At 36.4% G+C, this 144,179-nt stretch overlaps 1 protein-coding gene across 3 annotated transcripts; it reads left to right on the top strand.

The window, feature by feature from the left end:
• Positions 1 to 85,445: 85,445 nt before the first annotated feature.
• Positions 85,446 to 143,615, top strand: rngo (DNA damage inducible 1 homolog rngo). Of its 3 annotated transcripts, XM_081737339.1 has the most exons (8): positions 85,447 to 85,885; positions 99,588 to 99,773; positions 110,175 to 110,429; positions 113,034 to 113,266; positions 117,288 to 117,486; positions 121,315 to 121,362; positions 139,397 to 139,518; positions 143,340 to 143,615. In XM_081737339.1, exons 1-8 carry the CDS (start codon positions 85,633 to 85,635, stop codon positions 143,418 to 143,420), a joined length of 1,377 nt encoding a protein of 458 aa, XP_081593465.1. In that variant the 5' UTR covers positions 85,447 to 85,632; the 3' UTR covers positions 143,421 to 143,615. The 3 variants fall into 3 exon arrangements, 2 of the variants coding, with proteins under 2 accessions (XP_081593465.1, XP_081593466.1); XR_014128125.1 differs by lacking the exons at positions 121,315 to 121,362; positions 143,340 to 143,615 and adding an exon at positions 126,886 to 127,060 and having other exon boundaries at positions 85,446 to 85,885; positions 139,397 to 139,507; XM_081737340.1 differs by lacking the exon at positions 121,315 to 121,362 and having other exon boundaries at positions 85,450 to 85,885.
• The last annotated feature ends 564 nt before the right edge of the window (positions 143,616 to 144,179 follow it).

The raw sequence follows: 144,179 nt of genomic DNA, 5'->3' as shown, positions 1-144,179 counted from the left end.
ACTAGTTGCCGAACACTCCTGCCCCAACAGAACCAAAACAACAAAATTTTCATAACATTTTGTTTGTAATTTGTTTACATTTTGATTAAGATATTGTAAATTTACAGTAATGTAGTCGAATAATATCCTTGCCATTACATGTAATGTACTTATTTTAGTTTCATTAGAATTTAATTACATGCAATTTTTAATATTTGTTTTATAACCACCTTATCAGAATTCACAGTGAATGTGCTCGAAGAAATGTAGTTTCTTTCTTTCTTTCTTTCTTTTTTTTTTTTTTTGTTTTTTTTTTAATCTCGATATTTACCGAAATTTTCAAATAACTTGTTATAACTTTTGAATAATTGAATAAAATATTAAATAATAACTTATTTCAAAGGAAAGCTAATGCTTTACAACTTCTTTTCTGACTTTGCTGCACAACTAGGAGCTGAGGTGCTACAAGGCTGTTTGTCAAAAAACGTGAGGTAAAAGACATTTTTCGAAAATTTGAGAGTTTTGCAAGTGAATAACTCGAAAACTATTTGAAATAGGAGAAAAAGGAAGAAAGCAATCTTGTAGGAAACTTTCTCAGTTTTGATTTTGAATATAGTTACTCTTTTCCTAGGTCAAGTATTTGAATTGTAACTGGAAAAAGCGACCTTCCACATACCCTCCTGCATCCCAGTCACCTTGTAGGCGCGGTGACTTTTATTATGATTACCTCCTAACTACTCCAAATACAGCCCTGAAGCCAAAAATTATGCTCCCGACGATGTTCTCTATATCCTCTTAATTGCCTGGGATAAATAGGAATTAAGAAAATGATAGAAATAATTAAGGAGGGAAATGTAGAAATTTGCTTCAGAAGAGAGAGAATTGATTTAGACATTAAGTAATAACCAACGTGATACGCGTGTACGAATTTCAGGTGAGAAGCACTAAACAAAGAGAAACAAAATTTTAGACTCGATGTGTTAAGAAGTATAAATGACAGCTGTTGAATAGTTGATCAATCAATTGTTTTGAAGAATAGTCTCTTCACAGAAACAGAAAATGTACAAGAGTGGTGACGAAATAGTGCAAAGGTGATCAGAGCTTGTAGAAAGAAAGCACTAAAAAAAAGCCTGTGACAAATATCTTGCCATTTCAGCTAAACGAATAAAACGCAAGCTCTGACACGACGTTGCCAAGTGGTAAAGGGGTGTAGCTCTGGCTAAGCAAACAAACTACAGCTTAATCAGGTGACAGGGGATAGATGTGGATGTGTACAAAATAAACGTGGCAATACCGCTGGTCTCTCATTTGCTTGCAGCATTTAAAGGGAACTTGGAGCGCCGCCTTCAAATGCCAAGATGTTTGTCACGCCGTTTAGGAATGAATCGAGAATAGTTATGGGAAGAGAGGGAAGCTGGTGGTGAAGTCGAGAAGTGTAACAAGAGGTTCAGTGGGACAACACACAACCAGAAAACATGAAGGAGTATAACGAAGTTCGGTTGGTTGGTTGGTGGATTTCAGTTTAGCATCTCTTTCAGCAGAAAGATTATATGATAAATGAATGTATAGATTAACTGGAGATTTGAACCACGGGAATTGAACCCGGTCACCTGCACCACCGTATAAAGAAAGAACAGCAAAGAAAATAGTGTAACATTACGAGTTTCCGTGATGTAAAGAGCCATAAAAACTCTACCATTATAAATTACTTAACTTTATCTGTTACTTGATTTTCAATCTTTGGAGATGCATCTCCAACACCAACCAACGTTAAGAGCTGGAAAATGAATGAAAATATCATTCACAAGACTATAACTAATTTAACTGAAAGTTAAGTTGGACAGGAACTTGATAAATAAAATGAGAACACAGATTTCACTTTCTATAAAAGTGCAGCAGATGAGGGTAGATATATAAGTGAAAGTAAATATCCTAGTTTGGCGTTGTCACTAAATGTTTCGAAGTTCTCACTTTACCTTCTTCAACAGTTGTAGCTCCATTCTCTCCTCTAGCTCGACCTTTTTGCGCATCCAAGAACCTTAATCGTAGTTCCCCGAAAAATTCCCAAGTATTCAGTTTTGTTCTCCTGGCAGAGACACAAAACCACACATCCTGTCCTCCTCATATCTATATATGGTTAACCTATCATACTCAGACCACCTCTTCACAACGTGTTAGTGATGTCAGAGAATGACAGGTTGTTTCGTAAGTGGTAGACCTCAAAAGCTGGAGGAAAAAGCCTCATGTTCCTGCGTGGTAGCTTTCTGAGGTAATCGAAGCCAAACCTCAGCAAATAGGAATAAACAACAAATTCCAGCTTTAAAATAAACGCAAACGTAGTAACGTGATAATTTCTTATAGCTGAAATCAATACGAGGAGAAATAAAAAAACAAGATTCTGTGGATATCTCCGAATTAGTGGTTTAGAAAATCTTAAGAAAAATGATGAAGGACAAAACTACTCACAATCAAATCGAATGGCAATTTACAATCGAAAAGGATACGTTCAGGATCAGAACAATTAAATAGGAATGACATTAAATTATCACAGTATAAAGATATTGAAATGATTTCTAGAAGTAAGGCCTCCGAATCCTAAATACAATTTGACTTCATGTAAAGTAAAACAAGGAGTCTCATCTTTAGATTGATACAAGGAAGATAAAGAATACATACTGGAAAATACGCGACTATCAAATTCAAGACACCTTCGACACCTTCGAGAAAATAATCTCCCGGGGAAATATTTACAGTCAATACAAAAAGTGTACAGAGATTAGAACGAACGTTGGGGAGTCAAGAAAGCTTAAAGTAGAAATAGGGTTGTGACAAAACATAACTCAGAGTCAGCTATTGGTCAATGTAGTGATGAATGTGACAACTGAAAGAATAAGACAAGAAGCGCCATAGCGTATGCTCTATGTAAATGACTATTTCTCTATTTGCAGTCATAAGGCATGCCGTCAAGACAGTGATACATGCGTGGAAGCAACCTGAAAAGGAGAATCCTACGAAGCGATGACTGGGCAGTGAAGCACTCAATGCGATCATATCATGGGATGACAAATATCCTGACCATATGGTAATGGCGAATCGTACTGCGTCGTCCACAGTGTTAGCTCGACGTTAGAGATGCTAACGGTTGTGTACCTTCTGTATCGAAGATGTCTACTGAATGGTGGACTGGTTACATTTGCGCCTTTATGCATGCCTCCATGGACTTCCTTTGATCCAGAGTCACAAACGAGGAAGGCAAAAGCCATACCCTTCCTTTAGTACTGACCGAAATCATGCCCTTCCTTCAGTAGGGCTATACATTTTCTTCAGTATTGACCGAAGTCACATGCTTAATACAGATAACTTGGGACGCATATTTCAGCAGGACAATCCTTGTCCACACACACACACACACACACACACATATATATATATATATATATATATATATATATATATATATATATATATATATATATATATATATATATATATATATATATATATGAATTTGTAAGCCTCCCTGGCCTCCACTACCACCTAACATATCACCCATTGAACATGTATGGTATTTGGTAGGCCGGTACCTTGTTTGTTATGGATCTCTCAGCAAACAGTGTCAAAGTTTTTGTGCTTGCATTCAATTTGCAAAGTTGATGATTCCTCAGGACACATCGAATGCCTGATTGATTCGATGCCACGAGATATATAAAAGCACGTGATAGCAGCACGTGGAGATTTTGCGACGTACTGTATTTATCAACATTATAAATGTTGTGCGATTCTGAAATTCTAATAATTTCTTTTTAGTCATTATACATTCTTTATATTCGAATCAATTGTGCAAAATTCTACTTCACTCACACGTGTTGTCCTTCTTGGAACTATAATTTTCAGAAAACAGCAGTGTATTTTGAATAACGAGCCATCCACAATGCACGTAACTGTTCTCAATGTAGTTGGTATTCTTTATATTTCTCTTGAAGGAAAAAAAAAAAAACAGAATAAATTATTTTAAGCGCTGCTGAAGTGCTGACGCCATTTCCAATTACGTACATTAAATGGCGACTGGACAATGTCCATTCATGTAGAACGAACTGCGAGCCCACACACCATTCACTGGTAAACAATTAAACAACAAAACACACAATGAGCCAAGCGTCCAGTTCAATTAACGCAATTTCAGTGACGTCAGCAGAGGACTGATGGCGCTATTAAGTCAGAGAAATCGACCGCAATATACGTCAATAAATAGAAAAAGAAGTGGAACCAAAATAAATCATAAATGTGTATCCTATTGTTCGTAACTTAGTCGGTAATTTATTTTCAATATTTGTGATAATTTTCAAAATAGGTTTAAGTGAAACAAGGATTATTAAGGATCTCAATTTTTATTTATTTTTTAATTTTTATTTCGATAACTACATAACGTTACATACTGTATTATTCCAATACTTACACGTTAGAAAATTAATTAAGCCGAGCTTCTAACTATTTTCATTATCCCCTATATTTTGAAAATTTCCTACAATGATTACGCCTCCACCAGATTTCTGATCTATAAGAAAACAGGTGGAGACAGTAGTTCATTCCAGTGACGTAAATAGAGAGAGGTTTCAGGATTTAACACCACCCCTCCAACAAAATACAAATAAGTACGCATTTAGATTATCTTTTTTTATTAAGATATGTCTACAAACATCTCGGAACAATACGACCCTTAAACAAATCCAGGGGCGGATCCAGGGGGGGCGATCGGGGCGATTGCCCCCCCCCCAGAAGAGGAAACTTTCTTATTTTATATATATAAATAAAACCCATCCCAAAGTTCGGAGCCCTTAAAAGTAGCAGTATGACAACCCACCGCTCCCCCAGAAGTCGGTCCTGGATCCGCCCCTGAGCAAATCCCTCACTTGAAAACAAATTCTCTATACGGCACTCGTAGCATTTTGTAGACACTACGTGGCTATACATTTTTGATGCTCTTTATCCTCCCATGTAGAAAAATTAGGTGAATACAGTTTGCAGATGACACGGCGCTTGTTATGAAATCTGAAGAAATTATCAATAAGATGTTAGAACACTTGAGGAAAAAATGAAATGAAATCTTTGAGTTTTACGTCCCACTTTTATGCCGGTTAGTCTAAAGGAGACGGTGATGATGAGTAATGAATGAAATGGTGGAATGAAGAAAGTGGGAGGAAACGGGAGAACCCCGAGAAAACCCACGCACACGGTGTTTGTCCACCACAAAGTTCACTTGGCGGGGGCTGGGATCGAACCCGGGACCCCAAGCACCAGAGGTGAACGCTCTACCACTGAGCCACCGCGGCCCGAACACTTGAGGAAAGGTTGTGAACAATATGGAATGAAAATAAATGTGAGAAGGACAAAACCCATGGTGATAGGAACGAAGGGGTCGGTGTTAAATATAGAAGTAGGACTGGAGAAAATGGAACGGGTGTCTAGTTTTCGATGCCTGGGTAGCATGGGCAGAGTTATGGGGAGAGCATGGGGGCATTGCCCCCCAACTTTTTGACAAAAATTAAAAGTGTCATCTATAAGATGGCCACCTACCAAGACTTCCGAGACCGAACAAAAGGTCTGCCCCCCCTACCGCCCCCCAACAGAGAATTTTTAGCTCCGCCTATGCTGGGTAGTATTAGACCTATTAGTGATGACATGAAGTGTGAAGGTGAAACGAAAACAAAGATGGGATTGGCGAAAGAAGCCTTTAGGAGGAAGAAAAGTCTATTTTGTGGGTCCTTGAATAAAGAATTGAGAAAAAGACTCGTAAAATGCTTCGTGTAGAATATTGTACTATATGGACCAGAAACATAGACATTACGCAAAAATGATGAGAAACAATTGGAAGCTTTCGAAATATGGGTGTGGAGAAGAATGGAGAGAATTATCTAGTTCGAGAGGAAAACGAATGTAGAGTGTTAGAAATGATGAGGGAGAAAAAAACACTTTTAGATATTATTAAGAAGAGGAAGAGAAACTGGTTGGGACATTGGCTAAGACGGAACTGTATCATGAGGGACGTGCTATAGGGTATGGTGGCAGGAAAAAGAGGGAGGGTGCGAAGAAGACTACAATTGATGGACGATATTGAAACAGAAAAATCGTACGTGAAGACGAAGAGCTTAACGGTAGACCATGGAGCACGGAAGCTTCTCAGGTCAGGCAAGTGATATGCTACTAATGGTAGGACATAGTGTGATGATATTCTTCCAAAATTATTAATTCATATCCAAAAGTATCCGGTCGAGAAGCGTAGGAAAACCATGTAAAGGATAGTACTGTAAACTTGTGTGGCCGTATCGGATAATAATCCTTATAAATAGAAATGAATCTAACAATGTTTCACATTTAACTCCTCCTACACTGCTGCACGAATTTTGACGATCTTTGGAACATGATTAGACCTGGAATAGCTTAGGTTTTTAGGACGTCCGTCTAAAATAGATACGCCAATATCCCACAATCTGTTGTGCACAAACATTCACAAATAATGATTAAGTCAATTTTGGTGTCAATCGGTGAAGGTAGGGGGCTGGCGCCTAACGAAATACATCAACATCTCACATTTCCTGTTGTGCACAAACAAAAATTTCGCGTGCACAAACGACTTATTTCGTACCTAAGTATATCAAAAATATTTTAAACAGCACATAATTTTGAGTTTCGACTCAATATATTTTAGTCTTTTTCCAGTCATTTAAATGACTCAAAGGTCATGTTATCAAGATGTTCCGAAACAGTTTTGCAAGACCAACTTACAAGGTTTCAACTTACCAACGTTATTTTATCACACAGCTTACGGATTCTCCTGAGAAATGCTTGTTTTAAAATGTTTTGCTTTATTGGTATCCCACTTGTTAATATATATCAACTTCGTTCTGAAACTAAGAATCTATATAGCTAGCTTTATACGTATGTCTGTTGCCAAGAAAAGATTATATATTTGTCTCCAATCCTTTCGACAATCAGATCTCGAAAACCACAAGTGCTAGAAACGTGCCGTTTTCGCTGGTCGATTCCAAATTTCGTGTAGATTGTCCGGTTCTAATTTGCATTTTTTAGGGGTACACTGGAAGTATTGAAATTTTAAAAGTAAAACATCATATCCTGCGAGTTATACATTCCAACACCATATATTTGTCTCAGGTGTTTGTTTCATGGCCAAATGATAATGAAAAACGAAGGATAACCATTTCTCCAGTGTAATATGAATCTTTATTCTTTGAAATGTTTTGCCCAATGAACACCATATAACTGACAATTATAATTAATTGTGTGTGTAATGTATTTTCTTATTAAGTACTGCATGCAAGAAGAAAGGAAACACTGATCATACATGAAGTAGAAACTCCAACCAGAAGTAGGATCAAATCTTACAAACAGTGCGAGATATTGAAAAAAATCTCCCCTTTATGGCACTCCTTGCCGATTTTTATCAAGACGTCTTTCAGTTGTGTCTGTAAAGGGACATGTACAGATGTTGTGGGGAATAACAAGGAGATTCATGCTCATTTGTGAATGATGCACTGTGTAGAGAGCACAGGTTCACCTAGTAAAATGTTAAAAGATTAGAAGTGAGTACAGAAGCAGGGATTCCAGGATAGGATAGAGCAAGATCATGGAAAAGAGAGAAGCATCCGATTAAACCAGAGAACTGGCTTGAACGTTCAAGACGTAAAATACTGTAAATTGGTTGGTTACTTGGACTGGAATGAAGCGCCCTTTCAGCACCGAGACTTGAATACGAACCCTGCAATATATATTAGTAGTTTTCAATGCTCTATCATCGGGAATCAAACCCTGGACCTCGTGCTCCAAAGACGCGTGCACTAACCAGTAGACCACGAAATAATGTTGAATTACTGGGGTTGATTGATTCGAGTTTATTTTCCCTTTTTGATACTGTGGATAAATTACACAAAATTTATTGCTTAACCCTCTCATGCATACTGGCCTCATATGAGGACACATGTATAAGAGATCCTTCCTTATCCATTTCAAAGCGGAATTTTCTGTAAATGCACGAGTGCTTTGTAGAAGAAAGGAAAGCATCAATGAGATGTCAGAAGGTGGCAGCACCTCTCGCTCTGTTGTTGCAGTTGCAGGAAGATATGAAAACTTGTCTGAACGAATGTTGAGCATATGCTCGTAAATAATATAATTTTTTTCAGCGATTGGAATCACTTTTTCAGATAAATATTTTTCAGTTTGTTACTTTGGTGTAGTTTTATGAGATTGTCTTGTTATTTTGACTAAATGTATTATACAAAACGAGATAATAGCGACAAAAGACGTGTCCTCAAGTGTGGACGTTATGCAGCTGAGGTTTCAAACCTTTTCTCATTGTCATTATATTGGATACGCAAATATTGCATCTTATATGCCTTATTTTCAGTCTTTATGATTCGAAATTGTAAAAATTAGTAACATAAAACGAAGTACGGTCTAAATCATATAAGTCTGTGTATTTTAGAATCTCTTTTATCATTTAATTTGAGAGCACCATTACGAAATGAAATGTGTACAACCACTGCTTTACAAGATTGATCTGTTACCATATATAAAACCATAATTCAATTTTTGAATAAATATGACAATTTTGGAGTTCATCCATTGTAACATCATCTGATGATGTAACAGTTGTGCGGTGGTTGGACAATTCTTTAGTTCATACCGTATCAAGTTATGCTGGACTAGAACCTCAAGACGAAGCCTCAAGATTCTCCAGAAAAGAGAAGAAAGGTATCAAAATTCAACGTCCATTTGCAGTCTCAAAGTACAATATTCATATAGGAGGGGTTGATTTGATGGATTCGCTTGTAGCTTGTTACAGAAATGGCGTTAGAAATAAGAGGTGGTACATGCGTATATTTTATCATTTCTTGAATGTTACTGTGGTAAACGCCTGGATACTATGGAACAATTCAAAAGATGAGCATATGGATTTGCTTGAGTTCAAAAGTCGTCTGGCTATGGGACTTATTTACAAAGGAAATTCCACCACACCTGCAAGACCTAGAGTAAGACCCAGCAGTGAGACTTCGTCACTTCCACTAAAGAAGAAAGCAATCCTGACCGTATCCAGGGAGAAAAGATTTGATGGAGGAGATCATTACCCAAAAAAAGGTGACTCAAAATAGGCTATGCAAATCATTATCGTGAGCTGAGATGTAAAAGTAAGACACGATACATTTGTGGCAGGTGTGATGTACCATTGTGTCCAGAATGCTTTGAAGTGTTTCATACAGCTCAATAAATGATCGTTCTCATTGTTTAGGGAGTTAATATAAACTTTTTGGTATCATTTTCATTATTTTGTTGCTTCAAAAAGCAATAAGGATTTATATTACTTTTTTGAGGCTTCATAAAAATTATACGGATTATTTTATTGTATTGATGTTCTAAATGTTCTCTTCCATTGTTTTGGCTTTCCAAGGATTCATCTTAACTGAGTTGCAACAGATTTTTGCCTTTTTATGTAGTTTTTCAACAATATTTCACACTTTTGTATCTGTTATATGTCACTAGTAAATTCATCTTTTGAAACAATATTTTTCCCTTTACTGCATAGCGTCCTCATATGAGGACATGTCATATCTCACTTATCAAACCACAAAAAAAAAAAAAAAAAAAAAATTAGATATCTATTTTAAGAAATCTGCTTGATCAGAATATCAAACAAAAAAAAATATAACTTTTTCATAATTCATGTATGAGAGGGTTAAAGTGGGATCTGAATTATTACTCGGGTTTCATTCGTGACCCCATTTCACAAGTCTCGTCTCCTCTTGTCTCAATATAATCCCTAATTTTATTGCAAGAAGCCGAGAGAAGGAATCTGACTTATTGCCCTGTTTGTTTGTTGCTTGATTTGGGAGTTTATCGTCCTGTTTAGTACCGAGCAAATACCAATCAATTTACAATTCCAGATTGGTTACTTCATATTTTGCACTATACACTTTAAAAAATCACTTTTAATTAATCTATATATTAAAGTTACAATGTAAGTTTCGAGATATGTGCAATATAATATAAGTTTGAAGAAATTTCTTCACATGTTGTTGAGATAGTTTTTAAGATCTTCAGACAAACGTAACTCCTGGTAGTACACAATTCTGAACAGCTGCATTGAAAAATGTTGGATAACGCTATTTGGTTTTGCCTTTTTTCTTTCTTTCTTTTGTTTTTCTTTACAATTCGTATCCTATCTTCTTGAAGCAATATAAAAGAAAGACTGGATGTTATGAAAACCAAAGGCAAGTAAGATTAATTGATCAGTTCCTCCGGGAATCTTCCTCTGTTTGAGAGAGAGAAAAAAAAGGAGCTGAACTTCCTGTCCCTTCAAGATGCTACATCTCAGTTCACTGGCGCTGAAATATTTGCCTAGTAATGTGGAAAAGATAATCACAATGTTGCCAAATCCAAACATTTTTATGAGTAATATTTACAGATAGGTGAAACAGGTGGTTACATAATGACTAGAGATGCAAGGGCTCGAAAAAAACCCGGCTTTTTTTTAAAAAAATTAGGTTTTTTCTGCTTCGCTTTTTTGCTTGGGAAATTTTGGGCTTTTTTCAAAATTTTGCTTTAAATTGATAAAGCAGACTTTATTTCGCTTCTCTACAGCACAAGAACTCATTTGATTAGTGGTTGATGTAGATAATAATATAGAACCTCTAAAATAAACCATGAATTTCGAAAAGATTTTTAAAAATTCTTAACGTATTTACGTTATGAATTCCAAAGGATTAACCAATATATACATAATATTTTTTTAACTTCTTATACACAAAAATAAGTACTTTTTTTTTTTAAAAAAAAAAAGAAGATACACAAATAACTAGCAAAATTGTATGTAGTATTTTTACTTCAAAATATCACACACCCTCTTTATGAAACAAAAAATAAAAGATGAGAGAAATACATTTATATGATAATCTTAAAAGTTGCACATCAAGAGCTTGGTTTCGGGTGGTTCTGTACATTCTTGAATTTTTTAAGTTTTAACTTTCATATACATTATATGAATATTCGAACAAATTTTTCATTCATTGATCACATACGCACTAATGTTACCACATATCAGGTGCTTGGAATCTGCAAAATCGGTTAAATTCCGAATTCTATAATGCACTGACTGTTCTTTAAGCTTGTTCAGAATCGGGAAAGCAACAAATTTTCTGTTAATGGATCATATGCATAATAGACTATTCATCTGATCGTGCTGTTTCCTAGACTTATAACCCTTCACGGTTTACCCAGCAATGAAGGTTTCTGAATTTCTAACGACAGGAGTTCAACCTATCATTACGAAACTTTTTTTAAATAAAAAGAGAAAAACTATGGGATACATTTAAGAAGAGTGGAAAGAATCAATCACTGTTCCAATTCACAAGAAAGGCGACAAAACTGACTGTAATAATTATCGAGGCATTTCTCTTAACATTCTATTAACAAGACTAATTCCATACGCAGATGAAATTATTGGAGATTATCATTGTGGATTTAGGGAAATCGATCAACTATCCACCAGATATTTACTATTCGATAAATACCCGAAAAGAAATGGGTACCCAGTTCATCAGCTGTTTGTTGGTTTTAAAAAGGCTTACGACTCGCACAGGAGGGAAACATTGTACAACATTCTTACAGAATTCGGAATACCGAAAAAGCTAGTTAGATTAATTAGAATGTGTTTAAATGAATCCCAAAGTAAAGTCCGAGCAGAAAAATTCTTGTCCATGAGCTTCCACGTCGAGAATGGCCTGAAACAAAGAGATGCGTTATAACCATTATTGTTCAGCTTTGTTCCGGAGTACGTTATAAGGAAAATTAAAGATAGCAACCAGGCCCTAGAGCTGAATTGTATTCACCAGTTTACGGCGAATACTGATGATGTAAATTTAATAGGGGATGATAGGAGAACAATAGCCTTCCGGATACCTTTGTATCTTTGACGAGTCATTCATACGCACGTGATCGTGCAATATGTATAATTAAAAAGACGAAATAAATGAATGAATGAATAGAAAGAAATGCAGAGTCCTTATTAAACGCTTGCAGCAACATTGGTTTAGAAGTAAATGCAGAGAAAACTAAATACATGGAAGTTCACCGGGATCATAATATGACAAATTATGGATGCGTTAAAATATCAAATAATACTTTCGACAAAGTATATACTTTCAAATATCTAGGATCAATATCACCAGACCAAAATCATATTCACAAAGAAATTAAATGTCGACTGAAATAAGGAAATTCGTGTTATTATTCAGTTCAAAGTATTTTGTCGTCGCGAATTCTGTCGAGGAATTTAAAGCTTAAAAAATATAAAACGATAATCATGCTTGTTGTGTTTTATGATTGTGAAACATGGTCGCTTGAGGGAAGAACGCAGACTGAAAGTATTTGAAAATAAAATCCTGAGACGAATATTCGGACCCAAGAGGAACGGAATGAGAGAAACTTCATAACGAAAACTGCATAATTTATATGGTTTGCCAAACATTGTTACGGTCATCAAGTCTAGGAGGCTTAGGTGGGCAGGTCATGTAGCCAGAATGGAAGAAGGTAGGGACGCTTTCAAAGTTTCAACTGGAAATCCAATCGGAAAACGTCCATTAGGAAGACTTAGGCGCAGATGTGAGGACCTCACCTCAAATTAAAATGGATGTCGCAGAAATAGGAATACAAAGTAAAAACTGGATCCAGTTGGCTAAGGATTGAAGTCAGTGGAGAGCTTTTGTAAACGCGGCATTGAACCTTCGTCCATAGGCTAGAGAGAGAGAGAGAGAGAGAGAGAGAGAGAGAGAGAGAGAGAGAGAGAATATATTTAAGTTAAGCACAACTGCACAACAACCATGAGTGAGCGGTTAGCTTTTGCGCTTCTATCGGGAAGTCCGGGATTCAACCCCGCATTCGACCATTTTGACAATTTTTTTTCTTAATTGTATCTGTGAATGTAGAGATAATGCGTGTACTGAGTTCTGGCTGACTTCCTTTCTTATTGTTTTTAAATCGTTGTCGTTACTAATTACCAGCAATGACGGATTTGCGAAGGGGGTTAGGGTGGGGATGTTTTACGGGTGAAGCTTATACCGCGAAATTACAGAATTTCTAAAACAAACGAAATATTTGTTATGCCTTTACTCATACACTTCAAGCTCTTCTCAAATAAAAGTTAGGTATTTTTAGAAAAACTAAACATTAATAAGAAAAACCCTCCCAAAATACTTTTCTAAATTCGCCACTGATTATCAGTATAAAATGGTCTTCAAGGTTGTATCCGGAAGGTTATTGCTGAATATACAAACAAAACGAAATATTAGTTAATCTTGTACTCATAAACTCTCAAATAAAAATTAGGAAATTTTAGAAAAACCAAATATTAAGCAGAGAAACGCCTCTCAAAATACTTTTCTGAATCCGCTACTGATTATTTCTATAAAATGGTATTCAAGTTTGTATCCGGAAGATTATTGCTAAAATATTTCACAGCTACAGTATAACAGGAATGTGGAAGTACGCTTTGACAGATATACTGACAAACGTACGCTCTGACGGATATATTGAAAAACAAAAGTTTAATTTATGTGGTAGAAGCTAGAGTAGGCCTACTAACTCTAGGAAATGAAACACGGATGACTAAAAAGAAATTATGTAGAAAAGAAAAAAATGTCGATAACTCAGAAGTTAAAATAAAGTTAAATATCTTCTACAGTTGCCCTCAAATACTATGCTCGTATTTACGCTTGTATGCCGCGCCCCAGTGTAAGCAGCGCACCCCGAATTTTCGGAACGTTAAAATTAAAAAAAAAAAAAAACTCGTGTAAGCAGCGCACATCAATTTTCTCAAAAAAAAAAAAAAACGGTACAATGTATTTTTCATCCTACTTTTAATCATTAAAATCGTTATACACAGAGACAATCCAACAATACTGTGATTATTAACAGAAATCACTCCCGTGCCTATCTTTCTTCGTCGCCGTCGTCTCCCAAGGAGCTGGAGCACGTATCACCATCGGTCTGAATAGTCTTCGCTCCCATCGCTGGCATTGGAAATGCAGCATTTTTTAAAGCTGCGGACGACAAGATCCTCCGGAACTGAATTCCATGCTTCAATAATCCATTCGCACAAAAGGCGAAGTGCAGGTTTCTTAATTCGGCCAGTTGACGTAGTTTCGTGTACTGCAGTTGCCATCCATTCAGTGTACAGTCGCCGCAAGTGGTTCTTGAAAGTCCGGTTGATACAAAGAGGAAAATTGAGCTGTAACTTGTCATTTTATATTAAAACTTTTCTACTCTTGTAAAATTACTCACAATATTCCAGTATTAGGTTAATAAAAAGTCACCGTGATTTTGATTTTTTTTATGCCTCCACTTCCCCCTGCCTTGGCCGATTACTTCGGACTTATTTATGGCAGACGCAACTGCCTCTTGCCTTTATTCTCTCTCTTATACTTGATGTTTCTTTATTATCTCCCTGTCTTTTCGGCTGTCAAACCTCAGCAGATTGAGGTGAGGCACATTTCTTTTCAGCATGGCACCTAATATTTAAAACCATGCCATATATTTCTCTCTTTTTTTTTTGTTTGTTTGTTTTATTTTCCTTTATTTAACCTTTTACATGCAGAAAATAACCTGAAAGAAGAAAGAAAATAATTGATTAATACATAATATAAATGATTGGGAAGCAGCGCATTCACCACCCTGAAAAGTAAAAATTTAAAAAGAAAAAGATAAACAAAACACAGTGTAAAAAACATCTTCTCATTTGGTGTTAACTGTCTTGTAGTTTCTTCTTTCTTCTATGATTCTCTAAGCTTTTATCACACTGTTTCTCATATGTGTTTATTACACTAACACGCACAACACTGACACACACACAGTGTTAATAGGGGTTATAGAAATAAAAACGACATAAATAAATAAATAAAAAGAAACGTAAGTTTGTACTATAGTTCTGGGTGTTTGCCAGAACTTTAAGATTGTTTCTATTAGAATTTGATTTGTTTTTATTTAATTGTATCTTTTCAAAGTGCTATTTGTTCAATTACCTTCTTCGTTGGGTTCGTCCATTCCATAGGTTTCTCACTATATGTTATTTTTTGAAAGTTATCGAATTTTGTTTTATCCTGCCGTAAGCTAGTCCAACCTTCATCACTAAGTTCATCTCTGAGATTCCTTATTTCTTCACTAGTTACGTAATTTTCACAATTCCATATTACGTGTTCAGGTGTTTGGATTTCTCCACATGAACACATTTCGTCATTTTCAATATTTAATCTTTTCAAATGTGTTTTGAAGGGTCCATGTCCCGACAGCGCTTCCATAGTTTCCTTCTTTATTTCACCAATTTCTTTCCTTACTTTGATAGTTGGTATGTATTCTTTGAGATTTTCTCCTTTTGTTGTGGTGTACCATTCCTCCTGCCATTTTCTTTCTATTAACATATTTAGTTCATCTTCGTTGTTCGGATTTGTACCTAGAATCTCTATTATTTTTATAGTTTCATTATTTGTTTTCCATCGTTTTACAGCTTCTCTTAGTATTTGGTAGTGGATTGGTTCTTCTAGTGCAAGCACCTGTAAGGATTCTATCGGTAGTGTTTTGATTATTCCTATTGTTCTAATTATAACTCCTCTCTGAACTCTGTTTATTTGTTCCCTTAATTTTTTATTTGCAAATATTCTGTGAGCCCAGATGCTGGTACAGTATTTTACTGTTGGCATTATTACAGCATTGTTGTACGTTTGTAGGGTGTTTTTGGGTATCTTATAGTCTTTTCTTGCAATTGTGAGTGTTTTATGTGCTACTTTCTTTCCTTTGTCAGTTACGTTTTCGACATGTTTAGCATAGTTCAGTTTATCGTCAATCCATACTCCCAAATACTTGAATTCTTTCACTCGTTCAATTTTTTGGTTATTAATCTTTAATATTGGATCTCTTTGTATAGATTGCCCGAATATCGTGTATTTAGTTTTATTTCCTGATAGTTTCAGTTTATTTATTTCGCACCATTTTTGAAGCGTGTGTAAGACTTGGTTCCCTTTCCTCTCAATTTCGTCTCTTGATCGTGCTGATACGACTATTGCGATATCGTCTGCATAGCCGACTACTCCTTCCGTGTCTTCCGTAATTTCCAGTGTTTTTAGGCATGGTTCGATAACGATGTCCCACATCGTTGGACCGCATATGGATCCCTGTGGACATCCCTTTGTTGTATATGTGGTAATGTTATTATTTGGTGCCTTATAAGTGACCTGTCTTTCGTTGCAGTATTCTAACATTAGTTGGTATAGTGATTTAGGCACTTTCATTTTTTTAAATTGTTTGAAAAGTGATGGCCACCACAAATTGTCAAAAGCTCCACTGATATCAATACCTGGTACTTGTCTATTTTTCCATTTTCTACTAATTCTAAAAGCCTCCTTATAACTGTCTCCGTACTTTTCTTCTTCCTAAAGCCATGCTGTAGCTTATCTCTTTCTATGTTTCGATATTTGCTAAGTCTGTTAGTGATTACTCTTTCGAATATTTTTTCTAATATATTTAAGAGACAGATCGGTCTATACGCCTTAGGATCATCATTTCTTTTATCTTCGCTCTTTTTTATTATTACTAAGTTTGAGTGTTTCCATATTTTAGGAATTCTGTTCGTCTTGAGGCATAAATTGTAGAGTCTTGATAGATATGGTGACCATGTATCTGCATTTTCCAGGAAAATTTCTGATTTTATCATGTCTGGACCTGCTGCTTTCTTCTTTTTTAACATTTTTATGTAATTACTTATTTCTTGATTGATTGTTTCTTCCATAATTTCGTCGTTTATTGGTAAAATTTTCATTTCTTCCCTCATTTCTTCCCTCATTCGTGATTTTGAATGCTTGGTGGCTCAGTCAATTCTACATTTCCTCGTGTATGCCGCGCACCCTGATTTTTGACTTCGTTTTTGTACAGGAAAGGTGCGCGGCATACACGGATAAATACGTTACTTTGTTTAATTCATAAAACGTGTGTTCCATCCATCATGATGGTGAATTCCATAGCGAAATATAGCATTTAGGTCATGAAATCTTATTTAACTTTAGAGTATACTATAAGGAAGCTATTTAAATTTAAAAAATCATGAAAATGAAAAAAGTCAAAATTTCCAAAATTCTCATTTTTTTTTCAAAAAAGCCGGCTTTTTATGTGCAAAAAACCATTGATTCAAAAAAAGCCGGCTTTTTTGCATCTCTAATAATGACAGAAGAGATGTTTATTTTCTCAAGTTTAAATATCTTTGTTCCTACCTTTTGATATTACGGAGGACGTTATGCAGAGAAACGAAGTTGTTCACTACAAACTCACATGGTCTGACCAAGGAAGGGTCCGAATGGAGCACTCGAGTTGCCGAATGACATGTATCAGATACGAAAGAGGGTGTGATACTATGTACATATGCAAATTTATAGCGGCTGAGGGCAACATGGAGAAGCATGAGACCCGGAAGAAATATGGCCGATCGTAGGACCCAGCAACACAGAAAGCTAAGGAATCACTCGTTCCGCAGGTGAATGGCCACAGAAATGAAGCTAAATGTTTAGTAGTAGATGCATAAGATCTGCTATATGTAATGAACATCATGGCCGCCATATTGAAAGAGGCTACCTTGAATTTGGATTCACAGTGTAAAAGATAAAGTGGGTATGTGGCATATGAAATAGCACTGAAATTTTACCAGGAATACATTGATGTTAACCATTCTGTAGTAACTATTGTGAGTTGAGAAGTAACATTCAAGAAGGATGCATATAAACTCTGTGATAGTCTCACTAGTATGACACATAAGCTAGAGCTTGGAGAACTCTGGTTACGGACCGAAGAAAAAGTGTGTTTACATGCAGAATAGTTGCGAGTAAGAGAAAGATGGTCATTCACGACAGAGAAACTCAACAAAGCTCATTAGTTAATATCTGCGTTATCAGTGAAGTAGTCAAGTAAGAAGAATGGTTGGTAGGAAGGTTAATGTGCCCTTGATGGATGAGTTACTGTGCAGGAAGTGCTAGAAAATGACTAGGTATATTCTAATTCATCATATGGAAAAGTTATTTATTCTCGTGTGCATGAAAAGGAATCCCCAGTTAGTTGTGGCAGTATTAGTGTTTGAGTTTGGGACGTGCGATAATAATTTCTATGTAGAAAATTAGAAATGTAGTTTTTAGTGAATATTGATACAGTAGTAGAAAAATAACAAACATTAGAGATAGATGATAGAGTATCAGGTGAGAACAGCTCTTGTGTTTTCATCACACTCATATAGATACTATTCACATTAACTGTTCTTCATAGATTGGTATTATCTTTATCAGTATACTAGCTTATGTGATGATATATGATATTTTCTTTGAGAAGAACGACATCGTAATTGTACCTGTAATCTTCAGACTACCTTTGTGTCGGGTGTTTTAACGTAACAACAACTATTAATCTTTAACACTCCTAGATTACCAGCTCTTTACATGTGCAAATACTCTATGTAATTTTTTTCTAGATGTGCATCATGTGCCAACGTTATTCCGACAGGTTATTCCGAAGTTTGTTCAAATACCCCCTCACGATTTTCTTGCATGTTACTTCTCAACTCACAATGAAGTTAGTACAAAATTGTTAATACCAATGAATTCCTGGTAAAATTACAACGCTATTTCATATGTCACATGATACATTTTCTCGTTTACAATGTGAATCCGAATTCAAAATGGCCACTCAATGTGGTGACCAGGACGTTCATTATATATATATATATATATATATATATATATATATATATATATATATATATATATATATATATATATATATATATATATATATATGTGTGTGTGTGTGTGTGTGTGTGTATCAGATCTTATCATGCATCTACTACTAAACATTTAGCCTCATTTCTGTGGCCATTCACGCGTAGAAAGAATGATTTCTTAGCTTTAGCTTTGTGTGTTGCTGGGCTCTACGGTCGGCCATATTTCTTCCGTCTCTCCTGCTTTTCCATGTTGCCCTCAGCCGCTATAAATTTGCATATCTACATAGTTTCACACTCTCTTTCATATCTGATACATGTCGTTCTGCAACTCGAATGGCCCATTCGTACCCTTCCCTGGTGAGATTCAGCATGTAGTATTGAACGGGTATTATTCTGCACCAGAGTAGCTGTATAGAAAAATCAGACCAAACTATGCAGGGAGGGGGTCGCCCCCAGACAATGGGTAGAGAGTTTAGTTGTATAGAAATACACTATTGTTTAAATGACATATGATGACAGGTAATGGGCAGTGTATTATTGTATGTATAGGAGTTACACAAAAGAGAATAATAAAAGATGTCAAAGTTGTAAAGATAAATGATTAGTAAAAGAAAAGAAAAAAAGCATTGCAAACTTGTTGAACAATGGTAGCTTGTTATAAAGAATAATAGAACTATACAATACAATGTAATTGTATGAAAAGAATAATAAAAGAAAAACCTTGCAGCTGTATGCTTTAAAGAATAATAATTTAGGGGACGAACAATAGCGGATTGTTTTAAAGAAAAATAAAAGACTTTTAAGCCGGCGGCGGAAACACGGACGCGGCGCGGGAAGGCGCGGGGCGCGAACGGAAAATACCCGCGGGCGCGGGCGCGAGCGCGTGACGTCATTTGAATTTTTTTATTTAAATATTGGTTTTAAAAAATAGACATGTATAGTTTTGTTAGCGATGGAGAACCGTCAGTTTGTAGAAGACGTTGATGTGAAGCATAAGTTAGACGCTGAGAATGAATATCCAGATTCTCCGGATTGTACAATTAATGAAAATGAATTAGAAAGATATGAAAACGACAATATAAAAGTTTATACATATGATAGTGAGAACGGATTAGATAATGAAGTGTACGAATTTTCGGATGATAACTCAGATTTTGACGCGGAATCAAATGACGAAGTGGTATCAAATGTGGATACGCCGCCATGTTCACCTGCTTTATCAGAATTAAGTTGGAACTGTGAATGTAGTGTTAACTATGTGGATGTGAACTGTGTTAGAGAATGCATTGTGAAATGGAAACCAAATGATTATTTGATATGTTATGCATGTTATTGGCATGATACATGTGAATGGTCTCATGAATGTTTTTATTGTAATGAAGACGTTTTAGACATTCGTGTTTGGTCTGTGTTGGTGAACCCTCGTATACAGCAGGAATTGTTTGAGATTTATGCAGAAACACATACAGTTATTACACCATTAACAAGAGATTATTTTAATATTACATTTGGTGAACTATCAGTGGATGCGAATGTACGAAAAGAACTTTTAAGTATTTTTCTTGAAAAAGACAGATCAGACGAGTATAGTGGTGTGTTAAGAAAACGTATTGTACATAATGTATTTCGAAAATAATTTTTGTGTATCATGTAGTGAAGAACATATTAGTGAAGTTTGTGTTTTAAATACTATAAGTGCATACTTACGCTTTAATAATATTTCTTGTGAACAATGTTTTCTGCATCTTGAACATCAATGTTTATTTCTTCATGATATTGGAACTTTTGCTGTAGAACATTTATCCAACGACATAACTCTTATTGATTTATTTGAAGTGATTTATTTGAAGTGTTTGAAGAACATCATAGTGAAATTTCAAGTATAAACTTTATACGCAAAACGCGTGATTGTTTAAAGAACACTGAATTTGTTGGACAAATTATACCGTTTTTCTTAGAACGTAAACATAAAATTTCACCATGTGTTAATGAATACATTATTGACATACAAGGTTTTAAGATTTCAAATCATGAATTTATTATACGTGAATTTTGTTTAACTGCGTGTGATGATACAGTAAATTTGAATTGTTTAATAAAATCACCAGTAGAATACAATGTACTTCCGTTAGGTTGTCAAAAACAAATTGAATGGTTATCATTAAACTCACACGGATTAACGTGGAATGATAAATGCGGTTATACTGTATCACACATACGTAACCTTATATATCAACTTTGTAAACAAGATGCAACCTTTTATTGTAAAGGTGCAGAAAAAACACTTTGGATTAAAAATATTTTTGCACTAGCTAATGTTATTGATTTGGAAAGTAAACAGTGTCCACCATTAAACACATTGCATGCAAACGTATTTAATGATTATTGTGCTTTTCATGAACAAAATATTAAACTTGACAAAAAATCAGGATGTGCATTTCGTAATGCACAACAATTATGTTATTGGTGGAAGTTTCAACGTACTATAACATTAACTAATGCATTTGCAAAGTTGTAAAAAGGATATGATATGTTCTTGTAAATAAAAATACAAGATTTTAAATTGTAAATAAAAAATTTTATTAAACTAATCTACTTGTTTTTCTTTTTCATTATATTGGTTACATGATTGAATACAATTTTATCATTTTGTTTAAGATTATTTTTTCTGAATAAATTTAAACATTCGTCAAAGCTTTTCTTTCGTACAATATGATGCAGAAAGTACAACACAAATTGTCCACATAAGATTGAATTATCATCTTGATATGCGGAACTATTTGTAAAATATATTTTACAATTTTTATTTAAAAAAGTTTTTATTTCTTTTGGAAATGGTAAAGCTAGGCTATCGAAATAGTAACCTCTTTGATTTTCATCAATGAATACACACACCCAATGTGTGCCACCTGAAGATGAATTGCTTAAATTTATAATAAGTCCAGCCGGTGGTTGCACAGTTTTTGGTATTCTATCAATAGGATAAATGCCATGCACATTTGCACCAGTACGTTTATCACGAAGTAACACTTTCATTATATCATCCGTGTACATAACTTTTGTTTTAAATTCACTTCACTTCACTTCACTTTACATCACTTTATACGCGTATATGTTGGAAGACCTAGTGGAGTATATGGAATATTCTCATAAAACGAAATAACATGTTTAAAATATTAATGACAGAGTTTTTTATAACTTTTCCAATAACGATGAATGGTGCTAACGCATAAAAAATACTTTTGAGAAACTTCATAGTATGATACCTTGCAACTCTTTGAATAATCAAGCAAAAAATATTACAATATACAATGTTTAACACACTTTGTACCAGTAGGGCACATGTAATTGATATGCTTAGAAGTGAACTGTTATACTTCTTTTATTAAAATGATACTTTTAAAAAGTATTATCAGTATATATATTTCTATCTTTATCAATTTGAATTAAGGAATCAAACTGCGTGTATGCAATACATGTTATAGGTTCAGTTAAATTTTCAGAAAAGGAAACTTTAACATTTACAGATGCATCACGCACAAGGTCCCACGTACAATCATCTAATGTTGCTGTAGCTGATAGAATAAATGCATAAAGAGTATAGTCGTGTGGATATTCTTCAGGAGTAATAGTATGTGCATCATCTTTATAATATAAACCAGTATCGGAAAACAGAGAATGGTAACTTAGAAGGTACAAATTGTTTTTAAAATCGGGGGTAAGGAAACTGGGAGGAAAAGATTTTGATCCAACTTGTAACTGCAGTTTGTTAACGTTAAAATGTTGAAAATGAAATGGATTTAGTTCAGATTTTCCATTAAATGCCGAATTGGAAACAAATCCGATAACAACACCTTTAGGTACGTTACCCAAGAAAAGATTATCAAGATTGTATGAATTAACGTTTGCAGGAATAGTATACGATCTTGTTTGTACTCTTGTAAGGAGATATTTTGTTGTTTCATGATTCATATTAGTATTGATTTTCATTCCCAAATGAGGTGCAACATCAATGCGACGTATATGCAGAGTAACATCTTCAAGTTTTACTTTATAAGAAGTATTTGCAGGAGACAATAAACAAAAAGCATCTTTACTACGATGTAATTTTATACGAAGACCTACTTTATTTACAAGTGCTCTTGGTAATTCAGCAATATCTGTATACAGACGCCCATACATTTCAAACGATTTACTATTTTTAATATAATTATCACGTTGTTGAAAACCTACATTAGCATTACCAATGGTATCAAATTGTTTAGTGGTATGAAGGTAGTTTATGCTGTACCTTCTAAGTTACCATTCTCTGTTTTCCGGTACTGGTTTATATTATAAAGATGATGCACATACTATTACTCCTGAAGAATATCCACACGGCTATAATCTTTATGCATTTATTCTATCAGCTACAGCAACATTAGATGATTGTACGTGGGACCTTGTGCGTGATGCATCTGTAAATGTTAAAGTTTCCTTTTCTGAAAATTTAACTGAACCTATAACATGTATTGCATACACGCAGTTTGATTCCTTAATTCAAATTGATAAAGATAGAAATATATATACTGATAATACTTTTTAAAAGTATCATTTTAATAAAAGAAGTATAACAGTTCACTTCTAAGCATATCAATTACATGTGCCCTACTGGTACAAAGTGTGTTAAACATTGTATATTGTAATATTTTTTGCTTGATTATTCAAAGAGTTGCAAGGTATCATACTATGAAGTTTCTCAAAAGTATTTTTTATGCGTTAGCACCATTCATCGTTATTGGAAAAGTTATAAAAAACTCTGTCATTAATATTTTAAACATGTTATTTCGTTTTATGAGAATATTCCATATACTCCACTAGGTCTTCCAACATATACGCGTATAAAGTGATGTAAAGTGAAGTGAAGTGAAGTGAATTTAAAACAAAAGTTATGTACACGGATGATATAATGAAAGTGTTACTTCGTGATAAACGTACTGGTGCAAATGTGCATGGCATTTATCCTATTGATAGAATACCAAAAACTGCAACCACCGGCTGGACTTATTATAAATTTAAGCAATTCATCTTCAGGTGGCACACATTGGGTGTGTGTATTCATTGATGAAAATCAAAGAGGTTACTATTTCGATAGCCTAGCTTTACCATTTCCAAAAGAAATAAAAACTTTTTAAATAAAAATTGTAAAATATATTTTACAAATAGTTCCGCATATCAAGATGATAATTCAATCTTATGTGGACAATTTGTGTTGTACTTTCTGCATCATATTGTACGAAAGAAAAGCTTTGACGAATGTTTAAATTTATTCAGAAAAAATAATCTTAAACAAAATGATAAAATTGTATTCAATCATGTAACCAATATAATGAAAAAGAAAAACAAGTAGATTAGTTTAATAAAATTTTTTATTTACAATTTAAAATCTTGTATTTTTATTTACAAGAACATATCATATCCTTTTTACAACTTTGCAAATGCATTAGTTAATGTTATAGTACGTTGAAACTTCCACCAATAACATAATTGTTGTGCATTACGAAATGCACATCCTGATTTTTTGTCAAGTTTAATATTTTGTTCATGAAAAGCACAATAATCATTAAATACGTTTGCATGCAATGTGTTTAATGGTGGACACTGTTTACTTTCCAAATCAATAACATTAGCTAGTGCAAAAATATTTTTAATCCAAAGTGTTTTTTCTGCACCTTTACAATAAAAGGTTGCATCTTGTTTACAAAGTTGATATATAAGGTTACGTATGTGTGATACAGTATAACCGCATTTATCATTCCAAGTTAATCCGTGTGAGTTTAATGATAACCATTCAATTTGTTTTTGACAACCTAACGGAAGTACATTGTATTCTACTGGTGATTTTATTAAACAATGCAAATTTACTGGATCATCACACGCAGTTAAACAAAATTCACGTATAATAAATTCATGATTTGAAATCTTAAAACCTTGTGTGTCAATAATGTATTCATTAACACATGGTGAAATTTTATGTTTACGTTCTAAGAAAAACGGTATAATTTGTCCAACAAATTCAGTGTTCTTTAAACAATCACGCGTTTTGCGTATAAAGTTTATACTTGAAAATTCACTATGATGTTCTTCAAACACTTCAAATAAATCAATAAGAGTTATGTCGTTGGATAAGTGTTCTACAGCAAAGCAAAAGTTCGAATATCATGAAGAAATAAACATTGATGTTCAAGATGCAGAAAACATTGTTCACAAGAAATATTATTAAAGCGTAAGTATGCACTTATAGTTTTTAAAACACAAACTTCACTAATATGTTCTTCACTACATGATACACAAAAATTATTTTCGAAATACATTATGTATAGGGATGCGCACGAGTCGAGACATGTCTCGAATCTCGACTCGACTCGACTCGAATTCGAGTCGAGATTCGAGTCGAGACACACTTTGTAGAATTCGAGACGAGTCGAGACAAACGTGTTTCTCGACTCGAATTTTCGAGTCGAGACACGAGTCGAGTCGAGACAGCTCATAAAAATCTCGACTCGACTCGAATGTCTCGAAAATTTTTCTAAAACTTTTAATATTGTTATGAAGAAATTATTCACTCAGGAACAGCCTTGAAACCAATTCCAGCATTTATTACTTTAGAAAGGTACAGAACGTATAAATTTAATAGTTAATCTTCCGAGATCAAGATCTAATTTTCAGCTCAATTCAGTTAATTAAAACTAGTAATTAATGTCGTGATATTTGATTGTACTTCAAATATAATAATAATAATAATAATAATAATAATAATAATAATAATAATAATAATAATAATAATAATAATTGATTATCTAGTTTGTATAAAACTATTATCCGTAGCCTATATCTAGTCTGTATAAGAACATTGCAATAAAGTGAACATCATAAATTGTCTGAATGAGCAATTGGCAGTCTATAGTAATTTAGCATACTTATAACTATTGTGTTTTTATTTCCATGAACGATATAGGGCTACATAACTTCTGGACTTCTGGACATCTGGACATAATTTAAGGGGGTGCAAAGGTGCACGCTACCCCCTTTGTTGTAAATATACCTGTCTAAAATGAGAAGCTAGCAGTGAAAATACCGCGACATTGGTGTGTCGTGAATGGGCCACTGATGTACCGCGAGGATATCAAAACAAAATTATTAATTCTATAGCAATCAAATTGCAAAACGTAGGGGAAAATGTATATTTGTATTGCACATTACTATGAACCTCTACTATGAATCTACAATTTTAAGTTTCATGACGTGTTACTTTTCTGTACATTTCTAATGTTGAAAAAAGTATTTTGTATTGTTATGACCTATTGCTTCTTTATCGTTACAGACTCTTTCGTAACTTGAAAATTTAAAATATCATTCAATCCTTTCGATAAATTATTTACATTTGTGTTTTAAAAGTAAAATAGATTTATTTGTTCGTTCGTTATTTTAATGATCTTCATTCTTAGTAAAAGGTTGGATACAGTTTTCGAAAGAGTAAGCGTATTTTTAATAACCTGAGCCCAACATTTCATTACAGTTGTTTTCTCCTTTTAAATTCGAATGAAAAATAAGCATAGTGATTTACCACGAGGAAAACCCAGTGATCGAGCTTTCTTCTCTCTGCGAAGGAGATCAGTAATCAAAGAAAAAAATACCACTGTGTTTTATATTTACAAATAATAATATTAAGTGTGCCGCGAGAATCCATGTTACACCCATAGTGTGCTGCAAGTTGAAAAAGTTGGGAAACGCTGGTTTAGAGGAAAGAATAATTGGCACACTCCCTCCTCCATGCTCTCTCTCTGCCTAGTATATTTTCTTTATTTTATTGTCTCCGAAACACCATTCCAGACAAATGCTTTTCGGTAGAAAAGTTAGAAACAAACCATCCCGCTCTTGGACAAAGTGGGCAACATGCGGTAGTCAGGTCAATGAACCTGCTTTGGAAATTTTCGTGCAATTTAGGTTACTGAGAGGGTGTAGTTTCTTCAACTAAGCCGCCTTCTACTATGGCTCGTGCCATAAATAAGTCATCGTCTGATCATATGGGAAACACCGCTAGTTGTCCTTGCCTGACATCTGTTTCATATTCATATAGCAAATGTTTTTTTATAGACGGTGTTGTATCTATCCAGAAAAATATCATCCGCCCCTGTTCCCATTTGAAATGTTGCGGTTGACCCCCTTGAGCCTTATGATGGGAGCCCTGGGGGACTTGCTTCTTACAAAGTTCTCTTGGCCCTCGACATGAGTACATTCCTGTGCAATTGGATTTGCAACATCTCTTTTCGCTTCGCAGCAATTTGAGATCACATTGTTCGATGCCATGTTAAGACAGCACATATTTGTGGCGTCCATTTTGAAAAACATGCTTCATATAGCAAATGTTTCCTATATATGTTGTTGCACATTCCATGATCAATCGAGAGAGGTAACACTCGGTCCCTGTTTCCTTTTGAAAATTTGAAGTTGGCTCCTGGGGCCCTATGTTGGGGATCCTGGGGGCACTTGCTTCTCACAGACTTTTATCACCCCCTGACATTGGTACATGCCTGGACAACTGGATCCGTCACATTTTTGTTCGTTTCGCAAATTTTTCAGGTCACAAAGTTTGATGGGACACCCTGCATATTCCCACATACGACCCAACCATGACATAATGTTCACTACTTCTATTATCGGTTGTTGGCTCAACCCAACCATTTCATGTTCCCCGACTTGACATTGCCTCAATCACTCTAACATTGATGCATTCCGAGTGATGCCTGTTGCCGGAATTTTCTTTTTCTGAAGCGAGTGGCCTAACTATATTAGACTTGTCTGGATGTCCATGGCCAGTCTTGCCAACTTTGGAACTCGTTTTTCTTTTCGACTCTAGGTACCTCGGTTTCCTGCATATTCGGTGCTTCTTGTTTTGTTCATTCTAATATGTACAGCCCCTGATCAAACGTGGCGCATTATGGCCAACTCCGTTTTTTTTCGTATTTTTCGTACTTCTGTTTTTTCTATTTTCTTTTGTTAGATTGTACCACTGATTAGACACGCCATATCTTATGTTCTACATGACAGGTTGACACTGAATATGCACACACTTCATATAGTGCTCTTTGCAAAACATGTACTTTTCATTGCAGTTGGCAACACTGTTAACCCCACTGGTGGCCTTCATTTGTTCCCTATTGTGGCAAGTCTCTTTCTATACATCACTTGTCAGCATTGTATTTTGCCGTGCCCCCCCTTTTTTTTGTGGAATTTGCACTTTTTCCCCTAGTCCAGCCTTGCTGTTTCCCGAACTTCCACCCCTTATATTTCCTGAGCCTATTGCTATGGGCAGCTAATTTTTTGGGAATGCTCATCTCTGTTACAGCTCTTTCAATTGGCATAGGCCACACCTTTCACTGCAGCTATCATTTTCGGAAGGTTCCCTTGTGAGATCCGAACGAGACAATTGTGTTCGCATTGGATATGTTATAACTAGACGAATCCCGAAGTTATACGTGTCACCGGGCGGGATATCGTGAGTTACAACATATTCAACGAACTTAAAAAGTTCGTTACTGAATTCTCTATGTCTGTGTGTCTATCTGTCCGTCTGTCTGTTATTTGCATTTTTTTCAATGATGTACACTGCATTAGATAGAGCATCAAAAACTATTAGACAAAATGATTAAATTTTTCGCGTCAATCTAACCGTTCGCAAGATAGTGGCCAAAAAATGACCGATTTACAGAAATTTAAGCAGCCATATCTCGGGAACCGTAAGTCATAGAGAGATCATATTGGTGTTGATCAATATCTAAAAGGATGGTAAACATTTTGGTACCAAATAGTAATCGGTAGTCACTGTCCAACTGGCCAGTGGTTTGGCCAATGGCCAGTTGGCCAGTGGCCACCAATTAATATCAGGACAGAAATATTTAGCATTCTATTAGGGATTGATTACCACCAATATCATATCTCTATGGCTTACCGTTCCCGTGATATTGGCCAAAAACATGGCCAATTTCTAGATATTTAAAAAGCCATAGCTAGGAAATTACCTGCTAGAATAGTTTGAAAGTTTGCCCCAGGGTTCCCCGCAGGGCCCCAGACGGGATCCAACTAAAAAGTTTCAAATGGCAAGGGGGGTTAAGTAGCACATCGTTTGAAATCTGTTTTAAAATGAAGGAAAATGGAGCAAGTCTCGACTCTCTACGACAACCCTGTGCAAAATGGCGGCGGGTCAAAATGAAAACAAACAACTTAATTGAAAAGTCCACGGCCACCCGTATAAATCGAAAATGGTGAGACAAATGTAAAAACAAGAAAGGACGTGTGGCATTACGAGATCGAGCTGAAGAGAATTTTACAGTAGATATCAAGCTCAAGCTCGAATTAGTGAGAAACTTGACTAGTATGATCCTCATTGAGATTAGCGAACGCGAGCTCCATTGAGGATAGAGAGCATGAGCCCGAGTGAGTCACGGTTGCAAAATTACCAATTTTACTTCTTTCTTTCTTTCTTTCTTTCTTTCTTTTCTTTTCTTTTTTTTTCCTACTCCAATGCGTAAGGTTTATGAACAGCAGAAGTGCTTGCTAGAAAGACCTTAATTAGCATTGCTTGAATTATCCAAGACTAGGAACTGCTTAGATATCTAATGCAACTTACGTTCGCATTTTAACAATTCAGGTTGTAATTAAAACCTTGAATACTGAGCAGATGAGCACGCAGAATATTTTGTTTGGGTGTATTTCTAATACGCAATTAATTCTTCGTAAACAAATACAACTCTATAGTATCTGAAGCGGCTTGAGTTGGATTGAATGAAAACGTGAACATGTATTCGAACTGCGCAATGTATTGTTAATTATCATGAACTGGAACAATTAGAAAAAAATGGAAGCGCGACTGATGAGCACCAAACATCAAAATTTCACAAGGCATGGTCAAAGCTCACACCTCAAAGACCAGAAAAAAAGATTGCCCCATCAACTAATCGTTGTCTTGTCCAAGTCAGTTGCTTCTTTTCATTGTGAAATTTCCTGCAAGTTAATCAGAATGTTGAAAATTTCCTACATTTTAAATTTATTTAGTATGTACTGATCAGTCAGACTACTATCGATATAATTTCCGTCCAGGCGATATCTGTGTCACCTGCCGACGAATGCCTAGTAGTCAGTCACGCGTACGGTGCATGTAGTATCAGTGAGAGTGCTGGCCGTGTGTAGAATGGGGAAGGCGCGCGATCTGAGTTTGACCGAGGGCAGGTTGTAATGACCCGCATACTCGGCAGGAGAATTTCGGAAACTGTAGGACTTGTCGGATGTTCGAGGAGTGCTGTGGTGAGTGTCTTCAACAAGTCGCGAAACCAAGGGAAAACGACGTCCAAACGTCGAGGGGTTGGGCGCCCCCACCTCATTACAGATGTCGGCCGTCATAGGCTGGGCAGACTGGTAAAACAAGACAGGCAGCGAACTGTGGCAGAACTAACATCATACTTTATTACTGGGCAAAGTACAAGTGCGTTTGAACACACAGTGCACCGAACACCCCTAACGATGGTCCTCCGAAGCCCATGTCCCATCTATGTGCGAATGTTAACACCACGACATCGGCAACTGCGACTGGAATGAACACATGACCATCGTCATTAAACCTTGGCACAGTGGCAGAGCGTTGCATTGTCTGATGAATCCCGATACCTTCTTCATCATGACGATGGGAGGGTGCGAATTCGTCGTGTTTCAAGAGAACAGTTCTTTGACACCTGTACTGCGGGACGGAGACAAGCTGGCGGTGGCTTAATTATGCTCCGGAAAACATTCACGTGAGCATCTATGTGTCTAGTGAAGCTCGAGCAAGGCACCATGACGGCCAAGGCGTATCACACACTGCTTGCAGACGACGACCATGTTTCCCAACGGTAGTGGCATTTTTCTAAAAGATAATGCACCATATCACAAGGCCAGGATTGTGATGGAGTGGTTCGAGGAACACAGGGACAAGTTCCAAGTGATGTGCTGGCCGCCCAACTCGCCTGATCTGAACCTAATCGAACACAAATGGGATGTGATTGAACATGACTTCAGAGCGCATCGCCCCTCTTCCCGGAATTTACGGGAATTAGATGACCTGTGTGCAAGGGCGCCGATCCTTGGGGGCCGAGGGGGCCCGGGCACCCCCAAAGCTCATGTGAGCCCCCGCATTGTATTTATGAATATACAATATTTGGCATAATTTTAATACAATTCGTCTTAAAATCCTCATATATATGCCTTCTGCATCTGAATACCCCCCCCCCACATTTACAGAAAAATCGGCGCCCTTGCCTATGTGTACCAATCAACTCTCTCCAGTGACCTTTCAAGGATCATTGCGTCCATGCCAAGACGCGTCGCCATTGTTATCCGTGCCAAAGTTGGACACACTGACAATAAGGTAGGTAGTCATAATATTTTGGCTGATGTGTGCGTATATTTTAACTTGTATATTTTGTCTCGACTCGAATTTCGAGACGTCTCGACTCGAATTTCGAGACGTCTCGACTCGAATTCGAGTCGAGTCGAGACAGAGACTGTCGAGTCGAGACACGAGTCGAGACAGAAACATATTTTCGAGTCGAGACACGAGTCGAGACAACATTTTCTCGAGACGAGTCGAGACAGGCTTAAATCTCGACTCGACTCGACTCGAATGCATCCCTAATTATGTACAATACGTTTTCTTAACACACCACTATACTCGTCTGATCTGTCTTTTTCAAGAAAAATACTTAAAAGTTCTTTTCGTACATTCGCATCCACTGATAGTTCACCAAATGTAATATTAAAATAATCTCTTGTTAATGGTGTAATAACTGTATGTGTTTCTGCATAAATCTCAAACAATTCCTGCTGTATACGAGGGTTCACCAACACAGACCAAACACGAATGTCTAAAACGTCTTCATTACAATAAAAACATTCATGAGACCATTCACATGTATCATGCCAATAACATGCATAACATATCAAATAATCATTTGGTTTCCATTTCACAATGCATTCTCTAACACAGTTCACATCCACATAGTTAACACTACATTCACAGTTCCAACTTAATTCTGATAAAGCAGGTGAACATGGCGGCGTATCCACATTTGATACCACTTCGTCATTTGATTCCGCGTCAAAATCTGAGTTATCATCCGAAAATTCGTACACTTCATTATCTAATCCGTTCTCACTATCATATGTATAAACTTTTATATTGTCGTTTTCATATCTTTCTAATTCATTTTCATTAATTGTACAATCCGGAGAATCTGGATATTCATTCTCAGCGTCTAACTTATGCTTCACATCAACGTCTTCTACAAACTGACGGTTCTCCATCGCTAACAAAACTATACATGTCTATTTTTTAAAACCAATATTTAAATTAAAAAAATTCAAATGACGTCACGCGCTCGCGCCCGCGCCCGCGGGTATTTTCCGTTCGTGCCCAGCGCCTTCCCGCGCCGCGTCCGTGTTTCCGCCGCCGGCTTAAAAGTCTTTTATTTTTCTTTATAACAATCCGCTATTGTTCGTCCCCTAAATTATTATTCTTTAAAGCATACAGCTGCAAGGTTTTTCTTTTATTATTCTTTTCATACAATTACATTGTATTGTATAGTTCTATTATTCTTTATAACAAGCTACCATTGTTCAACAAGTTTGCAATGCTTTTTTTCTTTTCTTTTACTAATCATTTATCTTTACAACTTTGACATCTTTTATTATTCTCTTTTGTGTAACTCCTATACATACAATAATACACTGCCCATTACCTGTCATCATATGTCATTTAAACAATAGTGTATTTCTATACAACTAAACTCTCTACCCATTGTCTGGGGGCGACCCCCTGCCTGCATAGTTTGGTCTGATTTTCCTATACAGCTACTCACCCGAAAAGGGGATAAGTAATTCTAAAATACTTCCACCCATATTTTTAGAAGAAAATGTAAATAGATTATTTTTATAAGGGAAAGAGAACTGATAAAGTATATAATCAAATCTCATTGCTACATGAATTATTTCTCACAAGTCAGTTAAACAAGTATAGTTTTCTTGAGAAAATATACAAATGTATGTTGAGTTAGGAAGTTTTAAGGGAGGTGCGGATCCCGTATATGTACCCTGGGTTAAAATCGTTCTTAATTAAAAGTTCTAGCTATTTACATTTATGAAAATTTATTTGATTATTTTTAATCTAATTATTCTTACGGTCTTTGTCCTATTTTTAAGTAGGCTAATTAAATCACAACAATACAGTTTAGAAGTTGTAATCAAATTATTACATCTCTTTTTACATATACACAAACACGTGTAACGCTAATTCTTAACAGTATATAATCTAGCAAATAGATGTCGCCACCTGCCCCTATCTGGCTGATGCTAATAGATGGTGGTAGTGTGGGGTCAATTTGCACATTTTAAACTATTGTGACGTTTTGATTCCGACTTAAATTGTATTGTTTCAATTTATTTGAAAGTATATATTGATGGTGCTGTTTATTATTAGAACTAGAAAAGAATTAGACCTTTTGATTAACACTGCTTTGACCCAAAGGAAAGAATTAGAGCTTTTCATTAAGCACTGTTTTAACCCAAAGGAATGAATTAGAGCTTTCGATTGAGCACTGTGTTAACCCGAAGGAAAGAATTAGAGCTTTTGATTAAGCACTGTTTTAATCCAAAGGAAAGAATTAGAGCTTTTCATTAAGCACTGCTTTGACCCAAAGGAAAGAATTAGAGCTTTTGATTAAGCACTGTTTTAACCCAAAGGAAAGAATTAGAGATTTTGATTAACACTGCTTTAACGCAAAGGAAAGAATTAGAGCTTTTGATTAACACTGCTTTAACCCAAAGGAAAGAATTAGAGCTTTCCATTAAGCACTGCTTTGACCCAAAGGAAAGGATTAGAGCTTTTGATTAAGCACTGTTTTAACCCAAAGGAAAGAATTAGAGCTTTTGATTAACACTGCTTTAACGCAAAGGAAAGAATTAGAGCTTTTGATTAACACTGCTTTAACCCAAAGGAAAGAATTAGAGTTTTCCATTAAGCACTGCTTTGACCCAAAGGAAAGAATTAGAGCTTTTGATTAAGCACTGTTTTAACCCAAAGGAAAGAATTAGAGCTTTTGATTAACACTGCTTTAACGCAAAGGAAAGCATTAGAGCTTTTGATTAACACTGCTTTAACCCAAAGGAAAGAATTAGAGTTTTCCATTAAGCACTGCTTTGACCCAAAGGAAAGAATTAGAGCTTTTGCTTAAGCTCTGCTTTGAATCAATGGAAAGAATTAGAGCTTTTGCTTAAGCACTGCTTTGATCCAAAGAAAAGAATTAGAGCTTTACTGTGTAAGGGGGCTGAAGGCTTGGACGCAGCAACTAGTAGTTTGAAATTTCCTGCAAGGCACTGATATTTATATTGATGTGAAGTAGCTAGAGAGCACAGGTAGCAACACCTAATACTATTAATCAGTGAAAGGCACAGAATCAAAGACTGAGAACATGTCGCTTTTATAATTTGGATTTGAGTTGTAGCACAGCGATACACCAGCCACATCTGGATACTTTAATATTTTCAACAGATTTTCTTGTCGAAAGATAAAGGATGTTCCCACGTTCTCAATTTGGAAGAACCGACACTACGTGGCAACGGGCGATATGGAGAAAATAACAAAAATGGATAACCTTTTTTTGTTTTAAGTTCCATGGTTAAGCCGTTTAGACTATAGAAGAGGTGTGATTAATGGAAATGAATGCTTATGAGGTAAACGGATGAAATGAAAATGTGGGAGAAAACTATAGAAGCGATGTTGTTCACTACCAACTCGCATAGTCTGAGATTCAACCAAGAAACCTTCACACTACCACATTTTATTCATTTTTATTTTTAAAACACCTCCCCAACCAGAACGTTTATCTCCATGGTTTTATAATTAAAGATGATCACTTTTCTGTTTAACTCAATACGAGAAGAACACGATACAGAAACAGCAAGGATAGATACACCTCACACCATTCTGCTATATCACACCGGCTGAACTGAGTCACAATACCACCAATGTGGAGGTAAAAACTTCACATATCCGTGACTTGAACATATTATACGGGAAGCAGTTAGCATCTTGCTCCGGGCACTATCGTCCATTGGTTTCCCGATCTATCAGAGACTGAGTGAATCCCTGAGAATCTTTGGATCGAGAATATTACATGCAGACCCCTCATCGGATGTGAAATCCAGACTGCCCCAGTGGCAGTTAAATGTGTTTTTTCTTGTATAACGTGTCTGTAACTGTATAAGATAGTCACCTACATGTTTAACGTGCATCAAAATCATTTGATATAATTTGAAGAACGTCGTATTTTAGTTAAGATGAATGATCAAGAAAAGAAGATTACTCATTCAGTGTTTATAAATCACAAACTTAAAGATAAAAGAATGAAACAAAAAAGTGAGATAGCATAATATTATAGTCTGGCTCTTAAGGCCTCCTATCATTGGCCGCGAGGACCACCCAAAAATTCCCAGTGTGTGTTTCTTTAATCATCAAAACATTATGAAAACATTAAGTATGTGTTTCTTTAATCATTATGAAAACATTATGAAAACATTAAGTATGTGTTTCTTTAATCATCAAAACATTATGAAAACATTAAGTATGTGTTTCTTTAATCATTATGAAAGCATTATGAAAACATTATGAAAACATTAAGTATGTGTTTCTTTAATCATCAAAACATTATGAAAACATTAAGTATGTGTTTCTTTAATCATTATGAAAACATTATGAAAACATTAAGTATGTGTTTCTTTAATCATCAAAACATTATGAAAACATTAAGTATGTGTTTCTTTAATCATCAAAACATTACGAAAACATTAAGTATGTGTTTCTTTAATCATTATGAAAACATTATGAAAACATTAAGTATGTGTTTCTTTAATCATCAAAACATTATGAAAACATTAAGTATGTGTTTCTTTAATCATTATGAAAACATTATGAAAACATTATGAAAAAATTAAGTATGTGTTTCTTTAATCATCAAAACATTATGAAAACATTATAAAAACATTAAGTATGTTTTTCTTTAATCATCAAAACATTATGAAAACATTAAGTATGTGTTTCTTTAATCATTATGTAAACATTATGAAAACATTATGAAAACATAAAGTATGTGTTTCTTTAATCATCAATACATTATGAAAACATTAAGTATGTGTTTCTTTAATCATTATGAAAACATTATGAAAACATTAAGTATGTGTTTCTTTAATCATTATGAAAATATTATGAAAACATTAAGTATGTGTTTCTTTAATCATCAAAACATTATGAAAACATTATGAAAACATTAAGTATGTGTTTCTTTAATCATCAAAACATTATGAAAACATTAAGTATGTGTTTCTTTAATCATTATGAAAACATTATGAAAACATTATGAAAACATTAAGTATGTGTTTCTTTAATCATCAAAACATTATGAAAACGTTAAGTATGTGTTTCTTTAATCAATATGAAAACATTATGAAAAAATTAAATATGTGTTTCTTTAATCATCAAAACATTATGAAAACATTATGAAAACATTAATTATCTGTTTCTTTAATCATCAAAACATTATGAAAACATTAAGTATGTGTTTCTTTAATCATTATGAAAACATTATGAAAACATTATGAAAACATTAAGTATGTGTTTTTTTAATCATCAAAACATTATGAAAACATTAAGTATGTGTTTCTTTAATCATTATGAAAACATTATGAAAACATTACGAAAACATTAAGTATGTTTTTTTTAATCATCAAAACATTATGAAAACATTAAGTATGTGTTTCTTTAATCATTATGAAAGCATTATGAAAACATTATGAAAACATTAAGTATGTGTTTCTTTAATCATCAATACATTATGAAAACCTTAAGTATGTGTTTCTTTAATCATCAAAACATTATGAAAACTAAGTATGTGTTTCTTTAATCATTATGAAAACATTATGAAAACATTAAGTATGTGTTTCTTTAATCATCAAAACATTATGAAAACATTATGAAAACATTAAGTATGTGTTTCTTAAATCATCAAAACATTATGAAAACATTAAGTATGTGTTTCTTTAATCATTATGAAAACATTATGAAAACATTAAGTATGTGTTTTTTTAATCATCAAAACATTATGAAAACATTAAGTATGTGTTTCTTTAATCATTATGAAAACATTATGAAAACTTTATGAAAACATTAAGTATGTGTTTCTTTAATCATCAAAACATTATGAAAACATTATGAAAACATTAAGTATGTGTTTCTTTAATCATCAAAACATTATGAAAATATTAAGTATGTGTTTCTTTAGTCATTATGAAAACATTATGAAAACATTAAGTATGTGTTTCTTTAATCATCAAAACATTATGAAAACTAAGTATGTGTTTCTTTAACCATTATGAAAACATTATGAAAACATTATGAGAACATTAAGTATGTGTTTCTTTAATCATCAAAACATTATGAAAACATTATGAAAACATTAAGTATGTGTTTCTTAAATCATCAAAACATTATGAAAACATTAAGTATGTGTTTCTTTAATCATTATGAAAACATTATGAAAACATTATGAAAACATTAAGTATGTGTTTTTTTAATCATCAAAACATTATGAAAACATTAAATATGTGTTTCTTTAATCATTATGAAAACATTATGAAAATATTATGAAAACATTAAGTATGTTTTTCTTTAATCATCAAAACATTATGAAAACATTAAGTATGTGTTTCTTTAATCATTATGAAAGCATTATGAAAACATTATGAAAACATTAAGTATGTGTTTCTTTAATCATCAAAACATTATGAAAACATTAAGTATGTGTTTCTTTAATCATTATGAAAACATTATGAAAACATTCTGAAAACATTAGGTATGTGTTTCTTTAATCATCAAAACATTACGAAAACATTAAGTATGTGTTTCTTTAATCAATATGAAAACATTATGAAAAAATTAAGTATGTGTTTCTTTAATCATCAAAACATTATGAAAACATTATGAAAACATTAATTATGTGTTTCTTTAATCATTATGAAAACATTATGAAAACATTATGAAAACATTAAGTATGTTTTTCCTTAATCATCAAAACATTATGAAAACATTAAGTATGTGTTTCTTTAATCATTATGAAAGCATTATGAAAACATTATGAAAACATTAAGTATGTGTTTCTTTAATCATCAATACATTATGAAAACCTTAAGTATGTGTTTCTTTAATCATCAAAACATTATGAAAACTAAGTATGTGTTTCTTTAATCATTATGAAAACATTATGAGAACATTATGAGAACATTAAGTATGTGTTTCTTTAATCATCAAAACATTATGAAAACATTATGAAAACATTAAGTATGTGTTTCTTAAATCATCAAAACATTATGAAAACATTATGAAAACATTAAGTATGTGTTTCTTAAATCATCAAAACATTATGAAAACATTAAGTATGTGTTTCTTAAATCATCAAAACATTATGAAAACATTAAGTATGTGTTTCTTTAATCATTATGAAAACATTATGAAAACATTATGAAAACATTATGAAAACATTAAGTATGTGTTTTTTTAATCATCAAAACATTATGAAAACATTAAGTATGTGTTTCTTTAATCATTATGAAAACATTATGAAAACTTTATGAAAACATTAAGTATGTGTTTCTTTAATCATCAAAACATTATGAAAACATTATGATAACATTAAGTATGTGTTTCTTTAATCATCAAAACATTATGAAAATATTAAGTATGTGTTTCTTTAATCATTATGAAAACATTATGAAAACATTAAGTATGTGTTTCTTTAATCATCAAAACATTATGAAAACTAAGTATGTGTTTCTTTAATCATCATGAAAACATTATGAGAACATTAAGTATGTGTTTCTTTAATCATCAAAACATTATGAAAACATTATGAAAACTTTATGAAAACATTAAGTATGTGTTTCTTTAATCATCAAAACATTATGAAAACATTAAGTATGTGTTTCTTTAATCATCAAAACATTATGAAAATATTAATTATGTGTTTCTTTAATCATTATGAAAACATTATGAAAACCTTAAGTATGTGTTTCTTTAATCATCAAAACATTATGAAAACTAAGTATGTGTTTCTTTAATCATTATGAAAACATTATGAGAACATTAAGTATGTGTTTCTTTAATCATCAAAACATTATGAAAACATTATGAAAACATTAAGTATGTGTTTCTTAAATCATCAAAACATTATGAAAACATTAAGTATGTGTTTCTTTAATCATTATGAAAACATTATGAAAACATTAAGTATGTGTTTTTTTAATCATCAAAGCATTATGAAAACATTAATATGTGTTTCTTTAATCATCAAAACATTATGAAAACATTATGAAAACATTAAGTATGTTTTTCTTTAATCATCAAAACATTATGAAAACATTAAGTATGTGTTTCTTTAATCATTATGAAAGCATTATGAAAACATTATGAAAACATTAAGTATGTGTTCCTTTAATCATCAAAACATTATGAAAACATTAAGTATGTGTTTCTTTAATCATCAAAACATTAGGAAAACATTAGGTATGTGTTTCTTTAATCATTATGAAAACATTATGAAAAAATTAAGTATGTGTTTCTTTAATCATCAAAACATTATGAAAACATTATGAAAACATTAATTATGTGTTTCTTTAATCATCAAAACATTATGAAAACACTAAGTATGTGTTTCTTTAATCATTATGAAAACATTATGAAAACATTATAAAACATTAAGTATGTGTTTTTTTAATCATCAAAACATTATGAAAACATTAAGTATGTGTTTCTTCAATCATTATGAAAACATTATGAAAACATTAAGTATGTGTTTCTTTAATCATCAATACATTATGAAAACCTTAAGTATGTGTTTCTTTAATCATCAAAACATTATGAAAACTAAGTATGTGTTTCTTTAATCATTATGAAAGCATTATGAAAACATTACGAAAACATTAAGTATGTGTTTCTTTAATCATCAATACATTATGAAAACCTTAAGTATGTGTTTCTTAAATCATCAAAACATTATGAAAACATTATGAAAACATTAAGTATGTGTTTCTTAAATCATCAAAACATTATGAAAACATTAAGTATGTGTTTCTTTAATCATTATGAAAACATTATGAAAACATTAAGTATGTGTTTTTTTAATCATCAAAGCATTATGAAAACATTAAGTATGTGTTTCTTTAATCATCAAAACATTATGAAAACATTATGAAAACATTAAGTATGTTTTTCTTTAATCATCAAAACATTATGAAAACATTAAGTATGTGTTTCTTTAATCATTATGAAAGCATTATGAAAACATTAAGTATGTGTTCCTTTAATCATCAAAACATTATGAAAACATTAAGTATGTGTTTCTTTAATCATCAAAACATTAGGAAAACATTAAGTATGTGTTTCTTTAATCATTATGAAAACATTATGAAAAAATTAAGTATGTGTTTCTTTAATCATCAAAACATTATGAAAACATTAATTATGTGTTTCTTTAATCATCAAAACATTATGAAAACATTAAGTATGTGTTTCTTTAATCATTATGAAAACATTATGAAAACATTATGAAAACATTAAGTATGTGTTTTTTTAATCATCAAAACATTATGAAAACATTAAGTATGTGTTTCTTTAATCATTATAAAACATTATGAAAACATTAAGTATGTGTTTCTTTAATCATCAATACATTATGAAAACCTTAAGTATGTGTTTCTTTAATCGTCAAAACATTATGAAAACTAAGTATGTGTTTCTTTAAAAATTATGAAAACATTATGAAAACATTATGAGATCATTAAGTATGTGTTTCTTTAATCATCAAAACATTATGAAAACATTATGAAAACATTAAGTATGTGTTTCTTTAATCATTATGAAAACATTATGAAAACATTAAGTATGTGTTTCTTAAATCATCAAAACATTATGAAAACATTAAGTATGTGTTTCTTAAATCATCAAAACATTATGAGTACATTAAGTATGTGTTTCTTTAATCATTATGAAAACATTATGAAAACATTAAGTATGTGTTTCTTTAATCATCAAAACATTATGAAAACATTATGAAAACATTAAGTATGTGTTTCTTAAATCATCAAAACATTATGAAAACTAAGTATGTGTTTCTTTAATCATTATGAAAACATTATGAAAACATTATGAAAACATTATGAAAACATTAAGTATGTGTTTCTTAAATCATCAAAACATTATGAAAACATTAAGTATGTGTTTCTTTAATCATCAAAACATTATGAAAACTAAGTATGTGTTTCTTTAATCATTATGAAAACATTATGAAAACATTATGAGAACATTAAGTATGTGTTTCTTTAATCATCAAAACATTATGAACACATTATGAAAACATTAAGTATGTGTTTCTTAAATCATCAAAACATTATGAAAACATTAAGTATGTGTTTCTTTAATCATTATGAAAGCATTATGAAAACATTAAGTATGTGTTTCTTTAATCATCAATACATTATGAAAACCTTAAGTATGTGTTTCTTTAATCATCAAAACATTATGAAAACTAAGTATGTGTTTCTTTAATCATTATGAAAACATTATGAAAACATTATGAGAACATTAAGTATGTGTTTCTTTAATCATCAAAACATTATGAAAACATTATGAAAACATTAAGTATGTGTTTCTTAAATCATCAAAACATTATGAAAACATTATGAAAACATTAAGTATGTGTTTCTTAAATCATCAAAACATTATGAAAACATTAAGTATGTGTTTCTTAAATCATCAAAACATTATGAGAACATTAAGTATGTGTTTCTTTAATCATTATGAAAACATTATGAAAACATTATGAAAACATTAAGTATGTGTTTCTTTAATCATTATGAAAACATTATGAAAACATTATGAAAACATTAAGTATGTTTTTCCTTAATCATCAAAACATTATGAAAACATTAAGTATGTGTTTCTTTAATCATTATGAAAGCATTATGAAAACATTATGAAAACATTAAGTATGTGTTTCTTTAAACATCAATACATTATGAAAACCTTAAGTATGTGTTTCTTTAATCATCAAAACATTATGAAAACATTATGAAAACATTAAGTATGTGTTTCTTTAATCATCAAAACATTATGAAAATATTAAGTATGTGTTTCTTTAATCATTATGAAAACATTATGAAAACATTAAGTATGTGTTTCTTTAATCATTAAAGCATTATAAAAACTAAGTATGTGTTTCTTTAATCATTATGAAAACATTATGAAAACATTATGAGAACATTAAGTATGTGTTTCTTTAATCATCAAAACATTATGAAAACATTATGAAAACATTAAGTATGTGTTTCTTTAATCATCAAAACATTATGAAAACATTAAGTATGTGTTTCTTTAATCACTATGAAAACATTATGAAAACATTAAGTATGTGTTTCTTTAATCATCAAAACGTTATGAAAACATTAAGTATGTGTTTCTTTAATCATTATGAAAACATTATGAAAACATTAAGTATATGTTTCTTTAATCATTATGAAAACATTATGAAAACATTAAGTATGTGTTTCTTTAATCATCAAAACATTATGAAAACATTATCAAAACATTAAGTATGTGTTTCTTTAATCATCAAAACATTATGAAAACATTATCAAAACATTAAGTATGTGTTTCTTTAATCATCAAAACATGAAAAACAGACGACTTTTGTGAAAGAAAATTCTTCGTGGAACACAATTTACAAAATCGACAGCATTTACTTGTGAGTTCTTACACTTTCAGATAAAATACTTAGTGGTTATAAACAAGGATGTTATAAAGCAGAGGATCTGTCCATACAATAAAATCGTGAAGCCACACGTCACAGCTTCGCCACACCTACTCTGCCCACTCCGCGCCACTAAGATCGCAATGTTTCGAGCCAACAATCATGACTGAAAGGAGAGTAGCCAATCAGACGTTCCGGCTCAGACGATGCTCTGTTGTTTTTTTGGTTTCATTGAGTTCATATGATGAAGATACGTACGGGCAGGGCAGATCCTCTATTTTATAACATCCTTGGTTATAAACCAAAAACGGTTGGAGATCTTCTTCTAAGCCTTTTTATCCCAGTTAGCAGAGGATGGCTTTTCGGATTGCTGTCCTGCACTTGTTTCTATTTTGTGTCATATCCACTGTTACACCACATTGCAAAGTATCGTTCTTCACACAACCTCTTCACTTCTTCTTTGCCCAGCCTCACGCTCGTTTTCCGTTCAGTTCTATAGCACTCACTCGGTGAGCTACATATTCCGAAGGTCTTATTTTTACTAGGGATGGCCAGAACAGGTTCCACTTGGGTGGAACCGGTTTTCGGATCTCAACGGATCCGGTTCTAGAACCGATTCCTAAGATCCGGTTCTGGAACCAGGTCCGGAACCGGTTCTGAAAACCGGATCTCCGAGAACCGGTTCCGCCGGAACTGGAACTTTGTGTCCATCCCTAATTTTTACATGCCCAAACCATCTCAGTCTACTTACTAACCGTTTTTCTATTACTGGCCTCGTATTTTTATGTTCTCCAGATGATTTCATTCCTAATTTTGTCCTTCCTTTTCACTCCATACATTCACCGCAGCATCTTCATATCTGAATTTCTGTTTTTTTCTCTTCTTCGTCGTCCAACATTCCACTCTATATACTACTACATATCTCACTGCAGTTTTGCAAACTTTTCCTTTAAAGGTATTAGTACCCTACGGTCACACAATACTCTTGCCGCTTCTCCCCATTTTGTCCAACAGTTGTTTACACTTCTTCTATACCTGCATTTTCCTGCAGTACTAATTCCAAGTACTTGAATTTTCTCCTCATTATCATTTCTTCTTCGTCCATTGTCCAGACGCTAAAATAAGAAGTGAGATGAGAAAATGTCCGAACGCGTATCGAACTAAGCCCTCTGGTTGACCCACAAGGAACCCTACTATGAGACCCGAGGGGTTACCGGAAAATTTTAAATGGTAAGGCATTTAAATGGTAATTTGACATATTGAAAAGCTCTTTAAAAAAGTTTTGTAGGAAAACGTTATTCGTCTAGGGCACTACTTAATTCTGACCTTTATCTGACTGTAAATAATACATGATAACATGGTGGCCATTTCGTAAACAGCGTCCCATATAAAATACTTTTTTCCTACAGAAATAGTTTGTTTTTCATGGTCTCTTAACGTTGCATCAAAATTCGTACCCTACCATTTAAATATTTACATGGCCCCTTGGGAAACCATGAGCATTAAGCACAGCACTCCATTTGATGCGTTCTATAGAATTTTCCCATGTATTTTTTTTGTTCTGTTCTTTTTTTAAAAAAAATCTGCAGTTGCTAGTAGTTTATAAACATTCGTCGTTTTATGTAAATTTCACACTTGTGATTTGTAAGCACGGGATGTTCTATCTGAAACAACTGGTAAAATCTGCTGGTTTGCTGGTTTCTGAATCTTGGCTTAAACCTACCTTACCCGATTCATTAATAAACACACCCAACTACAGGGCTATAAGATGCGACAGAATAGGGAAGGGTTCCGAGGGGCGTCTTGGTATATGTTAGAGAAGACGTTAAAGTGAAAATACTAGATCAATCCCCCAGTTTATATTCCGCTTCTGCAGAATACCTCATGCTCGATCTGAATATACAAAATAAACATATTCTATTGATCTCTGTTTATCGCCCACCTAATACAAACTTTGAAAATTTTGAAGAAGCGATCTCCCAAATTATCCCCCAGCACAGTAACATCATAATTATGGGGGACATGAACTATGATCTTTTGACGTCTAAATCCGAGGTGCTGCGATATAAAAGCTATATTAATTCTCTAAATCTTTCTTTTTGTACGTTACAGCCTACTCATAGAAGTGAGACGAACGAATCGTTAATTCACCACATAATAGTCTCTGATACTTGTAAAGTAACAAATGTAGGTCAAGTATCCGTGCCAGGTATAAGCCGACATGACCTTCTTTATCTAACTTCTAACATAAAATGTCCAAAATACGTTCCGCGAGTAGTATATAAAAGGAACCTAAAACAAATAAATGACAACGCGTTATACGAAGACACAAATCTCGTGTCGTGGTACTTAGTTTACTGTGCTCCCACTCTGGATCAAAAGGTAAGACTTTTTAATAGTTTTGTGCAGCAATTATATAATAAGCATGCCCCTTTGAAAAGGAAAAGAGTGCGTAGACCCCCCAATCCTTGGATTAACGATGATATACTCACGCTCATGGCACTTCGAGACTCTGCCCACAGATGTTACGGGCGGCTTTAAAACAAAAATCAAACATCTCATTAATGCAGGAAGAATATAGAAGATTACGAAACCGTTGTAATCAAGAATTTCGTAAGGCGAAAATCGAATTTGCTAGAAGTCTCCTGAGCCATATGACTCAACCACGAGAGCTATGGCAAAAACTGAAGTTCCTTGGTATTGGTGTCAAAGCCAAAATCGATAAACTTCCAGAACTTCATATAGACACCATAAATGAACAGCTATGCTATACACCAAATATCACGCCAGATAAAATCAATACTTTGAAGAATATTTAAAAAAACGAGCCCTGTAAAAAACATATTTAACCTTCACCTCGTCACTGCTCCGGAAGTTGTGAAGGCAATAACAAAATCAAATCACCTGCTTCAGGAGCTAACGACTTGCCAATCATTCTTATTTAAAAAAAAATATTACCGTTCATTGTAGATGTCATTGTGCATATTTTTAATAGTTCCGTCACAACCGGAGAATTTCCATCAATTTGGAAACTCTCTCACGTTCGCCCATTGCCTAAAACTAAAAATCCAACAAAAGCAGATCTTCGCCCTATTAGTATACTCCCTGCACTCTCCAAAGCGTTAGAGCATATAATACATGACCAATTAACTAAGTTCCTCGAAAAAAATAACAACTTAAATCCGTTTCAGTCAGGTTTCAGATCTCAGCACAGCACTTGCACTGCTCTAGTAAATATCACTGATGATATTCGTGCCGCTATGGATGAACGCCAAGTTACACTGTTATCCCTACTAGATTTTTCTAAAGCTTTTCCAAACTATAGACCATGACATACTGATTGCCAAACTGTCTTCCTTCTACAACTTTTTCCCAGTCAACTTTATCTTGGTTTAGCTCCTACTTATCAAATAGAAAACAAAAAGTTGTCACTAATAGCATATGATCCACTACGAAACTTGTTCCATGTGGAGTCCCGCAGGGCAGCGTCCTAGGACCTCTTCTGTTCTCCTTATACATCAACGATTTTACCTGAGCACATCACCCATTGTAAATATCACTTATATGCAGATGATATACAATGCTATTTAACCACTAATCCCCTAAATTACCGCTATTGATCACTTAAACAGTGAACATTGAAAGTATCTGCACATGGGCGCGTAACAATGGACTGCAAGTAAACCCAACCAAATCAAAATGTATTATGCTTGGTTCTCGTAAACTACTCTCCACAATCAATATTACAAGCCTACCGAATGTTCTTGTAAATAACGTAGCCATTCCTGTAAGCGATAGCGTCAATAGCCTAGGACTCCAGATCGATAAATTCCTAAATTGGACGGACCATATTATTAGAGTATGCAAGAAAGCTTACGACTCCCTCCATTCTCTTCAGCGTTTAAAAAACCTTCTTCCGGAATCCATTAAAGCGTCCGTGGTTCAGTCATTGGTAATCTCTCATTTAGATTATTATGATGCAGCATATGTTGATTTAACCGAAGATCTGGCAAAGCGTTTACAGCGTATTCAGAATGCCTGCGTTCGATTCATATTTAATAAAAAGCGCTCGACCACATCTTCCATTGTTATCAGCAACTAGGATGGTGCAATCTAAATACCCGCCACCGCATTCATTCTCTAACACTTTTATATAAAATAATTAATTGTAAGAAACCTACTTATCTATCCTCTAAACTTAAATTTCTCGGCGATACTCACCCACTAAATACCCGTTCTAAAGGAAATACAGCACTCGCCGTTCAAACGCACAATTTTTTTTTTTTTTTTTTTTTTTCAAATCTTTCACACTATTTGCCACCAAAGCTTGGAATGACACCCCTGAAAGCATCAGAAACTCTGGTTCAGTGTTGACTTTTAAACGTCGGCTTAAAGAATATCTTTCTAATGAAGGTCTTCAGTAAGTTAAAAAAAAAAAAAAGTTGTTACACACGAAACTATTCCTGGCGTTACCATGCAGTCGTTCGTTTTTTTCTCTTTCTATTTCTTCTTATTTTCTTTTCTATTCTATTCTGATACATGTGTATGAACGTATACATTATATACAATCACTTAAGTAGGTGCATCATTTTATCTATAGATAGTGAATCATAGGAATGTATTTTATGTTATATATAATCAAGATTGATGTCTTTGTTTCTCCTTGTATAGTTTAACATGTCTTTAGCATTGTCTCTTGTTTGTTTGAGTGTTTATTTTATATGTAATAAGTTTCATTTTCATTTTTCATGTTTTATTTTCTGTATTGTTCTGTATGTCGGTAACTCATTAACGTGCCTAACTGTATATCATTTTTATTCTCGTCGTAAAAAAAAAAAAAAAAAAAAAAAAAAAAAAGAGAGAGAGAGAGAGATCCGACTGTAAAAGAAAAATGTAAATGGTTGAGTGGAAGAAAAGGTTATGCCTTAACTCCGCCATTTTAAATAAATAAATAAATAAAATAAAATAAAATCACGAAAGAAGAACCTAAATCTTCAACAAAATAAGGAAAAAGAGTAACCTAAAAGATTAAGAAACATGTTTTACTTCCAAAACATTGGATTATAAAAACTTCACTACTGGAACATCATTCTAATAACCATTGCATTATCTATTCTTTTGTAATCACAACTATAACTAAAATACATATAATTAATTATTAACAAGTAGGTATATAAATAATTTAATCACAGTCAACATTTAAAATTTTAGATAAATTTTTATCTTGCAAATGGCGGATAGATTCAACAATTATCTTATGTAACTAAGGCAAGTGTAAATAAAATTGAATACCATAGACTTATAAACTAACCTAAGTTAATAAACTAAACTAAATAGGGGCTGCCCTTCAAATAGAAATCTTTTAAAGATGGAATATGTCAAAAACGATCAAAGGTAAAGTTGTGTACAGAAAGCTCCACATGCCATGCCATCTTCCACACCAATAAGACATCCACGTTTCATGTTACTGTTGTCCTCTGCTTTATCTGGACATAATATGGACATACGTTGGATGTGTTGGTGTTTTATGGAGTGCTTTCTTTTCTGTAATTAGGGATGCGCACGAGACAAGATTTGAGGCTGTCTCGTCTCGAAAATGTGCTGTAAAAGTGATGTCTCGACTCGAAAAATATATACTTTTCTATTGGAAGAACTGTGTCTCGACTCGAATTTTGTCAGGAAAATTCTGTCTCGACTCGACTCGAGCGCATCCCTATCTGTAATTTAATGAAACTCTTTAAGCTACTTCATTTAAAAAATATATAAAATACATTTAAAAATTCATCGTTAAAAGAATCTTTCGATATTGTTATATCACTCCATCCTTATAGCTATGTAAACAATTCTGCCAATCCATTTAAATTTCCAAGAAATTTCTTTTTTCTCCCCTTTCTGGCTTGGCAACACTGTGCGCCAATCCAATAAGAACTGTCATTTGTAGCAAATCTGTTCCGAAGACATGCATCTTCTGATCGATTAAACCCGGATGCTTCTCTTTTCTTTCTGTCTTTCTTCGTACATGTGCAAGGAACAGCGTGCTTTATTCAAGGAACAGGAAGTTCAAAGGATGGAATGAAAAGAAAACGTTCCACAAATGTCCTTGGAGACTATCCTGCTTCAACAGACAGCACTTTAATGATATGGGGTGAATGTTCATATAAGAAAATTTAAATGGTGGCAAAAGAGATGCCTACAAAAGTAATTAACTACTCTTACTTAAGAAGCCCCAAGGTTCAGCGACTCAGAAAGAAGAATCACTCATTGAATTTTATTTTGTGCCAAGCCAGTTCTTTATCTAAATTGCTATTACATACTAGAGGTTTGCACGGACCGGAATTTTTAACCCGGACGCGGCCCGGCCCGTGAACTTATTATATGAGGTCCAACCCGAGTCCGAAATATGTTTTAGCCTTTAGGCCCGAGCCAGTGTGATAATCAAATGAACCCGAAATAAGCCCGAATTACAGAAACGTAATTTATAATTAACGCAAAATTGTATTTTTATTTAGAGGTTCAATTTTCCAGTTTACTTTTGCAGCGTTAATTTTCCACTCATCCTTTTTTGTAAATTTGTAATATTTTCGACATCCATTGTGTTGTGATTCAGCTTCGGCAACATTTAATTTTTCTTTTTACAAGTGAAAATAGGAGTGCTATATTTGTGTGTGTGTGTGTGTGTGTGTGTGTGTGTGTGTGTGTGTGTGTGTGTGTGTGTGTGTGTGTGTGTGTGTGTGTGTGTTGAGAATTTGTGAAAGAAATTTTGCCCTAAAATATAAAATAGCATTATCTTGAAGAAGAAAAAAGTAAGACAACTTGTTTTGAATGCTTTTGTTCCTTTAATTCAGTGTAAGAAACAGTACTTTCATTCACAGCTAAGCTAAGTATGTTTATTTCTGTTACTTTTAGTTTTTCTCTCCATCTCACAGTTAGCTTTACTCTCAATATCATAATGATAATCAGAATTTTAGTTTAGGTATCTCAAGTTACAAATAGATGTGGTTTTAAGATTCTCTAGAAAGAATGATCCAATAGATGTCGTTGTACAGTATATTTATAAAGTTAGGCCCGAAAAAGCCCGAGAAATATGGTTGCATATTTAAAAATTTGCGACCTGTGCCTGTCTCGAGCTCGAAATGATCTATGTTTTGTAAACCCGAGCCCGTGCAGACCTCTATTACACACTTCCAGCGATATCGATAATTCGAATTTCTTGATTATTCGAATATTTCCACATTCTTTTGAACTCTCCATAACACTCAATATTAAAATAACCTCTATAAGTCGAATTTTTAAAATTTACAACTTTGATAAGTCAAATTTTAAGGGTTTCATAATCATACATTGACAAAAATTTGAGTCAACGAGGTTTTTAAATATATTTAAAAACTTCGGTGACTCAAATTTTCGTTATCTGCGATTGCGAACCTCTATAAGTCGAAGTTTACCTCTATAAATCGACTTTCTCTTGATGTGACCTCGATAACTCGATGGTTTTACGTAATTATCATTGTTGTTAATGTGTACTGTAATTGTGTTTCACTTATGTCTACTATTTTATTTTTACTATTCTTATTTAATTTAAGGAACTTTCACAACTTCGAGTTATAGAGGGTATGTAGTCACTTTTCATTAGGAACGCGGAACTTCGATATCTCGAATTTTTGTTGTGGTCTCCTTGATAACTCGAACCTTGATCTCGAAAAACTAGATAACTCGAATTGTATCTATTCTCTTCAGCTTCTGGTTATCGAGGACCCACTGTATTATTCTCCAACCTTTTTCTTGGTTGTGGTCTACTTAAAAAGCTAGAGATGATTTCAGAAGGTAGTCCGGGTGGAAAACACCCTTCTCCGAAACTACAAAATTTCCTCCAGCACCATATCTCTGTTCCTCCTCAATATGTGTTACCAGTGTTTTTGTAGTTCTACTTTTCATCCCGTGTAGGAGGGTGGTGGGAATCTTCTGAAATCGTCATTGATTAAGGTGGATCACTAGGTGTTCTCGGTGCTATGCTAAACGCTGCTTGAATAGTGCAGCGTTGCCAGATAGTGTCGAGTGTTACTGATACCAGATAATAAAGGAAGTAATCATGGAATTCTGCTTGGATAATTACTGTAGAAATTAGTTTTCGACCTTTTCCGCAATTCAGAGCTAAGTTTCGCTTCTCAAAACTGCAACGCTAGAATCCAGGAATTTTTTATTGTGACTACCACAGTAAAACGTTCAAATTTGGCAACAACGCAATCAATTATTTTCTTTTATTTGTTATCTTTTTCAATATCAGAAGACACAACCAAATGAATCTGTTGTAGCTGAAACATAACTCTATCTTATAGTACAATATTTATAATATGTAACGTTTCATTGCGCAGTATGAATGAGCTAAAATATGTATAGACTTCCGGGTGATGATACACCTTAAAGGTCATTTTAAGCTCCTAACCTTTTCGACTAGGGCTCCCGCTATGCATTACTCATGGGGTGTGTGCGATGCACCCCATCCTGTTAGAAGTATGGTACTCGGAATCATATATCTAGTGCAAAGTACAGTGTTATCTAGCTTTCTAAATTTTATTCCTTAGTTCCTTTCTGTCAATTTTTTTTTCTAAAATTCGTTTTCGAAAGATCTTAGTGTATACTCTTTGTGCGTAAGTGTCTTTCCCATTCAGAAAATACAACAAGAAAAATTGTCTTTAATGTAGGCGTGCTTTTACATAGCTACTAACAGAAATACCTGTTCATCCTGCTGAAAAGAGTAAGTTTAAACATAATAAACTGGAAATGTGAATATTGCGAAAATGCCCCCTTTTTACCTTTTAATACGAAATGTTCGAAAATACTGAAACACACATATTCGGGTATTTCTATTAAGGTATTTATATACTGAATTTCATACATCAAAGTTCAATGAATCCTAAAATTCGAGATTTTAAGTTGAAGAACATAAAAACGAAAGTTAGAATATTACATGAAATGGCCTCCTTTGGCGCTTAGAAGCGGAATATTTGGAAACGCCGAAACAAGAATTCCCTTACTTTTAATTAGGAGCTTTTATAACAAATTTCCTAACTCTAACTTAAGTGAATCCTTACATTAGACATTTTCTGGTAGGGGTTAGAAATTTTCAGATTATAGAAATTTTCCTCTTTAAAAATTGCCCCCGTCCCGTTTACTTTCAAGGGAAGGTATCGAGGTGATACTCGTCGATTTTAATGAAATTCATGCATTGGTCACTAGACACAAAATAGGGAGACCCATATTTTGTTATATCGGCAACCGTGGAGGTTAAGGGCGAAAAAATCCTGCAATTGCAATACTGAACCCTTTTGTGGCAGCGAAAACTACACATACATCTCCGATTTTAATGAAACTTATATAGTGGACATTAAAGACAAAATAAAGAGACCCATGTTTTGTTATATCGGTAACCACGTGGATTAAGGGGTTAGAATCTCCCCTCCAACTTCAGATCATCACCTTCTTCCGTCAACAACTTTCACATCTTTTTCCATCATAGCACTTGTCTATCTACAACACTAATTAGGGCTGTAGTTAGTCCCTCCATGTTTCTCATTAGTTCTAATACGCCCCAGGACTAGTGTTGTAAAATTTCCGGAAATTTTGAAGAGGCTAGTAGAAAACCGGTTTTTTTTCGGTTTATTTCCGGAAAAATTGGAAAAATAACGAAAATCTTTCTATTAGGTTAGTTTTACTAGTAGTTTGGAACTGTTTTTTTCGAACGCGTGAAAAATGTAAATTGAGAAATTTCAATATTGTGAATATTTAAAAAAGAAGCATTCGAAACTAAGACTGTTGTGATTATTCTTGAAAATTAATAGTCGGAACTCATTTCCTTTATGTGCTTTTTAGTCGTTTACTCCTGGTTGTGCATTAATTACAGAACTTTTTACAATCGCATACACATATACCATAATGAAACTTACTGTTGCATCAAATAGAGCTCTTGAATGAAACTGAGTTCTTAATGTGCTCTTTGATCTGGTGAAATTTTAATTTTAACTAAATTACTTAAAAGAGAGAGCAGTAGGATAATTATGCGGTGTATGTGCGTATATATAAATAATAAAGAGTTTTTTTTTTTTTTAATCAGAAATCAGAAAACTAAAAAGTAAAATTAAAAGCTGTTGCTTTAAGTATTTTTCCTGCTAGCGAAATACGTTGTGCTGCAGACACGTTACAGCAAATAGGATTAGTATCAGGCGAAGAAATAGTTTCTAAATTATATTTTCCGGCTTTTGTCAATATTTTCGAACAAAAGATTTTTTCTAATGGATTCAAAATTTCAGGAAATTTTATACAGTACAAGGAGGATACGTATCTCCATAAAATATATATTTGATTTTAATATAGTAGTATTAACTAAAATGATTCTGTTCATGTTATTTTAACACTGCCTTGCTATAAAACGGTAACATTATAAGATTACTTAAGATAATTTAAATGCGTCTATATTAATTAAGCTAACTAGGACTATATTTTTGTATCTTTTGTAGCCATAACTCCATTCTATCATGGTGCTAACTTTAAAGGAGCGGTGCAAATTTATTTGTTGGCACAAAATTTCCCTATTCTAATACAAGAAACATAACTACTCAATGATATTAACTGAAAACTAGTAAATATAAAATAGTTTTCATTTATAAAGCATAATGTAGTAAAATATTCGAAAATTTCAATTTTCCCCAATTTTTCCGGTTTTTTCCAGGCCTTTACAACACTACCCAGGACAGAATATTAATCTGCATTTGTATGTTTTAACATATATATATATTGTGTTGTGGTGTTAAGAGCACCTCACTCAAGTGGCCCCCCTAGCGCAGTCGCTAACGCTCTCGCCTTATATGCGAGCGGTCCCGGGTTCGATTTCCGGCAGAGGCACTCAGTCGGAAAAGAATAAAAAGCTTTTCCAGGCCAGCCATCCTGAATGAGGTTTCCCTGAATTTTCCTCATTCACACCAGGCAAATGTCGGGGTGATACCTAACTTATAGGTCCCAGACCGCTTCCTTCCTTACCCAATCCTTTCTTCCTTCCCTTTTCCTGAATAGGTGCTCTCCGAGAGACGTCATCCCTCATACGTGACGAGCTAAATGGTCTTAGATGCCGAAAGGCCAGAAATCTAAATCCTACATCCTAAAGCACCTCACTCATCACCATTTATGCATTTTCGCATTTTCTATGATCTTTTGCTAGTTTCAAATTGATGCCCTTATTATTTTCAGCACCTTTGATATCTTTTGTATTTGCACCTTCCTTTACTAGTTCGTTATTATTGATATATTGTAATTTATGTTATTGTTGTTTACCACCTTTACGATTTTGATTTTTGTTAACGTCTAATATCAATGTTTCTTTCTCAGCTCCTTGGCCAACTATGCGTTTGATAAAGAATAATTTATGTTCTTACACTTCTGGCCAAGAGAGAGGGCGAAACCCTCTAGTGACCTGTTCCTTGGATCTATTGTTTCCAAATTTTCCAGTAATCTAAAAATGCTTTTTCATACATTGATGCCAATCAACTTCCAACTCAACACATAAAGTACTGCTACTACCTACCAACAAAAAAATCCCCCAATTCCTCCTTCGAGACGAAAATCAAGAAAGGGCTTCGTAGAAGATAAGATCTGGTGAAGATCTGTCTGTGTAGAAAATTTGGCGGCTGCAGGTGATTCCTTTGTATGCCAAGTCTGATAACAGACAGACAGACATGTTATTTTATATGTAAATGTAAAAATAGCTGACAATATTATCTTTCGATTTATACCCCTTATTAGAAGTGCAAATGTTCAACAGAACACATTGAATACACTAAAGGGTTAACCTCGTACTAATGACCCCTAGAAATACTATAGGTTGAAATTTAAAATACAAGTAAACATATCGGCATTTAGTGGCTTCTACTCAGATCTTATGAACTGTCGTTGCTAAGGCTACACTAAAAATAAATTTACTACTGTTATGTAAGTTTTCTTTTCTTACAGGATGGGTGATAACCAAGAAGCTTTTGGGGTATTTCTTGTAATGGGAAAAAGTCTAGAGATGTTAAAGCTTTGGGAGGGAACGATAAATTCTCGTTCCCTCCTTTGTGTGATATCCGATTTAACCTGAAGAAGAAGAAGAAGAAGAAGAAGAAGAAGAAAGGAAAAATCCAATTAGGATTTAAAAGCAGATACATCCAGTTGTACTGGGAAAGAGAAGAAAAAAAACTTCATATGTTTGGTTGGAAACGTTCCAATTTATTAGGTTTATTTACAGTGGAAACTGGAATTCTAAATAAAATAGCTTATTACCAAATAGGATTGAACAAATATATATAGTATTAGCAAACAACACCAAACGACTTCGGGAAATTAATCATTACACGAAAACATTAAAAGCTTATTGATCTATATGAATGCACAAATGCGTCGTTTCGGAGTTACAACTCAGTGAAAATGATCGGGTCGATAAATAAAGGATCATGATTGGAGAACTAAATATAGGGAGGCCCCATCGCGGCGAAATTAAAATACAGATAATTTTTACAGTAATTATGTGATATCTTCAAATAGATAAAAGATAATCGAAAAGTGGAACAAGAGCTCGCTAGACAATATTATTTTACATGAGACACCGTTATCACGACTCTCTTATCTGCTTTCGATTTCCAGTCACTTAGAAGATCGGCATTTATTTTCGCGTTTATAAATGGCTGCAAACGGAAAGCTACTAAGTAACTCGTGATAACGGTACTTCATGCAAAATAATAATGTCTAGCGCGCTTTTGTTCCACATTTCAATTATCTTTTATCTATTTGAAAATATCACATAATTACTGTAAAATTAGCTTTATTTTAATTTCACAATGATTATCCCTCTAGTGATTATTTTGAGCCTAGGTTCTTTTAATGTACTATAGTAATCGCGCGGAGTCGTGAAGCGTGACCTAGATCTACCCTAGGTCTGTCCCTAGATCAGCCCTTATCCATGAAATATTGCCAGTCTTGTCTCTAACGCTTTACAAGAACATCTCCTAAAGGTACAGTGTTGTCAGATTGTCGCTAAGTTTCGTTTTGTCTATTTTGTTGTTGTTGTTGTTATTGTTGCTTTGTATTTTTGCTAGTATTATTATTACCGATTAATTAGAATAATTATTAGTGTTTGTGTTAAGGTTATTTAAGTGCTGTTTTTTATTGTCACTTGTTTGCCATGTCGTCCAAGTTTGACGACAACATTCGTGTACTTCTGTTGCTTCACGTTTTCTCAAATGTGCGTTCTGTAGACAGCGAATCGTGGCGAATTCTTTCAATGCATCACACATCAGGCAAAGCAGTTCTATGATTGGTGTAGAGTTCAGGCTTTACGAGTTTTTGTGGTCACTATAGTGGATGAGGAACAATGTTAGCCTTGAAGCATAGAAGAAAAGTCATGTCGCTTTCTACAAACGGAGAATGATAGATCAGAAATTGAAAACTGGGACACTTTCCATATCCATTGGTATATTAATAGAATCTAGACTCAAAACAATTCTATAGAACAAACCTTTATTCGATATTTCGTTCTTGAGTTATAGTTCCTTTTGTATTATTCTTACAAATATTCAGCGAACTACTACTCCGAAAGGATGCATTTGTATACCACACAGATCTATAATTGCCTTTCCCCCATGTTTTCGTCTGGGGATTCATTTTCCAAAATTGTTTCTTGTTTTTCCGAATACTCTGTATACGTTGAAAGTACATGCTACAGATTAATACATATAAGGTTAGTAAACACTATTAGGGTTCAAGCACCATAAGAAGAAACGCCAAATATGTGCATAAAATGGCAGTTAGGAGTTCCTGTGAGAAAATCAACACTCAATCGGGTGAGATTGTCTATAGATTCAATCCTTCTTTCCAGAAAACTTCAATCGAAAATCAATGTAATTACGAGGGATGATTGCAAACATATTATGTTTTGTGTGTGAGACATAGCTCTAAAATCAACACAATTTGATGATAGAGAACATTCAACAATAGCCAATATAATCACAGTTTCTGTTCAAATGCTTATCATAACAACATATAAAGTTTTTTTTTATACCATTTTGCACAGAAATCCGTCGTGAGACAGCATTTTTGATGCAATCATATGCCAGATAATGGTGCGTTTTTACTTTAGAACAGGGAAAAAGGTAAAAGTCACTGAGGCTAGATCAGAGCTGTAGAAAGGGTGTTCTAGTCGTTCCAAGCATAACGCAGTGGTTGAAGTAGTGGGTCTGCCGCTGTGTCCAGGATTGCCATTGACAATATTGCTTCGTCTTTCTTTAAAGGCAATATATCTCGGATGATAGATGTCAGTACGTAATGCGAGGTATTTTTCGCGCCAAAGTTTTCCACTTTGATTTGGACCCATAACCTCATGTTTTAGGTACTTAGAATTGGAATAAAAACTTGAAATTCGGTATCTTGTACGTTTGGTAAATTCAGGAAATATGAAAAGCAAGTTTCCGAAATTCACTGTGGATGCAATGGCCGATAGATAAGAAATGCGTGGCCGTAGGCCGAGCAAACTCGGGGGCGGAGCCCCCAGGTAGCCAACGGCTAGTCTTAAATTTAACGTTCGATGATTATACTCTCAGGCTGAATGAGACGGATGATTATGTAACAATTGGTGAAATGAGAGTGTGAGAGGAAAGGGAGAATCCAGAGAAAATCCATGAGCACAATGTTGTTTTCCACTTACTCACTTGTCCTGAGATCACACCAAGGACCCTCGGAACAGAGTTGAGCACTCTACAACCTAGCCACCGTCTCTCCAATCATCGGTAAAAATGATGACATACTTGATATAAGGGGTAAAAATAAAATTGTACATGAACATTCATGATGACGTGTCAGGGAAAGACCAAACATAGGGAAACTAGTATACTTGTAAATTTAAAATTGGTTAACTGGCCTAATTAAAAGAAAAAATAATTTTATTTAAGTAGATCATGTAAACCGTATAAGAATACACTTTCGTTCAGTACTCCAGCGCTCTCTTCTGGTGCAAGGGGCCCCTGTCCGCTTGATTCTTGGACAGGCTATTTTGTCGTGAAGTTTTATCGGAGTTCTTCCGTTTCCTCACACATTCGCTAATTACTTCATAATAATTCCATTATATTAATTACCTGTCTATTTTAGCCTTCGGGCCGTAAAACTAGGAATTCTATTTCATTTCATTTAAACCGGAAACCAGGTAAACTAGAAACCAGGTGAGAGAAAGGAACTGGCTACTTTACCCGATCCTTCTTGCTAAGAAGCCACACCTAAAGCCTGTGACAAACATTTTGGCATTTCAGCTAAACGAATAAAAGGCAAGCTCTGACGCGACGTTGCCAAGTGTTACGGAGTGTGGCTATGGCTAAGCAGACGAACTACAGCGCGATCAGGTAGCAGTGGATAGACGTGGACGTGTACAAAATAAACGTGGCAATAGCACTGGCCTCTCATTTGCTAGCAGCATTTAAAGGGAACTTGGAGCGCCGCCTTCAAATGCCAAGATGTTTGTCACGCCGTTTAGTTGTACTATAGTAAGTGAGACTAACACACTCAGACAGATATACAGCTTAGAGACCAGTTGAAAGAAATATGTGTGTGCTCATCATGCCTTGCAATCTGCACATTAAAATAATAAGTTCACAATTATATAAATTTTCATAGAGTGTCTCCTGCGAGGAGAGGATACTTATTTGATGATGACTTATGAAGAGATCCTGTAGAATTTGCAAGACCTAAAATTGTAATGACGTGAACTAAATTCTCACATTGATATCAACAATAGGTCTAGAATAGACCTGTGTATTAAGAAATACTTTGCAAGGTAGATGGTGCTCTTTTTACATTTACAATATTTTTGTGACACTTTGTTGCTATTACAAATTTCGTTAATGTAGTGAACATATTAAAGTGTTTTGATGATGTTTTAGTAATATCCATTAATAAGAAAAAATTAAATAATATGCCCTTATTCCTATAAAATCAAAGACATTATTTATTACAAAATACTTGTTATGAATTTTGTATTGTATGAATAATTTTCAAATTTGATTAAAATTAAATTATACTTTTGAATGTAGTTTTTCTTATGTATTTTAAATATTATGAGATAATTCGTGACTCATTGCTAGGAACAATATTATTTTTATTCTCATATAAACACATAACCTACGTAGACTTTAGCCTCTGGCAAATTTTACCAGTGGCTAATACATTACTTGACCGATACACCCTCGATAAAATTAAATGAAATCTTTAAATTTTATGTCCCACGATTATGCTGGCTAGACTAAAGGAGACGGTAATGATGAGAGATGAATGAAATAATGGAATGAGGAAATTGGGAGGAAACGGGAGAACCCCGAGGAAACCCAAGCATACGGTGTTTGTCCAGTACAAAGCTCACATGACGCTAGCTGGGATCTAACCAGGGACCCCATGCAGCAGAGATGAACGCTCTACCATTGAGGCACCGCGGCCCCATACGCTCTCGAAATAGCCTAACACGTTCGTTCATTTAATTTTATCTTATCTTACGTACTTATATTGTTAAATGCATTTTCCAAACATACTATATCGTTTGGAACAAATTCAAAGGAAATTCATATATTCTGGTCTTTTGTCTGAGCTCCCTCTTGACTAAGCGGTTAGTGAACGTGCCTTTGCCGTGGAAGACGGGTTCGAATCCCGGCAGGAGCTCATGTAGTTAGGATCCCACGTTAAGCTGTAAGTCCAAGTTTCGTGTAGCCTCGCTGCTGAAAGAGACGATAAAGTTAAGATTAAATAAAATCAAAACGTGTTTCGACTTTTGTATGAATATTACAAAATACAATGCATCTGGAAAAGTTTATGGTAGTCAGTCAATGTCTTGTTATAGACGCCTTCCAAGGGCGCCGATTTCTCAGTAAATTTGGGGGGCCCATTCAGATGCAGATGAAAATTTTAAGAAAAATTGCATTCAAATTATGCCAAATATTGTAAATTTACAAATACAATGAGGGGGGCCTACATGAGCTTTGGGGGGTCCGAGCCCCCTTGGTCCCCCCAGGATCGACGCCCTTAACGCCTTCTACCTACATTTTACTCCTACATTTTACTCCTACAGTTAAAATCTGCGCATGCTGCCTATAGTGATTCCTCTATTTCTCACCCTGACCAATTCTTAACCTCGCATTCAATCTTGCATAAAATAAGCAGATAGCATACAGGACATAACCACTCTCTCATCAACCTAGAAGTGCCGTACTGTACAGGAGATGCGACATTCAATTTAAGTAAGTTTATTCTCATAATTATGACACTTTAGCTATCTCGAATAGTAATTCTGACTCCTAGTGGCCGATTGGTTTAATGGTCACAGATTCGATACCCAATTCAATACAATCAGGGGTCTTTCGTTAGTATCTTGTTTTATATTACTCTCACATTTTCCTCTTAGCCTATTAGAGTGTTTTCACTCATACTCTTTTTAAATACTACATTTTGTACCAGATGCGTAATTTCCACACTTATGACATATCCTGTTCATCGTAAATGCTCAGTGCCATTTTGTGGTCGATGGGTTAATATTATTGTTTTCAGTAAGCATGGCTCTGGGTTCAATTCCCGGTGGGTGTATAGGATACAAACAAGTATGATAGTTGTGATCCCACTGTAAATTATAGGTCTTGTCTTCAGTAGCAACGTTGCTGAAAAAAAGAGACGTTAAATTGAAATCATTTCCAATCTATTCTAATCGGATTGAGTTTCAGTATTTTGTTTTGTAACATCAAAAGCTATGATGGATTTTTTTTAATATACTAATAAAATGTATTCCGAAACAGAATAGAGGTTTTAATCAGACTAGCTGAAGGGTGCACGGACTATTATGTAAGATCAATCCTCAAAGTATACCTCGTTCCCCACCACACTATGTCACCTCCGAGATACCTAAATTAGAGAATCAAACCACCAGCCTTGGAGCAATCCAATCATATAGTAACAATTTAAAATAAGTTAAAATTAAGAAATAAAAATAAAATAGAAAATAAAAGTACATAATAATAATAATAATAATAATAATAATAATAATAATAATAATAATAATAATAATAATAATAATAATAATAATAATAATAATAATAAAGTACATAATAAGAAAAATGTTTGTTGCAACAAATGTTTACATGAATGGCAAATAAAAGCTCGCACCTCAGAATTTGACTGTATTTTCTAAACAACTTTTTTATCTCCCTATTTGTACTATATTTGTGTTTAGTTTCTTTTATAATAGTATACCTTTTTCTTTATATTTGTCAGTGTAATTCTAATCCCCATGTTTTTCTTCATCTTTTACGTAGTTAAGTTAGTATATCTAGTCCTAACTATATATAAAACTACACGAGTTGACATAAATTATTGAGCACTTCCTGTAGGGCTACAATGATTAAATTTTGCACGGTTGAAGCTTTCCGAAACTAACCCACAGGAAAATTGCCAAAAGTGAATATTTTTAATTTTTAGGGGGTCTAAAGAGGGGATGAAAAAATTTCCCATGTTATTTAAATGGGCCTTTTTTTGGACATATAATCTCATGTTTTAGATACTTAGAATTGGAATAAAAACTTGAAATTCTGTATGCTTATATGTTTTCGTTAGCATTACCTAAGTAAATCAGTAAAAATAAAAAAATCCAACTTTAGACTGGTTTTATGGATAACTGAAAAATGTTTCCCATCTTATTTATATGGAACACCTTATACGCCCCCAAATTATTGAGCACTTCCTGTAGGGCTACAATCATTAAATTTGGCATGATTGTAGCTTTCCGGGACAAACCCACAGGAAAATTACCAAAAGTGAATATTTTTAACTTCTAGGGGGTCTAAAAAGATGATGAAGAATTTCCCCTTGTTATTTAAATGGATCTTTTATTTTATTTTATTTTATTTTTTACCTATAATCTCATGTTTTGGATAGAATTGGAATAAAAACTTGAAATTCGGTATGCTTGTACGTTTTCGTTAGCATTACCTAAGTGGATCATCAGAATTAAAAATTTCCAACCATAGAGTGGTTTTATGGGGAACTGAAAAATCTTTCCCATGTTATTTATATGAGACGTCTTCTACACCCCAAAATGTTTAGGCTCTTCCGGCAGGATTAGAATGATGAAATTTGGCATGATTCTAGTCTCCCAGGACTAACCGACAGAAAAATTGCCAAAAGTGAATATTTTAAATTTTTTCAAGGGTCTAAAGGGGGATGAAGAAATTCCCATGCTCTTTAAATGGGCGTTTTCTTGGGATACAAAATCTTATCTTTCAGATAGTTGAAATAGCAAAAGAAACGATAGAATCGTGGATTTAAGAGATGCGAGGCCGTAGGCGACCAAAGACAGTGTGTGGGGGCGAAGCTCCCGAATGGTCAGATTCAGGAAATATGAAGAGCTAGTTCACGAAATTCACTGTGGATGCAAAGGCCGATATATATAAAATTAAATAAAACTTAATAATTCTTGAAACACCCAACCGATCTTGATTAAATTTTCAACATAGATGACGTTCCGGACTGGAATATTTTTTTAAGCATTTTACTTTTTCAGTGCAACTTAGGAGTTATGATGAGGGGAGAAATATGTAAAAAAAAAAAAAAAAAAAAAAAAAAAATAATAATAATAATAATAATAATAATAATAATAATAATAATAATAATAATAAAAAGTTGTTTTTGTGACTTAATTACTCTTGTACTAGCTGACCGATCTAGATCAAATTTTCAACATAGATGACGTTCTGTCATGGGATGTGTTTATATATATATATATATATATATATATATATATATATATATATATATATATATATATATATATATATATATATATATATATATATATCACTTTGACGATAGGACTTAGGGAAAGGGGAGGGGGATATACTTAACTCTTGAACCTCCCGGACGATCTCAATCAAATTTTCAGAATAGATGAGGCTCGGGCCTCTAATGATTTTTATTATTTTACTTTGACGTTACAAATTACGGGAGGGGGAGGAAGATGGTATATGTAATAAAATAGAAATGAAATGTCTGACTTGATCACTCTTTAATCACTCGACCGATCTCGATGAAGTTTTCATCATAGATGAAGTTGAGATCTGAGATGGTTCTGTCGTATCACTTTGACGGTGCAACTTAGGGGAGGAAGGAGGAGAGGAATATTTATAAATGATCGAAAGCGATCTATATTAGTGTCTAATCCACAGTTCTGGGAGTCGCTGAGATGAAAAATGACACTTCCGACCCCGTTTAAAACTAAATTCAGCCCAGCAACTTGGGGGAGGAGAGATATATAAAAATGATCGAAAAATGAGTGATATTAGTGTGGAATCCATAGTTTTGGGGGTCGCTTGAGATCTTTCCGATATGTTTAAATCGATGCCACTAAAACCGAAAACAGAATATTTCACGGATACCAAACACATGAAATACGGAGTTGTGCGTTTGAATTTTCATTTTAACCTGGTCGATGCTAGTATTAAATATATGTAAAGACAAATTAGAAATCAGAGACAAACATTTTTCTCTGGACTTATGAGGTTATTGAGGAAAGCGGGCTAAAAAGAGTTATTAATCTAGTGTTACATCCAACCCACCTTAGTTTGTTGAAATTCTGGTTGCAGAATATTTCAGGATGACTTCTCAAGTGTTATAATTGTCAGCTTACTAACGAAATATGATTTTTTTTTTTTTTTTAGACATTAGTCATTAATAACCCGGCACAAATCATTTATCCTTTAAAAAGCTACAAGGATAGTTTATTGTTGCGATGCGTTTTCTTCGGACGATGTTTCCCAAAACGACTCAGGCGATTTTGCTAATATTTCATAAATAATTATTTCATTAATAACCTGACAATATGGAATAAGTAATTTGTTCTGATAAAATCCACAAAGGGTTGTTTAAGTCTTGGGAGTCAGTACTTTCGGACGATCAAAAAGACTACGTTGATATTTCATAAATAAATATTCCATTAATAGCATTATAATACAGAATAAATCATTTCTTATCAAAAATAGCAGAAGAGGTAGTTTACTCTTAGGGGTGAGTTTGTATTCGGACGATTTTGTGAAGAACAACTTAGGCGATTGTGTTAACATTTCATAAACAAACATTTCATAGTAACAGAGGTCTGCAAAAATAAAACAATGCTGTTTAGGTCTAGTTAACTGTTTCGTATGTGTTCGAGCGCGCTGAATCCAAGAATGACAACCGTTTTGCCCTGGGACGTCTGGGTTTCGAACAAACGGGTGGTCATTGTTGAACAAAAATATGAACACAAGTATGCGATTTACAGAAACACCATTAACAGCGTAACACAAATTAAAGTGCAGGAACACGCAACACGTGAAGACAAAAAAAAGTAATACCACCCTCAATCAGATAGCTTGTGAAATCGTATTTTTTAAGGTAAAACTTCGTTTGGATCTTGTCCTTTTGTAGGTGTCTGCCGGAAGATCCCTAAAGAACATCCAGCAGTAATCTGCCATCATCGTAACACTCCAGTTCCCCTGATATCTTGATGAAAACGTTCCCTATGCCCTTTACTCACTGCTCCCATATTGTCAGGAAAGTAGTCAAGGTGGGAGTTGAGAAAATGGACCTTTAAGCTCATGGAGCAACCAAGCTTTAGAAACGCATCCAACATTTTTTCCACCATTTTCTTGTACTGTGGGTCCTTTCGGTTTCCCAAAAAGTTTTGATGACCACAGTAAAGGTAACCCAAGCTTCTTTTTTTAGTTGGAGTTATTGAACTGATGAAGTCTTTGTCGGATATGAGTTTTCTAATATCAGGCTCAACAAAAAACCGCGTACTCTGGTACGCATAGTATTTGAGCAATAAACAGTGTAGCCAGTACTACTTACCAACGTTTTACAAATCTAAGATCCAATCTTACTAAATTCGCTTTATGAACAGATTTATTGTTTTTTGGTTTTTCTTTGTAATCTCACACTCTCATTCATAACACATCATAATATGTGTCAATGATCCCCATCCGGACCAATACACATATATTTTCATGTTTCGGGGACCACAAAATATATTTAATCTTCCATGTTCATTTTTATTTTCGTATGATGCATTTGCAATTTAGCGATTTCCAGCTACCTGTTTGACCACGTTACATTTCGATTGTGCAAAAAACTTGACGTCCTAGGAAGAAATGGGAGTCATTTTCGACTTCGGTGCACCCAGAAGCGTAAAACTCAGCTAAACTTACGCAAACAGCTTTTTAATTGCAGACCTGTGTAATTCTAAAAATTGCGTAAATCACTTCTATGAAAATATCTACGAGGTGTTGTTTTATTTTATGGGTAATTTGTTTTTAGCTTTCTTTCTTTCTTTCTTTCTTTTTCGAAAATGCTTAATAAATTTGTTCGTGTTTCACAAAATAATGTTTCATTAGTAACTGCATCATAACATGATTTAGTTTTAAGAATTGGAGCTAGAAAGTTTAGCGCAGTGCAATGTGCTTTCTATTCGGTATTTAGGGTTCATGAAACGTATAAATCTGTTGAAATTTTAATTCGATTTTTTTTTAGGACTGCCATACTTCCTTCTCGCCTATGAAGACAGTGGTCGCCAATCTTATGAGCCTTCTGAGCTACTGGACCGTTTTTAAATCGAACTAACAACCTTTTTTTTTTTTTTTAAAAAAAAAAGAAAAATCCTACATTTTAGGAGCGTTTTTTTTTTTTTACAGGAATAGCATTTTTGTTATTATTGTACATAACCTCTATCGAGTTCTGACAAAACGCTCATGATTTACTGTTCTATAAACTTGGAACATTTTGAGATTTGTCAATTCTGACTTCATAGCTCGATTGGTGGCATAAAAAAAAAGCATACCTATCACATGTATACCTCCGTTTCTCAAAATTTGTTCTATCGAGTTTTAAAAAAACGGTCCTCATTTGGTTATGGAGAAATCAAGGTTAGCCAACCGGAGCGTTAACGCGATCTATCGAAATTGTCCCCGCGAGCAACTAGTATTAAGAGATCGACGGTTTGGCGATCACCAGGGCCGTGCCGTGGAGGGGCGAGCGGGGCGACGGCCCCGGGCGCCGAAGTAATGGGGCGAAAAAATCGGGAGAAAAAAGGAAAAACGAAAAATTGTTTGAATATATGTATGGGGGCGCCCCGGGCGCTGATTTTCCACGGCACGGCCCTGGCGATCACTGTATTAAGAGATTAAAATCTAAACACTTTATAAACACTTACAGCATATTAAGTTATTACTTTGCTCCTTGCTGGTTTTTGTCGTCGAAAAGAAGTAATGAAATGAAAGCAGCAGTTCCGAAAAAGTCTAAAGATTAAGAATCTAATACTATTGAAGAGATATTCAGATGGAGAATCGAGGCCTCTCATGGCTAAGTGGTTAGCGTACGCGACTTCAGCGTGGGAGACTCGCGTTCGCTTCCCGGCGGGAGCTCATGTGGTTCGGATTCCACGTTTAGCTTGTAGGTCCACGTTTCATTTAGCCTCGTTACTGAAAGGGACGTTGAGCTAAAAAATCATATCAAATTAGATGCAGAATCTCATTGAATGACAGGGAGAAGATTGTTCCTATCATTTGAGTGTCGACGACTCATAAGAGCGTGATATTTTGTTTTAAATATCAAAAAAATTATATTAAGCCATGTTTCGGAGGGAAACCGGCTCAATTAGAATCCGAGCATTTCCTTCAAGACACTGGAATATATAGTGTAAATTTGAGACTGTCCCAGGGACGTCTGGGAGTCAGGGAGGTCATTTCAGGTTTGCTTCGGTAGGGGGCAAGATCCTTCATATATATCTGCACAAGTTTCCGGTTAGATCCCCAATAGGGGAACATTGAACGTACTAAAATAGTTAGATCGTTTGTGCCTATAGCTTTTAAATGTACTCTGGGCATTATCTAAACTAATGTTTAATTACAATAACTATTTAACGAAAACAGTTGCACCATTGATGTGAGTGTTAACTTCCTCTTTTCTTATTCTTGAAAAATAAAAAAAATAAAAAAAATCATCTGTACTGTGATCTTTTGGCGCTATACATTTTCAAATCATTTTAAAGCTATATCCGTATGTTAGCTATATATTTATTAATGTCACCCATGGTTCATATTGCGGAGCACAAAATGGAAAAGCACAGAAGTGTTAGCCTATATTTACTAAATACTTTAACAGTAGTCATACATTATTGAAGCAATGATCATTTTTCTGCAATATCTTAAAATCAGTCATTTAAAGACCAAACAAATTAACAATAATATCCAACAATAGGTGTGTGTGTGTGTGTGTGTGAAACCCAGGGAGGAGGAATTTCCCCCTCCTGCCCCCGTAAATGACGCCCCTGATGGGAGTCCCACCTAATATGGCGGTCATGAACCGGAAGTACCCTACCTAACTCGCTGTATGATGGTGAACTCTCAATGATCAGACCTACTTCGTTTCAGGGGAAAGTGGGTGTTCTAGATAAGACTTTTGACACACACACACACACACTAAATCTTTTTTATCCATATAATAAACTCAATTTTACTATTTATATACTTGTTCAGTGTAGATGAAAAAAAAAAAAAGAATGTGAAATCATGTAACGCTTCATATAAATAGACTTAATCTTTTAATTAAGAAGAAAATCAAAGAATACGTACTAGAAGAAGCACTCTCCATCCTCATCGCTAATTTAATTGATCCATCAAAGAAAATTTTCCACAGGAAATCCACAAGAAGCACTGTATGCAGATTTAAAGTTTCACAAGAACACTTACTTCCAAGTTAGAAGATATTGTTCTATTTTATTTTTTAGCTTAGTTGTACGAGTTTCCTGGGAAATATCTAGAAATAGAACAGAAGCCATATCAAGTACTACTAGAAACACATACAAAAGAGAAAATTTTGGAAAGTTAATATCCTTTGAATTAACTTTTATTTTTTGCTTAAAACTATATTCTTCTTCTACTTCAAATCCTGTCTTCATTTTAGATTAGGATAAAAAAAAAAAGTCTTACTCAACGTCGTCTCCACAGCAACACACTATGGCAACCAGTGATCTCCTAGCAGCAGTTCTACAGAAGTTCCTGAATCCATTTTCAGAACAATAGCACGCAAGAAAAATCTGCGAAGAACGAGAACAACAGATCTTCAACATGTACACAGCTTAAAGCAGAAGTTCTTGTTGAAGACTAATATTCATAAATAATTCTTTATAATCCATCATTTTCATCACTTTTTACGTTAAACTTACTATGTTGCAAAGGAATTATTTATAACAAAACTAAGAGTAATAGGTAACTGGGACCTACATCAGCACCTGAGGATATAAAACTTCGATTGATGTTGAGGCCTCATCCCGGCGAAATTAAAATACAGTTAATTTTACAGTAATTATGTCATATCTTCAAATAGACAAAAGATAATTGAAATGTGGAACAAGAGCGCCTTAGGCAATGCCATTTTGGGTGAGGTACCGTTATCACAAGTCACCTAGTGGCTTTCCGCTTTCAGCCACTTAGAAACGCGAAAATAAATGCCGAATTTCAAAATGAATTGAAATCGAAAGCAGATAAGTGAGTCGTGATTACGGTGTCTCATTGTCTACGGCACTCTTGTTCCACATTTCGATTATATTTTATTTATTTGAAGATATCACATAATTACTGTAAATTTAGCGGTATTTTAATTTCGCCGGGACGAGGCCTCTTAAGAAAGAAGTCCTTGCCAGTGAAGTAAAGTAAGAAAAACTATTGTGCAGATTAAGAATTGGGTACATGGGTGACCGGAGGCAATTGTAGCCCTCCCCTCCCCCTCATAGTTATTGAAAGAAGTTTAGTTCTTAGAAATGCATATCAAAGCATTGAAATTGCTCACTAATCCACTACAGTATGTAGTATACCGGTACTTACTGTAGTTAATAAAGTTATACTAAGTGCGACAATAATAATTGTTATGCGAGGGGCAGTCAAAAAGTAATCCCGTTTACAACCCTGGTCTTCCCCCATTTGGAAGACATCCTGCGTGTATTTGTCTGGGTTCCAATATTTGAAAAAAAAAGTTATAGGCAAAATATGTTAATTCAGAACAAAGAGAAACATCTAAGTAACTTATTTATATAAGAGCCAAACTAAGGAAAAAGAAATTACTAAAGTAACAAAGTAAAAGTAACTAAAAATGTGAGCATTATTATTAAGAGCCTTCGTAAGCAGGCCCGTATCCACGGGGCGGCAAGAGGGGCCGGGCCCCCCTAAACTTTGGCTGACCCCCATAAAATTTCACGGTAGGCTTGCAAATGAACTATAATATGGTGATGAAGTATAATATGATTGGGTCGGGCCCCCCTAAATTTTTGGGCTGGCTACGGCCCTGTTCGTAAGATAAATGTTTGTACACAGTATAAACTTTCTAATACATTGTAAGTACTTCATCGTGGTATTTTTAGTCATAGTGCCTTTAAATAATGTCCACCTATCGCCATTTAAGCCCTAACGCTGTGTTGTACTCCCCAACTTTCGCTCGTTATCCCTTAATGAGGTCCCACCAACACTTCTCGGTGGGCTTCAAAATAAATATCATTTTGTAACTTAATAAAAATAGAAATTTTCCAACAGAGTGAGAGATTTTAAAGTATTAATAGCCGAGTTTCGGCAACAGGTATTGTGTTACAATCATTATCTTTCTGCGCCACTATTGTTATTCTGTACATGAGAGATGAGAAGTGATTAAGTTTTAACACGTTCGCTGCTGAGGACGCCCATCGGCGTCCAGTACTGAATTTGGCATATGCGCCGGACGCCTCTCGGCGCTTGTCCCTGCAGCTGATTCACTTTCCCGCCAATACCTGCACTAGCGCTGGCGGGAAAGTGAATCAGCTGCAGGTACAAGCGCCGAGAGGCGTCCAGCGCATATCCCAAATTCTGTACTGGAAGCCATTGGGCGTTCTCAGCAGCGAACGTGTTAAGTTTGTCGTTAAAATACGATCTCTGAAGGCAGTAGGATCTACGAAAAAAGTGTAGTAATTATATGAAGACATACAGATTCCTAATCAGAGAAAAAAAATCATGAATACGCCTTATAGAATGACTTGCTACATACAACTGCCTCAACCAAATCAACAATATATTTATTTGTATAATAATATTATTATTAAAATCAGATGCATTGTTCAAATTTGTCCTAGTTCTTTCTGGGGTTCCCCAGGGCACTGTTCTAGAACCAATGCTATTTCATTTTTACATATATGATCTCCCTTCCTTTCTTTAACATCTACTAACATTCTTCTTTTTGCTGACGATTTAAAATTTCCCATAAAATCTCTTCCTTAGAGGTGGCCCTACGATTTCAACAAATTCTCGCTAAACTTACTGACTGGTGTACGACTTGGAATATAAAATGGAACCCTCAAAAATGTTTCACTCTTAGTATTTCTTCGAAGAAAAATAAAATGTATCACATATTTTATTAATAACGGTTCATTCGAAAGAGTTGCAACACATAAAAACCTCGGAGTATTAGTCGATGAGAAACTTACATTCACTGATCACATCACTATTACTGTGATGAGTGCTATCAGAATACCTGATATCCTTTACAGATTTACTGAAATTCGCGATCTCAAATCACTCAGCATTTTCTTCTAAGCTTTTGTATCTTCTAAAATTGAATATTGCTCACTGATGTCGAATATCTCTTGTGCTTCAAACTTATCCTGTTTTGATTGTGTCCTTTTTTCTAGCCATTGTCAAACAAAAGGTTTCTTCAGTGTGTAGTCTTAATAAAACATATCTCCTAAACAAACCTAATATACAGACTCCAGATACTAGGGATGGCCAGAACCGGTTCCTGGTGGAACCGGTTTTCGGGTCTGAACGGATCCGGTTCTAGAAGATCCGGTTCCGGAACCGGTTTTTCGGATCCAGGTCTGGAACCGGTTCTTCGGATCCAGGTCTGGAACCGGTTCTTCGGATCCAGGTCTAGAACCTGTTCTTTGGATCCAGGTCTGGAACCGGTTCTTTGGATCCAGGTCTGGAACCGAAACTTTGTGACCGTCCCTACGCTAAACCCGAGCAGGCTGTAAACAGTGTGCTAGATGAAATAGTGGAAGCGACAGGCAGGCGCCCAGGCGGCGGCCGCTTGTCTCATTTGGCTAAATAAACTGGGTAGCTGGCAAACTCATTGGCTAAACAGACAAACTGGCAAACTCATTTGGCTAAACACCCACTGGTGGACCAACATTTTTTTTGGGGGGGGGACAAGCGGGTCTGGGCGGGGAAGGCACAAGCGCATGGTCCTCTTTGCATTTTTTGAAGCGAACTTTGTGCCTCCTTTACGGGTCTTTGGGGCTTTCGGATCCAGGTCTGGAACCGTTTCCTAAGATCCAGTTCTGGAACCGGGTTTTCAGATCCAGATCTGGAACCGGTTCCTAAGATCCGGTTCTGGAACCGGGTTTTCGGATCCAGGTCTGGAACCGGTTCCTAAGATCCGGCACTGGAACCGGGTTTTCGGATCCAGGTCTGGAACCGGTTCCAGAACCGGTTCTAAAAACCGGATCTCCGAGAACCGGTTCCTCGCGGAACTGGTTCCGCCGGGACCGGAACTTTGTGGCCATCCCTACCAGATACTCGACGCATGGTGGCAGATCTCCATAACATTATCAATGAGAAAATTGGCTCCGCATTATTTGTTTCTGTTCTCAATTGTCACTTACCTTTTGGCCTTACTCGCAGTCATACCTTACTAACATGTGTAACACCTAGACTATTAATTATACAACGTTCCTTCTACTTCATACTGGCATCATTGTATAATAGTTTATCGTCAGATGTTGATATTTTTGAATCTGAAAAGCATTTTAGAAACAAACCAAAATATATATAATTTTATTATTATTGTTAGAGATGGCCATGAGTCGAGTCAAAGGTAATTTTCGCGAGTCGAGTCACTGTTTTGAGGTCGAGTTTCGAGTCGATTCGAGTTTGATAAATGGCCCGCTCGTTCAGCTCGTTTTAACTCGTTTTGAAATCATGTCCTGAATAGACTGGAAAGCGAAAGCCTCGAGAAATGTAAGCAGTAATGTGGAATAGTTTTAGTGTTGCTCACGACAAGGGTGCATCTCGTCTCGTACTTTTAGTGCATCTTGTGGGGTACATTTAATGTGTCTTGACTCGTCTAGATAACGAGACGACAATAGATTTTTAGAACGAGACAGCCTCAAATGTCGTGAGCATCCACATAAGTATGTAGTTCTTACAATCAAGGCTGAAACTGAGCTGTCGAATTTTTGAGCCCAAGCAGAAGCCCAACTCAGGAAATAATGTCAACCGGCTCGGCTCGGTTCAACTGAGCGAACTGCTCAAGCCGGCTCGGTTGCGATGAGCCACCGACTCTGTTCATATTAGCCATCGGCTCCAGCCAGCTCCGTTGAAACGAGTCTTGGCTCGGTTCGACTCAGCTCAACTGAGCCAATGGCTCGAACTGGCTCGGTTGGGTGAGCAGTCAGCTCAATTAGATTCGGCTAGGATGACCCATTATTTCTAGCCAGCTTGGTTGGGTAAGTTGTTGGCTCGGGTCACTTCTCGGTTCAGCTCGATAATGAATGAGCTATGAGCCGAGCCGCTCGAGCCGTTGACAACGCTGAACCCGGGCCAAATAGTGTTGAACATGTATGGCCGGCGTCCTATAAGCTTTAACAATTTTTTACTTAAGCCCGAATACTTGCTCCTCCGGAACTCAAACCCAGAGACTCGTGATCGATGTCCTTGCCTCCTGAAGACTTCTCGACAACCGAGATCGACAGTCAACTAGTTTTGAGTATTCAGATACAAACCGCCTACATTTCATGGTTATACACGGTATTGTTATAATAATAATAATAATAATAATAATAATAATAATAATAATAATAATAATAATAATAATAATAATAATAATAATAATAATAATAATAATAATAATAATGTTTTAGTAGTAGTAGTAGTAGTAGTATCATTGATAATTATATTATCTATGTAGGATATTTGAAGTGAGTACTTGGAACTACACACAAGGTCTAGCTCGAATTGGCTCGTTTTAGCTCGACTCGACTCGAAACTCGACCCGAATCCGAGTCGAGTTTTGAGTCGAGTTGGAGAAAATTTTGCGAGCCGAGTTTTCGAATCGAGCTCAAAGATGTCCACTTCGAGTCGAGTTTCAAAGATAACTCGCTCGTTCCCATCCCTTATTATTATTATTATTATTATTATTATTATTATTATTATTATTATTATTATTATTATTATTATTATTATTATTATTATTATTATTATTATTATTAATTGCTTTTTTTCTGTTGTTTCCTTTTAGACTTTGTTACATTGTTTCAGTATAAAATGGACATAGAACTGTATCCGAAACATTTATAAATAAAATAAGTAAATAAATAAATTACCATTTTATAATTATATTGTGACAAATATAATGTGTGGTTTCGATACAATAAAATTATTGATTTTGTTACTTCCTTATTAAAATACATATCAGCAGTAAACTGTAGCTACTTAGATAGGGTAAGGTGTCCATATTTCGGATAGGTTCCTATTTTCGGATACATTAATATCTCGCCACAATACAACAGCATAAATGAGGCAACGTTGTGAACTAGCGCGCCCTGGCGATGTGTTTTCAAGAAGCTGCTGGACGTGCAAGTTGCGTGTGAAGTTTGTAGGGACGTTTTCTTTGTTTTCCACATTTTCGTTATAATATTTTGCTGGTGTAACTTAGCACATGAAACTTGAAGGTGAGTATGGAATGAATTGTGTGCATGCTTGTAGTTAGAATAGCTATTGTAGTTAAATATGAATATGTTGTTTGTCAAGTCGAGTGTTCGGTAACAGCACACAGTAGCCATCTTTGGAAGTTGACGTGGTTTCCCAATTTCGGATACAGAGTGAGAGCCTAATTTCGACTATCCGAAATTGAGCGTACTTAAAAAAAAACTAAAGTATTGCATCCCTCTTGCAGATGTCTGGACGAAAAAGAAGGTCATGGTCCATGGACAATATGGAAAAGGCCATCGACGCTGTGAAGAAGAAAGAAATGGGGTTTCTGAAGGCTTCCAAAGTGTTTGAAGTTCCCAGGTCAACTCTCTTAGATTATATCAAATGTGCAAACAGTCAGCAACGTTTCCAATCACAAATTGGACGTAAATGTGCCTTAGAAACTGAGCTTGAAGACGAACTCGCTAGGTATTGTACAATAATGGATGAACGTTTGTATGGACTTAGGCGTCGAGATGTTCGTATTCTAGCCTATCAGCTTGCGGTGAAGAACAACATTAAACACCCATTCTCAACAAGAACTAACACTGCTGGCAAAAAATGGTTAAAAAAGTTTTTGACCCGGCACCCTAACCACTCCTTTCGAAAACCAGAGCACGTTTCACTTGCAAGAGTCAAAAATTTTACAAAAAAAAAAAAAAGTGTCTTGCTTTTTTGGTCTGTTGCGGCCGGAATTACAAAAAGTGAATTTTGAGCCATCAAAAGTGTACAATGTCGATGAAACTGGTATATCCATTGTCCAAGGTACACGGTCGCAAGTCCTGAGTGTTAAAGGGAAACGTCAGGTTGCGAGACTGTCCTCCGCTGAACGGGACTCCTTAATAACTATTGTGACATGCATGAATGCTTGTGGTACATACGTTCCTCCTCTAATTGTTTTTCCGCGCGTGCGTATGAAACCTGAATTGCTACATGGAACACCACCAGGAACCGTAGCAGCATGCCACCCATCGGGATGGATCCAAATGCATATTTTCACACAATGGTTTGAACATTTTGTTAAAGTTGTAAAACCATCATCTAGCGACCCTGTTGTGCTCATACTGGGTGGGCACTATTCGCACACCCGTAACCTGGACATTATCCACCTAGGACGGACCCATGGTGTCATTATTGTGTGCTTGCCACCCCACTAGACGCACAAGCTACAACCTCTGGATGTGAGTTTTATGGGTCCATTTAAGCAGTTCTGTTCACAAGAAATCGAACTCTGGCTCGATAATCACCCGTTTCAGCCGGTTTCTATGTCTGATGTTGGTGCGATTTTCGGTAAAGCCTACGTACGAGCTGCAAGTATGCAAGCTGCAATCAGCGGCTTTAGAAAGTGTGGGATTATTCCCTTCAATCCGAATGTTTTTGACGACAGTGATTTCCTACCCGTTCAAAGCAGTGTCAGACCTACTAGTTCTGTTCCTGCAAACTGTGACTTTTTACCGTCGGAACACAACAGTGACAGTAGCCCTACCATCCGTACGACTATTCCTGAAAAATCCTCAACGCTTTCACCATTTGACATACGACCCCCTCCAACACTACCAGGCCCATCCACAGTTAATAGGAAAAGTGGACAAGCTGCAGTGATAACCTCATCTCCATATAGACATACATTGGCTACACAAAAATCTGCACTTTCTACCGCTAAAAAAGGGAAAACCAAAAGAAATATTTTGCGAGACACACTAAAGACTTCAAAGCAGAAAAAAGCGACTAAGCCTTCAAAGAAGTCTCCATCATCTGATGAAGATAGTGACTCAGACCATACTGTTCCTCTAATTTCCACTGACGAGGACGACAGTGCAGACGAAGAATGTGTTTATTGCTCTGTTGCTTATCGTGAAGACACATCAGGAGAGCAATGGATTAGGTGTATTGGATGTTTGAGATGGGTGCATGAGCTTTGTGCCGGAACAGAGAAAGACGGTTGGCAGACATACAAGTGCGACTACTGTGAATAGTCAGACACAACCGTTCTCTCATTTCCTTGCTTTGTATTTGCTATCATTTGTGTAACATAATCAGTGTTAATAAACCATGTTTATCGTCTATCAATGTTATTTGAAATCCTATCCGAAATTAGGCACTGCCGTATCCGAAATTGGGAAACCAAAATGATGAATGCTTTTTTTTTTTTTTTTTTTTTTTTTTGTACGGTTTCATAATATACCATATACAAGGATTGAATATTTAGCTATGGACTCTATCATGCTATCCTTACTTTCATCAATCTTCAAACTTTGTTTTCCATCCCTGACATCTTGAGTGTGGCTATTGGTATGCACGTGACACAGCTCAATTACTTAAGTATCCGAAATATGGGCACCTTACCCTACTACAGAAATGTGATGCCGAATTTTAACACAAAAAAGACTTAAAGAAATAAACGGTTTTGGAGAATGGTCTTTCCTAGTTTAATTGCTTATTATTCAATTATCGTACCTAATAGTGAAGTTTGAAGGTGGAGTACACAGAATTTCATCAATGAAGGAAGAAGGTCAGGCTTCCAAAGTTTCAGGATTTTTGTGTGCAAATCTTCATATGATAAATGTGTTTTTCATATCTTGTTGGAGGAGACTAAAACCTGGAACCCCCTTTGCGTACGCCATTGTAAATGTATACAAGTGGAAACGCATTTAAGAACATCCACCGGGATTTAACGGGTCTGGTGACCCAACTTTGCACTCAAAATCATAGTTTCAGTTGGTTATGATCTTAGGATGGTGATCGTCGGATATATCGACGTTATATAGGATGTACAAAAATACACTACTCGGTTTCAAACATGTGTAACCTCACCGAGCGCCCACTCAAGCAGTGCAAAACATAAAGAAACTACTTTTAGACACAATAGGACACTTTACACATTACCGACACTCTTTGAACACCTCCAGATTACACATATTCACTCCTTGTAGATACTGTATTTTCCATGTCCCAGGTGTATTTGTAAAATGTGTTATCATTTTGTTCTCCAATTCTTTGCCCAGAAGAAGTGTTTTAAATATGTCATACTAGATACTGTTTTGTGAGAATTAACGCGTTTGGACACGAGAATCACATTTTATAAACACAATTTCATCAATTTTCCCTTCAACATCTGTACTAAAAATGTTTAAATGGTGGTTTATTATTTACAATGTAGGGTAGCAAACAGACCCTAACATTCACCCACACTTCAAGTCACATAATTGCGTACAAGTTATATTCTGTCTTCGTCTGACAGGATCTGATATAGGTATAATTGAGATTATTTTCTGCTATGACCTAACTCACCCAAATTATCAATCCGTAAGGCAACCCAGTGTGCTTTACTTGACATATTGCTTCTAATTTTTTCCTGCTACGTCTCTGAATATAAGCCGTATCGGGCACCAGTGAAAGACAGTGATGTGTATCAAGGTACACACTAAGTGTTGGACCCTACCCTAGTCATCAGTTTCAACGTGTGCAGCCACTTTCCGAACAGCTTGTGTGGCTGCTCTATGTTCTTACGTGTTTTATTGGATGAATGATACCTGTTTCTAAACGTGTATAACATGTTCGGGTTCGGGTTGGTCCACTAGGTGCATATTTTGATCATTACTACCTGCGTTCACATATCAACTTAGGTCATATCCGTGAATTCTTAGTCAGTGTTCCTACCTGTGTTATCAGTAGAAAATTTCAGTAGTAGGTAATGAAGTGAGACTATAATAATTAAAGTGATTACTGATTACAATTCGTTCTTTTAATAAAGGAGTAATTTTAATTATGTACCTAAAGAATACCATTTAACAACACAGTGGCAATTTCCGTCAGTGATGAATTATCAAATCGGGGGCGATGAACGCTAGTAATTTCTCCAGAATCACATCACGTTTCGTTGCGCGTAATCGGCACACAAGCTATCATGTTCCGATCTCCCGTCACCCCACCCCCTTCTCAAACGTTTTTTCACTTTTTCAACGTCAAAATACTTTCGCGCTTTCCTATTTGCTTTGCTTATACGTCTTTCTATTCTCTCACACCTATAAAAAGTAATAAATATCTTCTGACAGAAACCCTTTATCAACTTTTACTTCATCCTTTATAATTAATGTGTCCAAAACGAAAAAACAAACAAACAAACAAACAAACAAACAAACGAGAAATACAGTTTTACATTGGGGACAACTCGAGACAAAACAAAAAGACTACAGGTGATGTGTAAGATCAAATGTTCATGCTACATCAATCATTTTCCTGTTAAACAAGTATACATATAAGCTTACTGAGAAAATGTACCAATGTATGTTGAGTTAGGAAGTTTTTGAGGGGGTTCGAACCCTGTAGACCCCCTCGTGGGTGCGCCTCTGCATACGATAATAAAATAATACTTGTTAAACAACGCATAATAATAATAATAATAATAATAATAATAATAATAATAATAATAATAATAATAATAATAATAATAATAATAATAATAATAATAAGAAGAAGAAGAAGAAGAAGAAGAAGAAGAAGAAAATATGTGTTGTAGGCCGCTGAAAAATACGAAGTTACAGTACGTTGTCAGGAATTAACTTTGAACTACAAATATGTATTTTAAATAATACCTTTTTCACACACTTCAATTTAACACACTTCATGCCAGCCTTTTATCACCTTCAAACTTACCGCCTCGTGTTTCACATACGGTAGAAGTGGCTCTGTTCTCAAAGTTGACACCTTCAGCTTGCAATATAAAATACTCATTTCATCCTCCGTATATATAGGTTGCCATTCGTCCCTAAAAATCCCGGACCGCCACGGAATTGAGATCTGCGACCAGGCGTCCCGAAAATATTTCTCGGGACGCTTAAATGTCCCGGATTTCAGCGAAGAAGAAATGAAGGGAATATTATAGTTTGCTTTTTTTCTACAGGATAAGGTATATAATTATTCTCTGCAACTAATTCAAAAGTTGAAAAAAAAAATGAATACATAAAAATGGATTTAATTAAATTCACGATTTAACTACTTTGACATTGAGCGAAGCATTCTCTGACTCTCAAAGCCACGAAACATAACAGGCTCTGAGAAATTAAAAAAGAAAAAAATGTTTACCAGGGGGAGGGGTTAAATCATCTGCTTACATTTGTTTAACTAGGGAAGAGAAGGTCTACTAAAATGACTAAAAATATGATTACGTAATACTTAAAACAACTCTAGCTAGTAGAAGAAAGTGATTTAGTATATAACACTTTTCATTTTAAGGTTGGTTTAAAGGGACAAGTTTTGCCGATAGACGGCACCACAGTCTTCGTATTATCTCCACTGTATTTGTTATCTTTTACGAAAATTCACGATTTCTCTTACAAATTTCAACCTACAGACTTCATATTTTTAGAAAAGGAACTTCATAATCTATCGAAGGCAATAATCCGTGCCATATTTTTATTTAGAATTTTCTTCATTGTTGAAGTGGCTTGATTGTTGAAATGGATATCCAAACCTTTAACAATGGAACTGTTTCAACAATGAAGAAAATTCTAAATAAAAAATCGGCACGGATTGTTCCTTTTAATATGTTATAAAGTTCCTTCTCTCAAAATTTGAAATCTCTAGGTTGAAATGTATAAAATAAATTGTAAATTTTCGTGAAAGGTAAAAAAAATACATGGGAGAGATACGGAGACTGTAGTGACATCTATCGGCAAAACTTGTCTCTTTACACTAACCTTAAGCATTTCGAAGATTCTTGTAATTTAATAGCGTTCCGGATTTTCATTTTTGAAATATGGCAAAACTATCCGTATAACAACTGATGCCATTCAGCCGGTTTACATCGATTCGAACGAACCTATTCTTAAATTGTTAAATGAAATGACATACTTCTGCTTAACTTCCCACGATTATATGCCTTTTAGAGTAAGAAAGTCAATGATTTAGGCAAGTAAATGATGATGGATGAAACAACAGCTCAACCAACCACATACTTGCTTAGCCGGGATCGAACCAGGGACCCCACGCACCAGATGTAAGCGCTCTACCACTGAACCACCGTGTCTCCTAGGTTCTTACGACACTCCTAGTTACAATAGTTACGAGGGGGGGAAGTCATACTACTTTTGGGAGTGTCGTAAATATTTATTTAAGGAGAAGCATACTCGTATTCAGAATGCTACAGTTGAGACACAACATCTCAATGTTCATCAAAGGAAATTTAATTATTCTGCTGATGTACAGACGAAGTCCGTTTCCGTAATATGCGTTTAGTTTCCTTTCAGCTGTGATAATTCCAGGCGAGCGGCCCGGAGAAAATTTTCCCCTTCGAGCCACGAAATTTCTCCCGGAACCATATATCCTATCTTGCTCAATATAAGGTCTATGCCCATTATTTTCGTAATACTACTTTCCACCCTCAGGGTAATGAAATTCCCACCCGCCCAGGGAAAATCTGAAATCATCACTGTCTGTCATAAACGCAAATCGATACGAAAAGCTTAATAACAATAATAATAATTTACACTTATAATTATATAGTAATAATATTAATACTATAAAGATAACCAACAAAGCCGTGTTTCTTTTTGTGAAAGACTATGTTCAATTGGCCCTAATACCGTGAGTTGAATGAGAATGAAGATAAGATGAAGATCAGTTGTTGGTCTGGGTATATCCAACATACTACCTGGTTGTGGTAGTTCAGTTACACCGTGAACTTCCGTAAGGACAGAGTGAACATGGGACCTCCGCAGAGCGTCATAAGAGCGTGTATGCTGTACGAGTTCAAACTAGGGTCAAACGCTGCTGCAGCGGGGCGGAAGATATACCAGGCCTTTAGTGAGGGTGTCGAGACTATGCGGCAGTGCAGCGGTGGTTTAACAAGTTTAAGGACGGTGACGAAACACTCGAAGACGCACCATGTGCCGGAAGACTAACACATGTACGAAATGAAGATCTTCAGGCAGCAATTGATGCGAACAGTGGTCAGACATGTGAGAAACTGGGACTACAATTCAGTGTGAGTCGAGAAAACATTCGGCAGCACCTCCATCAACTTGGGAAGCACTTGGGTAGATGGGTTCCACATGATTTGACTCCGGGTCAGAAGGCAATGCGAGCAGACACCTGTGTTTCTTTGCTGTCTAGCCTGAGGAAAGAACCAATTCTAGACAGGATGTTGACATGTGATGAGAAGTGGGTTCTGTACGAAGCTCCACGGCGATGTCATCATTGGTTAGGATCCCATGAACCCGTTCCAAAACAGCTGAAACTAGCACTGCACCAGAGAAAGGTCCTCCTGTGTGTTTGGTGGACTGCTCGCGGCATCGTGCATCGGAACTGCTACCAGCTGGTCACAGCATCAATGCAACTGTGTACTATCAGCAATTGAGCCGTCTGCAAGAAAAACTCAAAACTCCGGAGCCAGTACTTCTGAATCGCAAAGGGGTTCTCCTGTTACTAAAGATGGGCACGAGCGAATTCGAACGAGTTTTCATTGAAACTCGACTCGACTCGAAACAAACATCTTTGAGGTCGACTCAAGAACTCGGTTCCAAAAACTTTTTCCAACTCGACTCGAATTTGACTCGAGTTTCGAGCATTCGAGTTGAGTCGAGCCAAAACCAGCCAAATCGAGCCAAATCCTGTGTGTAGTTCTAAGTACTTTCTTCAAATATCCTACAGAGACAATACATTATTATCAATGATACTACTACTGCTACTACTACTACTACTACTACTACTACTACAACTTCATCATCATCATCATCATCATCATATTATTATTATTATTATTATTATTATTATTATTATTATTATTATTATTATTATTATTATTAGTATTAGTATTATTATTATTATTATTATTATTATTATTATTATTATTATTATTATTATTATTATTATTATTATTACTATTATAACAGCGCTGTGTATAAACATGAAACACAGGTGGTTTGTATCTGAATACTGAAAACTAGTTGACTGCTGTCCTCGGTAGTCGTGAAGTCTAGGAGGCAAGGACGTCGTTTACGAGGTTCTGTGTTTAAGTTCCGGAGAGCAAGTATTCGGGCTTGAGCCAAAAGTTCTTTAAAGCTATAGGGCGCTGGCCAAACATGTTCAAAACTGTTCGGCTCGAGTTTAGGGTTGTCAACGGCTCGAGCGGTTTGCCTGACAACTCATCCACTATCGAGCCGAGCCAACAACTCACCCAACCGAGCTGGCTCGAGCCGATGGCTCATCTGAACCGAGTCGGTGGCTCATCCTAACCGAGCACGCTCGAGCTGTTCGCTCAGTTGAATCGAGATGAGCCGGTTGACAGCACTACAAGGGTTGGGCTTCTGCTTAGGCTCAAAACTTCGATCGTGCAGGACTCAGTCTTGATGATAAGAACTATATACTTATATTGGTGCTCACGACATATGAGGCTGTCACATTGTAAAAATCCATTGTCGTCTCGTTAATCGAGACGAGATGAGATGCAAGCAACACTAAAAATATGATCTCGTAAGCAACACTAAAAATGTTCCACATAATTGCTTACATTTATTATAGCTTTCGCTTTCCAGTCTAATCAGGCAATGATTTCAAAACGAGTTAAAACGAGCTGAACGAACCAGCTGTTTATAAAATTCGACTCGACTCGAAACTCGACCTGAAAACAGTGACTCGACTCGGAACTCGACTCGAGAAAATTAACTTTGACTCGACTCGAATTCGCTTCGAGTCGAGTCAAGTTTTAGCTCGACTTGTGCCCATCTCAACCTGTTACAGGACAACGCTAAGCCCTACGTGGTTAGGATGACATCATTCTACGCCTTGGATGGGAAACACTATTTCATCCGCCATACTTCCCGGGCATTGAACCGTCTTATTATCACCTTTTCCATTCCTTTGACAATCATCTTAGAGAACGCCAGTTCAAATCCCTAGTAGAGGGGCAAAATGAATTTGATACCTTCTTCGTTTCAGGGCCTATTAAGTTCTACCACGATGGAATCGATAGTCTTCGAGAAGGTTGCAGAAGGTCATCGATGCTGATGGGGACTATTTTTGATTAGAGATGCACACGAGTCGAGACATGTCTCAAATCTCGACTCGACTCGACTCGAATCCGAGTCGAGACACACTTTGTAAAATTCGAGACGAGTCGAGATAAACGTATTTCTCGACTCGAATTTTGGAGTCGAGACAGCTCGTAAAAACCTCGACTCGACTCGAATGTCTCGAAAATCTTTCTATAATTTTTAATATTATTTTGAAGAAAGTACTCATTCAGAAACACTCGGCATGAGAATTTCGGAAACTGCATGACTTATTATAATATACTTACAAGTAAGCTTTTCCAAGTGTCACACTCCGATTTGCTTGAAACTCTTGCAAGTGAATAAAATAATCAAAAAGGACATACGTGTTTTTTATACTGGCTAACGTGGGGGTTGAAAGGGATAAACACTCCACTAAACTGTGAACATAGACAGTGGTGCCCACCCCCCTCATGTCCATGACGCACCCCCCTCAATTGCCTATCCGTAGGTTTTCTTCCATGAAAAAAATCTTTTCGATTATTTTTTACACCCTCTCAAACATATTTATATAGATTTTCAACCCCCCCAAATATTTCAATGACGCAGTTTGCGTCATAACCCCCCCCCTTGTGGGCACCCCTGACTAGTGATGGGCAGTGGGAATATTCCCGGTGGGAAGGAATTTAAAAATGGGAATATTCCCGGGTTTTTTCCCTGGCCTATAAATTCCCGGGAAGGAATTTATTTCCATTTCTTTACCTTATCTTCAAAATTATAGAAACGATATGACTAATTACTTTATTTTAATATATATTATGATTTACTTCTAGGTTATAAAGAATTTGGATATAAAACAACGTGCCATGGAAGGCTCTAACCCGCCTACATTCGCTAACGCTCGCTCTGCAATGCTGTCTCAATTTAATGTTGGTAACGTAATTTAACGTATGAAAAAATAAAACAACCGAATCGGAATGGAATATCGCTAAAAAGTAGGTGCAAAAGCTGGCCCCCAATGCTAAAGAACAGCCAAAATTAGCAAAGTACTAATTTACAAATGATGAAAAGGAACCATTTTGTAAAGTAATTTAGAATTATGTAGAAATAGAGATGAAGTGCTATTAATAAACCCTGAACCACCATTAGTAATAGACGTCGGTCTGTCTCATCTCTCTGACTCGAATTTCTGAAGAGGTACTCGGACTTCTTTTACATGTGAATTAACGTATAGAATTTCGACAAAAAGGGAGAATGAAAGGCCCTGTATGGCAATGTTACGTGCTAAAATATAAAGATAAGTAAGTATCTTGCAAATTTTGTAAACATAGAATAGAATATTTTATTGTCATTGAGCTTTACAAGCAATAGATAACGTCCGAATGAGATATACCTACATATAGATACAGATATATATATATATATATATATATATATATATATATATATATATATATATATATATATATATATATATATATATATATATATATATATATATATATATATATAAATCATTGCATACAGACAATCAGTTATTGGTTAATTTTATAATGAACAACCTAATAATATTTGAAATAAACTGCCACTGCAAATTAGGACACAATGTCTTGACATTCACTAAACTCTTGAATCGAGTAAAATGGATTCGTTACTAACCAATCATATAACTTTTTCTTATAGACTATAAATATGTATGCGCAAATGTTGTTAAATTGGTGAGACATGTATCTTCTAGCATTTACCCAATCTAATTGGTTTAGAACATTTATAAATTTAATATGTTTATAATATCAGTAATAGAGTCAAGTTGAACAAATCCACTTACATATAAATTTAAACTGTTACTTTATAATTTTCTCACACATATTTAATTGATATAACATGTTGTAAATAAATATACATTTATGCGTACTCTCTAAATATAATAAAGGGTTAATAAAGTAACATAGTACCGTTCAGAATATACATTTTAAAGAATCCTCTGTGGACAACAGTAGTAATATGCTTTGATATAAAAATTAATTCCACTTTGAAATCACAATATAGTAATAGAATGCAATTTTCTTTCTGTTTGTACATAAATTCCCGGATAAATTCCCATTTTGGGAATCTTCCCGGCAATATTCCCAGGGAATATTCCCGAAAAATATCTTCCCGGGAATTTACCCATCACTACCCCTGACATAGACCAAATAAGTCACCTTTTAGCAAGGCGTCTAGCGAATCGACAGTGTGCGTTGCTCGTTATGGCCTTCCTACAAGGTGTCATATTGCCCAATGTTCGCAGTTTAGGGGTGTGTTTACTCTCTTCATCCCCCACGTTGGCCGATATGTCCTACTTTCGATTCCTTTATTCATTGCAGGAGTTTCAAGCAAATCGGAGTGACACTTGTAAAACCTCACTAGTTAGATTATCTTGACTTCTTGTATTTTCCTTCTTAATAAATTTGTTCTTATTACTAAAACTAAATAGTTACCGGTATTTTATATTAATTAGGCACATTGTAAGTAATTCTCCATTTTCTTTTTACTTTGAATACCTACAATTTTATTTTAGTCTCAATATTATGGCTTAATAATAATTACTTCTTGCCTTAAAAAAAAATAATAATAAAAAGACCGACAATTTGATTGCAAGACAAAGCATGAAGTCGATTTGAACATACAAAATAAAAGCAATCGAAGGACAAGGAACTTTTAAGTATTGGTAAATCATATGATATTTTTGGCATACGAAGAAAGAAAATGTTGCTTATTCCGTCCTATAGAAACTTTCTTTGTCTCCTATTCCTGTGTGTCTTCTGTTTGTCCTTGTTATTTTTAAAAATTTATTTTCAGAAGTCTTGACAGATGAACTTCAACCAAGTGTATGCGAGTGTAACTTTTCATTTGTTAAAAACTGTCGCAAGACACTGCGCTGCGCAGTAGCGTCATCTTTCCGGAAGATCTGTAAACTCACAAAATGTTGTGTAATGTGGAATAAATTTTAAGTGTACTTGTGACAAATATATTTTTATTCAGCCTCTAACTACAATAGTGAACTTTACATCGAATCTTCAGGCTTAATTCTCCGTCGTCAGGTTCAGTATTTTAAAATGAAGATTACAGTAACAACTTTAAGCGATGAAATATTTACTCTGGATGTGAGTGAGGACTTGGAATTGGAGAATTTTAAAGCATTTTGTGAAGTAGAATCTGGTTTTCCCGGACCGGAGATTGTTATTGTTTTCAATGGGAGGCCGCTAATGGACGATAAAAAATCACTGAAGGAACTGGGTATAAGGGATGGAGATGTGGTGATCATGCAACACATGCTGTCAGGTGCTCAAAGTCAACAAAGTTTGGCAGGTACGCTACATTCTATGTACTAATACTTGTATTTACTTCTCCGTAAACACTAATACCACTCTTAACCATAAAATATAGTAAGAAATATGCATGACATTTATTTATAAAAAAAGGAGTTCTAAATACTAATAAAATAAAGGCCACTGTAAAATCAGCCTTGTACGTGAAGTCGACGGGTAATCTTGGGCCGGCCCAAGATAAGACACTATTTACCAATTCGTATTTTAGTATACGTTACCTACAATTACTCCTGTTTCATTTCCGGCGTTTCTTTTTTATGTTAATCACAAATATTTATCATTTTCATGCTTCCTGTTCTCTTTCCTGCATCCATATGTATCTATAAGGTATTACAGCGCAAAATTAGTACCCTCCAACTATTAAATGTTAAGACTACGCACTACACAAAATTTACTAAAACAGTGAATCCTTGTGGTATTACATAAATAAACTAGGGGGTTTCTGGGTGGTGCCCTCTATCAAACATGTACTTAGGATACTAATACTTCCTCCCTGCGGGCTATCCCATTCTAGGGGGCCAATACTTATGTTTATGAAAAACGCATTTCTTTTAGCACAAGTACTGAATGTGAAGCTCCCATTACTAGTTCCAGATTGACATCACGAGGGCTAAGTGTAAATATGGTGGACGTATGCCATAAAAACTACTGCTTATAACAAGAACCTACTTCCGCTAGGTGTCCGCTAAAAAGCACGAATGCTGTCAAACCGAGTCAGGACAAAAACGCAGCAGGCAAGGACATGTGACCATAGATAGGCGCGTCATCGACGTGGGTATACGCATAAACGAACCTAGTAGAATAAAACGCTTGATGTGGCATAAAATACTGTGGTGTGTGTTGCACGGCTTTGCGACAAATGTATGATAACTTTTCACACTCCTTGACATAGTACTTCACTTCATCATGTCTTTCTTATGTAGTAAAGAGCACATTTTCCATTTCGTATTTCTATCTTAGTACACATGTACCTAGCACACACTAGAGCACCCAGCCTGCTTCCTGACCAGATAACCCACCAGCACGGTAAGTCCAAGACTGGGCTCGATTCTCAGTCCAGCTTAACTGCTGTATCGCTGGACCAATTTTAGAAGGTGCTGCTCTTGATGTTTTAAGCGTCACTATATGTGGAGCCGGAAGGGACTATTTGGCGGAGAGATACGCTTGTTATGATTTATGGAAAAGGCAGTGTGGAAATGGTGCGTAAATGGCAAGATTGTGCCATATCGTGTTCCAAGTTTATCAAGTTATACAAAAATAAGGAGTGTCAGTTTCTGAGATTGTGTGAAAGACATGGTTTACTATACAGGCGAACAGTTTATTGTAAGTGTGGAATCGAATTTAAACTACACAAAAGAAGAGGAACGTCTAAGCAAATAATCTAATCTACCTAATTTAGTACATTTTGATACTTTTTGCGTGGGATTTAGTATCTCCCCCAAAGCTATGCAGCACATAAGTCATGCATTTTATGAAGTTTTTCCACTTTCCTCGTTTATGTATATACACACCGCCGCTGACGCGCCTGCTTCCTACGAACGCACCCTCTGGCTACCGCTCGGTCCCCCTGCTACGCTCCTGCCTGTCTCGGTTAGATAACGTTCGTGTTTTTTTTTAGTGGCCACGTAGCACAAGTTGGTTCGTGTTTTATGCGCTAGTTTTTATGTCATACGTCCACATTGTATTATGGAATGATGGGCACTACCAAGTGGGCCAGGGTCACAACAGAATATTTTAGAGGGGAAACTTTTTTTTTTTTCGATTTTCGTGTGGTCCGGCGGTGCAGCAGTAATGCCTTCGGCCCAGTCAGACATTCTTTACTTTTGTTTTCCTATTTTTTTTTTAAACATGCCATACAGTGCATTTATAAAATACTGACCTGTAGTGAGACGTCAGAGAACATAAACAAGACTACGTTTTGGTGTGAACGTATGTTTTTAAGGGTCTTCACTACAGGAAAATAAACTACCGCTAATTTAGAGTTTTTCTGTAATATCTTAAAGACAAGTAAAAGTATAGGAAAAGCAGAAACGTAGTGAACTAGACAATGCGATTTTGCATGTGATACCTGTACCACAATTCACCTATCTGTTTTTGGTATGCCGCTAGTTACAGAACCCGCAAAAAGTGCTAAATCTATCTACAGTTGCAAATCGAAAGCAGGTAGATGAGTTGTGATAACGGTATCACATCAAAATCGTATTTCACTACGTTTCTGGTTTTCGATTATGTTTATTTGTTTTGAAAATTTTGCAGAAAAACTCTAAAATTAGCGGTAGTTTAATTTCGCTGTAGTGAAGACTGTTAATGGCACGAGTGGAGTAGGAAATGATTAATTACAGTACTCCGGTTCATCCAACTTTTTTGTTACCCGGCCTGTCCTTCCGCCACATTAGCCTGAATTGTCGTAAATCTACTGGTATTATAAACATGTGTGAATTCATATTTTCAAGTAATTAGTCAATAAAGCTTGTTGTGTTCGTTTACATTTATTATGAACATTGTGCATTTTTTTCGTACGGTTACAAGTGTTTTCATGTATCAGATAGTGCTAGAACACATGGGATGTTTGCGACTTTATCGTAACCACACATTTGACGCTCATGATTCGTGAAAAGGAGCACTTCAGTTATTTCCTTGTATTCTCATCAAATATTTTGCAACAACTTAGGGCTGTGTTTAATACTTGCACAATTAAGTATTCGTTATAAAATACAAAAAACTGTAATAGCATTTAGTATCTCCCCGAAGTCCACACACAAGATAAAAATTAAATGAAATTTTTGAGTTTTACGTCCCACGATTATGCCGGATAAGCTAAAAGAGACGGTGATGATGAGCAATGAATCAAATGGTACAATGAAGAAAGTGGGAGGAAACAAGAACCCCGAGGAAACCCACGCGCACATCGTTTGTCCACCACAAAGTTCACTTGGCGGAAGCAAGGTTTCAACGCGGGACCCCATGCACCAAAGGTGAACGCTCTACCACTGAGCCACCGCTGCCCTCACACACAAGATAAGCGTTTTATGCCATATACTATGAGCGCTATCATGGTTATGTGTATACTTACCGTCGATGACGGGCCTGCTCCCAAAGTATGTACACCACGCTACCGCTCAAGCCCCCTGCTACGCTCTTGTTCTAATTCTGTCACATAACATTCGTGCTCTTTAGTGGCCACCTAGCACAAGTTGCTTAATGTCTTTTACACAATAGTTCTTATCGCGTATATACATTGAAGGCGTCCTGAAGTGAATCTGCACAGAGGAATACAAGTCCATTCTTCCAATGACGGAGCGGGAATTGAACCAGAGTCACTACCAAGCAGGGTTGGCTGGTTTAAACCAAAAAACAAAAAAAAATGTTCGTAAAAGGGTAAGTGTTTGTAAAATCTTGATGAACACACATTTGTGGGTTATCACGTTTCACTCCCGTATATTATTCGTATTATATTCAGACCTAAATTCCCCATTCATAACTCAAAAAGAATATACGGTACTACAAAAGCAACTTTTTTTTTTATAAGTTTATAAATGTTTATTTTGTGATTTTTTGTAGTTGTCATTATTGTTATGTAATTGCAATCGAAGAAAAATTTTAAATATTGTTTCGTTTCAATGTTTACTATTGATAAAATACATCGAAAATGCCGTACTTTTTGTGTGTGTGGGGGGAGTCATACACACCCTACGAGAGGCATTTAGTGAAATAAGTATCTTTGGTATCTATTTATGTATAAATGAGTCTGAGTCAAAGTGGACTCAAATAATTCGTATTTTTATTCACTTTTCTTATTGATATGCAGATTAAGTCGGTGTATTTCTTTAATTTGAACCAATAAAAGTCGTTGTTAACTAACTTGAACTAAATTAGTTCTTCTGTACTCCGTAGTACTTTGAAATTGTTCATATGTAATTCTGTGTAATGGTTTCACTTGTGCAACTGTTTATCTTTTTGTCCTTCTGAAATGACTCTTGACAGTTATATTAAGAAGCATGTAAAGATCAGTACAACGTATTTTTTTTATCAGGATTCGTTCATGAGTGAGTCGGCAGACGTATCGCATTTGTGGCCAATTAGTCCTGGTTCCGAGTTCAAATGGAGGACAATTTCTCTCGGATGTAACTCGAGAAGCGGTTTTTATTCCGCTTTAAGCTTATGTGACCCCTTCCAGCATAACCCGGTTTTTGCATAATAACATCAAGGCAAAACAAACTTATTTCTGTCCACATATGATATGAATATATAAAGGAAATTATTTAAACCATAAAAACCTGGTTTAAACCAAAAAAAACTGGTTTAAACCAAAAAAACCTGGTTTAAACCCAAAAAACCGTTTTTTTTTGTTTTTTTTTTTAAAATAAAAACCATGGTTTTTGCCAACCCTGCTACCAAGGAATTCGGGGGAGAAACTAACTAATACCCAGAACTTGTTTACGTCTGTTACGTGTATGGCATGCTATGCTTCTATACCACAGTGGCTGAATGGTAGAGCTGTTATCTCTGATGCGTAGGGTCTCTGGTTCGATCCCTGGACAAGTAAATGTTGGTGGACAACATCGTGTACGTGAGTTTTCACGAGTACTCCTGTTTCCTTCCACATAGTCACTCCACCACTTTTTCCAACATTATTCACTTGCTGTAATCATCGTATCTCTTAGCCTTAAGGGCTATAATCGTGGAACGTTAAACTGATTTTTTTTTTAACCAATGTAGCATCTGCAGTTGAAGATAGAGAGTTAGTGCTCGTTTTCTTATTACTGCGCCACTTAGTTTCAGTTAATTTTGCTGACGAGACTTACCAATACATTCTGCTTGAGTGTTGAAACAATTAATACTGCTTGTAAATTGAGGAAACAGAACTCTTGCGTAACATACTATATACAAGGAAACTAACTTAGGCCTCTTATCAACTCCCCATTCCCCCCATGTTGTTTTTTTTTTTTTTTTTTTTTTTTTTTTGTTTCTTGTAGTTTCACTAAATGAAATCATTTTGCACTGTACCCTTCTGTTTAAATTCTTATTTTGTATATGGTTATATATCTTTCAAGGGTAAGAACGTTGGAGCGTAATCAAGTACGGTAGTTACTTTTGAATTAATTTTTGATTTTAGTCATACTCGAACAACCTGATAGGACAATGTTTAAATCGATGATAAGCAAAATTTGTATATTTTCTTTCTCGCTGTGGGGCCGCAGTGGCTCAGTGCTAGCGCCTTCGCCTCTCGTGCATGCGATCCCGAATTCAAACCCTGCCCCCTTCAAGTGAACTTTGGGGTGGACAAACATCGGGTGTGTGGGTTTCCTCGGGGTTCTCCCTTTTCCTCCCACTTTCTTCATTTCATTTCATTTCTCATCATTACCATCTCCTTTAGCGTAGCCAACATAGCCGTGGGACGTAAACCTCAAAGATTTAATTTAATTTCATTTTTCTACTGTATATACAAAATAATTGTATGGTTGATGTGAATAAAGTAATATTAGGCGTTCGTAATATAACATAGTAGGCGTTCGTATAGTTGAACATAAAACACAGTTCTGTGTAACCATACAACAGAAAATAGACATGTTTGCAGAAGTAATGTAGTATATAGATTTCAAGGATTACCAGACTAGGAGTAAATTTCGTTAGTAGCCTTAAGTTTTTGAGAATTCACATCCGAAACTATACTCACACTTGAGTAATTTCGTATTTGGAAAAGAGAAACTATGCGACTGGTGCCCAGTGGTGGAACAGTCCGGGTGAAAATTGACCAACCAGATGGCGTTTGATCAGCTGAGTAATATGTGGCCAGCACTTGCTCAAACCGTCATTGTTTCTAAATTTTTCAACAGGATTCATTGTCTTGTAGCACTCCAGTTACCTCTTATCAAAGTCAACGCCAGAGTCTATACTCCGGAAGGAATCAGAGTCGGAACAACGTGCGTCAAAGGCTATAATCGGTGGCAGCACATGATTTTGTCATAGGATGTTGTTTTTAGATAAATGTCAGTGTGAAGTAATAATAAGCAACCAAGGACTAATTTCAGCTGCCGGAGTTATAAATGAACACATCATATCTACCGTGTAATATGTGTTACCCATAGTAAATGTAAGCTAGATAACTATTACGGAAATTAACAAACGAAAGCGATACGGTAAGTCTGAATACCCGGTTTGATTTCGGTCTAGTCATGCATTTTTTCACTCTACAGTGTTTCAAAGCAATACCGACAACGTTTGGGAGGTAATTCCTGACACTAAAATAAGACAAAAAGTATAGACCAACCTGGGTGTATAAATGCTTCCTTTCGGAGTTATAGACTGCCGAAAACCTGAAAAGATGAACTTTAAGAGGCTCCATAGCTCCAAAACTATGGGACTTACCGTAATTGGGTCGAGCCCTATCCAAATATCCATGTCTCAGAATCCTTCAGTACTTCCTCAACAATTTTTATGGTGGTAGTTGGTGAGTACTTCAAATTATATACCTGTAGTAAAACTCCCTCTATAAAAATGGTTACGTGAGTACGTTAGGATTCTGAAACAAGGATATTTGGATAGAGCACATGCTAGTTCCTGGGCGGTCTTGACCTGACTACGGTAGGTCCCATACTTGTGGAGCTATGGACCTTTAAACTTCGTTTTTTAATGTTTTTGGCAGCTTATAACTCTGAAAAGAAGGATTTGTGCACCCAGGTTGGTGTACACTTTTTGTCTTCTCTTGGTGTCAGGACTCACCTCCAACACGTTGACGGTCATTACATTTACACATGTAGAGGAGTTGGGATGTTTTAATCCAGTTATTTTCTACATTTATCGTGTAATTCTCCATATATTTTATGGGAATTGGATTTCCTACTTAATAACACATGTGACGTGATGTCTTATTTCGCTTTCATGTAATTCATATAAGCTTTCTAGCAACGATTCAGGGCCATTTCCGGTGTGTCTGTGGATATAAGAGGAACACATATTTGTTCTGGTTGGTTGCCTGCATCTTTTATGTACTACCGGAAGGGCTGGATATCGTAAATGTAAACAATTGTTCATCTCTTAATGTAACTTTCTTGCTGGATATTGTGCCACGCTAGTATTCAGTTCGGTACATCACTTCATTTTACTGTATCCTATAGTTATTCAAATACTAATAATAGATGTAAAAATGAAATGAAATCAAGTTTTACGTCCCACGGTTATGCCGGCTAAGCTAAAGGAGATGGTGATGATGATTAATGAAATGGTGGTATGAAGAAAGTGGGAGGAAACGGGAGAACCTCGATAAGACCCACGCACACGATGTTTGTACCCCACAAAGTTCAGTTGGCGCGAGCTGGGATCGAACCAGAGACTCCATGCTCCAGAGATGAACGCTCTACAACTGAGCCACCGCAGCGTCTCCTCCCTAATAATAAATGGACCGACTGTTGGGATAACTTCATCAAGTTCGTACTTGTTTGGTATTCAGAGAATAGCTTAAATGAAGTGAAATATTTGGTTTTACGTTCCACGATTATGCTCTGTATGATAAAGGAGACGATGATTATGCTATAGTTGGTGGAACTATTTCAGTACCCTGCCTTCCTCAGTTGTAGTGCAAATGTCATATTGTCTTTCCTTGGTCTCATAGTTACATGAAATACCATCTTGATCGAATTCAAGGCAATTCCTTGTCAACTTGTTCCACAGACATAGAAAGAAATTGTCAAGTGGAATGCTTACATAAGCTGGATAACACTATGCCAATAAGTGTTTAATGTTCAGAACTTCTTTTTCTCTTACTAAATAAATAGTGCAAAGTTTGGTCAGTACCATGTGCCGACATGCAAAGCTTCGTCAGTATAGCTGAAGCAGTGGCGGTTCTAGAGTTCTACAACAGAGAAATTGCATTGGCAGTTGCGGTGAAACTGGTTTTCTTTTCACCATCGCAAAATCATACCCTGGCTTTGGGACCTCCAGTCGAGCATTAATATTGCAGGAAAAGATTGCCATTGTATAATTATATACCTATGAGAGGTGTTCAAATGTATACGTACGAAACGACATTGTGGGTATAATCGAAGTCTGTATTCAAAAGTAGGGCCGCAGTGGCTCAGTGGTAGAGCGTTCACCTCTGGCATGGCGTCCTTGGTTCGATCGCAGCTCTCGCCAAGTGAACTTTGTGGTGGATAAACACTGTGTACGTCGTTTTCTCGGGGTTCTCCCGTTTCCTCCCTTTCTTCATTCCACCATTTCATTCATTCTCATCATCACAGTCTCTTTTAGCCTAGCCGGCACAACCGTGGGACGTAAAACAAAAGATTTCGTTTCATTTTTGTGTTCAAAAGTAATCACCAGAGGCCTGTACACAACTACCCCACTGTTTCACGAGCCGAAGGATTCCCTGTTTCCGGAATTCCTGTGGCTTGGCCAGCAGCTAGTCCCCACTATGTCCTTCAGTTAGTCCTCCGGGTTGAAGCGCTTCCCTTTAATATTTTTTTTAAGCGGACCAAACACTTGGAAGTCCCAGGGCGTCAGCTCCGGGCTGTAGGGTAGATGCTTAAGCTGCACCCACTTGAACTTGTCCAGTACACTTTGTGTGACCTGGGAGATGTGTGAACGATCGTTGTTGTGGAGAAGAATCCCTCCTTGAATGGCCTAGGACGTTTGTTCTTGATAAATTTACGTAGGATACGGAGTGTCACAGTACACGTCATTTTAATGGATTTCCGTGCTCCAGGAATTCGATGAGAATCGAACGTCAATAAAGACAGTGATCATCATCACCTTTCCTTTTGATGGCACTGTTTTGTCCTTTTTAGGGGGAGGTGACGATGCATGTTTGCATTACATGATGTCTCGCTTTGTCTTGGGCTTGAAGTTATGGCACCAGCGATAATCCATTCCAGGAATGCGAGTCTTCATGATACCAGAGCAGGTGTTGCAGTGTTAGCCCAATACCATAGCCCAGTGTTCTCTTTGTGGTTCGCTGAGCATCTTCGGAACCCACTGCGGCTTCACATTGCGGTAACCGAAACTGCCTTGCAGAATTGTTCACGCTGTTCGAACGCTGGTCCTCCATCATCACTGCCAACATTGATACTGTGACACGCCGATCACTTCTCACCAGATCGTTCACGTTGTCGATGAGTTCGGCCGTGTTTTACTGTGTCTGCCTGACTGACCTGGTCTCGGGTTATCACTCAAACTCTTCCGGTCTTGGGCACTCCAGTTTCTCACTGACTTAACGGACACACAGTTTCCTTCGTATAGGGCCACCATTCGGTGAAGAATATCGGCAGGTTCAGTAAGAAATCTTATAACACCTCTCTGCTTCTCACTAGTCGAATTTTTCACAGAGCTCCCTCGTAGCTAAGCGGTTAGCGTACGCGCCTTTGGCGTGGGAGACCCGGGTTCGATTCCCGGCGGGAGCTCATGTGGTTCAGATTCCACGTTAATCAGTAGGTCCACGTCTCATATAGCCTCGCTGCTGAAAGGGACGCTAAACTAAAATCAACTCAACTCGAATTTTTCAGTGGCGATTTTCTCACACGCACTGCCATGTCAGTTGGATTTGATTTGTGCGACGTTTCGTTTCTTTGCATTTAAACACCCCTTGTATTATATACATGTCTTACATACAGAATTATTTAATTTTACATGCTTTAATCTGCACAAAGAATTCAAGTTATTCAAAAAGTGAAAGTAAAAAAAAAAAAGTTAAAAAAGAAACAAGTAATGTTGCCAGACTATTCAATCTATTTCTTCAATTGAAATTTCTAAATTGATTCTGTAAATGAAATGAAATTTCTTGTTGTAGTTGTCACATGGCATTGTCCTTTAGGCCAAAGGAGACGGATGAATAAAAGTGAATTATGAAATAATTAGTGGAATGACAATGTAGGGAGAGAAGTTGAAACCTGAAGAGAACCTACGAATACGATGTTATCCACAACAAACTTGCTTGGGGAGGGATCAAACAAGAGACCTCTCGCACTAGAGATGATTACTCTACCACTGAGCACCGTGCCCCCTTTTCAATCTTTCTGTTACATCCCTATTAACACACATGCTTAACCCTAGAAAGTCAATGCTCGCATCTGCTACGTGAAGAACCAACGGGGGTGGGGGTCAAATTTGCCCGTGCTGGTTTTCAATACCTTTCAGAGTATATTTCTTCAATTTGAGTAAACGTGTTGAACTGAATTTCAAAGAAATTTTTCAAGGAACTGTACTTTTTATTTATTTTTTTTTTAAAAAAAAGCCTAAATACAGTGCGTAAAATTGCTTATATATTATACCAAATTTCTTATAATACTATCCAGAAACCCAGTATTATAACTAACACTCGACAAGGTCTATGAAAGCCTAAATGTTTATATGAAGAAGAAAAGTATGATTTTAAAAATATAGATATAAAAAAAATGAAAGGAATTTTCGGAAAACCAAAGGTGGGTAGCATGTCTGACCAAAGGGGGTCAAATCGGCACACGCAACATGAATTATTATTTCTTAAAAAAAAAAAAAAAAAAAAAAAAAAAGTATATTCCAGTTGCAAAAAAAAATTCGAAAATGAACCTTTCATCAAAAGGGACAATAACAAAAAGAAATAGAATCCTGAATAAATATTAATCCATATAAACTACATAAGAAAGAACTCGCTGACAAAAGTTGACGCCATTTGGTCTTTTCTAGGGTTAAGACTATAATTTGAAACAGATACAAAAACTAAGTAGTATAATAGTGAAAAGCTAACTAGCTTCATTTATCGTATGTTTCTTTTAAAATACAGACACTATAATATTTACATGATCCATTGAAACAAGTATGCATCCAATTTCGGTAGTTTCTAATTCAAATGAGGGGCCGCGGTGGCTCAGTTTTATAGCGTTCACCTCTGGTGCGTGGATTTTCTTGGCTCGTACCAAGTGGACTTTATAGTAGACAAACACCGTATGCGCAGGTTTTCTCAGATTTCTTCCGTTCTCTTCATTCTACCATTTCATTCATTCTCATCATCACCGTCTCCTTTAGCTTACACAGCATAAACGTTGGACGTAAAGCATTCGACCATTTATTTCCAGCACCAAGACGGACTGTTTAACGTAGACTCTGAACCACACATGTTCCTATCGGAAATCGAACTCTGGTCTCCCATGCCGAAGACGCGTTTGCAGACACATACGCACGAGGAAGCTTCGAAATATGCAAGTAGTTTCACAAGTCTGCCGAGAATCGAATTTATTAGCCCACCTGTAAGTGATGTAAGCCTTGAACCTACCCTAATTGATTTGACAATTGACTATTCTTTTCTTATTGTTATTTTATAATTTTGAATAACAAGAGTAGCACTTAACATATTTGTCTATGACTTTGCATATTTGCTTGAATAGTAATGTTTCAGTGGTAATTCAATTTAAAATGTAGATAAAGAATATTCATTCGTTCCCTAAATACTTGTTTTTAAAAAATGTAAACATACATCAGGTGTTATTAAATTCCGAAATTGTAATGTACACTAAGAAAACGTTATTTTTTTTCCTTCATACACACAATGATTCGAAATTCTACTGTGGATTTTTCTCGTCTTTGATATAATATGAGTCATTCTTTTGTGTATGTGCAAGACGTAAAACAAATTCATCCTAATCCGTTCGGGTTAATTTCCTTCAGCACAGCCACAAAGCTTAGGCTCCGTTCTATTTCCTCTTCTTCTTCAGTCCTGTCTTCCAACCGAAACGGATTATTTCTTTCAGTCATGAAAATTAAGTGATTACATTATACGTAAGGGCAGGCTTTTAAAGGACTGTCTTGTGAGGCAATCGATTGCTAGAAAGAGCCAAGCTAGAACATATGAACAGAGAGTAATATCAAGTATCGTGACTTACACTATGTTGCTAAATCTCTCATAGAGGTCAGTCGGGATTGCAAATTTCATATTAAAATAACCAAATTTTTCTTCGGACGTTTTTTTAATCATATAAAGAATGAATGTCCATATTTTTCTTCGTATTAATTGAGAAGGCACTTATCATTGTAAGTACATTATAAGAGCCGCCTCTGTACTGAAATATGCCTTAGTGAAACAAATGCTTCCGTTAGACAGCTTTCTGACCACTACTCCTTAATGAAGTAATCGATTATAATTATGTCGCTTAAATATCACCATTATCCTTATTAACTTGTAACATTTAGTAAGTGTATTTCAAACTCGCATTATTTTGTTTAAGAAGAAACTGCTGCTAATGAAAAAATATTGGTTTTTCGGCCACTATTCCTCAAGAACAAGAGCGATTTTATTGTACAATTCATTTAGACGATGGCCTCTGTCACTATTCCCAGATAGGTAATTTTACCCGACACAATATTAGAGAAATCGATGTTCTAATAGATGGAAGGTTTTTCCGATCACTATTCTACAGGGATATGACCGATCATATTCATCTACCTTCTAAACTGTACAAGTGGTCAGTGTATCTCACTGCTTCCAAAAAACGCGTTGATCGTTTAGCTCAATTATTGATTTAGCTTTACACAGTAAAAAATGGTTGTTAATTCAACTCAATTTTAACACAGGGCAGTGGTTCCAGCGTGACTACCACTATGCGGTGTTAGTTCAACACATATCCCGCATGTTGGCGTTTAACAGAGGGGGTGTGTTACGTGTTTAACACACAACCGGTGTTGAGCCATGCCGTAAGCGTTAATGAACCACAAAATGACTCCCCAAAATATGTTAAATCGCCTATATGCGTAACTATGCAGAGTCTAAAAAAACACTTTAAACAAGTAAAAAAAAATGTACTGCAGTGGCGTGGGGCACGAATCACCAACCTTTCAATTACTAGTCGCGTGCTCTTCCGACTTAGCCACGGAGGCGATGAAGAAAACGTCGCTTGTAGAGGGATAAATTGTTGAGGTCTTTTGAATTTGGCTAATCAGAGCGCTCCTTTAAGCCGCGTATATTCGACGATAACCGTTCGGGATAAGATAAAATATGCTGGCCATGTAGACCTAATTTTGTAACAAAATGACGACTGTCTATTTACTTTATTTTATAGTTCTTCCATATTCACTTTCAAATGATCGGCGCCAGTTGCCATGTAATAAAGTTGATGCATTTGTTGCTTCTAGTACACAATCGCTTAGAAAAAGAAGTAATAAATGCATCAAATGTGGGAGATGAATTTAGAACACTTAAATGGCACGTGACTAGCACATCTTGTGCTGTTAGGGTTTCTTCAGAAACATTATGTAAAACAATTGAAAACACATCGCGCGGATTGCATTTTGAGATTTTTCGTACCGGTATACTTGGATTTGTTTAAGTATTTCTTTCTACTGTGTTTGTCGGTAGCTTCAATTCATAAGCCTTTATAATTAGATGCCCAACATATTTGGCAATCACGCAGAAAACAACACCGAAGATTCTACACTTGTGTTAATTTAACACACAGGCTGTGTGTCATTTGAACTACTAGCATTTGACACAGAACTCCACTGGAGAGTGAGTTGTTCTAACCACTTGTTTTTGTTTTATTTTAACACAATCGTGTTAACACATAGGCATGTCGTTGAAATAACACAACGATTTTTTACAGTGTACTAAGTGTGTGTGTAAGATAAGAATATCTTCAGTGTTCTCGATACCGTTTATTTGTTGATGTAATTGCATTGCATTTCATTTATTTTAAAAGTTATTTTTTTCTTCTTGTTTTCAGGTATCCCCCAGTTGGATTTCAGTGGGATAGAAGTTCCTCAACGCCAGACACCAGTGGTAGGTTCTCAACAACGTGAAGATGACCCCGCATTTATTAGAAATATGTTTATGGCAAATCCAGACCAGCTAGCGTTGTTAAAACAAAATAATCCTCGTTTAGCAGATGCATTGCTCAGTGGTGATCTTGGTAAGGCCTTTGTTGTTGTTATTATTACTATTAATATATATATGGCTTAAGGAATTAGAAGGTTCATGGTCACAGAATTAGAACTTCATGGTTCTGTCCTGCGAGATCATTGAATTATTATCCCCGATCAGTACCCTGATTTTAATGTGTTCTTTACGGACGGTTCTAAGGATGGGGATTCTGTAGGCTGTGCCTTTGTCACCGACGAGGGCAGCTCAGAATTCCATTTGCATCGCCTGTGTTCCGTGTTCACTGCTGAATTAACTGCACTTAAGCTTGCCTTGGACCATGCTCTCACACTTTCATTACGTCGTGTGCTTGTTTGCACCGATTCTCGTAGCGTGGTTCTGAGTCTACAGAATGTCTTCAGTATGAACTCTCTCGTGCAGGACATTCTCGTGAGATACCATCAATTGCAGCAACAGGATTGTGTCGTCGTTGTCTGCTGGGTGCCGAGTCATGTCGGCATCCGGGGAAACGAACTTGCTGACACAGCTGCCAAGCACGCCGCCTTGGCCGGAGTTGCACTGGAGCATACTATTCCCTGCTGGGATCTTTGTCGACATTTTTCCAGCTTGATGCACTCTCACTGGCAAGCGGATTTGGACCAGGCAAATGGGAATAAACTTCACGCAACTAAGCCGATCCTAGGAACGTGGCATACATCTTCTTCCTCTTGTCGTCGGGATGAAGTGCTCCTGGCGCGTCTGCGTATCGAACACTCTCATCTGACGCATAGTTATTTGTTGCGTGGCTTAGACCGTCCTTATTGTGAGGAATGTATAGTCCCGCTGAGTATTCAGCACATTCTTGTTGAATGTCCTGAATACTCAGATCTCAGAGAACGTTACGGACTGCCTTGTCTCCTTACCCGTGCTTTGGGGGATGATAGTGTTGTTGTTGGCCGGGTGCTTGCGTTCGTTCGTGATATTGGCGTTGCTCACGTTTTCTGAGTTGTTTTAGTCTGTTGTCATTGTTTTATTGCTGCTATATTTTATATTGTCTCACATGTTTTAAGTTTTTTTTGTCTATTGTTATTGTTATTTCTTTTATTTTCCCCTTTAGCGTTTGTTTCCCTTTATTATTCATTTAGCAGCACATTCGTTCCATTAACTGTATTCTTTTTAGCCTGTAATTCTTTATAATTTTGCAGTCCTGTGCAACGTGGTTAATCGTGACGGGGACATATAGCCTCGTTGCTGACGTCACCATTAACCCCCATATCTATCTATCTGAATCTTTACCCACCGCCGACGATTGTGTCATGTATCATGCTCCAATCTTCTTATCCCTCCAAAGTTCCTTGTCCCAAAGTGTTCCCAAATATTAGAATTTCGTACTGTCAGTGTATACTCGTATCCAAGCGACGGGGGCATTGTGCTTCAGTGGAAAAGCGCTTTCCTCTGGTGCGTAGGGACCCTGGTTCGATCCCCAACCAACTAAGTGTGGTGGACAACATCGTGTCCGTAGGTTTTCTCGGTGTATTTCCGTTTCCTCCCACTTTCTCATTCCACCAGTTCTTCCATCATCATTCACTTGCGTTACTCATCGTCTCCTTTAGCCTTGGGTTCCATCCCAGCCCCCGCCAAGTGAACTTTGTGGTGGACAAACACCGTGTGCATGGGTTTTCTCGGGGTTCTTCCGTTTCCTCCCACTTTCTTGATTCCACCATTTCATTCATTTCTCTCGCTAACGCTCTCGCCTTCGGTGCGAGCGGTCCCGGGTTCGATTCCCGGTGGGGTCACTCGGTCGAAAAAGTGTAACAGCTTTTTCAGGCCAGCCACCCTGAATGAGGTTTTCCTGGGTTTTCCTCATTCACACCAGGCAAATGCCGGGATGGTACCTAACTTATAGGTCCCAGGCCGCTTCCTTCCTTCCCCAATCCTTTCTTCCTTCCCTTTCCCCGGATTGTGTGCTCGCCGAGGGACGTCATCCCTCAAATCGTGAAGGGCTAAATGGCCTTAGATGCCGAAAGCCCAGAAATCCAAAAAATCCTAAATCCTTCATTCATTTCTCATAATCATCGTCTCCTTTAGACTAACCGGCATAACCGTGGGACGTAAAACTCTAAAGATTTCATTTCATTTTCTCCTTTAGCCTAAATGTCATAATTATGGAACGTTGAACTGAAAAACTTTATTTGAAAAATATTTCATATCCAAGCGAGTGATTCACCGTTCTTAAGATACCTTGACTTGATTTCTCTTGTCGGATCTTGGGGAGGTCACAATTAAATTTTAACGGTTCAGGCTAAGGGAAAAACACTTTACCTAATTTAGTAAATCCTCTGATTTCCCTGAAGACTGCTACTGTTCAGTGGCAGTTCAGTGTTGTGTAATTAAATTTCCTGTCTGTCCTCTGCACACAAGCGACCAATTTTTCACTTACACACAATACGACAGGTGGTATAATTATTATTCTTGTATCTCGATATGTGTAAACAATAATTGAACATGGGGGCGCGGTGGCTCAGTGGTAGAGCGTTCACCTCCGGTGCTTGGGGTCCCTGGTTCGATCCCAGCTCGCGCCGTGTGGACTTTGTGGTGGACAAACACCGTGCTCGTGGGTTTTCTCGGGGTTCTCCCGTTTCCTCCCACTTTCTTCATTTCACTCATTTCTCATTATCACCGTCTCCTTTAGTCTAACCGGCATAAGCGTGGGACGTTAAACTTAAAGATTTCATTTCATTTAAAGATTTCAATAATTGAACACAAACAAACAATTTGCTGAGCAAAACAATATATTAACATAAAAAAGATACATACGTGTTACGGTTTCGCCAACTAACACTTTGGCTTCATCTGATACAGGAGAAATGTACATTCTTATATACAAACAAGAGCTGAGACATCTTGCTTCTGATTGCCTCCTGGCAGCAGCCAATCCCCTTCAAGTATTCAGATTTGAATATTTCCACACCGAGGCTTTCTATCTGTTATCAATAGCACACACAAAAATGACGATCTTAGCACAACTAATCTAAACTAACAATTAATTAACATAAATAATTATATAAATATACAGATGGTGATCAGAAAAATGGAAACACCTGAACGAAATTGCAACTTACCACATTAATATGGTGTCGCGCCACCTTTCGCCTTCAGAACAGCCTTGATGCGCCGTGGGATGGAGGCATAGAGGTCGTGAATGGTAGCAAGTGGAATTTTACACCATTCCTCGTGCAGGGCATCGGCCAGTTCTGTGAGAGAGGATGGACGTGGAAATCGTCGCCGAAGTCGTGTTTCCAAGACGGACCACAGATGTTCAATTATGTTGAGATCTGGGGATTGGGCAGGCCAGGGGAGGTGTTGAACTTCATCCCGATGTTCCTCAAACCACGCTGCAACAACGCCAGCTGTGTGAATGTGTGCATTATCATCCTGGAAGATGGCGTCATTGTCCGGGAACAACATCCGGACCATAGGATGCAAGTGGTCTCCTAAAATTGCGACATAATCGTTGGCAGTGATTCGTCCGCTAAGTGTGACCACAGGACCCAATGAAAACCATGATATGGCGGCCCACAGCATCACCGAGCCGCCGCCATGTTTCGCAGTTGGACGGAGACACTGCAGATCATAAGCTTCTTTGGGCGTTCTCCACACATGAACACTGCCCGTGGTTGGGAATAGGGTGAAGGATGACTCATCCGACCATATCACACGTTTCCAGTCCTCAACAGTCCAAGTTGCATGGTCGCGGCACCATTTGCGGCGTGCGAAAGCGTTATAATCCCTGATGAGCGGTTTGGCCCGTGCAACACGATCCCGTAAGTTCATGTCATGTAATTCGCGGCGGACTGTGATTGTCGAAACAGAGTGGGGGAGGTGCTGATTGAGTTCCTCCGTCACTTGCTCCGCAGTGGCACGACGGTTCTGCGTGACAATGCGCTTTAATACCCGGCGTGACCTGTCACTCATGATTTTCTTCCGCCCACTGTTCCGCTTCCCCGGCGTAGTTTTCCCGTGTGTTGTGTAGGCCGTCATCACCTTCGACACTGTCCCACGCGACACACCTAACACAGTAGCCACTGCCGTCACACTCACTCCATATAACCGCGCACCAACAATTTGCCCTCTTTGAAAATCTGAGAGGTCTCCCATTTTACACTACCTCCGTCTGCTGCAGCCACTGGACACTGCTGTTCCACTGCGCCTGACGTAGTACGGAGACCGACCTAACACACCACCACCAGCGGTCCGGCGCTGCGGGCTCCACGAAACCACTGCCAACCCATACATCTGACGTGTTGCCAACTACAGGTGTTTCCATTTTTCTGATCACCATCTGTATAAACATATATATACAGTATGGCACTAAATTCGTTGTACAAAAGCAGAGGAGTGATTCCTTAGAGTAAAACAAACAAAAAAGTTCCAATAAACATAGGGCGAAAACCGCATCGTTTACGCGTTATAGGCTGCCAAAAACATGAAAAAATGAATTTTAAAGGTCCATAGCTCCAAAACTATGGGATCTACTATAGTCGGGTCAAGACTTCACTTAGGAACTAGTATGTGCTATATCCAAAAATACATGTTTTAGAATCCTAAGGTACTCACGCAACAATTTTTGTGGAGGTAGTTGGAGAATACTTTATATCATAGGCCCGTAGTCAAACTCTCTCTAAAAATTGTTGTGGAGGCACCTCAGGATTTATGTTTATGTTTATTGGAACTTTTTTTTGTTTGTTTTATTCTCAGGAATCACTCCTCTGCTTTTGTACAACGAATTTAGCGCCATACTGTATATATATATAAACAGATAAACATATAATTCACTTAAAAATGTATACACGTACACATATCTCACATGTACATAATACTCAGATCTCAGAAAACGTTACAGACTGCCTTCTCTTCGTACCCGTGCCTTAGGGGGGGGGGGCACTGATATACTTGAGTTCATTTGTGCTTGTGGGGTTGCTCACATTCTCTGAGCTCTTTTAGTTTGTCGTTACTGTTTTATTGCTGCTAAATTTTTATATTTGTTTCACCTTTGTTTTTCTATGTATTGTTATTGTTATATATTTTATCTTATTTATACTTGTATTCTCTACTTTTGCTTTTCTTATCATTTAGTAGCGCATTTGTTGATTGAACTCTATTCGTTTTAGCTTTTTCTTCTTTCAATTTTAGTTCTGAGCAACCACATTCATCGTGGGACGGGGACATATAGTTTCCCCCGTTAATTCCCCATTCATTCAAGGTGGTTCAGTCATTTTCGTTCATCCATGATGCTCCCCGCAGCGGGTGACCAATCGCAGCAAAAATGGACGATATTCTGGCAAAAGTCGAACAAGACCGGCATGTAAGCAGTCATGGCACCACCAATGACTAAACAATGTTAAACCATTTGGAGCAAGCGACATGATCAGAATCAAGAATATTTATTCAATCAAATTCGTATCTATGCATCCACTGAAACGAAATCTATCACTTTACCGTCTTACAATTATGCTCTTTACCCTAAAGGAGACGATGAATAAGGCAAGTGAATGATGATGGAAGAATTGGTGGAATGAGAAAGGGGGAGTACCCCGTGAAAACCCACGGACACGATGTTGTCCACCACAAGATTGCTTGGCCGGAGATCGGTCCAAGAACCCTACCCCTTTACCACAAAGCCACCGTGTCCCTCACAAAAACGTAATGGACTCACCCATTTCTGAAGCGGTTGATCACGACTGATGAAAAGTGGAGTCTTATATGATAACAATGTGCGAACTGTAGCAAAGCTCACACTGATGCCCAAAATAGTTACGCATCTCGGAATTCTTGCCGCGGAGCGGAAGGATAAACTCGGGATTTGTACTGTCGACATTTAGCGTGAATGCACCTCGTAAGTCAAATGAATTGTCCAGAACTGGTTAACAGCAAGGGTGACGTTTGGCACGCTGACAACGCCAATCCGCATACATTTTTAACGACCGGTCGGAAATTAAGATAACTTGGTTGGGAGGTTTTAATGCATATCTACCTTATAGCCCAGACCTAGCACCAACACTCATTTTTATTGGTCTCGGCAGAACTCCCTGAATTGTGTTACATTAGTTTGAAAAGATACCTGTGAAAACTATCTGTCACTTTTTTTTAAAAAAAAATCCAAAGCCACAAAAGTTCAATGGTGATGGGATTATGGTGTTTCCAGGTAAATGGAAGAAGGTCATCGAACGTTATGGTGTATATGGGTCCCGTAATGATATTTTCAAATAACAAAAAGTGTATTCTTAATTTTGACCTTCAAAGGCTCAACACTTGTTTGACAACCTGATATATGCTGATTTGTATATCAATTTTATATACAGTGTTTATACTGGTATTATTCAGTAGAGGGATTTTGTAGAAAACTCATTGCATAATAACTTTTCTGTATATTTTTATGCGTATCAAATACCAGATCCTTACCTGTTTACTATCGCATCGGATACTAATTTAGATGGAATTGAAACTGTTCACACGAAGTTAAGTCTTTGTAATATTCAGTATGAGTTACCATTGTTGAGCTCTTATCATTTACAAAGAAAACAGAGAAGAAAGATTTGTCCGTTGGAAACAGACTCGATAAAGCTAAAAAAGTATAGTAGAGCGCTTACATACGGTGGGTAGGATTCTTGATTCGATTCCCGGCCAAGTAAGCTTGTGGTGGACAACATCGTGTCCGTGGGTTTTCTCGGGAGTACACCGGGGGCCGCGGTGGCTCAGTGGTAGAGCATTCACCTCTGGTGCTTGGGGTCCCGGGTTCGATCCCAGGTCCCGCCAAGTGAACTTTGTGGTTGACAAACACCGTGTGCGTGGGTTTTCTCGGCGTTCTCCCTTTTCCTCCCACTTTCTTCATTCCACCATTTCATTCATTACTCATCATCACCGTCTCCTTTAGCCTAACCGGCATAACCGTGAGACGTAAAACTCAAAAATTTCATTTCATTTTTTCTCGGAGTACACCCGTTTTCTCCTATTTCCACATTCTACCAGTTCGTTCATCATCATATATTTGCCTTAATTACCGTCTCCCTTAGCCTAAAGCAGGGTTCCTCAATCTGGGGGTTGCGAAAGGATTTCATGGGGGTCGCGAAGATAAGTGGAAGAGATAAATATCATTAGAATCTAATAGTGGAAAATATTTGTAAATATTACAGTATTTTGGATTTTGTTCTGATAGGCATATTTTTATTTTTATGTATACCGTTAAGAAGAACAAAAAAATAGGTCTACTAAACATTTTCAACAGGCGCAGAGTAGTTTAGAAATCAATTTACCAAATGCAACAAGACCTTTATATTGAAATACAATTAAAATTGACAGCTAATGAGATACCCGAGCATGGTGTGATTTCACTAGTATAGCATTATCTGGTTCAATCTTCGTGACACACATTATCAAGTAATTTAAAATACTCAATAACTATCCATTTTTTTAAACTAGAATTAGTAATCACTTTATTTTTTTTTAATAATATAACTCAAAATTTTAAAATTTTTAAACGGATTTGAAACAATACGATGGATCGGATTTGATATATGTAGTATGAATGAACTGACCAAATTTGGTTTTGATCCATTCGCTTTTAGGGAAATTACTGTGTCCACTATGTACACTCATGTCCAAAATGATTGTCGCATATCTATAACTGTCTTCTTGTAAGAATATAATTCGATAATGGTTTTGCAGGGTACTTTTAATACTGATGCTGTGTGTGTAATCGGGAAATGTATATTTGTGATAAATTTCATAAGAAAAGAATTATAAATGCGAAAATTAGAGTGAGTAAAACAAAATGTTGCTAAATGGACAAGAAAGTTTTATTTTCGTTTCATTGTTCTTATTTACTGCTCTTTTGACATGAAATTTTCCACATACATATCTTTGCCGATTATACACATACTAACATTATAAGAAATACCGGGCGAATTCGTTATCAAATTATATTCCTACGACAACATATTTATTGACATGAAACAATAATTTTGGACATGAGTGTACAAGAAATGGATTCTAGTCTTATTGAAATAAATGAATATCGTGAGATCTCCGCAATAGGTATGTTAAGGTCGCCTTCACACTGGATCTTGTGAGCCGCTCATGTGAACCTGTAGTGTGAAGGCATTGAACCGCTCAAGAGATCGTGATACCTAGAGTCAGAAGGAGCTGCAACTTAATCTTGGCAATAAACTGCAAGAAGAAAGGAAGAGAAGATATAGAACAATGTAGATGCCTTTTATAAATCGATCAAGACTGGAAGAATGTTTATTTTATAATATAACGAACTTTTTATTTTGCCTGAGTTCGGTTTTATTTTGTACTAGCTGAATATACCCGTTCTTCGCATGGGGGCTGTATTTGGAAGTAAACGCCTGTGGGAGTATCACCATTCATTTCAGTGACCGCAAAAACTATGTATTTGACACTAATATCGGTCATTTTGGGCTATTTTTAAATGTCTTGGTATCTTCCCCGCCGACCCCCGGCCCGCATACAATGGTAGCTGAATTTCCAAGTCATTGCTAATTGAAGTGTCACCATTGATCTCAGCGACCACGAAAACTATGAGTTCGACACTAATATCGGTTATTTTCTACTACTTTCACTTGTCCCGGTAAACGCCCTTCTGAGACCCTCCCTGGTTCGAATTTTGACAAGAACGCTTCGCCTTGGTCTGGGGCGTGGACCAAAGTATCCGTGACCAAAATTTGGTAACTCTTGGTCAACTTGTCTGGTACCCAGGCCGGTCCCAGTAAACGCCCCCCTGGGACCCACTGGTTCGAAATTTAAAAAAAAAAAAAAAAAAAAAAAAAGCTTCGTCTTGATCTGGGGCCTGGACCAAGGTATCCGTGACCAAAATTTGGTAACTCTCGGTCCACTCGTCTGGTCTCCAGGCCGCACACAGACACAGACAGACAGACAAACAAACTCTTTATTTTATTTTGTATGACTGTTACGTAGTACGATAAGTATAGATTGTTTGCATATCATTTAAATGCACTATATTTCAGAAAATACTTGTTATTTATTTCACAACGATTCAGTATACACTTTTGCATAATAACGTGGCATCCTCTTGCATTATGTTTCTAACAAGCATATATACAAGTTTGGCAACGGAACTAGTAACTGTAGTATTGTCCTTAACAACTGTAGCTGTAGAGTGTGAGTGGAAATCGCTCACTCTCATTGGTATTGGAAATAACTAGTTTTCTCGCCCCTAAATCATACCAAAGAGAGCAGGAAGCGAAACAACTAATCAACAAACATTGATATCTATCGACTGAAAATATAACATGTACGAAATAAGATTATTCATGACATTATATCATTTTCTTTCTTTTTTTTTTTCTATTGTATAGCGAGTGCATACGTTAAAACACTTTTGCTCTACATATTAAATGAAATAAACAACGTAAATACAGGTTATCGTTGTGACAGTCTGTTTCCTAAACTGAGAAAGGATGAAAGAAAATTTTTCAATTTCTTCAGGATGTCTATATCTTTGTTTAACGAACTGTATAATAGTATAAAGTGTACATTTCATCAGAGTAATACCAAAATGAGAAAGTTTTCAACATCAAATATATATATATATATATATATATATATATATATATATATATATATATGCACTTTTCTCCATTCCAACTGAATTCACACTCACGTGTGAAGGGCTCTTATAAGACTGTGTGTTATTTTCTTACCCGCTCGAGCCAGCTATTAGCAAGGTGATCTTCATAGAAGCTCAGAGCCATGGCTCACTTTCACCGAAGCACATGTGTGAAGGCATACATTTAAGACAATGTAAAGCTAGCAGTTGCAGCTCACGCGAGCGGTTCACAGGATCTAGTGTAAGGGTACCGGTATATTAAAAATCTCTCACAAGCTTATTACAAACCAGAAATTTCGCTGTCAAGAGAATGTGATAAAATGGGGATCGTGATAGGAATTAGGTTGAGAACCACTGGCCTAAAGGGCATAACATCGGAACGTTTAACTAAAAAAAAATTCATTTCAAGATAAGTTGATGATGTAGGGAATCACACATGTTCATAATTAAAAACTCAGATTTCAAAAGTATGGACACTTGATAACTTCCTTTGGTCCTGTCAGACTTTAAGCAAGGACGGAATCGAGGACGAGAAATAAAGAAAAAAAGTAGCAGGATGGAAGAGTCTGGGAAAAAGATTTTCAGAGTTCTTACACGGGAGGTGTGGGTGTACGTGCTGGTGAGATGGATTGTGTGTTGTGGGACAAATAGATGGGGAATTTGAACACTACAGAAGTATCGTATAAGATTATGCACAAATGTGTCTAGGAGCCCCTTGTCTCATGAAAATGTATAATCATAAAATAACTTTAATGTTTCTAGGATTAAGCTCTTTTTTGTAATGTTGTGGTTATTTTGTTGTAGATCGTTTTGCGACTGTATTGCGAGAGCAGCAGGAAGCGAGAGCCGAGAGGGAACGTCAGAGGATACGAATGATGAATGCCGATCCGTTTGATACAGAGGCTCAGAGACTGATTGCAGAAGAAATTAGACAAAAGAATATAGAAGCCAATATGGAAGCTGCCATGGAATATAACCCCGAAACATTTGGGACAGTTGTTATGTTGTATATAAATTGCAGAGTCAATGGACATCCGGTTAAAGCATTCATTGATTCAGGTTATTATTATTATTATTATTATTATTATTATTATTTTCCTTCCTAATATACAGGGTGTCCTGGAAGTTCTGGTAATAATAGGTTTGAATATAGCAGAGAGCAATGCCAGTTTAATTTTGCGGAGCAGTGAAGGTGTAACGAGTGAAAGCTTGTTTCATAGCTTCCGTCCGCTCGGCAATGGTATCGTAACGGTTTTGTGCAACGATCCCCTTTACGAACCCCCATAGCGCATTTCACAGGTGGTGCGGTCTGGGCTTCTTGGTGGCCAAGCAAGTGGTGCAGTCTTATCCGAACTACCACGACGAATCGAATTGAACTCCTTGCTGGCTAAGCGGTTAGCGTACGCGCCTTTGACATGAGAGACCCTGGTTCGATTCCTGGCGGAGCTCGTGTGGTTCGGATTCCACGTTAATCAGTAGGTCCACATCTCGTTTAGCCTCGCTGCTGAACGGGACGTTAAACTCAAAAACCAAACTACATTACGACGAATCCAACGCCCAGGAAAGATTTCCGTAAGATATTCACGTACGGCGAGGACATGATGGGCAGGTAATGATGAAACCAACATGTCTCTTTGATTCCATACGCCTCCAAGAGAGGAACAAACCAGTTCTCTCACAACAAGTTCAGTTCTCTCCATGTCCATGTATTGCTGGAGATTCACAACACCGTCGAAAATATCGATCCAAACACGCGTGTGCTGTCCACGTCTGCCCATATCATCACATGCGGGGGATTCTGTTCCAACTCTTCATAAAAATTGTTGATTGTCCTTGGACCAAAAGATCACATTGCGTGTACGAGAATTCCTCTAAATTGCACACTCATCGGTAAAGATCACTTTGCCGCGTTTTGGTATTGTGTCGAACGTCTGAAGGAGTGCCGCACATGCTTCCACTCTCCGATCCATGTCTTACATTTGCATTTATAAAGGGGTAACGGGTCTTCGTGTCCACCCTGTACAGACGATGAGAGAAATTCCTGTGTGTTGTCCGTGTACCCACACGTAAATAAGTAATCGTTCCTCAAGTGTATAACTGAAACCCTTTACGCACGTATACCAGACAGTGGTGTCTGTTATCATGAAACCAGTGATGCCAGTACCGCAACAAAAATTACAGATATTGTTCTCTGTGATGCTCAAACCTACGGCTACGAGAGCTTTACAGGCAGTCTGTAAAACCTAAATAATCGGGTGCAGCATGGTTTTCTCATGGTCAAATTTTTAGTAAGAGTCGCATTATATATACAGACGACAATAACTAGAGGTTTAAAATGTTATGAATTTTTTGATGACCTAGCTTACCCGGCACATTCTTGTATCGCTGGACACTTTAGCCAGAAGAAGAGATAATATAAGTGGTATGATTACACACTCAGCAGTATTACCAATCGTCTCACTTTACTTTAAATTTTGATTCTTGAACAGTTGCACTGTCAAGATGTCGGTTTTCGCGCAGAACGTTGTTTACGGAGAATACCACAAGCAGAAAGAAATAAAAACATAAAGGAAATAAGTATGAACAGAGTGACCACGGAAGAGCACTGTAAAAAACTTGTCCTTTGTATACTTATATCGGAATAAATATTCAGGAATCAAAAATTGAAGTGAAATTATTAGAAAAATGGAATCTGGTAATGTAGTGTTGTGAAATATACAGAAAGTAAGAAACTATTTCCCGTAAAGCATGTGAAAATTTTGCACATAACACGCAGTGAACTGAATCATGAAAAATTTGAAGAAAATTAGAATTTCCAGTATTTATCCAGGAATCAAAAATCTTACCTTTCCGAATAATGTACCCCGTAGCAGGCATTAGTTTCTGTATCTACTACGAACATGAAATTCTGCTAATATATTTTCCTTTTTTATTTTATCGAATAAATTACTTTTATATTGATATACAATGTACATTAAAAATTGGTTGTTTCCTCCATTCGTTAGTATACTTTTATATTATTTTGTAAACCAGTAAATCAGCTTCCAATTCGGATATTTCTGAAAACGGTCCATGTATAGCGTCATTTCTCAGTTTTTGTCAAATGAAGTAACTTTAAAAAAAAAAAAAAAAAAAAATTACTGTTGGACTGTGTTTGATACTAGCTGTGTATACTTGTATGCAGTATCTCCACTAAATAAATTTGATTCCTGCCATATTTTCGCAGTTCAGCTTTAATCATGAAATTACACACAGTATCACGTTGTGTGTGTGTGAACAAACACACATAATTAACTAGTAGAACGTAAGGTACAAATTATACAAGGTACTGATCCTTTTATTCGTATGTAGACTGATATAGTTTCCAATATTTCGGATACTTTTAGCAAGCATACATTCTCAAGGAACAAAAGCGGTTCAAATCATACTATATAAGAGGTTTGAATAAGTTCTTCACATACAGATATTAATGAAAGAGGAAATAACCGATTTTTCAACACACCAGATCCTCTGTATTTGCTAAAAATATCCGAAATATATTGAAAACCACATCCATCTGCAGAAGAATAAAAAAGTAAGTACATTTTTTTTTAATCTTGAAGCGCATATATTGCTGAGGCAGTTCGGTGTTCCGTACTTTTATTTCTTTGTTTATTTATTTAGGGGCTCAAACCACAATAATGTCAGCTGCTTGTGCGGAAAGATGCCATATTATGCGATTAGTCGACAACAGGTGGGCAGGCATTGCGAAAGGCGTAGGAGTCCAGAAAATCCTCGGAAGAATTCATATGGTCCAGATTCAAATTGAGGATGTCTATTTGACAACGTCATTCTCTGTCTTAGAGGAGCAGCCAATGGATATGTTATTGGGGCTGGATATGTTAAAAAGGCATCAGGTATTTAGTTATTGATATCTTGAGTAGAATAAAGAAATACACTGTCCTTAACACATTTAGTTCCAAAGTATTTAAACATATAATAACTCGTAAGCCCGGCCATTTTTTGTGTTTCTTTTAAGAAAATGCTTTTTTTTTTCCTTCTTAAATTTCAGTATGCAAATTTTATGCATCAAAATAATTTCGTAATCTTTATTAAATGTAAATATTACTTATGTAGTCTCGAGGGCAGCACTAGCTGGTAGAGGTGGAGGCGGATAGTTGCTGCAGAAATTAAATGCGCCTCGCAATCTCTCATATGCTTGCTGTTGAGTGCCTCGTTTTCTAGGCTGTAGACGTCCCGTGCCTAGTTTAAACTTGTGAAGGATATCGGAATGAGGTTCCAGTGATTGACCTACTCTCACTGAATTCTTTGCTTAACTGGTAATCAGACCAGCAGGCTACAAGAGAATACATTTATCACCAGATACATTAACTTCCTTTTCTCTCCCCTTCGAAACGAAAGATGTAGGGAATGTGTGTACCCATCATCTGGAAATACGACTTTTTTTTTTTTTTTTTTTTTTGTACGTAATACTGAATCAATTATTGTGAGGCCGTGATGGCTCAGTGGTATAGCGTTCATCTCTGGTGCTTGGGACCCCTGGTACGATCCCAGCTCGCGCCAAGTAAACTTTGTGGTGGACAGACACCGTGTGCGTGGGTTTTCTCAAGATTCCCAATTCCCGTTTTCTCCTACTTTCTTCATTCCATTATTTCATTCATTTTCTCATCATCACCGTCTCCTTTAGTCTAGCCGCATAACTGTGGGACGTAAAACTCAAAGATTTCATTTCATTTTTTTGAATTATTTCTCTTTCTTTTATCTGTGAAGATCAAGAGAAGTACAGGGTGTTCGGGATAAGTTTGATACTTTTGGGTGATAGGAAAACACAGGGGATATCGTCCTCAAAACAAATTGTATTGAACTCATGGAAGTCGTACAATAGAAGGAGAACAAGAGAAAGCAGAATCACTCAAAAAAAAAAAAAAAAACCTTTGCGGCCACAACTGTCTCAACGCAGCTCCTGAATCTGGAGAATGCAGCCTTCACGGTATCCCTAGGGAGAACTGAAAATGTCCCCTGAATCCTGTTAATGAGCTGGGTCTTTGTGTTATAGGCACTGCTGTTGGTATGTTGCTCCACCACGCCCCACACATAATAATTCATAGGATTGCACACAGGGAAGTTCGGGGGCCAGATGTCGGGACTGATGAAGTACAAATTGTCACGCAACCACTTCAGGGTATTCCCAGCAGTATGGCATGGAGCGGAGTCAACGTTGCACTTTGTATCTTTTTCACAGTGTTCAAGAAGCACTGAGCAGTTGTCTTGATTGCATAATTTGGTTGGCCGTCACGAATCATGAAGATTCAGGCAGCTATTTTTCCAATATTCTGGTGGCTTCTATTCGTCCATTGCAGTTCTGTTTGACTTCACAGCTGTATTTGAAATCAAAGAGAAGTAATATGTGGTTGGCAATACCTTCCTACAACTTATATCTACATGCAATAAAACCAACTGTCAAATTTATCCCGAACACTTTGTACATATCCACAATAGATCTACCAAAATTTCTTTCAAAACTAAAATGAGTTATAGGTCTGCGAGTTACAAATTACCTTGAACTACATATGCACAAGCATTAATAAAAGGTATACTCCTTTCAGTCACTAACATTGTCAATCTAGTATTAACAGAGTTGCCATCTACAGTAATTCCGTACTTCGTTCAATAAATACAGATTGATTCATTCATCTTGAGCCAAAGTCAATGTGCAACTTACCACGCATGCACAATTCATCGCCGTGAGATTGCCACGTGGCAAGCAACAATATCTCTTTAGTCAACAGTAGTAGTCCAGCGTAGTCTGTATGCTACCGAAACTGAACAGATTCTAGGAGGGGGTTCGTTATGGCCTTTTCCGACGCCAAGTTCACACCGTCGTACAAAGTAGAAATGTGTCAAATGCGTAATTTTCAGGTATGTCGTGCCACTGTGAATCCTATTATATACGGAAATATGCAGCTTAGAATACTGGGTCCACCACACCTGGCAACTGGCCTCCCGTGAATAGGACCCCGCCGCCATTGCATATGGTTCGGCGTATGGCGACCTTCGAAATCATCACAGACAGCGTGCGATGGCCAGCAAATGCCGCACATCGCAGACAACAGTCAGCTTTGCGACTCACCTCACGGTCGTTTGCAAGAGCAGTGTGCATGCCCTTGTCATGTGGCTGAGCAAAAAAAGCAATTGCAGGAGGCTTTATGAACGTCATCTCGCAGGTGATGGGTGGAAGTTTGTTGTTAACCTTGATGAGGTGTGGATTTGCCTCACAGACTGTGGTAAAGTTCATATCATTATATACAGACCTGTTATGTTCTTCTGCCAGTGCGCAGAGAATTTTCCAAAAGGGTTCATGATTGTGGCCGGTCTGTCGTAAGGGGCAAACTGCATCTCCGAAAGGTGGAGCGGAACGGACTCATATCTTGACTGAAATTTACCAGCATGAAATGCCAATATTGTACGGACAAGACGTGAACCAGGTTAAACTGCACCAAGGCAAGACCTCCAACCACATGGCGAAAATATCGCTGGAATTCTATCGCCGTATAAACAGGAAACTGGGATTGCGGCAGTTTCCTTCTATGACATTCGTGTCAAGAGTCCAGATGCCAGTCCAATGGACTATTATGCTTCCGAATTCCTCAAGCGGCACCTGTCTTATCGTCGAGTCCGCACCATCTCCAGCGTTGGAAAGCCTGCAGATAGAAGTGGGATGCAGTACTTATGGTCAGATGCAACGCAGTCTCTTGCAATTGAAACTCCGATGCCGGGCAATAGTCAGTAGATGTGTCCTTCAGATCAAACACAACCTTTGGTGGAAACACGGCATTTTCTAGGTAAGTGACACATTGAAATTCGGCTCAATATAAATGAATCAACCTCTGTAAATGAAAAGTGTCAGTTGCACCTGCAGTGCAACTGAATTACAAATGTAAATTTCCAACAATGGAACAATGTAAATGAATTAGAATTTCCGCTGCTGAAACTTGTGAAGGACGAAAATATGCGAACGGATGGGAATTTCAAGGTTGAATAAATAAATCAGAATGTTAATGTATCTAGCTGTTTGAAAGAAAGAAAGAAAGAAAGAAAGAAAAAAACTTATCGGACGCATATAATTTAGTTAGAAAAAACTTACCTTGAGCGTCCTTTGCATAAATTAATAATGCAGAGAAATTTATGCAAAAGTCACTTACGATAACACTTTTAACTTGTAACCGGCTTTAATTCCTATCGTGTACACTAGTCTTCGTATTTAGATGTACAACAAAATGTTTAATGGCTGGATGTCTAATGGTCAGGAAGGTTAAAGAATTATATAGTCTGGAAAAATAACACGGAAAGTCAGGGAATTTGATTATGGGTTATTGAAAGATCTTTACACAGGACTTCTATATTGGAAACGCTACCGATTTTGTAGCATGGCCTATCATCCAATACCCTTAATATTCTGGACGTTCTGGAAAAGTATGTAGATTAGGCCACAGAGACCAAGTTTCTTAAAAATATGATTTGAATATTGTTTCTGTTTTATTTTTGTAATGTGTTGTGTTGTGTGTGGTTGGTGAATTCATAGTGTATAGTGAAAAACGTAAGATACCTGTATAAGGCAATGTTAAAACTTAGGTGTAGCATTCGTGATCGTGTAATGTTACTCAGTGAAAGTTACGTGTTTATGTGATGAATTGTATAATATCTGTGATGATAGTTCCAGTTAATTGTGTGTGTGTAACCAAAAAAAGTCATTGTATGAGAGAAACAATTTCCTTACACCTATGTAAAATACTGTGAAAATGTGTGTTATTTTATTAGTGTATGTGATGTATTTAAATTATTGCCAATAGATTGTGTTATGTTGTGGTGACTGTTATAGATATATATATATATAATATGTTGATTATTCTGTTTCAGTGCATCATAGATTTGAAGCGTAACATCCTCCACATTGGAACGACAGGTACAGAAACTAGGTTTTTAAGTGAACGAGAGCTCCCGGAGTGTGCTCGTCTCACAGGAAAGAATGAGGAAGAGATCCTAGGAGAGTCCAGGCGGGAAGCGGAAGATAGGGAACTAGCTCAGGCGTTGGAACAGAGTGCCAGGGAGTCCGGAGGTAACAATTCTTTACGTCAATTAAGTAATTAATTTATCAATCACCTCAGCTGCCAAAAATTAAACCAATTTTTTATTATTTTCAGTGAGAGCTATCGCCTTTCTTTCTTTATTTAAATTCCTCAGTGTTTGTTTCACAAATTGTTGAAAATCATACTTTCATATCTTGTGATCTTTTTGTTATTCCCGTGTTTTAATCCTTTTAAAAAATGTATCAACAGCGTATGGTCAGAAATAGGGGACACCGTAGTCTAGTGGTTGGAGCGTTGGATTCACGTCCACATGGTGGTCCCGGGTTCGATTCCCGGCCGGTGCTTCCCAATTTTCGGCGTCCACCCAGCGTCGTGAGGCCAACTGGGTAGCCACGTGAATAGGTTTAAAAGCTCCCGATACGCGCTAATGGCAGGGCGACACAGCTCGTCGCTACGCTGGACGTAGTTCAGCCGCTTGCTGACAGATGGCGTTTGAGCAGCTCAGGCCCTCAAATGGGCTGTTATGCCAGGTGGTGGTTTGTGGTATGGTCAGAAATGCGTCCTTTCATTTGACTGGCAGTTACATTGTAATTACGTGTTATGCAATCCTTACTACACTTAAGGCTACGGGCTTTTCCAAATACAGAAGAAAACGTATCTTCCCTCTCTATTCCCTTCCAATTCTTCTCCCCTGTTAAAACGTCATATTTTCTACAGAAATTCACTTCTTGGTTCTAAAATCTATATCTTCATACGTACTAACCGTACGTCAATAAAACTTGTTAAGCGTAGCCTAGAACATGTAATTCTCTGGATACGTTTCAGATAGGTGTTTGACAGTACAACATCGACAGTGGCACCAAATTTTAAGAAAGAAAATATCCTGTTTAGGTAAATGTACGAATATTTTCTCGAATTAATAGACTCTGAACCTTGTGTATAGTATCATTCGAAAGCCTGATTCATTCTGAAGGTACGGACTGTGTACAAATCATGATCCAAAGGAATTGGGGTTGGAGCACTAGCTTCATAAGTGAAAGCCTAACATTTCCTTTAAAAAAAAAACTGATTTTAACAAGATTAATTCTCTTCCCACAAACACATTGTTCCCAGAAACTATTGAGTCATATAAATAAGAAAGATTGTAGACTCTGACAGTTATTTGAGCTCCTTCGTGGCTAAGCGGTTAGCGTACTCGCCGGGCTCGATTCCCGGCGGGAGCTCATGTGGTTCGGATTCCACGTTAATCAGTAAGTCCACGTCTCATATAGCCTCGCTGCTGAATGGGGCTATATAAAACTCAAAATCACCTCATCACCTCTGACAGTTATTTACAAATACGACTAAAACTAACTAAACCCCTGGCGCAGTAATCCTTAGGGGAGCCAGGTCTACCAGCCGGCTTGTGGTACTTAATGCCTTTAGGATAATGTATGGCCGACATATCTCGTCTCTCCTTCGTCGTTAATGCTGGCTTTCTAGATCGGAGTTCGTTACTTCTTTCTTCCGGGTACTGATAGCTCCTCAATTATCCTCACGACATTGGCTGGACCCCGCAATACCAATACTATCCGGTGAGTACGATAGGTGACCCATACCGGACTCGGCACTGCTTGACGTCGCTGATTTCACAAGAAGTGGTATTCTATTACGGCTTGGTCGTTTGGCGGCGGCAAATATGACTATCATATAATAACCTTTCATTACAGATAAGAAGTTTCATCCTGTGTTAGGACATACCTAACTGGCACACTCGCCTCCGTCTTTCCTGGAGACAAATAAGTTGTATAAACATCTGTAAGATTTTAAAAACTACTTTTTTTTAAAAAAAAATATACATATAAAGATTGCCGATTCGTTTATGTCTATCTTGCATCAAACGTTCTCAAACATTTAGAACTTGGAAGATAATTAACGTAACTGAATCTATAAAATCTTGTATAATTTTTCAATGATATTGACTTACAATCAACCGTCATAATGAAGAAAATTTGTCATTCATATGGTACAATAGTTTCGGATAACATTTCTTCCTGTTAGGTGAAGGGGAAATTAAAATGCGGGAACAATAATATCATTATATGGTGTGAAGATAATTTTTCAATGATAAAAGCAAAGGTCTTCCCCTTTAATAAAAAATCAGTTTTCAATTTGGAGACGCGGTGGCTCAGTGGTAGAGCGTTCACCTCCGGTGCTTGGGGTCCCTAGTTCGATCCCAGCTCGCGCCGTGTGGACTTTGTGGTGGACAAACACCGTGCTTTTGGGTTTTCTCTGGGTTCTCCCGTTTCCTCCCATTTTCTTCATTCATTTCTCATCTTCACCGTCTCTTTTAGCCTAACTGGCATAACCGCGGGACGTAAAACTCAAAGATTTCATTTCAGTTTTCAAATTAAAAGGTGAAAACTCGCGTTGTAATTGAAATTTGGTCTTCTTTTGGAGCAGAGAGATAAGTGATAGATGCTTTTACTTTTCTTGATATAACCTTTTGGTATGTCAAGCATGTATTCGAGTCAGCGATTTCATGTTGTATCCTGTAAAACATAAATTTTTCTTTCCTGAATAGGCCTACCTGCATGGGCGAATAATAATACAGTAGACTTGCGAGAATCCGGCCTAATATAGGAAAAGGGGCACGCCGAATAAATAAAAAAAAAAAAAAAAAAAAAATCGGATAGGCCGGAGTTCTATGAACTCATTAAGCATACCCCAAGAACTATTTACAAATACAGTACTGTATTGAGGACCGTTACACACTGACGAAACAATGAACAAGGAGCACAACGCTGCTCTTCTCGTGTCACAACTTGTATTTTGCACACGGCACGTAGGAGGATTATAGCAGACATCCCGCTTCCAATGCCTTGGCAATGTTTGCCAATGCAATACCTTGCCTTCCTCATTTAATTACGATAAAAGAAAACTGTGCCGGGTTGTCGCGAGCCGGATGCTCGGAGTCAACTGTAATATAATTTTGTTTAGTTAATATGTTTTCTAATGTGGTAAGTCAAGTTTAAAATATATTTTCATTTTGGAATTCTTGGTAAACTTACCGTCATAAAAGTAAATTATTATTTTCAAAGCTCTTCGTGAAGATAAATGATGCTTGAACAGTGAATACAGTATAATTTCGAAATATCTATAGCTAAGATGTAACACATAACCTTGAATGACATTTATAGTACAGTATTTCTGTACCAGATTATCTTCTCTGTTCATATACTTGTTATGTATTTTGACTCTAATCGCAGTTCGCCAGAAAAACGTATACACTCTTTGTAATCCTGTATCAGGATACTGGCATTGACAGTTGTTGTGAAATTTAAGTACGTTGTAGTACGGTTTTTCGCTCAACAGATGTCGGTACTGTCAGCACGGTTAGTGAGATAAGAAATTGACAAGAGCACGCTTGACATTCGAGCAGTGTAAGTACGCTTTGAAGTATTTTATCAGGTTTGGGAATGCCATCGAAGTGCAGGGTCAGTGGAGAGGGGAGTTTGGTACTGAACCACCAACCCGCCTAACAATCAAACGCATTGTTGACAAGTTTGAGGCGCATGGAACGACGAGCGGTCGCTGCACCTACAGTGGTCAATGTATCAATAGAGACCGATGCACATGCCTCTGTAATCTTTTGGCGAAGGTTCTCGAACGTCCCAAACAACGGCTAACATTTTGAACATCTAATGTAAACATATGCTTACTTGAAGGTTTGTAACACATGTTTGAACAATAATTAACTGTAATTAAGAAATATGATGTATAGTTGTTTTTTTTTTTTTTTTTTTTTTTTCTCAAACAGTGTATGTATTTTTCTGGCAGGCTCTGTATAATGAGAAGTTAACTATTTTTATTTCTAGCGGCATCTTCATCAGGTGAAAATACTTGCAGCGCAGCAGGCGATACAGGTATCGGTTTGCGCAGTGATAGTGAAGCATGTGTAGGAACAGTTAATAGTTCGAAGTAACATGTTTAACAAATTTAGTAAAGATCACAGCTAGAAGTCGAATTGTGCCATCAGATCAATAATACTAACCTCAGAAACAATAAGCAGCAGGTCGAATGTTCTATATTAAAGACGCCGTTTTTGCACGCTAGCGTATTTAGAAGTTAATTGTGATAAAATAATGTTTTTAGTTTCCTAAAGAAGGACATGATGCTGTTACTAGTAGCTTGGTTTCATAACTACAGGTACTAATTCCAAAATTGATTTCTAGTTAACACAACAATTCTAGAAATCGTTTCATTTTTATGTTGGGTCTTTCATTATCGTCGTTACAGAATAACTTACATGTCGATGTTGTGGCTATATTAATGTAATTAACACCATATTTCCTCTACCGATCACCAACTATATTTTAAGGTAGATTATTGTGCTGTCGCTTAAAGTTTTCATTGAAATTTTACGCATTAATATAATTTAATAAAAGATTAAGAAAGAAGAAGAAAAAAAAACGATTAGAGGCTTTCGACAAGTAGAGAGGAATAGAGAAAATTGTTAGGGAACCGCAGAGGGGGTGAAAAACATTATTGAACTAATTAAAATTAGAAGAGAACCTATTTGTTACACTGTTTCAGAAATACTATATCCTGAAGGACGTGATAGAATGTATGGAGGAAGCAAAATGAATGAAATGTTTAATTTAACCTTTGGAACACCGGGGGGGGGGGGGGAACTCGGAGGCCCACAAATTATTTTTGCTACATTTTGTAACATTTCTACTTGCATAAAAAAATTGAAGAGCTCCCCCTCTCCCTTGGTAGTACCAAGGGGCTATTTACCACATACGCTAACTGTTATATTCTAGTGTTTTGGCTATTTATTTATTTATTTATTTTTAACAAATTTGGTATTACAACATGCAGGGGCACTCTGAGCTATTATTCTGGTGCAGTGTTATAAAAATTTAGTATATACACTTTTTCTGATTTTTTTTTTTGGGGGGGGGGCACCTACATATTTTATTTTCTGTTAGTGTATTCTTTAAAACTGCTAACACCTAAATATGTCACTTTATATTATAATCATACACACACACACACACACACACATATATATATATATATATATATATATATATATATATATATATATATATATAAAGAGAGAGAATCAAGTTTCAATACTGGTTGGAAAGAACTATGCTGCTGCACCTCTGGCGTTATCACGTATTTTTAATCATAGAATCTATAAGCAGCAGCCTGCAACATGACTGAAGACGCATATTTCATAGGCAATTGTCAGTTTGTTATTCTGTGACTGTGACTGTATGTAGGAACTGGAACAATGGCAAATCGTGCTCTTCGCCAAAGTTCAATTGAGAAAGAACCTTAAGAACTTTTAAATGAATCTGACGTAGAAGGTAGTGAGGTCGAATATAGCAAGGCGGAAATAACCCTGTCAGATTTTGATGCAAAAGACAGTGATTTGAACATTTTATTTGATAATGCAAGTGGAACAAATGGAAGCAGTGGTACGTTTCTTGCAATGAATCCCTTGTAATATTCATGATGTTGTAGTGGTGTTAGTTTACAAAACTGACAGACAAGTCGTACATTGTTTGCTTACGTTTTACATGTTCATTCCATAGGTACAAAAATCTGACGTTGTGCTACTAGAAAAATTGTAACTTGTGTTGTGTTGGCAACACTGCTTCTCTGTTGACATTCCCTATAGTGTCCAATGAACGTCCCGCGCACACTTTTGGCGGAAACAAAATTTGAAAGAATTTCGCCAATACAAGGATAACCGGGATGGAATTATAAAAGATTAATCCTGAATTCATTGGAATACTAAAGTATATACCACTCTTCCCCATTCTACCCCACTTTACTGCATCATCATCAAAATGCTTTTAGAAGCCGCCTCAGTACACATGCTACACTGTACTAAGTTGCTATTGATCTGTTTGATAGTATTTCTACACAAACAAATAAAATATATAGATCAGATACTGACATAAATAAAAAATAGTTTATTAACATAAATAAAAAAAATGGTGACTTAAACAATTACACACACACACAGTTGGCAACACTGTACTTAGTAACCTAGTAATAATAGATAATAAAAACATATGATGTCTTAGACATCTCAAGTTCGTATCAGACAAGATACATTATTTTCCGTGAGAAATAATTACTTCTATGCTGTGGGCCTCAGTCGTCCCCCCCCCCCCGTTGGTGTTCCATGTAACCATGGTGTTCCTAGGGTTAATGTTCCACGGTTATGCCATTTAGGCTAAAGAAAACTGATTTTAAATGGAAATGAATGATTATAGAAGGATAAAAGGATTGGTGGAATTAAATGTGGGAGGAACTATTAGAAAACCCACGGATTCCGGCTTAACCGATCCACTAACCGCTACACCACCCAGTCCGCTTCCTAAACAGCCATACATCCGGTCACTCTTGGAAGTCTGTGCCCAACCTCTGGTATCACATGAACTTGCGCTTAAACAATCCAGTGTCTAAGGGGGCCGCGGTGGCTCAGTGGTAGAGCGTTCACCTCTGGTGCTAGGGGTCCCGGGTTCGATCCCAGCCCCCGCCAAGTGAACTTTGTGGTGGACAAACACCGTGTGCGTGGGTTTTCTCGGGGTTCTCTCGTTTCCTCCCACTTTCTTCATTCCACCATTTCATTCATTACTCATCATCACCGTCTCCTTTAGTTTAACCGGCATAACCGTGGGACGTATAACTCAAAGATTTCATTTCATTTTTTCAATCCAGTGTCTACCGGTGGCTCAGTGGTAGAGCGTTCACCTCCGGTGCTTGGGGTCCTTGGTTCGATCCCAGCTCCCGCCGTGTGGACTTTGTGGTGGACAAACTCCGTGCTCGTGGGTTTTCTCGGGGTTTTCCCGCTTCCTCCCACTTTCTTCATTTCACCCATCTCTCATCATCACCGTCTCCTTTAGCCTAACCGGCATAACTGTGGGACGTAAAACTTAAAAAGATTTCCTTTCATTTCAATCCAGTGTCTACATTACAGAACCCTTTTGTTGATTCAGTTGTATATTATAGATGATAAAATATACACTCCGTATGCTAATATACATTTTTCATTCTTTGTGTATCATTGAATTCATCAATACAAAACTGGAATGATATATAATCGAGTATTTCGTCTGGTTAGTAGGACTCGATGTTGTTCATTGCAACTCACATGGCCTGAAATCGAACCAGCAGGGCTGAGCGCTCTTAGTATTCGTACCCTCCCCCCCCCCCCCCACACACACACCTTAATACGATGGAAGGAAAAAAGGAAGCGAAGAAAAGGTAGAATTGATGGATGCTATTAAAACGGGTAATTGCCACGTCAAGAAGAAGAAATTAACTCAGATTCGTAGTTCATGAAGTGTTCTTAATTTCTGGCTAATGTCCTGTCAATAATAGCAAATTACCAATGATGATGATAATAGGTATAGTGTCTCTGTAAGAGAGAGAGTCCTCGTACCCGAGTTCAACAGAAATTTTAGACTATTCTCTTTGGTAGGACATTCTTGTACAGTTGTCTCAAAATAATCTTTGTTCTCTGATAATATTGTATTTTTAGTAAGCGTATGAATTAATGTTACATGGTACCTCTGGGGAGGGAAAAAAAACTGAAATGATAATGTAAAGTAACTATGGTTCGAACACGCTAGTCTGTGCTCTAAGGTAGGGCGTTTTATTACTGAATCAAGTGGCCTTGAAATTACAGATAGCAGTTCAAACTGACTCATCCATTTTGAATCTACCGACATAAGAAATTGAAAAGATAAATTGGTACATTCTTAATTCATTATATAAATATTTATGCCATTCCTTTATATTAAATATAAATTAACTTGACAACACAAAGTAAGTTGTTGGATATAGAGGAAATAAAACCTTTGTTTATTAACAAAAAAAAAAAAAAAAAAAAAAATTACTACTTACCAATGACTCCTCCCTTGAAAAATTTAAAGATTTTGACGTTTCGGAACTCTCAGCTGATTCCTTCCTCAGTGGCAAGGTAAAAAGGATTAAAACGGAAAGGAGATAAAAGGAGTAAAACCAGGAATACATACCACTATATAAAATTAACGTACAAAAAAGATCCTTAGATGAACAGAGCAGAGTGAAAAAAGAATGAACTGAAAAAAAGAACGTGGTGTCTATGTTAGGCCACTATTGCCAGATCCAAAGTATGCATCAAAGGTAGGTACCCAAGTTCGATCAATGTTGCCAGTATCAAGGTTCAATGCAGGTTTGTATTTATGAATAAAGAACGATTCTTTAACTCTTAACGGTTCACTATCTTTTCTGTCTGTTTCCGGCACTGCTTGCAAAACAATATATCAACAGACTACCTTCCGCGTAAAATTTACCAGAGTTGTCACCAGGAAGCAATAGCTTCTCAGGATCGCGGAAAGGATGTACACAAATAACCACAAGGAAAAATACCTAAAAATAATAGTCTTCAAACGCAATAGGCAAGATCAAAAAATGTGTAACCAAATGGTTACGAAAACTCGTTAAGGGTTAATTTCTCGTTGTTTTTTTGATTTTGATGAACCTATTACCTTAACCTGTTTTATATTATGTGAATGTTGTTTTAGATGAAGCGCTAAACCCGACATGCCTTCTTCTTGTGACTTTTTTGATTGTCTAACATGTTCCTTCATACGCATGTTAATATTACGTTTAGTTTGGCCAATGTATGAGGAATCATATTCGCAATGGACGCGATAAATACCTGCCTTATTTAATGGATCGACAAAATAGTTTTTAAATCCAGTGAGATGTTTTTGTAAACTTTTGGGGGGAATACTTGAAGCAGATATGCAAAATAGCTTTTTTATTTATCTGCTTCAAGTATTCCCCCCAGGTTAAGGTAATAGGTTCAGCAAAATAAAAAAAAAAAAAATAAAATAAAAAAAAAAACGGGAAATCAAAGAATCGTTCTTTATTCATAAATACAAACCTGCATTGAACCTTGATACTGGCAACATTGATCGAACTTGGGTACCTACCTTTGATGCATACTTTGGATCTGGCAATAGTGGCCTAACATAGACACCACGTTCTTTTTTTCAGTTCATTCTTTTTTCACTCTGTTCTGTTCATCTAAGGATCTTTTTTGTACGTTAATTTTATATAGTGGTATGTATTCCTGGTTTTACTCCTCCTATCTCCTTTCCGTTTTAATCCTTTTTACCTTGCCACTGAGGAAGGAATCAGCTGAGAGTTCCGAAACATCAAAATCTTTAAATTTTTCAAGGGAGGAGTCATTGGTAAGTAGCCATTTTTTTGTTAATTTTGAATATCTCCCCATGCGCCCATGTAATTATAAAACCTTTGTTTGTTTGTTTTCTGTATCGTATATCGATGGACTTAGTAATACTCAAAAAAAATTTGAATATAATTAAAAATATTATAGACTAAATAAAGTCACTTTTGTGTATTTGCAGTCAAACAGCGAAGAGGTATCAGTGCGAGAAAAACTATAAGAAGATCGAGATTTTAATAATAATAATCTCATGTGTTTGTTTCTTTTTTAAGTTGTTTGTTAATGTTTTGTCTTTGTTTCTGTGTGTATGTGTTTGTCCTTCATCTTCAATGCTACTTTCTCTACAAATTTTCAAGGTGACGTATAATAGAGACTTTTCCTATTAGTTGCTGTTGTAAAGCAGTAGCGCTTGTTTCTTGAGTATTTATTTCATCGTTTGCTTTAAGTAATTAAAAGTCCGTGATCGTAGGAAGTAATGAAATCTAGAATCACAGGTACAAAATAGACGGAGAATCTTTACTGTCTGATATTTTCATTTCTAAATTTAGCAACTACAAAATTTATTTATTAACCGTTTGAATTATAGCCAAGGGGCGCGGTGGCTCAGTGGTAGAGCGTTCACCTCCGGTGCTTGGGGTCCCTGGTTCGATCGCAGCTTGCGCCGTGTTGGACTTCGTGGTGGACAAACACCGTACTCGTGGGTTTTACTCGGGGTTCTTCCGTTTCCTCCCACTTTCTTCATTCCACCATTTCATTTTCTCATAATCACAGTCTCCTTTTATCTTAACCGGCATAATCGTGGGACGTAAAACTAAATATTTCATTTTTTTAAAATTATAGCCAATGTGATGCTATTATTTGCCTTTTTTGTGTGTGTGTGTGTGTGTGTGTGTGAGAGAGAGAGAGAGAGAGAGAGAGAGTAGGTGGGAAGAAATTGTCCGAAAAAGGTTGATGGAGACATATAATGTTCAAAAGTATCATTCATCTGAAAGCTATTACGCGAGAAAGTCATTTATAGCAATGATAAAAAATCTTGTCTATCAAGCCTTCAAAAAGGGAGCCAGGCTAGATAAGGGATAGGGCAATCATCTCTGCTGTGGGTTGGGCGTGCTTCGATCCTAAATCATAGATCGTATGTTCGTGGATAATATGTCATTCCATGAATTTTGTGGGAGTTCTTTCGTCTCATTCCACAAACTCTGCCATCATCGTTAAAATTTGGAGTGTTAATTCTTTGTCTCCATTAGACTATAAGGAATAGCCTCGGTACGTTAAACCTAAAATTTTACTTAATTTGATTTGAGGATTTTGAAAAATCTCAGCTATTTATATTAACGTTGTGTTTCGTAATATGCGTGAAATATTATATACTGTATATACCAGGCAAGATAAGAATTCATTCAAAACTTAAAATTTGAATCCAAGTGAGTTTCGTTTCACCTTGTGAAGTCACGGAGGACTTCTAAATTAGTGGAATCTCTCTCTTCCAGTACCAAATAAAGTAGTAAGGGCAGAGGTGGAACCTAATTTTGGAACTCTTAACGCATAAGAAAAGGTTTAAGAAATTAAGAAATTGTTTTTTTAAAAAGTGACAGTACAGAAAACAAAGTTAAAAACTATAGTTATTATCATCATCGTAAGCATTGCGCTATTATTGGTAAATGACATTTTTCCGCAAATTGAGAAATTTCCATGAACTTCGGTCTTAGGTAACCTTTTCGTTACGATTCAGGTGTTACCTGCTTTAATAACATGAGATGAAGTCTTTTCCTTTCCCTCGCTTGTTTTCCTTCCACTGTATTTCCGTCACGTGCCTCATAAGTTTTTTTTTTTTTTTCTTAACTGTTCTGTAACCAGCTTCGTTTCTTTTCTCTAATTATTTATGATATTGCTCCTTCCTTTCGTTAACACTTAGTTGTTTATTAATTTTCCGTCCCACTTATTTCTCAGGTATTCTTCATACCCACATTTCGAATGTTGTAATCGTTTTCCGTAATGATCATATTCTTACCCCATATTTTCCATTGTATAAGCTGTGCTTTAGTAGGCTACTCGGTGAGCAAAACAAATCGTTTATTGTAAAAAATTAATAACGGGTTCCACCATTTCATTCATTACTCATCATCACCGTCTCCTTTAGCCTAACCGGCATAACCGTGGGACGTTAAACTCAAAGATTTAATTTTTTCTTTCATAATCATTCACTTTCATTATTCATGCTTCTCCCTTAACCTAAAGGGCACAAGCGTGGAACGTTAAATATTTCATTAATCATTTCATTTACGCTATTGCTTTTCTTTCATTTATTTCTTTTTTCTTTTAGTTTCTAATATTGGTTAATATTTGGTTTAGAAATTCTCTTTCAGAGAGTTCCCTCATGGCCATATAGTTAGTGTACGCATCTTTGGCGCGGGAGACCTGGGTTAGATTTCCAGAGGGATCTCATTTGGTTCGGATCCCACATTATGCTGTAGGTCCACGTCCATATAGCCTCGGTACTAAAAGGAATGTTAAACTGAAATCCATTCCAATCCTCTTCGAGAGCCATATCATTTGTAGAACCATTATGCTTAATCGTTCTACCTCCTACCGAAACAGCATCTTCCCTAGTCAGTTTTTCTTCTAGATGCATGAGCAATATCAAGAAAGACGTGTGTAAGTGCAGTTACATATATACCACAGATTCAGCACATGACTATGACTATATTAGTACAAATTCAGAATGGCGTAAAGTTTCCATGTGTGTAATTAGAGCTTCTATATGTCGTGCCATTAAAACAAACAAGCGTTGGATGTAATCCTGAGGAAGCACGTACCACAATGTTTGCAAACGAGTCCGCAAGACATCGGCACTGCTAGAGGACTATGACGAATAATTTGCTGACCAACTGGGAAGCAACAAGTAAAAAGACTTGTACAATCCGGGATACATGTATCTACACATTTGTCCTGCTGAGCTGTGGTTAGGAGTAACATGATTATAAGATATGACTTATACTTCTAAAGCTTCCCTGATGTAGCAAGCAGTGGTGAGGTTGCCCTTAGTGTGTAGTAGCAGAGGATGCGTGTCCCAGACAATTAAACCTGACAATATGCGCTTACTACGATAGTCTCTTCCTCTTATGCAACCATCACTGTATGATAGGTTGAAGCAGGACTCGTCCGGAAACATGATCGTCTGCCACTCGACGTTGTTCGTGTTCTAATTTTCCCGGAGGAATTTGTCATTGTGGGTCAGTAGAAGCCGACGCAAAGGCATGCGTACTACCAGGCCATTATTCTGCAGACGCGGTTGAACCTTAACACAAGTAACTCAACCAATTCTATATCCTTTGCCGTGTTCCAGTGTCCATTTAACGATGTGGATGCCGCTGTACGGCCCAGTATGTCCATGAGATGTCTGTCATCTTGTGATGTAGTCACATTACGCGGACCACAGTTGTGTATGGTTCTGTTCTACCCATTGTTTCAGATGCACACTATTATTGTGGCGTATATTCGTGTAAACGCACGAACTTCGCTATACGAGAAACCGCTTTCTCGTAGGGTAGCCATGAAACTCCATTTGAAAGCAATTGTTTGTTTATATTGCGTCCTTTAACATCGACGATGCATATTGACGCCTGCACACACTATACTGAGTGAGTGCTGCATAAATGTTTTCGCGGTACTACTATCGCACTGAACCGTAGGTGCTGGGTATACACATGTGCTCTTTCTCACTTTAATTGTGTTTCAGTTCATACAAATATAACTATATATTCAAGAAATTTGATAAGATTCAACATCCAGTTTGTCAATTACTTCTGAACTTATTTCTTCTTCTATGAGCGTTTGTTAACTCATATACAACTTCCTACAATGATATTCAGACTTCTCCTATCCATCCCTCCTTTCTGTAGCCCTCTAGTGAGAATTTCTCAGGTTACTCGATCAAAAGCATCTTTAAATTAATAAGCACTATATGTACTTCTTCCGTTTGTTTAAGAAATGAACACCAATTTCTTTAACTAGTCAATTGCATCTTATTGTGTCTTTTTCGCTTCCTACATCGAAAACTTTTTCCATTCAGCTTCCGTATCTGACTGTCCAGCTGTTCGGTATTTGAAACCGAACTCTGCTTCGTGCAATATGAAACTAATAGCTATCATATCATTTTGCATTCTGTTACTTAGACAATGGAACTAATTAGAATCTCTAGGAAGTCTTTTAAACAAGGATTCGTGAGTAAAAACTGTATTGGATGATTTTATTGACTAAAAGTACTGGAAATGATTAAAGTACAAGGAATGTCTTCGGGTCTCAAGGGAAAATCCCAACCTTCGCCGTCTCGCGGGAGAAAGCGGGCAACGTCTTAGGCGGCTAACGTAGGTAGGGACGGACCGACTCACGGGATATGGAGTCAGTCTCTATCAAGTGCCAACGGCCTTCTTGGAAGGCAGGTGAGGGGGTGGAGGTTAGAGATCCTTCTTGTCCTTAGGAGGGGAAAGCCGGATGAACCAATAGGTGGTCAACGGCATGGAGATGTGGAAAGAAATGGGAATACTACGACGTTATGTTTTTCCCAGGAAGGACGAAGCAGGAGAATAAATAAATATAATGATGGTTCTTCCTCATTATAAATAAATATAATGATGTGGTAACACATTCCGGGGGTAAAATAGTCTCCCTTTCTGATCTCCGGGTGAGGACTACTGCGGGAAGAATCATCAGAGGAGAAAATTGATCGGAAAGGTACAAAATTTGTAAAAGTTTATTTTTAAATATCTATCAACACTGTATCTCACAGTTTTTAGAAGACCTCCAAACTCTGCTATGCATAAGTATCCGAAATCTTATAGAGCGGCTATGTCCTCTGCCTGTCTGTCAACAGGTGACAGAGCAAAAACGGAAAGAGATATCGAAAAGCGTGGTTTTTTGTTTTTTTTTTTTTTTTTTTTTTTTTTTTTTTTTTTTTTTTTTTTTTTTTGCGATCGGTTGAACGTCCCAAGAATAGGTTTCATCTCTTTCGTTAACCCTGTGTTCAAAGCAGAAGTGGTAGAAATCTCGCATTTCCGGTTTCAGTGTTTGTCGCGGTAAATCAAGAACGATATTAAAATAGCGATAAGCAGTGTTTTTTCCAGTTGATTCAACGTTTCAAATGAACATACCATCATCATCTGCAATACTATACCAATAACCAGAAGTGGTTGAAATTTAGTAATACTTTCGGTTTTTGTTCATATTTTCATAGTTCCAAAGTGGTATGAGATATCAAAAAGTGGTTTTGCGACAAAGGTTCATCTTGCAAGGATGAGTTTTGTCTTGGCTTCTATCTACCCGTTCAAACCGGAAGAAGAGCAGATCTACGATTTCCACTACAACATTGATCGCATAATGGATAAAATGGAAATAAATAGGAACAAGTAGTTTTCGATTAACGACTGCAAGAATAGGCTTCATCTCTGATTGTATTCCGCTATCGCAGCTGGAAGTGATAGACATTAATTAGCACTTCCGGTTTTAAATTTTAACAGTTTGTGTGCTGGGCTCGGAAGTACGGGCTTCGCCAAAAATACTGGCTTTTTTGGAACCTTTGAAAAATTTATATCTCAAAATGTAGAAAAGCTAAAATAATACAACATGCACCGTTTGAAAGTTTCGAGCTTGTTCTTTATTCGTATATATAACATTCTGTATTCCAACCACAAAACCATTACAAACGAGAAATAATATTTACACGTAGTACAAGAAAAGTGAATGCGAATAAGAGAATTATTATCTCAAGGTTATTTACATCACATATCTGATATTTCTGTTGCTACATAGTCTGGATCATTCTCACAATCGTCCAATAACTCTTCTTCAAACAAATTACCATCACTCGCCCAATTCCGCGTCTAATCTGAAGCGTATTGAATCGTCCAACAGGCTCTTTCTCGCCATTTCGACGGTCAAACAATAAGCCCCTGGTGGTAACAGTGTATTAATTAGGATCTTCACGCCATCTATTGGCGAAATTCCGAACTACGAAGTCCAAGGAATATTTCAAAACTGCTAACTCCGTATAATAAAGGAACATCATCATTGAAATACATGTTAAATCACATCACGTAAAAATACGGAACGCAGTGTGTAAAAGATCAGCTACTCCATAAAAATACGGAATTAGCACTCCAAGGGGTAAGAAATAGCGAGTAATATCTTTTTAACATGGATTCAGCGACCGAGGAACAGGTTCTGTCTTTAATCTTATTCTTTCATTGTAACTAGAAGTTACAGATGTACTACGTCAAGTTTGAGGATTGAATTTGCATAATTTGGAAGTCTATCATAGTTCCATATTGTCACACGAAACTCGCTTGTTTTCTCTAAAATCGAAACTACCCTTAATAAGTCACTGTTTCGTTTTGTGTATGTTTACTTTGATAATGTTTCAGGAATAGGAGGTTCGAATATACTCCGTTTGATTTTTTGAAGGCTTGTTAAACAAGATTTATATCAAAAGTAAATCGAAGCTTTCTTAGCGACAAATCTTAAATCATTGCAATATATGTTCATGGATAAACTCCCTCAGTTTCAGCACACTGTCTTGGTAATGAGAACTATTTCAACACCCGAAAGAAAGATTAACGGTTTTCACCTTTCACTAGGTTGATTACTCAAGGAAAGTTATTTACACCCTGTATCTTTGGATGATCGAGTGTTGCAATTATAAACCAAAACAGGATGACCAGCCACAGGATTTGTACCCAGTGGCTTCCGACTAGGAATGACTTTATCTGGAATATATATATATATATTGTAAAACTTTGTCCCATATAGGTATACGTAGAATTCAATAATCAAAGAATGCAATAACGCAAGATGGTCGAAAAGCATAAAGAATCTATCGGGGTCTTCCGTAACGTGTCCCGAATATTTAGTGAGGTGTGGTATATTAAAAGAAGGGCGCGAATTCTACTCCATATTTGCACCGTCCTCCGGAAAAGTCTTCTTTCCTGTTCTAGTATGAGGCATGCACTAAAATAAAGTCAAGTCCAAGTTACTAATTTCACTAATTGTACACTTAAGAAAATCACATACCTTAAAAAAGAGTTCACTGTCAAGTTAATAAAAATACTGTCCGGTAGGGGAGTATTCAGATCGATACTGAGCCGGTCAAAGCCTCTACCATGTAAAATTTTGTCCCGTATAGGTATAGGTAGAGCGTTAATAAAAAGAGTGTCTGGAATTGATCTCCCATTACCAGTTTTATTATAAAACTTCTTCACTATAAAAGTATTTGTACAAAATACTACACTAATAATTTCTCTAATATACAGGGTTAGTTATAGGTTGTCTTTTGACCGTAAGGTCGCTGACAGGATCTCTACACAACCCCGTAGCAGGCTAAGCAGAGGGGAATTAAGGTACCAATGCTCCGTAGCAAGCAAAGGCGGGTTAAGTGTCCAACAGAGCCCCGTAGCAGGCTAAGCGGCTGAGGTTAGGATTCCCAGACTGAGCCCCGTAGCAGACTAAGCCAGAAGATAGGATAGGCGTAGTCCCGTAGCATACTAGAGGCCTGGGGTTAGGTTACTCCTAAAGTCCCGTAGCAGACTAGAGGAGGGTCACCAGAAAACTGGTATCGAGTTGCCTTCGTCCATCCAATTTATAGGGTTCCTTGGGTGGCGGTGGCGCTGCTGCTCCGATGTCGTCTTCTGCTCCGTGGGAGGGGCTAGAAGCCGTCGTCTGCAAGTGATTGTAGGTCCCTCAAGTGTGAAGTCTTCTTGCCGAACCACGTGGTGATTGGAATTGTTTGTTTACAACATCACATGGGATATTATATATATTATATGATGATTGACTTCACGGTGCATATTCTTTGAGTTGTTAATGTACTTTGAAATTGCTCTGTAAAAGTAGTGCTGTTGTTGAGTTAACGTGAAAAATTATGCAAAGTTCTTGAAGTTAGTAATGGAGGCAATATAGAATAATGTAATATAGAATTATTTTTAAATTGTTTAACGTAGTTTGGTTGCTAGTGCTATTTATTTCATTGGCGTAATATGCTTTGTTTCGAGTAGATTTTTTTCACTCCATATATGATCACATTGTAGAAACTGAGTATTTCTTTCATTTATTTGTTACTTTTTATTATCTAAGATCTGATAACTTATATTTATCTATTAGTATGTGATATTATGTTATATTCTGCTATTTATGTTATTTAGTATTTATAAATAAAGAAACACCATACTCTCAAATAGATATACTGTCTACTATAGAACTGAATAAGCACTCCCCATCTTACTGTTGATTACGCATGGAGTTCTTACGTTACCGCAACAGCGTTACAAGTTGTACATCTTCCCGCCATCTACCCATCTGGGGGCATTACTGCTGTATTGCTAGACTACACAAAAATCGAAAAAAATTAATATTATTTAGTTTCTCCTCCAAAATATAGGTTGTGACCCTGTCTCTCGTGGTAATGATTATTGTTCGAAATAAAGTGTGGACGTATGGCATAAAATCTAGTGCATAAAACACGAACCAACTTGTGCTAGGTGGCCACTAAAAAGCATGAATGCTATCTGACCGAGTCAGAGCAGGAGCGCAGAAAGTGGGCCCGAGAGTTTAGAAGGGGGTGTGTCCGTAGGGATGAGACGCGTCAGCGTAGGTGGTATACGCATAAACAGTGATAGTGAAAAAACACTTTATATGTCATAAAACGCATGGTTTGTGTGTTGCAGGGCTTTGAAGGAGATACTAAATGCCATCCAAGAAAATACCAAAACGTACTAAATAAGGTTGGATTCGATTAGGTTTGGTTAGAAGTTCCTATTCTTTGCTGTAGTTTCAATTCGTTTCCACACTTACGATAAACTGTTCGCCTGTTTAGTAGACCATGCGTTTCACATAATTTCAACAACTGACACTCCTTATTTTTGTATAACTCGATAAAACTCAAACAAGATATAACACAATCTGTAATCTGTCATTTATACATCATTTCCACACCATCTTTCCCATAAATCATAACAAGTGTATCTCTCCGCAAAATAGCCCCTTCCCCCTCCATATATAGCACCGCTTACAGCATCAAAAATAACTAACAACAACAAGTATTTTCTTAACTTCAACTAGCTGTTTCCCTCATTGACTTTCACTCAGTCTTCCTCACAAACCAAAATATATTCTCCAATTCATCTGGTAATTTTTCTAAAATTGATTCGGCGATACAGCAGTTAACCCCATCTGGGTAATAACTGGTTGCGAAGGAGTCACAAAGTCGTTCAGAACAGAATTTTACTGCCACGTTCGGTTAAAACCAACCCAAAGATTACCAGATTTTGTAGTTGTTAACGTTGTTGCGATTTCTTACTCGTATTTAAATACCAATGTGAGTTGAAAGAAAAAGATGACAGCATTCACACTGTCCTCGAAAGTCAGAAAAAATTCTTCAGAATATTCTTGAAGTTTGGGAAATCTGCTGTATTTTACCGGTCCAGGATAATAATATTTTTTTTTTTTTTTAAAGATGCTCGCAGAAGATATGTAGAATATTTCAAAGGATCAAAACCGATACAAAAAGGAAATGATAAGAAAAAAGCTAAAAAAAAAAAAAAAAAAAAATCTTTAGAAATGAAGCAGTTTGAGGAGCATCTAAAGGTCGTAAAACTTAACCTTTAAAAGTAAAAGAACAAATAAATAAATAAACTCTTACTACCGGAATAAGTTAGTTTTCTTGGTTGTAGATAATCAAAGAGAAAGGCCAATTATGATATTGATTATACTCAGAATACTGAGGTATTAAAGATTTCATTGATTTATAATTATTGTTTGCTTCTGTATTGTATTCCAAATACATGAAGTTTTAACTCGTAATAAGTATCTATACTAAGAAAGTAAGCCTGAACTTCATTTAAAAAAAAATAAAAATGAGAGCACTGGACGGTTATGGGGATATGGAGACGACGATGTACATTTAAACTGTAGATTCACACCTCATATAGTTTCCGGGGCTCAAAAGGGATGCCATACTCCAGTCAACCAATTTCTACAGCTTAGTTGAGTACGTTGTGGATGCAAAACAGGTTTCCCATGTAAAGATATACTTCATTCTCACGCAGAGAGTTAGCGTCACAAGGGGCATAATGGAAGTCGTGAGCAACATTTTTTCACAACCGTAATGTTTATTTGTAAGTGAAACCAAATTTATCATCTCAATCTACAGGATCTACAAATATGTCAATCTTTTTTTTTTCACTTTTTCACAGTCTCCTTTTTACATTTTTCCCATCGTTCTGCAAGTTTGAAAATACCCTTGAGATAGAATTCCGTTCCAGCTGCCCGTAGACACTGACGCACTGCTTGCCGAGTATCCTCCAGTGTTTCGTAGTCATGCCCTTGCATCTGTTCCTCCACAAAACCGAAAAGATGGTAGTCGGAGGGTGCCATGTCGGGGCTCTAGGGAGGATGTGGAAGTATTTCCCACCAAAATCTCCTGATCTGCTGCATAGTGGCACGTGCAGTATGCGAACGCGCATTATGCTATTGAAGATTCTTTCCAGACGTTTATCACGCAAGGCACGACAGAACTTCAAAGGTGTCTGGATGTAACGGGCAGAATTTATAGTTTGTCCAGGCTCAAGAAAGTAAACCAGAATGCAACCCTGTGCATTCCAAAAGACGCTCCCCATAACTTTCCCTACCGATTGCATTGTCTTCACTTTCTTCTTCAGTGGCAAATTCAAGTGATGCCATTCCATACTCTGTCGTTTAGTTTCAGGTTCATAATGATGGAACCAGCTTTCATCTCCAGTTACAAAACTCGTCAAAAAGTCAACACCTTCCTGTCGAGGTCTCTCAAGGAGCGTTTGGACAATGGTTCGTCTCCGACGTTTGTGGTCCTCGGTTAATAAACGTAGGACCCAGCGAGCACAAACCTTCCGATAACTTAAACTGTAAATCATTTCTTGTACCGCATTATGTCCAAAACCAAGTTTTGCAGCGGTTTCATTTACAGTGATACGCCTATCTATCCTAATCAGCTCATCTACTCTTACCTTGTTGCATTCCGTGGAGGCAGTTTGAGGGCGTCCGCTGCGAGGCTCATCTTTGATACTCGTGTTTCGATCCTTAAAATGTTTCACTCACCTTTTAACACTGCTGGCACCCATACACACATGTCCATAAGCACACTACAGTTTATGATGAACTTCAGAAGCAGATTGGTTCTCTTTAACAAGGAATTCAATCACAGCACGCTGTCGAAACGGAATGTCGCTGCCCACCATTTTGGAAATCCTGCCTGTGGTCACGTGCTAGCAACAAACAGCGTCAACTTCTGGAAAGAAAGAAAGAAAGAAGTCTGTAGATTGAGGTGATATATTTGATTTCACTTACAACTAAAGATTACGGTTGTGAAAACATGTTGCTCACGACTTTCGTATGCCCCTCATACTATTGTGAGTCGTGAAAGAGGAGTGCTAATTTGTATTGAACACCCTTTTCCATATCGAAGTTCATATTCATAAACCAATTTCCATCACAGTGGCAATTTAGAAATAAAGTCTAGGTCATTTTTATGCTTGTGTTGAAGTCCCTGAAGCTGTTTTCCAACCTGCGATGCTTTCCATGTTAGGTTCTTCGGAGAAAACGAGCGTTTCCAGGTCCGATTCCCAGTGGGTGCACCCGGTCGAAAAAGTATTAAAAAAAAGCTTTTTCAGGTCAGCCATTCTGAGTGAGAATTTCGTGGGTTTTCCTCATTCACACCAGGCAAATGTCAGGATGGTACATAACATACAGGTCCCAAGCCGTTTCCTTCCTTGAGTTCCTCGGATAGAGTGATCGCCGAGGGACGTCATCTTTCATACGTGACAGGCTAATATGGCCTTAGATGCCGAAAGCCCAGAAATCTAATTCCTAATCCTAATCCTAGTGACGGGCTAACATGGCCATAGATGCCGAAAGCCCAGAAATCTCATTCCTAATCCTAATCCTAGTGACGGGCTAACATGGCCTTAGATGCCGAAAGCCCAGAAATCTAATTCCTAATCCTAATCCTAGTGACAGGCTAATATGGCTTTAGATGAATAAAGCGCAGAAATATAATTCCTAATCCTAATCCTAGTGACGGGCTAACATGGCCTTAGATGCTGAAAGCCCAGAAATCTAATTCCTCGTCGTGGAAACCCCTCTTCCACGTGCCATAGTAATTGTATTGTAAGGTGTCGAGGATGGACTGTCAACAATCATTTCAAATTATGCCATCCACACAGCGATAATTTCTTTAAAATCATCATCAACCGAGATTCGGTCATGTTGAAAGCGCTTAAAATCTTGATAAATCTGTCTGACCAAAAACATTGTCCCTAACTGCTCATTTGTAAAATTTGATGTGTATTCTCAGATTTCCCAAGTTGGAACAGAACTATTTGTCTCTCACATCGATCATAGAAAATCGCAATATAAAGGATATACAACAATAAAAAAAAAGTGCCTACTAACAATAACTACATCCACTTGGTAGTAAGTAGCTTGGCCTACTGGTTCAAAAGAAATGCAGGAAATAGTACCTAATAATGGTGTTCCGGCTTTAAGGTAGCATCTTGTAAATATGAAGTAACAGGAATGTGGAAGGTTTGATTAGGTACAAGTAAATTGTGTACACTACCAGCTTCTGAGAAAAGAATTGAGTAACAAATATAATGTTTCTGTGATTACAGGACCCTCTTCATCCCGTTCAGTTAAACCAAGGAGTGATCCAGCAGTTACTGTTTTACCGACTGATAAATTCACAGAATCTGATGTTAAAGAACTTGTTAGTCTTGGATTTACTAGAGAACAGGTAATTTTTATTGATACTTTGGTTGGTAAAGAAAAGAAAGTATTTCCTTTCAGCCACTACAAGTAATATTCGGTTGATTGGATAATTTTTTAAAACGAATGTAATCCGCCTTATGCAGAGTCATTTTGACGTATGACTAGTGTTGAGTTGATTTTAGTTTAGCGTCCCGTTCAGCAGCGAGGCTATATGAGACGTGGACCTACTGATTAACGTGGAATCCGAACCACATGAGCTCCCGCCGGGAATCGAACCCGGGTCTCCCACGCCAAAGGCGCGTATGATTAGTGTCATGACTACTGCAGGAAACATATGCTAGTCGAACTCTTTAGTATGGCACTAATCACGCGTCAAAACGTCTCTGCATAAGGCCCAATATGTCTTAATTTCTAGTCACAGTCAGTCAAAAGTAGAGTCTAATAAAGATTCTTGTATAAATTAAGAGCCTCACATACAAAAAATAATACGATTTTTTTTCGCTTGATTTTTACAAGTGAAAGGAGATAATGAAATGCAACTTACTACAATCATAGATAGTGTTATTCCACAACAGAAAATATGAACTTGAAGAATTTTCGGTGTTGCTATCCAGAATAACATTTTCCCCAAAATCTAAGTTAAAGAAGCAACTAGAGGAACGAACTCAACTACATTTGATTACGTATCAAGTTGTTTTGGAATCCTGTGAACTACTTTTTAAATAACGTTATTATTTAATTTTAATAATTGTATGTTAAAACTATTTTGTGTATTACAAACTAAATACAACTATTAACACTAAAAATTCTTCAGGTTCATACTTTCTGTTGTAGAATAACATTACGTATGATTGTGGTAAGTTGGAATTCAATATCTCCTTTCACTTAAGAAAACCAAGCAAAAGAAAATGGTATATTTTGTATTATTTTTAGTGTGTCAGGCTCTTAAAACACAAAGTTTCGATCCAAATAGTTTAAAATTTAATTTTACAAGTAACAATCTTATTTTTTTTTCTCTTGAATTTACATAAAAATTTCAGTTAATTTACAAATTAATGTCCAAAGGAAAATTTATCAGTGATTTTTTTGCTTTTGGGTTCTATTGTATAACTAATTAACGAAAGTGTTGTCGATTTGCAATGCACACTGCATTTCGTTTAAATTTTACTTAACTGCTTAAAAACAATGGTGAACATCAATATTTAGAAAGAGGACAAGATAGTATCTGCAAAATTATAACAGTATCATATTGGAACGTGATCGTTCGTAATTCAAATTTTGGTATATAAAATCTCCATTCATTGAGGGGTGTAAGGCACACACAATTGGAATCTTAGATATTAAAATAAATTACTTTAAATACTTGAGATCAAAATCTTAGTATGAGAAATAAAACTGTAAATATTAGATCAGCTGGTATTCCAACTTGATCCTGAGGTGTATTCTTCACGATACATATTTAAGTGCTTAGAACTGAGAAATTGTCAGAAAATAATGATAGATTTGATTCAAATTTGTCAGATCCTATCATCATTACTTAGCCAACGCAAACTTGTATTCACCCGAGTCGTAAGAATCGCTATAGATGATATTGACGTTTATGGTCACATATACAACAAGACTCTGTGTGTTCACTTACTGGTCGGTTCACGAATCTTCTGTTCCAGGCCGATGACCTGGTGTACTTCTTCAGCCTAATTGACGATATATTCCCTATTTTTCAGTTTTACAGCTTTATTTCTTCAACTTAACAAAGTTGACGAATTACGACTTGTTTCCTGGTTAAGAAATGTCTTGTGTATAAAGAATGTTATCCGTGGGTGTCGATGGATATGGATGGCTTAAATCCTCATGCATAGTTTAAGAAAATTGGATTTTTTTTTTTTTTTTTTTTTTGGTAAATCCGAAAATTGATACTGCACGATAATCAAACCTCCTATTAACCTGAAACTGATCCTGAAGTCTACTGTCATCGAGCTCTTCCTTATGACTCTTAAGAACACGACAGTTCGTAGTATGATTAATGAAATAAACTGTCAAACTTTCATTTTAACTACGGGGTGATTTTTTTAAAAATCCATGGATTTCATTTGGACCTAGGATTTCTAAAGAAAGGATGGGAGATTTATGGGACTATATTTACCGATTTAAATTCATTCCGGGTAATATCGGCTATGCCTCAAGAAAAACAACAAATATTCACCAGTGTACCTTACAACTGGAGTGAGGTGCAGTGCGGTGCCTCGCCAAGGTCAACAGGAAACTGGGCTGTTATATTGGGAATTCTTGTGCTGTACTGTCGTGTGCTATTATGTAATCGTGATCAGGATACAGTAAGACTATTATGCTCTTTGGAGCAACTTGTGTTTATTGTTACTATTATTTGGAAAACGGAATCTGGTGTTGCTACGAAAAAGGTATTTAGAAACAAATTTGTCGCATACGGAACACAATATTGTCGCTAGTGAAAAAATTGGAAGAAAGAGGGTCACTTCTGAGTGAGACAGGGAAGCAGTAGACCCCGCAGCCGGATGTTGTGGAAGATGTTAGTTATTGACTCGTTAGGTTGCTCAAGAAATATCTTCGTCGTTTGTCGCAAGAAAGCGGCTATAGCTATTCAACATGTGATTTATGGGTGTTACCACTAATACTTAATTTGTATTCTGCAATTCCGCTTCAAAAATGCAAAACATTATTCCAATCGAAAGGTACACTTACGAATATTTGCTGTTTTTCTTGAGGCGTTGCCGATATTACCTGGGATTAATTTAAACCAGTAAACATAGTTCCATAAATGTCCCATCCTTCCTTGATCATTTGCCAAACCGCATGAAAATCGGACTTCAGTTAGAAGTTCCAGACTCAAATGAAATCCGTGAGTTTTATAAAATTCACCCTCTATAATATTGTTGAAAGATAAAATAAATATCAATCGATCGATGACGTCGAACTAAACAAAACGAAATGCTTTAGGATAAATTCTTATGCGTAGTTTTCGAGAAAATTGAATTTTTGTTGTACTGAAAAAGATTATTTATTTCTATATTATATGGTATATATATATATATATATATATATATATATATATATATATATATATATATATATATATATATATATATATATATATATATATATATATATATATATATATAACCGTTAAGTGCCGTATTATCTTATTATTCTTTGTCTTTTCTAACAGTAATACACATACTTCTTATAAGCAAAACAGAAACATTACTTGCGTATGATTATTTTTGTATAATACGGGGTGTTTCAAAAAGAATGACCTGATTTTAAACGTCCATATGTTTATAAAAACACTACAAAAATGGAATGAATTGCAAAATACTCACAAAATCTTCAAGTCTTAGCTGTGTTTTTTTGTGTCCACCAGCAGCAGCACGATCAACATCTAGACGATGGCTAAATTTGTATCTGCGTTTACGGAACAGCGTTATGGCGGTTCTTATTCTGTTCTTCACTACTTCTATGTCACGAGGTAAAGGGGGAATGAACACCCTATCTTCTACATATCTCCAATGCCAAATCTGCGGCGAAAAGCACGCTGGACCGAAGTCTTTGCAAACTGCAACACAAAACGCTTTCTGTTGAGCGGACGCCATCTTACTTCTGACTGACTGCAAACTGAGAAGATGCATTGACTGACATCTAACGGCGATTTTCGGTAACGACCACGCCCATTCAAACCACTCATTTCCTTGCCGGCACATCCCATGTTCCTTAATGAGTACCGTCCAAAATCAGGTCATTGTTTTTGAAACATGGTGTTTTAATTACTGTATTTTGTTCTTAACTGTTTGCATTTCTTGTTCTGTGTTGTAGGTGATAGCTGAGCTTAGGAGGTTCAAAGGAGACAAAACTCAGGCGACCGCAGCTTTATTTGCCAAATCTCTTAAGTTTTGATGATTAAAAAGTCATGTAGACTACTGTTACTCGTTGGGATGAACTTGTTGTATGTATTTGATAATTCATAGGTTTATTTATGTGTACTGTGAGCGGATAGTTTAGTCTTAACGCATACATTGTGAAGTTCTGTGAATATTTTTTTACACTTTTTCAAATGTGCATTATGTATTTTGTAATAAATATATACCTGCATATGCTTATTTTAATCACATGTATTTACATACAACTAGCTTGTATGTATATTTGCATTTTTTGTTAAATATGAATTTTTCACAGTAATAAAAAACAACGACACAAATTTTCCGGCTCACTCTTGCAATGAAATCATAATACACAGGGGAAATACACTTTTCTTCTTTTCCTAATCCACCAAACTCCTCGTCACTTTGTGATTGGAAATATCGGAAGGTCTAACTTTACGATGGGCGTTTCACAAGTCTGAGACTTTTTTGTGAGATGGCACTTCAATCATAAATTTCATTTTCCAGTTGAGATTGACCATCATCGGTAAATAAAATGTGACAATTTCGAGTGTCTTTTGTTTATTATATTGTTGCTGATAGCGTTCTAAATTAAATAGGTGCGTGTTTAGTACATGCAATGGAAGAAAATTGAATTCCAAACGCTGATTTATTGGTGCTTTTTGGAAGAAAAATTATTCAACATAGGAAAATCTCGAAAAGTATTACAGAGACTCTCTGCTCCATCTGATGGAATAGTGGAAAATCCGTTTATAGAATTTCGTTGTGGTCATAC

The sequence above is a fragment of the Thermobia domestica genome, chromosome 13 (genome assembly GCF_964235325.1).
Source record: "Thermobia domestica chromosome 13, izTheDome1.hap1.1, whole genome shotgun sequence".
Taxonomy (NCBI): domain Eukaryota; kingdom Metazoa; phylum Arthropoda; class Insecta; order Zygentoma; family Lepismatidae; genus Thermobia; species Thermobia domestica.
This window is presented reverse-complemented; position numbering and strand designations above follow the sequence as displayed.

Bases quoted from the DNA above. Each gene is read 5' to 3' on its own strand.
- rngo (XM_081737339.1), top strand. From the start codon at position 85,633: ATGAAGATTACAGTAACAACTTTAAGCGATGAAATATTTACTCTGGAT. The intron at 85,886-99,587 runs GTACGCTACATT...TCTTGTTTTCAG, and splicing joins AAGTCAACAAAGTTTGGCAG to GTATCCCCCAGTTGGATTTC. The intron at 113,267-117,287 runs GTATTTAGTTAT...ATTCTGTTTCAG, and splicing joins ATATGTTAAAAAGGCATCAG to TGCATCATAGATTTGAAGCG.